The sequence below is a fragment of the Magnolia sinica genome, chromosome 3 (assembly GCF_029962835.1).
Source record: "Magnolia sinica isolate HGM2019 chromosome 3, MsV1, whole genome shotgun sequence".
NCBI classification, from domain to species: domain Eukaryota; kingdom Viridiplantae; phylum Streptophyta; class Magnoliopsida; order Magnoliales; family Magnoliaceae; genus Magnolia; species Magnolia sinica.
This window is the reverse complement of record NC_080575.1, coordinates 123,150,354-123,279,568: the sequence shown is the minus strand read 5'-3', so window position 1 is coordinate 123,279,568 and position 129,215 is coordinate 123,150,354. Positions and strand designations below refer to the sequence as shown.

The 129,215-nt window shown below is 40.2% G+C and overlaps 6 protein-coding genes and 1 non-coding gene across 22 annotated transcripts; 5 read left to right on the top strand and 2 right to left on the bottom strand.

The window, feature by feature from the left end:
- The first annotated feature begins 2,367 nt into the window (after window positions 1-2,367).
- LOC131241098 (GDSL esterase/lipase At5g45960) lies at window positions 2,368-11,812 on the top strand. The gene is made up of 5 exons (XM_058239747.1): window positions 2,368-2,730; window positions 3,232-3,362; window positions 8,340-8,573; window positions 10,333-10,603; window positions 11,559-11,812. Exons 1-5 carry the CDS (start codon window positions 2,454-2,456, stop codon window positions 11,744-11,746), a joined length of 1,101 nt encoding a protein of 366 aa, XP_058095730.1. The 5' UTR covers window positions 2,368-2,453; the 3' UTR covers window positions 11,747-11,812.
- A 1,903-nt stretch (window positions 11,813-13,715) lies between these two features.
- LOC131241097 (GDSL esterase/lipase At5g45950-like) lies at window positions 13,716-31,214 on the bottom strand. Of its 2 annotated transcripts, XM_058239745.1 has the most exons (5): window positions 30,867-31,212; window positions 28,692-28,822; window positions 25,787-26,020; window positions 15,193-15,439; window positions 13,716-14,389 (listed from the first exon to the last, which is right to left on the bottom strand). In XM_058239745.1, exons 1-5 carry the CDS (start codon window positions 31,126-31,128, stop codon window positions 14,199-14,201), a joined length of 1,065 nt encoding a protein of 354 aa, XP_058095728.1. In that variant the 5' UTR covers window positions 31,129-31,212; the 3' UTR covers window positions 13,716-14,198. The 2 variants fall into 2 exon arrangements, with proteins under 2 accessions (XP_058095728.1, XP_058095729.1); XM_058239746.1 differs by lacking the exon at window positions 25,787-26,020 and having other exon boundaries at window positions 30,867-31,214.
- A 21,312-nt stretch (window positions 31,215-52,526) lies between these two features.
- Window positions 52,527-52,599, top strand: TRNAE-CUC (transfer RNA glutamic acid (anticodon CUC)). The gene has a single exon. It is a non-coding gene; the product is annotated as a tRNA-Glu (tRNA).
- A 211-nt stretch (window positions 52,600-52,810) lies between these two features.
- LOC131241095 (negative regulator of systemic acquired resistance SNI1-like) lies at window positions 52,811-84,158 on the top strand. 11 transcript variants are annotated; one of them, XR_009168953.1, is made up of 17 exons: window positions 52,814-53,076; window positions 53,175-53,241; window positions 63,701-63,794; window positions 64,324-64,407; window positions 64,579-64,668; window positions 66,661-66,732; window positions 67,147-67,228; window positions 67,330-67,379; window positions 67,592-67,786; window positions 67,872-67,942; window positions 68,047-68,125; window positions 70,721-70,786; window positions 75,473-75,625; window positions 78,731-78,858; window positions 80,129-80,196; window positions 83,305-83,406; window positions 83,804-83,838. XR_009168953.1 is itself a non-coding variant. In XM_058239738.1 (17 exons), the coding sequence occupies exons 1-17, from the start codon at window positions 52,962-52,964 to the stop codon at window positions 83,884-83,886; spliced, it is 1,620 nt and encodes a 539-aa protein (XP_058095721.1). In that variant the 5' UTR covers window positions 52,815-52,961; the 3' UTR covers window positions 83,887-84,158. The 11 variants fall into 11 exon arrangements, 8 of the variants coding, with proteins under 8 accessions (XP_058095723.1, XP_058095721.1, XP_058095722.1 ...); XM_058239738.1 differs by lacking the exon at window positions 80,129-80,196 and adding an exon at window positions 80,197-80,294 and having other exon boundaries at window positions 52,815-53,076; window positions 68,056-68,125; window positions 83,804-84,158; XM_058239736.1 differs by lacking the exon at window positions 80,129-80,196 and adding an exon at window positions 80,197-80,294 and having other exon boundaries at window positions 52,816-53,076; window positions 83,804-84,158.
- Window positions 84,159-86,763: 2,605 nt separating this feature from the next.
- On the top strand, window positions 86,764-95,914 carry LOC131241094 (uncharacterized). The gene is made up of 4 exons (XM_058239735.1): window positions 86,764-87,235; window positions 88,378-88,457; window positions 88,546-88,604; window positions 95,430-95,914. The coding sequence occupies exons 1-4, from the start codon at window positions 86,900-86,902 to the stop codon at window positions 95,732-95,734; spliced, it is 780 nt and encodes a 259-aa protein (XP_058095718.1). The 5' UTR covers window positions 86,764-86,899; the 3' UTR covers window positions 95,735-95,914.
- Window positions 95,915-99,136: 3,222 nt separating this feature from the next.
- LOC131241092 (protein FAR1-RELATED SEQUENCE 5-like) lies at window positions 99,137-104,278 on the top strand. 5 transcript variants are annotated; one of them, XM_058239732.1, is made up of 5 exons: window positions 99,137-99,431; window positions 100,477-102,395; window positions 103,323-103,412; window positions 103,569-103,605; window positions 103,785-104,278. In XM_058239732.1, exon 2 carries the CDS (start codon window positions 100,481-100,483, stop codon window positions 102,275-102,277), a length of 1,797 nt encoding a protein of 598 aa, XP_058095715.1. In that variant the 5' UTR covers window positions 99,137-99,431; window positions 100,477-100,480; the 3' UTR covers window positions 102,278-102,395; window positions 103,323-103,412; window positions 103,569-103,605; window positions 103,785-104,278. The 5 variants fall into 5 exon arrangements, 4 of the variants coding, with proteins under 4 accessions (XP_058095715.1, XP_058095714.1, XP_058095716.1 ...); XM_058239731.1 differs by having other exon boundaries at window positions 103,548-103,605; XR_009168952.1 differs by having other exon boundaries at window positions 99,138-99,431; window positions 100,477-100,901; window positions 102,213-102,395; window positions 103,323-103,605.
- A 5,030-nt stretch (window positions 104,279-109,308) lies between these two features.
- Window positions 109,309-111,508, bottom strand: LOC131241093 (ervatamin-B-like). Its single transcript, XM_058239734.1, has 2 exons — window positions 110,931-111,508; window positions 109,309-109,941 (listed from the first exon to the last, which is right to left on the bottom strand). Exons 1-2 carry the CDS (start codon window positions 111,355-111,357, stop codon window positions 109,343-109,345), a joined length of 1,026 nt encoding a protein of 341 aa, XP_058095717.1. The 5' UTR covers window positions 111,358-111,508; the 3' UTR covers window positions 109,309-109,342.
- Between the last annotated feature and the right edge of the window lie 17,707 nt (window positions 111,509-129,215).

Sequence of the window (129,215 nt, the reverse complement as noted above, 5' to 3'; positions counted from 1 at the left end):
TTCAATAAAGATCAGCCCTTGAGATTCCCAGACCTTGGTTAAATTATCTTCATCAGAAGAACTTTGGGGGCACCAAATTAGATTTTTAGTGAGCCACGAACATTTTCACAAAGGATTAGCTATAATCTACAAAAAGAAGATCCGATAATCTAGTAGAGCACTTTCTTTCCAAAGTGAACCCCGATTTATAGAGGAAAACATTATGTAACCGAAAAAACTATACGAAGAATCCCGAAGAACCTACAAGCCTAACGAGCGGCTCTTACGTCATCGAAAAAGTTATAAAAGAAACACTTGAAGAAGAGCTCGAGACCCTACACCAAACACATTTATCTACATGTCTACTTTACATTCATGTCTATTTTATTTTTCCTAACCCAGTTCATTATTACCCAACAGCTCCTGCTGTAGTATGTTTATTTTAGAAGTAAATTAAATATCTGCAACCTTAAATCGTCAGATCCCCATGTCCATATGGATTTCGATTCAGTTGTTTATATTCTAATCATAACCTGTTGACCATTCTACTTCGATCGTCTATTTCAATAAGTGCATCATGTATTTGTCCTACTTCTCACTTTAATAAGAGTGTAAAGCATGATAGTTATAACATGGCCGATATATTAATAAAGATCGATTGTATTTATGCTACCATTTATTTTGTTATGTGTAAAATATCCACTCTAATTAAAAAATACCACATTAAAGTACTAATGAAATAGACACTCTTTAAATTGGTTGATTTCGTAATCATCGGTACAAAGTGAAAAAAAAAAAAAAACTCATTCATAAGTGGTAACTTCTTCTTTTACTCAAATTACTAAGTACAATAAGTATTAAATCAACCAGTCGGTGGTCGAGAAGACCTTGGGTCTAGATCCAACTTCCAGTTTGTCCATCTTGGCTGTACGCGTACCAACCAATTTAGTCAATAGCAAGTTAGGTAGACTCTGACATACTTAAATCATCACACACACACGCGCGTACTTTCGATCCAAGCATTTGTCACATAAATAACCTTAACTATCTAAATGGAGAGCAATACACAGAAGTTTCGAATCAAGCTAATATTTGTGTCTTCCCTTTGTTCAAGCTCCGTGTGACCTTATAAACAAATTAGATGGCAAATAAACATCATGGTGGGTCTTAGGAAAGTTTCAACCATTGGCATCATTGTCCCTCATGCTTTATGTGTGTGGTCAAGTTGAGCACTTGATCTGCCTTATTTCCGGTCCCATGTCCTAAATTGATATTGCAAATTTTAGGGAAGGTGCGGATATAACACTACAACATGGTGGAGCCCACAGAACTTGGTGACATCAACACACCATCATGGTCAGTGGTGTGGGGCACACCAGGCAATCCTCTTCGGCAAAACTTACTTGTCTGACATGTTGAATCTTTGAACGTGGTTCCGTGATTTAGTGATCTGAACCGTTGATACGATTGGTCACACTCTGATTTGCGGTGTCCAAGATATTCCCAGACACATCAGTCGTAGTAACCGGAATATGGACAGTTAAAATCATTGAACCGTCTCAGCATGTGGCCCCAGTGAGTGCCGACCGACACGGTTTGCCTAGTGACCCCAACACCAACCAGCTAGATGAAGTCAAAGCTCCGTGAGCCACACCATGATGTATGTGTTTTATCCACCGGAGAACTCGATCTGCGAAATTTTTGGGCGCATACCAAAATGATCTGGATGGACGGCGTGGATAAAACACATACATCGTGGTGGGGTCCACAGAGCTCCGACACCAGATAGCTAGTGTTGGAAACGGATTGGCTAGTCCCCCTGCCACCAGCCAATGGGTGGTGGTCGGTGCTCTGTGGGCCCCACCATGATGTATGTCTTTCATCCATGCCGTCCATCTATTTTTATAGATCATTTTAGGAAAAAGTGTTGAATGAACGTCTACCATTAAAAACTTTCTGGGGGCCATAAAAGTTTTGGATCAAGCTGATCTTTGTTTTTTCCCTTCATCTGGGCCTGTATGACCTAATCAACAGATTGGATGTCAAATAAACAGTACAGTGGGCCTTAGGAGGATTTTAATGGTGGATATCCAATCACTATTGTTTTCCTATGGTGTGGTCCACCTGAAATTTATATCCCTCTTATTTTTGGGATCAAGCCATAAAATGATCTGTAAAAATGGATGAACGGCATTGATGAAACACATACATCATTGTGAGGCCGACAGAGCACCAAAGTAGCCCATCCGTTTCCGCTGGTGCTGGGGACCGACACAGGTTGGTTCCCGAGTCGCAACCAAGGCAAAACGAACTACAAAGGAGGGCCAAAGAGGGTAGTGGCATCATGGTTATCACGCCCAACATCAAGGTTATTTTCGTCATATTGTCTCTTAGTGCGTGACCCCACGTAATGACAAAAGAACGGGAACAGACCAGCTCCATAACACAACAGACATCATCTACTCATGTGAGCTATGGCCGAAGAGAACTTCTCTTACAAAATCTCTCCTTCTCTCCTTCTCTTTCTCTCTCTTTTTCTATCATTTCCATCGCTATCTCCAGCCCATAATCAGCAACAATCCCACTCAATCACAGCAATTTTCGTGTTTGGCGACTCAACGGTCGACCCCGGTAACAATAACTACGTGCCGACTCTTTTCAGAAGCAATTTCCCACCCTACGGAAGAGATTATACACGACAGAGGCCCACCGGAAGATTTACTAACGGACGGCTCCTCACTGATTTCGTCGGTAAGTTCTTTCTGCATTGATATTGCTGCGGACACGCATTCATTGCACACGTGGCATACAAGTGTGGTGTTTGAACCGTCCATATTGTCGGCCCCACTGTGGATGGATTATTCTAATACTATGGTTCCGTACCATAAATCCATTCGATACCCGCCGTACCATAGCTTAAAAGATGAAAACTGGACTCGACTCGAAACCTAGCTGAGTCAATCGACTCGAAAACTCGGGTGAGTTTCTGGTAAACTTGTACGAGTTTTTCTGAGTTTTTTCTCGAGTCTTGGTAAAATCTGGTCGGGTCGAGTCGAGTACACTCAGGCGAGTTGAGTAGAGTTCTTTCGAGCTTTTAAACTATGGTTATGACTGCTTGATGAGTGTAATTTTTTTATTTTTTATTTTTTATTTGTTTTTAATATGTTCTATATCTTGATGATAGGCCACATGGTTTCGACGGTCTGGATTGTCTTATGTTGATGCTTGGTTAGTGTGGTGTGTCTGGTGCAGCTTCATACATGGGTCTCAAAGATGCGATCCCGCCGTATCTAGATAAGTCGCTGAGTTTGGAAGAGCTGATGACGGGCGTCAGTTTCGCCTCTGCGGGGTCAGGATACGACCCGCTCACACCAAAACTCGGTGTATCTCTCTCGCTCTCTCCCTCTCAAAACATTGGCGGTGCTTTACACTTTAAAATTAGAGAAACTTCTCGCCGTAGACTTCACCTTTGACCGACTGAAAGCACCTTAAAATTTGAGCATTTTCTCGCTGTCGACTTCACCTTTAACTGACTGGTTTTTCTAAATTATGCAAACTTTACTTTAGGAGGATTGACTATTTATATAGGGATATTGTGGGTTATATTCCTTTCATTCAATTATATCCAAAAACAAAAAAAAAATGCATCTTTTCTCATTAATTTTCTTCTTAAAATCTCATTTGAATCACCGATTTTAGCATTTTACATATGCAATCTTGCTCAAGATTCCGGTCATTCCTTCAAACTTGGTAAAGTTGAAATCTTTTGAGTTTTGTGCAATCTTTCAAAGGGTTTTAAATTGTGTCTCACTTTAACGCGCTCTACTTCTTCTTCTTCAACTTGGATTTCATTGGTACGACGGTTGTAAGAGGTAAGGATGATTTAAAAAGCTAGTGGGTTAAAAGTGAAGTTTACAAAGAGAAAAATCTCAAGAATGAATGTATTTTTTTGTAGTCAATGAAAATTCACCAATTACATGTGCAAATTCACCTAGTGCTCGGTCAAATTCAATTAGTAAATCACCGAGATTACTCAATCAAATTCATCTAATGCTCTTTGGAAATTGACTGAGAACTCGTAAAAATTTACTTACAGCTTGCTGAAAATTGACCAAGAACTCGGTGAAATACACTAAGAAGTTTGTGAAAATTGATCGATAACTCGCTGAAGTTCATCGAGAAGTCACCGAAAGTTGATCGAGAACTCGGAAAAATTGACTGAGAACTCGTTGAAACTGACCGAAAGTCGGGCAAATTGACCAAGATCTTGAAGAAATACTAACTGGAATTCATCGAGAACTCGGGCAATTTGATCATTAAGTTGCTGAAATTCACCAAGAAGTCACTAAAATTCATTGAGAACACGCTGAAATTTGATCGAGTAATCACTGCAATTGACTGAGAAGTCGGGCAAATTGATCAAGAACTTGTTGAAGTTGACCGACAACTCGGTGAAATTGACCAAGAACTCAGCCAAATTCATCGAGAACTCAGGCACCAAGAACTCGGCCAAATGAACTGAGAACTCACTAAAATTAATCGAGAACTCGCTGAAATTTAACCGAATAGTCACTATAAATTGACCGAGAGGTCAGGCAAATTGATCAAGAACTTGGTGAAATTGACCCAGAACTTGGGAAAATTGATCGAGAATTTGGTGAAATTGATTGAGAACTTGCTGAAATTGACAGAGAACTCAATAAAATGGACCGAGAACTCGGTGAAATTGACTGAGTACTTCATCAAATTAACCGAGAACTTAGGGGTTACTTGATTTTTAAATTCCCTAGTAAATACATGAAAATACGTAATTATGACTTACTCCACCGGTTTGAAATTTGGCCGGGAATTACATTTTGAAATTCGGACCATAAAAATGATGTCATTACCTATTTAAATATGTGGGCCCCATCATTATATATGTGACTTATCTACACCATTCATCCTTTTTAACAACATATTTTAAGGCATGAGGCCAAAAAAAAGTCAAATCCAAAGCTTGAGTGGACTACACCTTAAGGAACAATGATCATAAAGACATCAACAGTTGAAAGTTGTTTTCTCCCTAAGGCCCGCATTGATGTTTATTTGCCATCCAACCTGTTCATAAGGTCACACAATCATGGATAAAGGGGAAACAAAAATATCAGCTTGATCCAAAACTTCTTAGGTCCTCAAGAAGCTTTCAATGATATGAGTTCAATTCTCATTGTTTCATGTGGTGTGGTCCACTTTAGCTTTGGATTTGCCTTTTTTTGGTTCATGCCCTAAAATGAGCAGGCTAAAGGGATGGATGGTGTCGATAAGACACACATCATAGTGGGCCCCATGATTTAACATTTTTCTCCTCGGGTGACGTGAGGAGTGTTATAAATAAAGTTGGATTTCAACATCACCTGGGAAATCCAACTGAAAATACAAAGGTAAATAATTATTAGCCATTTACCTGGAATTACCACTGTAATTAGAAAATTAAATGACCTCTTAGGAAAATTGAGCGAGAACTTGATGAAATTTATCGAGAGCTTAGGAAAATTAATCAAGAACTTGGTAAAATTGATTGAGAACTCGTTGAAATAAACCAGAACTCTGTGAAGTTGATCGAAAACTTGAAAAAATTGACTGAGAACTCGGCGGTATTGATCGGGAACTCACTGAAATTGACCGAAAACTCATTGAAATTGACTGAGAACTTGAAAAAATTGACCAAGAACTTGTTTAAAATTGATAAAAAATAAAAATAAAAAAATCTATGAAATTGACCAAGAACTCTTACACATGCAAAATTTTCGAGTTTAGGGTTTATAAAATTTTCTTTAAATATACCTACAATGCAATGCGTCTTCGATGGAGGCACTAAAGAAAAATAAATAATGATTTGTGAAGTAAAGGGCATTCTGGCTTGAAAAAGTAATAAACTTTAGAGATGGAAGAGTAGAAAATTTTAGAAAATAGATTCGTAGTTGCATGGTTATTATTATCCCAAAAAAAAAAAAGGAAAAAGAAATAAGGTAGTGGAGAAGTAAAAAGGTTGATGGGATAAAGGTGAAGTTTAGTGAGAAAATTCTTTGAGAGAGTAGAAAATTCTTTGAGAAAATTATAAAATGCCAACGTCAGCATGGCATGCGCAGGTTAAACGTTCCACAATTGGAAACAAAAGCGTTGATACTCTGAGAGAGCAAGAACATGAATAGCCATGCATGCAGACGCTGTTCACTTGGCAGGCTGAATATATAATCTGAACCATCCAAATTATTCTTACTTTAAATGGGGCACGTCGTTAAAATCAGAGTGGATAGCTGGTCAATCCTAACCGCACAACGCTAATTTTCCCCTCATCTCAGTGGTCCATCTTTATGGCCACAGTTTGGATGGTTAGGATAATCAGTGCTGTTTGACTTTTGACCGGGACCAATCGAAATTGGGCTCCACAGTTTCCATTGTCTGGACACGTATACGCTGGATGTCCACAATCGAGAGAAAAGTTCGATACTCTCGCAGTGTATGTCCTCTATACACAGACACGTGACCACTGTCCATTTGGCATATATGTACCTCAACACGGATCTAACAGTGGTTCGCAATTTCGAGGTGTTGTGAGACAATAATCGTATAAAAGATCATCGTAACTATCCGATTGCTTGCCCAAAAATGGACGGCTAACATGTAGGGGATTCTGTGGTCCAGATTCAACGAAAAGTACACTGGGAAAGGTTTAGGATCTTTTTGGAATTCCCACTATCTACGATAGGCCCACTGTTTGATCGGTTTTGATTGCAGTACATGGACGCCACTTGTAAGGTGCATGCCTGCTTCATACTCGATTGGATCAACTACACCAGGATTTATTTTATTTTATTTTTTTAAACCAGAAAATCAGATAGACCACACATTGTGCCAGGTGGGGCCTACTCTGATCACGGTGGCTGGAACCTGATACAGCTTTGATATTCTACACACGTGTCAGATTGAATCGAAACTGTCAATTTGGAGTTTTCAGAATTCAAAAACCACAATGTCTGGACTATTCTAGCCCTTCAATTTATGGCTTACAAGCAAAGACTAACAGTCAAAATCAGCAACGGCTACAATTTTGGAAAGGCCAATTTATTAGATGGTTAAGATAGTCCAATCATAGAAAACTTTGGTCGAGGGTCAATCAACGGCTGAGCCCACCCGACGCCTGGTTTGGATCATCATACACAAGCGCCACGTGGCTGGTACAAAAGTCCGGGATAGAACGATTTGATGGTTGCTATAGCACCCTAATCATATTCACGGCGAGGGATCAACTGCCAGTTGCGTCTGCCTTAATTTACTAAATAGTGGCAAATCATATTCGGGCGGTCCAAATTGTGGACCCCACTTTGGACGGAGCATCTAAAATTACGGAGATCAGATGATACTAATCATCAACCTAATTTCTTGAAATGGATGGTTGAAAATAAATCATCAGCATTCCAAATTAAACTAGCACGATCAGATGTTTAATGTCGTCGGGTCAATGTGATTTGGGGATATGTGCACCATCGACAAGAGGCCATGATTTAGACGGCCTAGATTAATAGTATGCTACGAGTTTCTACCGTTCAGTATAATTTGAAAAGATTCGGAGAGTATTCCGGTTCCAAAAGACAACTTCTTCTGTAAGCGCATAGACCTCCGCTCGTATTGATGTTTTGGGTGGGCCAACCTGATGACAAGCTTGAATTTCGCACGTTTCTCCCACATCGCCAAGTGCGAGAGGCATTTGATTTGCCAAAAGAGTGTTATTGCTAGCCACGTGTAACTACATGCGGTGGCGATCACCGCGATTAACGGCAAAGGAGGAAAATTAGGTGGGTCCCACAAACGTATCGCACTTGATGGACATCGGAGCCGTGTGGGTCCCACCTTGAAGATCACCTGCTGTGAAAACTAGGCCCGTCGATTAATCAGGCTACCATCGATCGAGATATTATCATCTCATCCAACATACAAGTGTGGCGCACCTGTTAGTGGGTCGGTTGGTTTTTTTTGTTTTTTTTCCACCACGTGATCTTCATGGTGGGGCCCACCTTTGATCACTGTATCATTGTCTAAACCATCAGGCGACCCCAATTCCAAAAATCCCATTCATCTAACAGTTAGTATCATCTGACCGTGCAACTTTACAGGAGTGGCCTATCCAACAAGTGACCACTAAACGAACGGTCCAGACAGACTGGCATGCGTGCCAATTGGGAGCAATCAATGTCTAGCTTCTCCCGCTAAATGCCCATGCCACCAAAATTAGGAAGCAATCAACGGTGTAGATTTTCCAATTTGTTATGATTAATTGATAGACGTTAAAGTTGTGGTGTACCCTTGTTTGATTTCAGGAGGTGATTGATCTGCCCAAGCAGCTGGACTACTTCCGAGAGTACAAGAAGAGACTGGAGCTGATGATTGGAAAGAAAAGAGCCGATGATCACATCCAACGGTCCGCGGTCATCGTCAGTGCAGGGACGAATGATTTCGTCGTCAATTACTTTGCTCTCCCATTCAGAAAACAGAAATACACGGTTGAAGAATACCAGTATTTCCTACTACTGAAATTCGGAGAATTCATTCAGGTTTGTTTCTAACCGGCCCACTCATGAGGTACCCCTGATTTGGCTACTCCCGCGACTAGCCATTTTGATTCACGGCTATTCTTCCTACACGTATCAATCTCGCTAACGTTTTGGAGATCAGGGCCTTTCGTTGGGTGGGTCGCATGCGTGCGTCCACTGGCGACGTTTGATTAATTTTTTCTAACGGCCCAGTTTTTTACATGCGGAACGGACGCGGATTTCCTGCTAAAGCCTTTCGCAGTAAGTTCCTGCGCAAGGATGCTGAGTGGAGCCCACCGTGATGTTTTTTTAGAGATCCACCCCGTTCATCCGTTTTATGAGATCAATTTATGGCGTTCAAATAAAAAAGGAGGGATGTATCCAACACTCACCTGGGCCACACATGAGGAAACAGTGAGTATTCAGTGAGCACCGTTGAAGCATTCGTATGGCCATAAAAGTTTTGTATCAGGCTATAATTTTAGTGTTTTCACTTCACGCCATTGGGAATGACCTTGTAAACAGTTTGGATAGAAGATAAACATCATGGTTGGGCCCAGGAAGGTTTCAACGGTAGGAATTTGTTTCCCCAATTTTCCCTCTCGTGTGACACACTCGAGTGTTTTATACACCTCATTTTGGGTTGCATATATTAAAATGAGCTCTTAAAACGTATGGACGGGATGGATTTCTGACATACATTTCCGTGGGCCCCTCCCAGCTTGTGCAGGACATCCGCGTCCGTAGCCGTCGCATACAGCTGGCACACATGGTCTGGAGATCCAGCCGGTTGCTTTTATTATACCAACCATGGACGGCGGATACCCCAAATACCTCACGAATTGAAAGATCCTAGCCCTTCAATCATTGGCCCACGTCACTACAACATAAGTACAGCAGCCCTGTGGAAAAAGGCGACTGGGATATCTGAAATTTCTGGGGCAGCTCCCAGCTCCAATCCACGGCTGTCTCCATGGGAACAACGGTCTGGATCGCCGAACAGCACCCTAGTAGTACGGAATTGCCAAATCAGAGTGAGTTTTGGGGAATGGCCCGCCCAACGTCAAGCTTTCTTGACCAAGTTGAAAAGACTGCCAAATTCAAAGGTTATGAGTAGACATCCATCCAGTGGGCCCCACCACGGATTCCTTACAGTTAAAAAAATCGTAGCCGTCCGCACAGTTCTTCCGAGTTCCACCCACTCCTGTTTTTATTCGAAGGCCACCCAATTGAGACAGCGCACCCGTGTACGCTGTGGCTAGTGCACACGCGACTCAAAATCCTAACCGCGCAAATCGTGGGACCCACTGTCATTGAGTTATAACCCGGTAATTCAAAGGAAGTTTGATTTTAGGTGGTCTATTGGGGGACATCTAATGGCTGTAGAAATAAAAACTAGTAAACGCTCGAGGTTTGGATTGTCCAATCAATAGGCCTTTGAGTATCGAACTGATCTGTAGTTGGTCTCAATAATTGAACGGTTTGGATTTGAGCCACATACCACAAGTACAGAAGGTGAACCTCACTCGTATTATACTTAGATGGCATATGGTTCTCGCATCTTGCAATGTGTCACACATGTACAGATCCGGGCCGTTCCTCAGGCATGCCAAAGAGTCTAAAATTATTGCAGTCAGATCATCAGGTGGGCCACACGTAGCCTGACGCGGACACTTGATGACCAGTTTGCTGGTCCCCTCTGACAGTGAGTGGCATAGAAATCCCACACGCGTGTTGGATATTTTCGTAATTTGACAACTTAAAATGCTTACGTAATCAGGGATTGCGGGATCTGGGGCCATGGAAGATTGCGGTGGCGGGCCTTCCTCCAATGGGTTGCTTGCCGATCGTCATCACCGCTAATCGAGGTGGGCCATTTCAGAAACGAGCTTGTGTGGATGCACTCAATTCCGTAGCTCAAGACTACAATAGAAAGCTGCAAGACGAATTAGGGGCCATCCAAAAGAGATGCGGAAACGAAGGGTGTAGATTCGTCTACGTAGACATATACGGCCCCACCGCGGATATGATCCTCCGCCCCGCCAAGTTTGGTAAGCTTTGTTTCTTCTTCTACTCTTATGATATTACTGTGTGCGTTTGGATGCGCATTTCAATTGAATCGTGATTCATTCAATGCATGCACGTGAGCAAGATCCAAGCCAGTAGGTGGTTTCTACTGAGGTTGGTCTTCATATAAGGTGTCCGACACGTGTAAAAGGAATGGATGGTTGATAGAACCAGACCGGACTGATATTCGGATGAGGTCACCTTCACGGTGGGGCCCACCTAATGCACCACCTGATGACTTGAACACCTGCCAGGTTCACACGTGCCATTCGATTAAAGGTGTAGATGGAGACCGTGCGAACGGGGCTTGGGTATGCACCCTGGCAGAAGAGTTAGCCCCGTCTGCGCATCAGGTGCGCTGGGCGTGTATGAAGAGATGAACGGTCGAAAAAATTGGTTAGGGGTCACCATCGACGCACCAGATGTGCAGAACGCACAGATTCTCCTCATAAGCAGTGGCTCCCCGCGTAATGAGTGGATCGAATCTCACACGTGCGCCTGCGAGTAGTTACGTGTGCAGCATTGGTGCATGATGCCTGATGGGTTCGTTTCCGCTTGATGGATCTATCGCGGATGGACCATGGTCTAAAAGTCATCTAATCGAGAGATCCTAACCATCAAACGACGGAGTTTCCACCTCTTGTGTGTAGCCAATGTCCATTATCAGTTTTGTACGGACGCGGATTGGGTAGTGGGTACTACCCCACCCGTCCAAGCTCAGCACAGCACAGGCAGGGGCTCTGAGTGGCCACCGTGACGTATGTGGGTTTTATCCACACCGTCCATCCATTTTTCTATATCATTTTAGTTACAAGTGGACCACACCACAGGAATTAGCGGTGACAATGACGTCCACCGTTGAAAACTTCCTATGGCCCACCGCTGATCGTGTCCACCAAACAGCTTTGTGCACCTCCTGAAGAATGAATTTTCGAACAGGTTTTGAAGATTCGACGGACGGGTGCTGTGGAACAGGGCTGTTCGAAGCTTCTTTCTTATGTTCACCCAAATCTCCAATGTGTCCGGATGCATCCAAGTACGTTTTCTTCGACTCCATCCACCCGACGGAGAGGGCGTACTACATCCTCTTCAACGCCCTTCGAGATACAGTCGATTTATTAGAATGAGTCCGTGATCCGGACTCGTACCATGTATTTATTAGAATGACTTGGACTGCCGTCTTCCTATTGGTATACATGACTCTCCGTACCTTACATCCGAAACCGTCCATTCTCGGTGGGTGAAACCCATGCACGATAAAATATTCGGGAAGCGGCCCACCTTTCAAAAAGTGAGCCGGAAATGTAGGTATGTCTTACCGTTCACAAAATAATAATAATAATAATAATAATAAAGGACACGGGCAGATGTTTTGTCCATCATCTCTTATGTGCCCTTTCACACACGTGCGTACCCTGCTCATCCACACGCATTCCCACATGCCAGTATGGAACATGGTTGAGAGATCTGAGCTTTCCATCTGGTTGGAAGTAATGCTTAGATCTTCTTCCTCAAAAGTTCCTCAGGTAGGCCATGACGTAAAAAGTAAACTGACGGTTAAAATAATTTCTTCTAGCGGAAGTGCTCTAATTTTTCGGCCAGGAGTTGTAGACAGTGTAGCCCACCTTACGGAAAGATCTGATCTCGTACATGGTTTCATATTGGCACATGTGCATGCGTTTTGATGGTCAGGACTCCCACGCGCTTGGGATTAGCAAACCTTTGTTATCATACGTATAGCAAAATAAAGAGAAGCTTTTCTAGCATTTCTCCTCTTCTGCCGTGCGCATGATCAGGACCATTCAACAAGTACGCCCACCATGGATGTGCAACGTCGCAGATATCATTAATGGTTGGATTAGCAACATTCAAGTGGGAAATAGGGATTTGAACATTTTTTAGGCCAGGTCACTCAGGACTGGCCTGAAAATAATTTATTACGCTTAGTGTTGGGCCGGGCTAAGATGGCCCGCCCAAACCCAGCAAATTGAAATGGATGTCCTGGACCTGGGCCTAGGTTTAACGGCGCTATTGTATTGAGGCCTGGCCGAGCTTTTATTTGTGCTTGTTTTATGGTCGTCATGAGATGGCCCCTAGACCAATGTTGCACACGTGTGCTACATTGGAAAGATTGATCAATCTGTAGGATAGGCCATAAGTGTAGGTTTAATATGGAAACATTCGACAGGTTCTTTCAACCGTCCATTTCTTTATGTATGTTTGGCCCAACTAATAAGATGAACGGCTTGTGATCTGTCTTATGATCGGCTCGGATCTGGGTTACAAGTGCCCCGTTGCCATGTTCGAGAAGCGACTGACAAAACCTGTACTCGGCAGATTTTACGGCGGGGACGCTACCGTCAGCAGAAATGATAGGTGCTTGGAAATGTACCACAGCTCCCGTGCAAGGATGCCTCCTCTACTGTACATGTTGCATGTACCTCAAATCCGAACCGTCCAAATAGTGGGATCCAACATAGATGCATGACAACTGAAAAATTACACTGAGATGATCGACGATGGAAATGAAAACCTGATTCGTGGGCATTGAATGGACAATAGATACACAAAGCTGAAGACAACCTAATTTTAACAAATAATTGTAGATTATCTAATCGATGCGAAAACTAATCTACCGTGGGTGCCGTTATTTGGGCGGTTTGGATCTGAGGTGCATAGGTGCATGAAGCCCTTACAGTGGTACGGGAACGAAAACAAAACGCTTGCAACAGTATCCACCATATACTGATACACATCAGGTGCGCCAATCTGCGTTTGGATAGGGGCCCAAACATCAGGCCGGTTCAAAACTCAGGTGGATTACACCTACTCTGATGAGTCCTAGCCCATTTGACGATCTACTCGCCTAGTGGAGGGCATCCGTCGATTTAAATAAAATTCCAATCAAGGGTCCACATTCAATGACCTTCTATAGGAGATTAAGATTGTCCAAACTATGTGGGTTTTGGAGTATGGCCCATCTACCTTACAGATCAGCAGAGGAACGGATCGGATCTACTACATTTGTGCAAGGTGCATGGGACTGATGGCCCAGTGCCTCCGTAGGAAATGAAAGGTAAAAAATGTTTCAGACACTTGAAGAAACCCAAGTTCTACATCAGGTCCCTTGAATTTTATTCTTCAAGACAATGATACACACGCGTGCATGCCCACGATACAAGGCACGCTCTAGGCAATTACACAATCAATCTTGCTAGTGCACACACCCAAACGTAGAGGTTTCTAGCCCCACACACCTTTAAACGTGGCTGGCACTCGTGCAACAGACATCTGAATCGTCAACAAGGAGGGCCCACAGTGAATACGACCAGAATCAAAGATCGAGTTGGTCGGATGAAACAATGCCCACTTTATAAAATAAAATAAAATCCAACGGTCCACATTCAACATAACGTTTGTCCCACCCGATGAGTGGACCAAACCTCGCACCGAACAAGCTACACAGTGCAGCCCACCTTATGAACGCCGCAGATGTCCCACGCAATCACGGGTCAAGTTGGCACGTGCTACATGTAAAGGCGCGTGTAGGGTTCAAAGTCATACAATAGCTAGGTTCACTTAACTCAGGATATTTTCAACAACCGACATCAGAGCATCATCAGCTATAAGCTTATACATTCTCTCCGTCGGATGAACAGCATCCCAGTATACGTATTTTGTGGGGTCCTCACACGTGACCTGATCCTTACACGTGTCACCGTATTCGATCACACCTGTTCCACAACACCCCTTGGAAGCAACCGTAAACCCTGCCAAACGAATAAAAGCATATCAATCCATCAGGACGCGTGCAACATGCATCCTGACGCAGGAGGCGAATTTCCTACCACAGTTGTTGCAGGGAGCCCGTGCAACAAAAGGTGTGGGGCCCGCCGTGATGCACGTGTGACATCCACTCGTACATCGTTTGCACCAGCTCGTGTTAGTGCGTAAGCCCAAAAATCAGTCCTATCCAAAACTCCAAGTGAGCCACGGCACAGGTGACAGTGGGAAGGAGCATGCCCACCATTGAAACCTCACTGAGATCTACTCCACCCAGATGTTTATACGACATCCAACCCCGTCATAAGGTAAGTCCCACCAGGAAGGCAAAAACAAAATATCAGCCTGATCCAAATCTTCAGTGGGCCCCAAGGATGTTTCAATGGCAGGCGTCTTATCTTATCTACACTTTTTCATGCGGTGTGGCCTACTTGAGCTTTGATTGGCCTTGTTTTTCGGTTCCCATTCTAATATAGAATTGGTGCAAATGATGGACGGAATGGATTTCACACAAATGACATGGTGAATCCCACAGAGCCTTTTTTTTCCATGGGTTTGCATACACTGGTGCGTCCCGTCCATACATGTGGGGCCCTGGTTCGGTAATCCAGATAAAAAGAACTGGTCAAAGTACGATGACCTTTCAATTTAGGAGATTTTTCTTGGGCATCCCATATCCACATTACGGCCTAAAATGATTGGTCAGGATCAGCAGACCATGTGACCCACTTTGACAGATAGAGAAATCAGGGCCCTTAACTCCTCATAGCAAAGTTCGTTGTGTCCTTACCATATTTCACGGGGTTGTATATTGCATTAAGCAATATGTCATACACATCCACGTAAGCCATTCTCACACCCAACGATCTCTTCAATGTAGCCAACGCAACTTTTAGCTTGGAATTGAAAGAAGTCGCTACTCCATTATAACTTTCCACGCAATCTGTATTCCCCGTTATCGTCTTTACAAGTGGTAAACATCCCATTGGTGGTGCCCCCACTACAGCAAATATCGTCCCTCCAAGTTTATGCATTTCCTGTATGGTGTACGCAACGCATTAGCGATGTGGAAATAAAAGAAAATGAAGCTACTCTTACACACATCAGGTGTCTTCCTGCATGGTGTAAACATCGGATCAGGACGTGTAGATGAAGACACGTGTCAAGTTAGACCCCATCAGGTCACACGTGGGACCAATCCACACGCTAGATTAGTCCGAGCTTTTAGATTTTTTCCCAAAAAAATCTGGTCCACTGATGAGGTGGGCTCTTGCACAGGGAATGACGTGAGGTCCAGCACCATCTTCCTCTGGGGATAATTGTTCCAAATCCACATAACTTCACTGGACTCCTCAAATTTATAAGAAAATAAATTTTATAAAATTTGAAATTGATAAATTAATAAAATAAACAAGTTTACAACCCTTTAAATAAAAATACTAAGAAATAGAAGAAATTTTAAAATCAAACTATAGCTAAAACTCTTAGAATTCATAACTTACTATAAGTAGTGCGTAAGATTTTCGGCCAAAAATAATAAATGTCCATTTGGCTTGACCTGTTCTCTTAATTGTTATAAGCACTTTTCAATTTGTGCGCAACTCCTGAAGTGCAACGGATGAAGAGTTGTTTTCAAATTAAAATTTAATATTTATAGTAAAAATAGAATTAAAATAGGGAAACAATCATCAATCTCATGGTATTTCACAAATCTGGCTTGCACAACTAGCATAAAGGGTTAGGTGGCTAAAGTAGTTCATCCACCTCCAAAATCATATATTCAACGAATGATAACTCATTCTGAATTACGAGATACCTTGATTTAAGGTATGACGAATCACTTCTGTTGTTGACCTGGTCTTTTCAGATGCATCTTGACCAGGAAACTATCAGTGACCCACTCTACATCAGCACTAATGTTGGAGACCGGTGGAAGGTTTAGAAAACTTTAGGCATACGTTTTTTTTTTTTCAAACTGTGGCCTACTTTCAAGTGGATCAATCTGATTTTTGGATTAGAGCAATAACATAGGCACCCATGACATACTGTCACACGTGTGACATGTACATGAGTTGTATTGCAACGCGTGTGGGCTTAGGAAAGCTCCCTGATCGCTACTCAATCAAGATCTGACGGTTTAACACTAATGATCACTGCCAATTGACGTGTCCATGCGCAAGCACTTATACATCACTCCTATGGGGCTCATTCACCAAAAAAAAATAATAATAAAGCAAGTGACGTGCGTCACTTGCTTTCCACTCCTCCACGACTCCCTCTCTTTCCACTTCTCCACGACTGATGATGTGCATCACCCCACAACAATATCTTCCACGACTCTCTCTCTTTCCCATTTCTCCGCGGTACAGTTGCGGATGGGAACCCATCCACTATGATTGTCATCATCATGGTGGGACCCACTCCTCAATCTAAACCGTCTATTAAACTCAGAACCCACCAACTCACCTGACATCATTTTTATACCCTATTTCTCATGCTATCAAGAGAAAAACAATAGAGAAAATCTGTGAGAAGAAAAAAAGAGCTCAGGAGAAGAAAGAGTATCCGTGAGGGTTCAACATCGAGTTAAGATTTGATCAATCAATGCTAGTACACGTAGAAATCAGCATCGCTTCAGATTATTTTCCTCCCATCACGCAATTTTTTCATAGCAGGTAGGTGATCCATCCTTATTGAAAGATTCATAAGAAATTGCCTTATATAATCTAGACATTGAAAGATTCATAAGTAATTCCTTATTGAAGAATATTATTTATGTGACTACTGAACCAATGCAAATATTATTATTATTATTATTATTATTATTATTATTAATATTTTGCATTTGATATTATCTAGTGGGATGATGAATATTTATTATGTGATCAATTATTTTTTAATACAATAATTTTTACAGGTGCTCTGTCCTAAAAGAATCACCATATTATTTGTTATAGGTGCTCTGATATTATTTGTTATAATGTTTCCTTGCAAGTTAGATGCATCTTATGTGAACAATTATTTTTTTTGTACAATGATTCTTACGGGTGCTCTACCCAGTGTCATTCCCAAAAGGATCAGTACGACACGGGTGCTCTGCCCAGGGTCATTCCCAAAAGGATCGGCACGGGTGCTCTGCCCTGGGTGATTCCCTAAAAGGATCAGTATACACAGGTGCACTGTCCTGGGCTTTTGTCCCTAAAAGGTTTCACCGGTGCTCTGCCGAGGGTCATACCTTAAAAGGATCAACACCGGTGCTCTGCCGTGCCTCATCCCCTAAAAGGATCAGCACACATGAGTCTTATGTTTACTCCAATCTTAGTATTTTTAGAAAAGTTATGTTAAAAATTTATTCATTTCATATTCATGAATGTCAAATTATTAACTATGATTTTACATCCAATGTTCCCCTTATTTTGATTAATATATCGAGGTTAAATTTGGTAATATTTGTGAGACTTTTAACTAGGGATTGATGTGATCCTATTGAGTTGTCAACTCATTATATTTTAACCGTTTCAGGTTATGAATATTTTAAAGATGCATGGTACTACTATTAGTAGTGGAGCATGGAATGTGATTGGATGCATATGGCATGTCATTTTACATAGGATAAATTTTATTTTATTTTAGAATTCTGAATGTAGTAATGTTTGACTTGATTTTCTTATTTCAAGTTAAGTTAAATAAGTATGCATCGATGAAATAATAGATTATGTAATCAGTTATCTTAGTTTGTGTTTGGATTTTAAAGTTTTGGGCTATGGTGGGAAAAAAATGAAATGCGTATGAAATTGACATACTTTATCTTTTTATGGTTGTTGTATATATATATATATATATATATGTATATATATATATATATATATATATATATATATATATATATATATCACGGGCCTGAAATTCGGGTCCTGGACACCCTATTCGAGTATCCGAATTTTGGGGCGTGACAAAGTTGGTATCAGAGCTAGGTTGATCTTAAACATTGGATATAAAATAGTGATTTAACTCTAAGTCTTCCTAAATGGCCTTAATTAGGAGATGAGAAATTTAGAATACACATGTAGGACATTTTAATCTATTATAATATAATACTTAGATCCCATTTAGGCTGTATATTAATATACAAAATCAAATCTGGACGTTAGGAATTTTCTGAGAATTTTCTAACTATTTCTTATGTTAGACAGCAATAATCAATATAAAATGTCTGACTTTGAAAAATCATAACTTTTTAAGTAAAACTCCGATTGAAGTGATTCAAAAACTTAATTGAAGTTTGATAAGTATCATTATATGAAAAAAATAGTTAAAAATTAAAAATACTGACCCTTCATATATGTATTTGAGGTTAAGAAAAACCTATTTTGAAATTGTTCAAATCTGGACAGCGTGTACTCTCTAAATTTTTAAAAATTTTATAGGCTTCAAAATATTATAAAATTTTATAGGAGTATAGTGGACTTATAGATATATCTATATAAAAATTTTCAAGTTAAAATAATGTCTAAAAATATTAAAAATATCAATTAGAATAGCACTCTTATGACTAAAAATTTCTGTACATAGTTCTAAACTACATCTTAGTTCAACTTCTCTTAGATCTTCATGTATGCCTATATTGAACTAACTAATTTCTTTTAATCTTAAAATTATTTAGTAAAATTCATAATTCCCTTTATTTATCCTACGCTATGACGGATCAAAATATGAACCTCGGGGCCGCATCGGAGACTAAAGTACCCGATGCAACTAGGCAATGAGCAATTATTGATAAGATCCTCCAAGCAATGGAAGGATTTACCTCATTTATGGGAATACAATTGCTTAAACTCAATCTCAGGAGCAGACTTAAGCGACACTTATAGCCCCTGAAGGGATGGGGTCCTTGTTGGAAAAGTTTAAGAGGCAGAGACCGCCTACGTTTAAAGGTGGGCCTGACCCAAGTGAAGCTGAGGGTTGGAAGAGGCAGATGGAGAAAATTTTCTCAGCTATGAGATGTAACGAGCAACAACAAGCTAAATTAGCAATATATATGTTGGAAGGAGAAGCCAATCATTGGTGGGAATCTACGACCAGGGAGAACCCGAGAATAGAAAGGTGGACATGGGACCAATTCTGCATAAAAATTGAAAATAAATACTTTCCAGCTTATGTGCGTGCTTAAAATGTTACAGAATTCATGAAATTAGAACAAAAAGATAAGACGGTGTATCAATATGATGCAAAGTTTACAGAGTTGGCACGATTTGCGACATTTCTCATACCGGATGAGCTTCGTAAAGGGCAGAAGTTTGTTGAGGGACTGAAACCTTCTATATGTACTCGACTGGCATTATTCCTTATTAAAACGTATGCAGAAGCACTGGAACGTGTTAGCACAATAGAAAAGGACTTTGATGAGCATTGGAAGAACCGCGAGCCGAGGAAGGACATGAGGAGTGGAGCCAGGACCACGCACCATTCATTTCTCACACAACATGAAGCAACTAAGCGGTAGAAGATGCCAATACCAATACCCAGACATGCCACGACGTAACTTTCAACACAATTCACTGGGACTTGCCATAACTGCGGAATGGTAAGTCTTCCTGCCCACCATTGTCTTCTACCACCTCGTCATCAATATCTAGGGAATCAAGGACCGCCACGATCGTTATGGCATTATACAATGTTCCCTTATTTTGATTCCCCTTATTTTGATTAATATATCTAGGGAATCAAGGCCGCCTCTTCATTATACACCATTTACATCATATCAACGACCTCCACCGCCCCCTCAGATGATTCAGCCAACTACAAGACAAGCACAACCTTATCCTCAGAGGCCTGTACAGCTACATCAACAATACCAGCCGCCTAGACCCCCTCAAGCTTATCATAGACCACCTCAACAATCGCAACAACAAGTCAAGCCTCCCCAATATCAGCAACTGAGGCTTAAAAGTTAGGCGCCCTGACCTTAAGTTTAAGGACATGTTTACGCTCTATCTTCATTCACAAATGATCCAACCCAACTTATCCAAATCGAAGCTATGATGATCCAATGCCACCTCAAGATGATGCTACACAGATATATGAGACTGCTGTTTCTGCTTATAAGGACCCAGCACAACCTGCAGATATCACTCCTTAACATGGTGCCGAAGCTACTAATAATGTGGTGGAAGGTACCATCTTGGCTTACATATATCTTGCCAGAGCATTATTCGATTCAGGAGCTACACACTCATTTATATCTTATTTCTTCATATTCTCATTTGGTATATCACCCGTAAGATTAGATAAGAAAATTATCGTAGCAACCCCTCTCGATAAATCCATGAATTTAGAGCAAATATGTGAAGAATGCCCCATCATAATTGAAAATGAAATACTACCAGCAAATTTCATAATTATGCATATAAGGGAATATGATGTTATCTTAGGAATGGACTGGTTGTCCCAGTATCGTGCTAAAATAGATTATTTCTGGAAGATGATAACGTTGAATATAGAAGGACGATCTCCACTGAAATTTTGTGGGACACGAAGAAGGAATGCACCGATTGGTTTGTCGGCTATTGTGGGAATTGAGTAATCAGGAGAAGGGATTGAACAAATACTTGTAGTTAGGGAGTTTTCAAAAGTTTTTTAGGACATTCCAAGGTTACCTCTAAAAAGAGATGTGGACTTCGGTATTGATCTAATGCTCGGAACTGCACCTATCTCTAGAGCACCTTACTGTATGGCTCTGGTAGAATTAAAAGAATTAAAGGATCAGATCTAACAGTTGCTAGATTAGGGTTTCATTAGAGTCAGCACGTCGCCATGGGGAGCACCGGTCTTATTTGTAAGGAAGAAGGATGAAACTATGAGATTATGTATCGATTATCGTCAGTTGAATAAAGTAACAATCAAGAACAAATATCTTCTTCCTAGGATTGAAGATTTATTTGACCAGCTTAAGGGAGCGAGGTTCTTTTCTAAAATAGATTTGAGGTGAGGTTACCATCAATTGAGAATAAAGGATGAAGACGTGCACAAGACGGCTTTTAGGACTCTTTACGGGCTGCCATTTGGATTGACAAATGCTCCAGCAATATTTATGGATCTTATGAATCGGGTATTCAAACCTTATTTAGATCGATTCGTTATTGTATTCATCGATGATATTCTTATATACTCCAAGACTCATGAGGAGCATGAGGAACATCTCAGGACCGCTCTACAGACGTTAAAGGAAAATCAATTGTATGCCAAGTTATCAAAATGTGACTTTTGGAAGCATGAAGTAAAATTCTTGGGGCATGTGGTGTCAGAGAAAGAGATATCTGTGGACCTAGCTAAAATTGAAGCAATATTAGAATGTGAGCAACCTTTGAATGTGCGAAGTTTTCTCGGCCTTGCTAGTTACTATCAAAGATTTATAGAAGAATTCTCTAATATATCAAGACCTCTAACTAATCTAACTAAGAAGAATACGAACTTTAAGTGGGATCAAGATTGTGAGCAGGCATTTACCGAACTGAAGAAGCGGTTTACATCAGCCCCAGTTCTGGCATTACCGACCGAAGGAGAAAGATTCGTCGTTTATACCGATGCGTCATATCAAGGATTAAGATATGTTCTTATGCAAGGAGGCAAAGCTATCGCATTTGCTTCACGGCAGTTAAAGACTCACGAGCGAAATTACCTGACGCATGATCTGGAATTAGGAGCAGTGGTTTTTGCTTTAAAAATTTTGAGGCACTACCTATATGGGGAACAATTTGACTTATATTCAGACCATAAGAGTTTAAAGTATCTCTTTAATCAGAATGAATTAAATATGCGTCAAAGAAGATGGATAAAATTTTTAAAAGACTACCATTTCGATATTTCATATTACCCAGGAAAAGTAAATGTTGTGGCCGATGCCCTAAGCAGAAAGACACGAAGACTTATGGCCAGCCTAATGATCAAAGAGTGGGAGATGCTAAATGTTATCAAAGATTTCGATCTGCAACTCCAGCTTGAAGAACCTCAAGCGCATCTAAGTAACCTAGTAGCACAGCCTGCCCTGGTGTTTATTTTTTAAAATTTTCTTAAGTTGAATAGCTAAATTTAGCCTCTTTTTTTTTAATCTTTAGAATTAAGATTGGATCATGATAAACTTTTCTCTTAGATTCGGCATATTCTAGAAGCTCAAAAGGAAGACGTTTAGCTACAAGAAAAAGGAGCAGAAGGAATAGGGAATGAGAATGCAGAATGGTGAATTGGCGCTGATGAAGGGAATAGGTTTCGTGGAAGGCTATGTGTTCCAAATGAACCTGATTTGAAGCAAAAGATTTTGGACGAGGCTCATAGATCAAGATTCACCATCCATCTAGGGGAGACTAAAATGTACCACGATGTCAAGTGTCAATACTGGTGGAACAACATGAAGCGGGAAATCACCGAGTACGTATCTAAATGTGTGACATGTCAACAAGTGAAGGCAAACCATCGAAGACCACCAGGACTCTTGCGGCCGTTACCGGTCCCCAAGTAGAAATGAGAGCATATATCCATGGATTTCGTAGTAGGATTTCCAAAGACAAGTCGACACCATGACACTGTTTGGGTGATCATGGACAGGTTAACCAAATCCACACACTTCATCCCGATAAAGATTTTTGCATCAGCAGTGGAGTTGAGTAAAATTTATATTAAAGAGATCGTTTGACTTCATGGTACTCAAGTATCCATCGTCTCCGACCAAGATCCCAAGTTTAAATCACAGTTTTGGGCAAGTCTATAGGAAGCTTTGGGAACTACTCTCGATTGTAGCATGTCATTTAACCTGCAGACTGATGGACAAACAGAAAGAACGAACTAAATTTTAGAAGATATGCTATGCAGCTGCATTCTCGACTTCAAGGGCAATTAGGACGATCATCTGCCGCTAGTGGAATTCGCATATAATAGTAGCTACTAAGCCAGCATTGGTATGGCACCATTTGAAGCTTTACATGGAAGACCCTGCAGATCACTAAGCTGCTGGACAGAAGTAGGAGAAAGGACATTGTTAGGACTAGAACTTATTTAAGAGACCTCCAAGAAGATTGATATCATTCACGAACGTATGCGCGTCGCCCAGAGTTGCCAAAAGAGCTATGCAGATAATCGACGCAGAGACTTAGAGTTTTGTGTGGGAGATCACGTGTTCATAAAAGTGTCCTCAATGAAAGGAGCTAGAGATTCAAGAAAATGTCACATATGAAGAGCAACCTGTGCGCATTCTCGATCGTAAGGAACAAGTACTTCAGACGAAGGTTATACCACTCGTGAAGGTACGGTGGAGTCATCACAGCGAGGAAGAAGCATCGTGGGAGCGAGAACAAAAAATTTGAGAAAAGTATCCTAACCTCTTTTAACGGTGGGTAGAATATAATACTTCATTTCTTTTAACGGTGGGTTCCACTGTTGTCGTTGGTGTGGCCCACCTGAACTGTGGATGACCCTCATTTTTGGGCACATGACCTAAATTTGATGGGAAAAACTGATGATCGGTGTGGATTTGTCACATCACTCCTGTGGGGCCCATTCACCAAAAAAATAATAAAAATAACAAAGCAAGTGACATGCGTCACTTGCTTTTCACTCCTCCACGACTCCCTCTCTTTCCACTTCTCCACGACTGATGACGTGCATCACCCCACAACAATATCCTCTATGACACTCTCTCTCTTTCCCACTTCTCCGCGGTACGGTTGCGGATGGGAACCCATCCATCATGATTGTCATCATCATGGTAAGACCCACTCCTCAATCTAAACCGTTCATTAAACTTAGAACCCAACAACTTACCTGACATCATTTTTATACCCTATTTCTCATGTTAGTGAGAAAAAACCATAGAGAAAATCTGTGAGAAGAAAAAGAGAGCTCAGGAGAAGGGAGAGTATCCGTGAGGGTTCAACATCGAGTTTAGAGTTGATCAATCCAAGCTAGTACATGTAGAAATCAGCATCACTTCAGATTATTTTCCTCCCATCACGCAATTTTTCCATAGCAGGTAGGTGATCAATCCCTATTGAAAGATTCATAAGAAATTATCTTATATAATCTAGACATTAAAAGATTCATAAGTAATTCCCTATTAAAGAATATTCTTTATGTGACTACTGAACCAATGCAAATATTATTATTATTATTATTCTTATTTTTTTGCATTTGATATTATATAGTGGGATGATGAATATTTATTATGTGATCAATTATTTTTTAAGGCAATGATTTTTATGGGTGCCCTGTCCTAAAAGGATCATCATATTATTTGTTATGGGTGCTCTGATATTATTTGTTACAATGTTTCCTTATAAGTTAGATGCATCTTATGTGAACAATTATTTTTTTGTATAATGATTCTTACGGGTGCTCTGCCTATGGTCATTCCCGAAAGGATCAGCACGACACGGGTGCTCTGTTCAGGGTCATTCCCAAAAGGATCGGCATGAGTACTCTGCCCCGGGTGATTCCCTAAAAGGATTAGTACACACGAGTGCACTACTCTGGGCTTTTGTCCCTAAAAGGTTATACCGGTGCTCTGCCGAGGGTCATACCCTGAAAGGATCAACACCGGTACTTTGCCGAGGGTCATACCCTGAAAGGATCAACACCGGTGCTCTGCCGTGGGTTATCCCCTAAAAGGATTAGCACACATGAGTGTTTTATTCACTCCAATCTTAGTATTTTTAGAAAAGCTATGTTAAAAATTTATTTATTTCATATTCATGAATGTCAAATTATTAACTATAATTTTACATCCAATGTTCGCCTTATTTTGATTAATATGTCGAGGTTAAATTTGGTAATATTTGTGAGACTTTCAATTCGGGATTAATGTGATCCTATTGAGTTATCAACTCATTATGTTTTAACCGTTTCAGGTTTTGAATATTTTGAAGATGCAGGGTACTACTGTTAGTAGTGGAGCATGGAATGTGGTTGGAAGTACATGGCATGTCATTCTACATACGATAAATTTTATTTTATTTTAGAACTTAAATGTAGTAATGTTTGACTTGATTTTATTATTTCAAGTTGAGTTAAATAAGTATGCATCGATGAAATAACAGATTATGTAATTAGTTATCTTAGTTTGTGTTTGGATTTTAAAGTTTTGGACTATGGTGGGAAAAAAATGAAATACATATGAAATTGACATACTTTATCTTCTTCTTCTTTTTCTCTCTCTCTCTCTCTCTCTCTCTCTCTCTCTCTCTCTCTCTCTTTTTTTAAAAAAAAAAAAAAAATTTATCACGGGTTTGGAATTTGGGGCCTGGACACCCTATTCAGGTATCCAAATTTTGGGACGTGACATGTCTGCCACATGTGCAATTTTTTTATGCATGAACTAATAAAGATTGAGGGATTACCTTGATATCGGTAGTCATGCATGTGATCAAGTAATCAACGTACTGGGCGATACTGAATTGCATGGGTCGAATTGGCTGAAGAAAGTAGTTTTGGACGAAGTCGTTTGTACCAGCGCTCACCACGAACACAGCATTTCTAACAATCTCCTCTTCTTTAACCACTCCCACCAACTCTCTTAGATGGATCTTGTAATGCATCAGGTATTCTATTTGCTTGGAAATCGGCAGCACTTTCTATTAACCAAGATAGCCAAAACAAAAATTAAAAAGAAGAAGAAGAAAAGGCACTGTTGTTAGCAGCTACCACATGTGCTGGTGTTCATTCATCAGGTACCGTGTAAGTGCCATGGCCACATTAAAAAAATAAATAAATAAAATTAAAAACAGACTGGTCTAGTTGACAAAGTAGTGGGTAGGGATGGCAATGAGCTGGGCCAGGTTAGGTCGGGCCTGATCCAAAACTTAAGAGCCAAGCCCAGCAAGAGCCTAACTTACAAGCCCTAGCCTGTTAGAAGATTATGCTTGGGCCCAGGCCCAACCCAACTAAAAAAATTCTATTTCCTCCTCTAATTTTCTTTATCTAATCCATTTATCAGGTGGGCCATGCATACACAAGTAAATAAACTGTTTAAAAGAGTAAAACTTACTAAAACTTACTATCTTATTTAAGATAGGTGATTACTTTATTAGAGATTAGAATAACATATTTGTAATACCCTGATCCATAGCTCAGTGTTAAACTGAGTGAAAGATACTTCGTTTCAACAATGAGGTCTTGTTATAAATTGGGGTGGCTAACAATGAAGTGTGAACTCACAGTGGATGTACTAACAAGGTAATTAAAAAAAAAAAAAGGAGATAAAAGGCCTTGAGCCAAAGCGTGATTCAAAACCAATCATGCAAGTTAGGCGTAAGCCATGCTCACGAGTCAAATTCATAGGTCCAAGTTTGGCTCAAAGCCAGGTGTCCCATCACGACGTATGTATTATATCCCAACCGTCCTTACATTTAGTGAGCTCGTCCTAAAAAGTAGCAGGGAATTGAAGGTCTACCATTGAAACCCTTTTGGAGTTACACAAGTTCTGGATAATATGATATTTGTTTTTCCTCTCAGTGTGTGTGACCTTATGAATAGATGGGATGAAAAATAAATGATATAGTGGGCCCTATAAGTATTTTAGGGGTGAGAATCATTGTCCCTACTCCTATTTGTGGTGTGGTCTACTTAAGCTTTGGATATGAATCATTTTTGGGTTCATGTTCTGAAATGATCTCTCAAAATAAATGAAGAGTATGGATATAATAAATACATTATTTTGAGGGCTATTTAACTTTGATCTCCTTTTAACCGTTCGTACAACTCCGCGGCAGCATTCATCTTGGCACGACACGTACCCACACTTGCTAGATCGGTGGAGTGGTACACCAGCCAATCCACTTCCGTTTACGATCCGTACACACACCCCACGCACCAAGTAAATTAGCATATAGCTAGTGCGTCGACGTCACCAAGTCAAGTGGGTCCTATAATGAGATATGCGTTATATCTAAACTGTCCATCCATTTGGCCAGCTCGTTATAAGGCTTAGTTGAAAAATAGGACAGATATAAAGATTAAGTAGACCACGCGGCAAAAGACAGTGGGTATTGGAAAGTCTACCGTTGAAACACTTTTAGCGGTAACGGAAGTTTTGGATCAATATGATATTTGTTTTTCTCTTTATCCATGCATTTGTGACTTTATGATCAGATTGGATGGAAAATAAATGATATGTTGGGCCCTATGAATGTGTTAACGGTGGAAATCATTATCTCCACTATTATTTATGGTGTAGTACAGTTTACTTCGGATATAATTCATTTTTCGGTTAGTATTCTAAAATGATCTCGAAAATGGGATTAACGGTGTGGATATAATAAATACATCATTTTAGAGCTCATGTAACGTTGATCTCCTTTAAACCGTTCGTACGACTTGGAGCTCTAAGAGGGTCAGGTCTAATAATGTTGAACGTGGAATCTAAGCTTTTAGGAAGCCAAACAGTCTGTCCGTTTTAAGATCGTCCAACGGCAAGTGCCCGAAAAAGAAATAGATATAAATCTCAAGTGGACCACCCAGATGATTTATTTATTTTTATTTTTATTTTTATTTTTATTTTTTCCGCTCATCCACATGTGTGGCCTTACAAACAGGTTGGATTTTTTCCCTTCATCAACATATGGAGGGCCCTAGGAAAGTTTCAACGATGGGCATCATTTGTCCCGACTGATTTTCAGTGGTGTAGTTTGATTGAGCTTTGGATCTACCTCATTTTTGACATCTTCCTGTAAAATAATCTTATAAAATGGACAGACGGTTTGGATATAACAAATAAATCATGGTGGGGTGCACAGAACTTAGTGACGTCAACACACAATCATGAGTCGGACACCACGCAATCCGTTTCCTTTCTGCAATATTTACGTCTTCTGGTGCAAATATCAGCCATTTCACGCGTATGGTAGGTTACAACGTATCTAAACAAATGAATGGCTAGAGGAAAATCATGACCGTAGATTTACTTTGGATGTAGCGGCCCATATAAAGTGTGAAATTGTCTGATTTTTTAGAAGGAATATCTAAGCAGTACTTCGTACCCAATGGAAGGCTCGGATTGCACACGCGTGTCCATTTTTTTTCAAACGTGTCCGCCTATGGAATTAGCAAAGCATTTCTACCACAGATAGGCGTGGCCCATGCCATTATAAAGTATCCTCCCACGTGTGTTGTTGTAAAACAAGAGGTGCTGAACTCAGTTGCACCAAATAGCTTAGAATAGTGAGGAATTCATTTAAGCTTGCGCATACACCATCTAGTGTAGTGTATGCACTTGCTTGTATGATATAGGAAGGCAAAATAACATACTGTAATGTTAGCTGTAAGTTCATCGTAACCACACGCAGCCGATGCAAAGCTGACACCATGTAAGAGCTCTTCCCTCTTGAGACCGCGGTCTAAAAATGCTGGGATTGATGCCTTGAGACCCAAATCCTCCGCTGAAATGTACCAGAAGGTAAAATTTATATATTAATTAGAAAATGGCATGTTTGGATGCACGAAATTCTTAAGATAATGTAAACTGTTTTCAACTGAGAAGATAGTTGGGCTGTTTGGATAAAAACAAAGGTCAAAGGTAAAGGTTAAAGGTTAAGATGAGGATGGAACATAAGGACAAGTCATTGATAAGGGTGTTATAATGAAAGCTATCAGACGTCCATCAATCGTTCTCTCATAGAGTCCGGATCCTCTGCTATCCGGTCAACAGAGATTTCCTGATACCCTAATCCTCATTGGTCCGCGTCAACGCTCACTAAAAACATAAAAACATAAAAAAAAGCTTCGGACGCCAAACCATTAGGGTAACATGAAATCCGTGTTGACCAGATAACAGGTGATCCCGACTCTCTCTCATAATAACACATGTCGTAGGCAGAGACAAAACAGATCCTAATTCATGCATTTCGTTGACATGTGATTGATGCAATTGACAGACGAATTGCATGTCGAAAATCAAGCCCGTCGCTTCCACTCAAAAAATGGACCCCACTTCACCATGAAAATGGAACACCCTCAAAAATAGGCCGGTCCAAGTGGGCCCCACTTCATGATTATATGGGGTGTCCCATTTTCGGAAGCGGATTGGCTGGTGTACCACACACCCCAGCCATAGAGCTGGTGTAGGTACGTGTTGTGCGAAGACGTGCACAGACGCTCCTCGAGCTCCGAGTTGTACGAACGGATCAAGGGAGATCAAAGTTACATGGCCCCCTCAATGATGTATTTATTACATCCACACCGTTCATCCATTTTTTGAGATTATTTAAGAGTATCATCCAAAAAAAGAATCATATCCAAAGATCAACTGGACCACACCACGAATAGCAGCCGAGATAATATTTTTACAGTTTAAAATTTCGTAAGGCCCACCATAACGTTGATTTTCCATCCAATACGGTCATAACGTCACAAAGACCTGGATGAAGAGGAAAAACAAATTTCATATTGATCCAAAACTTCTGTGAACCCCAAAAGGGTTTTAATGGTATACGTTCAATCCCCCGCTGCTTTTTTCAGTGTGGTCCAATTGATCATTAGATCTGTTTTATTTTTCGTCTCAATCCTTAGGATGAGCTCGCAAAATGGATGGACAGTTTGGATATTACACATGCCTCATGATGGGACCCACAGAACTTGCAGATGTCAATACACCAGCTACTGGTGTGTGGTATACCAGCCAATCCGCTTCCCCCGTTTTCACTAGATACGGATTGGCTACTCCCTCTGCCAGCAGCCCCGTGGCTGGTGGTCAGTGCTCTGTGGGACCTACCATGATATATGTGTTTCATCCATTCTGTTCATCTATTTTTTAAGATCATTTTAGGTTTTGATCTGAAAAATGATAGGAATATAAACCTCAGGTCGATCACACCACAGGAAAACAATAGTGACTGGATATCCATCATTAAAATCCTCCTAAGGCCCACTGTACTCATTAATTGACATCAAATTTGTTAATTAGGTCATATAGGCCCATATGAAGGGGAAAAAAAAACAAAAGATCAGCTTGATTCAAAACTTTTATGGCCCCCAAAAGGTTTTTAATGGTCGATGCTCATTCAACACTGTTTCATTTAATGTGGTACATTTGAGATTGGGATATACCTAATTTTTGGTCTTGTATGTTAAAATGATATGGAAAAATAGATGGTCAGAATGGATGAAACACATACATCATGTTGGGGCCCACAGAGCACCCCGACCACTAGCCATTGGCTGGTGGCAGGGGGAGTAGCCAATCCGTTCCCATTTTCACAGTAGGATCATCCTTGTCAGACACAAACAACAATGAAAACCCACAAGCAGCTTGTTGTGGATACACAATCCTTGTTCATATTTCCTATCTAAAGAAGTATTGAGAGATTGTATTTTAGACATGCATGGGATTCCCGCTCACCAGGAATGGACGGTGCGAGATCTTATAATGGCACATGTTGTAGAAGATGATAGCAAAGACGATGATAGAAAATGGTGACCACATACCAATGAAGTCTGTGGGGAGCCTGCCGTTGGAGAACCGTCCAGTGGGGATGCCATGAAAGAAGTCCTTACCATATGGTGGATAATTGCCCTTGACTCGCGTGGACAAGTGATTGTTGTTGCCTGGATCGACCGTCGAATCCCCAAAAACCAAAATGCATGTGATGTTATTTAGGGCTGCCAATTGTCGTATGTTTCGGAGATCGACGGCATCACCATGCAGCTGCAGCAATGCCATCATCATCATCATCACCACCATCGTCATTGTCTTCGATACACAACTACCTCTGCAATGTATCAATGCAAAAGCTTCAACCTTAGGACCACAGCACCGAAAGCTTCTGTTCAAGTGATGTAATGACTATACTCCCCTGTTTTTTATACAGGGGTTGGAGAAAACGCGGACCCCACATGACAGCTATTACGAGGGGACTCGTTGCCAAAATTGGATGGCATGAAATGTGAGATGTCTGGACCGTTAATCAGGCAGTGTGCACCACAAACACTTGAGACATAAAATTAATATCGGTTGGCTGGTGAGGCAGATCACTTGAGAAAAATAAACGGTTAAAATGAAAAAAAAAAAAAAAAAAAAAGAAGGAAAAAACAGTTTCAACGGTCCAAATTCGGCATACTCTTGTGACACACTTCACGAATAAATTGCCCAGATTTTTTGGTCTTGGGAACCAGGCCTTGCATGGTAGCTGATGGTGCATGCCCCCATTCGACACGCGTCATGGTGGGCCCACACAACTCGACCTCATGGGAAGTTCCCATGGGCCCCACCGTGATGTGTGTCAAACATTAACACCTTGCATTTGATGGGTCCCCTTTAAACGATGGGATATCCCAAAAATCAGCCTTATAAGAACCCAGGTGAGCCAAACCATCTAAAATAATGTAAATATATGCTTAAAACATATAAAAGCACTTGGTGGGGCCCACCTAAAATTTGGATGCGTACGAAACTTTGTTTGACCCCTAGTCCAAGTGTGACACACATAATGGATGGGCTGGATTTGTAAAACACACCTCGGTGGGCCCAACAAATGATTATGAAATATTTAATGGGCCGGAGGATAACCCCTCTCAACTTTTATATGTTGTGTGGCCCACAAAAGTCATGGATTGACTTGATTTTTAGATACAAGGCCCACCATGGAATGTTGTATCTTACTGATGAGTTAGATGTTCGGTACGCATCACGGTGGGGCCCACACAGCTTGACCTCATAGGAAGTTCTCATGAACTAGAGCACATAGAACCTTTTTGTCCTCAAATGCTCTGTCGGTACGTGCAAGGTCCAAGTTCGGAAGGTAACTTTTGGGTCTTCATAAAAGACGCTGGATAAAAGGTGGGGTCTACAGTGGTAATTTTCTCGCCATAGTTTCTTCCGGTGTTATCCACCTGAGATTTGGATTTTTTTCATTTTTGGGGTCAAGCTTAAAAATGAGCTGGAAACATGGATGGATACATAAAACACAGACATCACAGTGGGCCCCACAGTCACAGATAGGGGACACAGACGCTATACACGCTGCAGTGTGCTGAGTAACTCTGTGGGGCCCACCAATGCCAGTTCAATTAAGCCTGGAAATGTAGCATATCAAAAGCTCAAGTCGACCACATGGGTCCACCACAAGAAACAATGGAACTCAACGCCTACCATTTGAAAACTTCCAAGGAGTTAGAAAAGTTTTGGATCAAGCTGATATTTGTTCCCTTCTCCTCATCTATCTCTGCGTGACCCTTTCTTTTCTTTTTTTTGGGTTAGCTTGTTAGTACACACCCATGTCAATACACTCACTCCATGTTAGCCAGCCCCCGCTAGGGATTTATACCAAGACCTCAAGTGGTATCTCCACTCAGTCTGCCAATTGAGCTATGGATCTGGGTGTGTATCTCTGCCTGACCTTATGAACAGGTTCAATGACAAACAAAAACCACAATGGACCCTCAAAAGATTTCATAATGGACGTTATTGTACCCACTATTTCGTATGTGGTGTGTCAATTTTGGACTCATGCTCTAAAATGATCTGGTAAAATAATCCAGCAGCATAGATAAAACACATACATCATGAGTGGGCTCTACATAATTAACTTAATAGGCTATAATGTACTAAGTTACTCAGCAAGCAATCCCTGTCGGTTGTTCCAAGATCCACTGGATCCTCATCCCACGTGATGTGCTCTAATATCTGACCCACCAAATAAAGAGAAAATAAATCATCTTTATGGGAGAGGAAGGCGACTAACATCTGCCTCCGAATTCGGCCAAAGAAGGACAAATACAAACCGCGGTTTTAATGTTCAAAAGAGAAGTTGCTGCAATGCCATAAAGAGTAGGGCTTTTATACACAGGATGTGTGGCTAAGAGGCGATAGTGGGTCGGGGCTTGGCTCGGGTTAGCCTGTGTCTGACCAACTTACTTAAATAGGCGTAGAGTCTAGCTGGAACCTAACCCAAGACACACTTATAATTTACTGACTCCAGTCCAACCCAACACAACCCAACCCATTGAATTGTAATTGACATAGTTTGAAAACTCAAGAACTCCACTTGAAGTCTAGTCAAGTTGGGTAAACTCAAAGACTCAATCTAGTCTCTAGTTGACTCAACTCGGTATTTAATAGTTAAATTAAGTACATTAAGGAATTCTCCCTGCATTTAGAGCACTTATAAGTAATAGTGCTCCTAGTTGCATTGGAATACTCAGACAGTCTAATCCATTCATCTACATTGTTCATTTGACCATATTTCATGGGATACCATGAAAAAATCACACCGACAAGTATTCAATATTTGATCAGTGGCCTTAAATTCGGTATTGGGTTGCCTGTGATGCAGGGGCTGTGTGGGGTCCATAGATAAATCTGTGACAAATCCATAGGCAATCCACTCCCCTTAAATACCAACAGCCAAGATTATTTACACAAAATAGGCCTAACCAACAATTTAATCCATCTAGTTATTAAGGACTATCATGAATTTCTCAGGATTCTAAAGAATCACTTAGAGCACTTATACCGAAAAATGATCCGTAAAAACAGATGGATGGCATGGACGAAACACATACATCATGGTGTGGCGCACATAGCACCGACCACCATCCATTGGCGGGTGTTAGGGGAGTAGCCAATCCATTCCCTATTGTTATTTCCTGTGGGCCCCACTATGATGTATTTGTTATATCCACACTGTCCATTCATTTTGAGATATCATTTTAAGTCATGAGCCAGAGAATGAGGGAGATATAAATCTGTAGTGGACCACACCATAGAAAACAGTGAGGAGAGTCATTCCCACCGTTGAAACAATATTAAGGCCCATCGTAATGTTTATTTGAAATCCAACTCGTTCAAAAGTTAAAAAATACATTAAATAAGGGAAAACACAAATATCATATATATATATATATATATATATATATATATATATATATAATTTTTGTTGCCTTTAGAAGTTTTTAATGGTGGGTGTCACTGTCCCACTGTTTTTTGTGCTGGGGTCCACTGGAGCTTTGGATTTAACTCGTTCTTTCGATATTGCCCTAAAATGATCTCTCCAAATGGATGGAAGGTGTGGATATAAAACATACATCATATGGTGGGGCAAAAAATGAGAGGTATATAAATATCAAGTGGACCACACCACATGAAAACAATAGTGATTGGATATCCATCATTTAAATCCTTGTAAGGCCCACTATACCATTTATTTAGCATCCAATCTGTTTATTAGGTCATACATGCCTAGATGAAGGAGAAAAACAAAAATCATCTCGATCCAAAACTTTTATGGCCTCCAATATGTTCCCCTTATTTGTGGTGTGGTCCATTTAATCTTTGGATATGATTCATTTGTGGTCCATATATATATATAGACACACACACACACACACACACACACACACAAACCCGAATTGGAGTCAGGTTTCAGATCGAGTTAAGTCTAACCAGATCGAGTTTCGGGTCAAGTCAGGTCGAGTTACTAGATAATTCGAACTCGACTTGGTTTGAGTTCGGATTGGGTGAAGCCTACTCGGTTCAAACCGACTCACCTATTCGGTTCAGATCGAGTTGGGTCCAAACGAGTCGAGTTAGTCGAGTTATCTCATGTCCAGCTCTACTACTTACTATAATAGCCTTATGTCAAATGTCTTGATTCATCAAATATCAGACATCATATCCCATCAACCACTAACTTTAATTCTAATATATGTGACCCAATGCATTTATGCTGGTATGATAAAATTAAAAATATCTCAAAATATTCATTAAATGTTATTATCCACTTACAGACATATGCAATGTTTTAAATACAATCCAGAACGCACGTTGGGACCAACTTGACCTGAAATTGACCACCAATGCGGGCCATTGCTTGTACTTGGAAAAAAAAAAAAAACACTATAACCACTAGGTTATGCTAATTCTCTATTTTGTGTGGATCTCAAATGAAGCAGAATTACAACCTAAAACTGACCAGAACAATTTTAAAAGATTGCTTATGACTAAAAAAAAAAAACAAAAAACAAAAGATATCACACCTGCTTTCAAATCACTATTAATTTGTGCAGCATACGACCCATCTGCAGCCTAAAACAAAACTACTTCACATGCCTTAGCATGGATGTAGTCCATTTAATCTTTGGATATGATTTATTTGTGTATATATATAAAGGCCACAAAACTTTTATATCAAGATGATATTTGTGGTATCAATTTGATCTTTGTAGTTTACCTTCATCTCGATCTGCTTTACATTATCAACAAGTTGGATTGCAAATAAACATTACTAAAACCTTACGATGGGCTCTTTATAATTTTTAATGGTGAGGTACTATATTATCCTTCTTTCCAGTGGTATAATCCACTTAAGATTTAAATCTACATAATTTTTTATACCCGGCCCAAAAATGGGTTGGAGAAATATAGGGGCGGCAAGGATATACAACACATTATCAAAATCTCACTTTTGTTATCTAATTTTTCAATTTTTCTTGTCAAAATACAAAATCTAGTTTTCTTTTTTTAAAAATATATTTTTTTTTTCAATTTGTCAAAATTTTCACAATTTTGTTTAATTTTTGAATTTTCTTTTTCAAAATATCATTTTTTATCGAAATTTTTTTTTTCAAAATTATTAACAGTTTTTTTTTCAAAATTTAAAATTTTCTTAAAAATTGTTAATTATTTTTCTAAGCTTCTCAACTATTTTTTTTTTTCAAAATTCATCATTTTTTTGAGCTTGTTAATTTTCAACCTAAGCATTAGAGACGGTCTTTGACCGGGTATAAGACGGCTAAGGATCGTCTCTAATAGAGACGATCTTTGACAATATCAGATTACAAGTAAAAGACGGCCAATGACCGTCTCTAATGCGGTGGGCCAATAACTGTCTTCGACCGTTTTAAATGATTTGTAGACGCTTAACATTTTAAGACAATATTAGGGACGGTCAAGAGCCGTCTAAAATTTTAAAACCGTCTATAAACCAAGAAATTTTAGAGACGGTCCTGGACCGTCTCAAAATTTATCCTTTTTTTCCATTTTTCACGTAGTGTCATTAGACCATATTTTATGGGATACCATGAAAAAATCACACCAATCCGACAAGTATTCACTATTTGATCAGTGGCCTTGAATTCGGATTTGGATTGCCTATAATGCCGAGGCTGTGTGGCGTCCATAGATAAATCTACCACACCATCCAAAACAAATCCACTCCGTCCATCTGTTTTGAAAGACCACAATAGGACAGAATTTTAAAAATCAGGCAAATACAAGACTCAAGTGAGCCACACCAACAAAACAATGGGAACAACAACATCCATAGTTAAAACCCTCCCGGAGCTTACCATGATGTTTATATGCTATTCAGACCGTTCATAGAATTATTATCACTCGGATAAACTGGAGGAAAAAATTATCATCCTGATACAAAACTTGTCACCGCCAAGTGTTTAATCCCCACTGTTTCGTGTGGTATGGCTCACATGAGTTTTAGATCTGCCTAAGTTTTAAAATTATGTCCAATTGTGGTCTTTCAAAAGAGATGGACCGAGTGGATTTGTCACCGGCATCTCTATGGGTCCCACACAGCCACAGGCAATCCACTCCCCTTAAATACCAAGATTATTTACACAAAACAGGCCTAAGCAACAATTTAATCCATATAGTTATTAAGGACTATCATGGATTTCTCATGATTCTGAAGAATTACTTTTGTTAGGCATTAATGGTAACCATCTCATCCTTGATTGGAAAAAACATTATGGGAATAGATAAGAATACCAAATCAAGGATGGAACTAATACTATGATATGTGTTATGTTTGCATTGTTGCTCATTAAATGTATTCTAAACTTAATGGACAGTTCAGAGCGATCAATTGGCTACTCCATGCAAACCAATGCATCTAGGAGCACTATAACTTATAACTGCTTTGAGAGCATTGTAAAATTTGTCAAATATATTTAATGTGCCAATAAATATTAAAATTGTTATTTAAGAGTTTAAATTTGGAAAAAAAAAAAGAAAAAGAGTTGGACAAGCCAAAAAAGCAAAAATGCTTATGTTGTTCTCTCTCATTTAGGGAAGGTTACTTTGGCATAGTAAGTCCTAGGTTTAAATCATACTTTGGTACTCTTACTTTTAAGGGTGTAGAATTAATTCCTAAACTTTTCTAACCCTAAATTTTTCATGCTGTCATTTATGTTTGGTAGCTTAAGTTTTCAATCACGTGGATCCACAAAAGTAGTTGTAGCTGTGTTTGATATATGTACGGTTGTATTATTAAAAGTTACAATCATTTCATTTATATTAAGTTATTTTAAATCGAAGCTTCATTTTTATTTCACATGTTGCATCATGGATAACTAGAGTGGTAACTTTCCTAGATCTGTTAATCAATATATTACCCTATACATTACTATCATGAAATTAGACTATTTCGTTGAAGGTCGTGACCGTTTTGAAAACTCAAGAACTCCACTAGAAGTCTGGTCAAGTTGGTTAAACTCAAAGAGTCAATCTACTCTCTAGTTGAATCAATATTTAATAATTAAATTAAGTACTTTGCACTTAGAACACTTATGAGTTATAGTGCTCCTAGTTGCATTGGGATATTCAGACAGTCTAATCCATTCATCTAAATTGTTCATTAGACCATATTTCATGGGATACCATGAAAAAATCACACGGATCTGACAAGTATTCACTATTTGATCGGACGCGGATTTCCTGTTAAAGCCTTTTGCCGGAAGTTCCTACGCAATGATGCTGGGTGGGGCCGACCTTAGATGTTGGTGAGAAATTTGATCACCCCGTCCATCCGTTTTGAGAGATCATTTTAGGACATGCGACCAAAATGATGTGTATCCAAAACTTAAGTGGGTCATACCAGAGGAAACAGTGAGGATTCAGTGTGAATCATTGAAACATTCTTGTGGCCATAAAATTTATGTTTCAGGATTTATTTATTTATTTATTTATTTTTGTTATTTTCACTTCATCCCAGTGGTAATGACCTCACAAACAGTTTGGATGGCATATAAACATCAAGGTGGAGGCCAGAAAGGTTTCAATGGTAGAAATTTCTTTCCCCAAGTTTTCCCTATTGTGTGACTCATTTGAGTTTTGGATCCACCTCATTTTTCGTCACATGTTCTAAAATGAGCTCTCAAAGCGGATGGATAGGGTAGATTTCTCACAAACATTTAGGAGGCCCCACCCAGCATCCTTGCACATAAACTTACTGCCAAAGGCTTTTAGCAGGAAATGGGCATCCCTATTTGACCAGTGAATTGCCTGTGCCTGGGCATAGAGATATTTATGTGCCTGGGACTGTGGGTTCACAGAGAAATCTGTGACAAATCCACTCCCTCCATCTGTTTTGAAAGACCATAATAGGACTGGATTCTAAAATTCAAGCAGATCCAAGACTCAGGTGGGCCACACCAAAAAAAAAAAAAAAAAGTTGGAACAATAATATGTCCACCGTTGAAACCTTCCTAGATCTTACCATGATGTTTATATGCCATCCAAACAGTTCATAGAATTATTGCCACTCAAATAAACTGGAGGAAAAATTATCATCCTGATACAAAACTTCTGTCACTGCCAAGCGATCAATCTCCACTGTTTCGTGTGGTATGGCACACATGAGTTTTGGATCTGTCCAAGTTTTAAAATCATGTCCTATTGTCGTCTTTTAAAAGAGATGGATCGAGTTGATTTGTCACGGACATCTCTATGGGCCCCACACAGTCACAGGCAATCCACTCCCCCTTAAATAAGGACAGCCGAGATTATTTACAACAAAATAGGCCTAGGCAAAAATTTAATCCATCTCGTTATTAAGGACTATCATGGATTTCTCGAGATTCTAAAGAATCACTTTTGTTAGGCAATGGTAACGGTCTCATCCTTGATTGCATTAAAAAATGAGGAAAATAGAAAAGATTACCAAATCAAGGATGAAACTGATAATCTGATCTGTGTTATTTTTGCATGGTTGCTCATGAAATGTATTCTAAACTTAATGGACAGTTCACATCGATCCATGCAAACCAATGCAACTAGGAGCACTATAACTTATAAGTGCTTTGAGAGCATTGTAAAATTTCTTGAATATATTTACTGTGGCAATAAATATTAAAATAATTATTTAAGAGTTTAAATTAGGAAAATAAAAATTAAGTTGGACAAGCAAAAAACGGAAAAGCTTATGTTGTTCTCTCTCATTTTGGGAAGGCTATTTTGGCATAATAAGTCTTAGGTTTGAATCATACTTTGATACTCTTACTTTAAAGGGTGTAGAATTAAATCCTAAACTTTTCCAATACTAAATTTTGCATGCTTTCATTTATGTGTGGCAACTTAGGTTTTTAATCATGTGGATCCACAAAAGTAGTTGTAGCTGTGTTCAGTATATGTGCGGTTGCATTTATTGAAAGTTACAATCATTTCATCTATATTACGTTATTTTAAATTGAAGGTTCATTTTTATTCCACATGTTGCATCATGGATAACCAAAGGGGTAACTTTCCTAGATTGGTTAATCAATATATTACCTTATACATTACTAACATGAACTTAGACTATTTTGTTGAAGGTTGTGACCATTTTGTTTATTTTAAGTTGTTTTTAATCAAAGGTTCATTTTTGTTCCCACATAGCATATCATAGATAATCAAAGGGGTAGCTTTCATGGATCCATTAGTACTAGTGTAAAATTGGATTGTTGCAATTACTTTAAATAGTCACAAGAATTAAAATATACTTTGGGGGAAAAGGGAAGTTGAGATTTATATATAGGGGAAGATGTAAACACCCTACCCAGGGTTGACAAGCTGATCTGAGCACGATGGAACCCTTAAAACCTATTACAAATTCAAGCCCAAGTCTAAGCCTAGTTCGATGCCCAAACCAAGCTCAAGCCCATTTAGCTTTAGGATCACAATAAAGCGAGAAGGGGCAGAACAGAGGAGAATTGGTACCTCACGCTCATAGCTAAAACCAGGGTAATACACTGTCCGCTATGTGCAATCCCGTGATATTTTATTGCGAGTTGAGTGGGGAAGGAAAAGAGCAACTTATGTCTTAAGGAACCCGCTCAGATTAAAATGACCTCTCTGCCCATAGTTTTCAGCAAAATTACAATTCTTGTCATCTGATTCAACCAACCACAATACGCCACATAGCACACCCATATCCCTAACCAAGCATAGCCCTTAAAGCCTTCTTTAACCCCTAAACTTTTTATAAATCCCTAAAATGCCACCCTAGCATTTATAAATACCTCATTCCATGTCACTTCCATTATCACTCACCATTACAAAGAAGCCTTAAGAAGGAGAAGAAAAGAGGGAGAGTGGTCTAGCCTACCTATCCACTAAGGAGAGAGACGGTGAAAGAGACGAAGCCTTCTAGCCTTAGGCCAACCTAGCCAAGCCTGAATCTTAGCCACCTAAGCTGCCAAAGGGCCTATCTTATCGATCCTCGCAAAAACCCATTTACCTACTTATCCAACTCATATTAGTTCCATTCATATTTGTATTAACATTGTACATCTTTATCTACTCTCAACCCTCCTGCTTGTCCTATCAATTCTACTGTATGATCTGCGGCTTGCCAAAATACCAGATCTTGTCCATAAAAAACTTAGAGCGACTTGGATTTTGACTGCTTCTCCAAGTTGGTGAGTTTTGGCGGAGAAGTCTTTCACAATTTATTACTTGAAGTAGGCATTTTATTACCACATTAAATTCCATACACCATATTGCATCACTTACACACAAAAGCAAACATAATCTCTTGTCTTTTCACCATGTCACGTAAAGTAAAGACAATACTCTTGTACAAGCAGAAATGGTGCCTAACACCTTCCTTCTTTGTTACTGTGATCCTTACCCAGAATCTTAAGTCGTAGTGGTCCCTTAACTAGAATCTCAGTTGTAGATTAGGAGTCATTTGAATAAAAAAAATGTTCGAATTCTTTAGTTCATAGGTTATGTGGAGTTTAGCCAACTGGCTAGTGGCGACTTCAAGTCAAACGTATAACAACCCAAGTCACAAGTATATAAGAAAGCTTGAAAAGCTCCCACGAGCGCAATTCACCTGCAATCTAGCGACCACATAAGCCAACACCACCTGTAAGCAACACTTCGTGTGATGTGTTCAATAGCCTAACAAATATAAAATATTGTTTCAAAGAATATTTTTCTCATCACGATATGTGACAGGTAGATTATATATATGTAACAATGGGTGTCTTCAATAGAAGCATATTATGACTCCACATTAGAAGAAATTTAATCACTATATGTCACAATATATTCACATTGAAGATACATGCTAATGGCATGAGAGTTCAAGCCCCATAAATTTCAAATTTTGGGATGAGTGAAGTTGTTCCCTTTAAAAGTAATTTACAACTATACTCGAAGCGTGGCCAATCAATGTGTTTGCATGATGATATCTATTCTTCAAAAGTTTCCGTTTGGGTTAAACTAACTCGAAGGGGATATTCTATTAAAGTTCAGACTGGTGTGCATGGAGAGATCAACCACCTCTGTCCTATTAACTTGGAAAACTTGATCTACACTCAATGTGAGTGTTCTCAACGTAATTGGGAGTTGAGACTATTGCTATGATTTGCATCTTCACTTTCAACTGAAGCCCCAAAGTGAGGCTAATATTGTTATTATTGAAGGGGAGGGCCATTCTATCGAGATTAACCATGTGCCTAAGTCTTATCTCAATGTCATGGATAATCCTCTAACTATATCGACTACTAGTACATTATCTCATTTAGGTATCTTTTCCCACCATGTCTCTCGATATGTCTCATTATCATATGCCTTAAATCATTGATTTTGGAGCTACAAATCATGTTACTAGTAAGGAATGTAACTTTCTTACTTACATCTCCTTTCATGATTGGATCAAGAAAACTAATAGATCCTATTCCATGATTTTTTTGGAGAGGATCTTGTTAGCTCATCTTTTATCTTATCACTAGTACTCCACGTTCTTGCTTTTCCATCTAATTTTCTCTATGCTAATGCTTTGATCGAACAATTGCATTGTTTTATTATTTTCTGTCACAGTTCTTTTATTATATAAGATCTACTGGGAAAAGGATTAGTGGTATAATGAGTCTCACGGGTTATACATTCTTAATGCAAACTATATGTCTTTCCTGTGTGATACAGTATCTAGAGTTAGTGGTAGAGAGTCTCTTTAGCTTTGGCATTCTTGTTTAGGTAATTTCTCTCCGTGCACTTTGGCATCTCTTTTCAAATAACTTTCACAATAAGAATTTTAGGTATGAAATGTGTATATTGTTCAAACATATTCACACTTCTTACCATCTTAATGAAACTTAAACTATGACTGCATTTGACTTAATTCATTAAGATGTATGAGGTATTGTCCTAGTAATTTCTAATTCTAATTTATAGATATATCATTTTTTATAGATGACTGCCTAGAAGCCATTGAAAGTGGATGTGGCTGAAAGGTTTCATTAGGGTCATCAAAATCCATGATTTAATAAAGTATCCACTTAGGATGCTCGGAATATGAGTTTGTGAGTTAATTTTAAGATTTTAGACCATTCATCAAGTATTTTAAGGATTTAACAATACTTCTATAGTTTTTAATTGATTAATCATAGTTTCTAAACTATTGACTTTGAGTTTTAATTATTAATTTGCTTTAAATTCTATTTTATATTTAATCGTTGATTTGTTTTTAACCCTATTTAATGGATCTAATGGCTAAGATGTCTCTATTCACTTCTTGGCGCACATGAGCTTACTCGAGGATGGAGACCATGAATAGTGGAGAAAATGGTTGGGGTTTATAGATTAAGAAGGTTAATAGGTTTCTTTCATAATACGATACACAAAACTTATAGGATAGTGGAGCATCATATTGAATATACCTTTCTAAAACTACTAAACTAGGGTTGGTAATGGACCGAGCTAGCTCGATGGGCTTTTTCGATCGAGCTTGGGCTAGAATATCAGGCTTGAGGATCGGGTTTGGGCTTAAAATATGAGCTCATTTTTAAATCGGGTTGAGCTTGGACTTAACTATTCAAAAGCCCATCAGTTTAGCACGGCTCATTAGGGCTTTACAATCTCATCTCTCTCTCTCTCTCTCTCTCTCTCTCTCTCTCTCTCTAATGCCTCCAACGAAAGCCACTCTTCTCTTCGTCCCTTCCTCAGCTCCGATGCTCTTGATAATATGACTTGTCATTATCTACCATTATGACATGATATCGTTACTTGGCCCTACTATTGGATCGAGATCAACATAGAGAGGTGGTGTCAACGCTGCAATTGCTTCGAAATCATCGACCCTGTCGTATGCTGCCTCATCCGGCACAGTCAAGCCCTAGTTGCAATAGGGGTAATTTGGGCATTTAATTGGTCAGTTTCAAAGTAAACATACTCAAGAATAGCTTGTAAAATTATTGTATTTTTGTCTAGAATAAAGCAAATTGAGCCATCAATCTTTATCTCCATTTCATATAGAATAGAAACAATGATTAAGAAGATGGATTCAAAATGGGCTTGAGCTTGGTCTAGGTTTAGGCTTGGGGCAACCCGTGTGTAACTGTTATAAGCGGGCTTTAGGTTGGACAATTTTGGCCTGTCACAAGCTCAAGCGCTCGGCTAGCTTAGATAGATCTTGGCCTAACCCTAATCCGACCCATTGACACCCCTACTTGCAACCTTAATCACCATTTTTTTTAAAAATTATTATTGAAGATCTTATCCAAGAGGGAAAGAGAATGAAAAAAATCTAAACGTCCGAACCTCCCCTAGACATCCTGTGAGAGAGCTAGAGAGAGTGGATGAGGGAGGATAGGTGGGACACCCCACCTCCCTTCCCCCATCACATGCACATGCCCTCCAACGTGGGGTCCACCCTTCGATGGCTTAGGTCAGCCATTGGCCCTGGTTAAAGAATTTTGATTTACTTATTCACTCACTTACACCTGTGATAGATCTGGAGAGATTTATTAAGAAATCTTAGATTTGCTAAGAGATTAGTAGCAACAAAATAGACAAGCCTTTTCCGTGTAGGCATAATCTATGTTGTATGTAGGGGTGTACATCGAGTCGAACTGAGTCGAGCTGGCCTCAGCTCGACTTGGCTCAGCCACTAGCTGACCTTAGCTTGAACTCGACTTGGCTCGGTCCTCGAGCCTGGCTGGCCAACTCAGTTTAGTTTGGTGAGCAGCTCGGGCTAGGTCAGGCCGAGTTCGAGCTAAGATCGAGCCGAGTTCGCCATTGAGGCATTTCCACAAACAACTAGACTGCACCTTCAAAATCCCTCTATGTATGTGAAACAGAAGCAATGGTTTTATAGGTATTTTATCAAACACCTTCTAAGCAATACAAAAACCAAGAAAAAAAGGATATTTGTTTCATGTACATACCTTCCTTGCCACCAACCACATTTTGTTGAGTCATTTTATCAAACACTTGGTGAGCAACATCAATGGCAAGGTAACTGAATCACCGAACTAGTTCGATCTGAGTTTGATTCGAGCTGGATTCGATCCGAGTCGAGTCGAGCTGGGGCTTGCTCGAACTCGGCTTGAACTCATTTTCGAACTCAAAAAATCAGCTCAACTCGGCTCGAACTCACCTTAGAACCGAGTCAATTGAATCGAGCTTTTTCGAGTCGAGTCGAGCGAGCTAACCGAGCTAGCTTGGTTCGTATACACCCCTAGTTGTATGTTTTTGCATTTCTTTGTGAAATATGACAAGCCATGACTATGATCCTTAAGGGATGTTTGATTTTTTAATTTCTTTATAAATACATTATAAATATGTAATGATTATTTACCTAAGTAATTATTGCATATGCTAAGGTTACACTTGCTTTTTCCACACTAAAACTAAGAACACGTGTCAAATAAATGTGGGGCTAGTGTGATGTATGTGGCTTATCCACACCGTCCATCCTCTATGCGAAAGCACGAGTCTAAAAATGAAGTAAATCCAAAGCTCAAGCGGACCACACCATAGGAAAGAGTGAGAATTGATCGCCTTTCATTAAGAACTTCTTAGGCCCCATGGAAGTTTTGGATCAACATGAAATTTGTGTTTTCCTATTATTCATGTATGTGTGAACTTCTAATCAGGTTAGATGAAAAATAAACATCAATGTGGGCCCAGTAAAGAAAACAACTTTCAACGGGGGAACAACTTAAGAGCATTGCTACATTTGGTGTGGACCACTTGAGCTTTGGATCTAGCTCATTTTTTGTCTCATGTCGCAAATTGTTTTAGTAAGATGGATGGATGGTGTGGATATGACACACATATCATGGTGGGACCCATAAAATTAAATTAGTGTTTTTTAACCGTCTTTTCGTATAAAAATACTCGCATATTTTTAAACAAGTTGAGATAAGTCTATAAGTTAGATTTTAGAAAACTTTTATCTTTCTATGCTTTCATTAAAATCCATCAAAGAGCGCCGATTTCCTTTGGAACAATAGACAGCTCTGGCAAACATACATGCGCACTGCTGCATGTAGCTGCACACGCCCACCACTGCTTATTCACGGACAAACAAGCAGGGATTAGGGCCGGGACCTATTGCATGGACAACTGGCCCATCAATCAACGTAATCAACTCAAAACCAGTTTCTGGCTTACAGAACACGTCCTGAGTCCACATGTGGCCCACCTGATGAGATTAACGGCCGGATTCTTTTAGATAATCTAGGACGCCTTGTAGGACCCTGCACGTGGGCTTGTATTTTTTTACACACCACTCGGCCGTGCATTCATTGAGTCACATGCAACTGCATGATTATGTCATTCTGTCTAAGATAGGACCTGACCATTTTATTCTTTCTGTCTAACGGACCCACTGTAGTTGCTATGGCTGTCGGGGACCCAACCAATGGTTCGGATTTCTCCAAACTTTATGGTCTGCATAGTCAACAGATATAGATGATTTTAGGATCTGGGTATGTTCACAACATGGTGCATCTGATGTACGGTTTGGATCCCGCACATATGTGATGGATTGGCACGTGTGCAGGTTGACGATCCGAAACTACCTCTAAAACTCTTTTCCAGTGAAAACATGCTCGAGCTCTTCAAAGAGCGACAGTGATAGCAACTTTCCATGTTGGACGATTACCTGTTGCCATAAATAGCCTCCGTAACGGACGGGCTGGGGTGGGTCCGGGCCCGGGATTTATGGTTTTAAGATTCACTCAATCCTGACTCGGACGGACTCACTCCTGAGTCGAGTCATGATTCATCCAGTCAATCTGAGTCAGGCATATTTTCAATCTGACACGAAGTGCTGGACCGGATTGGGACAGACTAAGTCCGAGTCGACTCGGATGAATCGCCTCCAACTCGACAAGTCAACAATCCTTGCTGGACTTTGAACGGTAGGACCACGCATAGTGGGCTTGCCCAGAGGCCGGACCATTGCCAGCTCTAACCATAAGACTTATATGCGCAGCTGAACCAAGTCGGGTCTTGCCAATACTCAGCCTATAAGCTTGTTGATGCAAAAATTTGGTTCACCCACACCGAGCTCCTGAACTTTTGAGCACCTGAGCAATGGAAGGAAGGCAATAGAGATGCTGGCTAGAGCAGAAGACTCTCCGATGCCAAAGTCATGTTAGGATTTTAGGTCTAGTCATGTAGAGGGGTCATGGGTGAGAGATCTTGCATACCTCTTCCTATAGGTGGGTCCCTTATTTATATTGTCCATAGGACAGGGTGGCCTGCCATCTTAGGCACGATCTCAGCCATTAGGCCAGACGTGTGTGGGCAATGATGTCGTCAGTTATCCTTGAATCGTGGGTAAAGCGGTTATTCTTGTAGTGTGTAACTGGAAGGGATCGTGCACCTAGTTTATCTAGTCGAACTCTCCTGATTGAGCAAAGAAGGTCCGAGCCGAGCTTCTTTGAACCGAGCTCTGTTGAACGGCTGAGGACAACTTAGACTGGGCTCGCCGGAACTTGACTTGGTCACTTAGCCAAAGATGGTTCGAGTTGATCCAACTACGCTTATATTAGCCCAAGTTACGGCTCAAACCTAGCTTGTTCGTTGGCTCTGGCTATTCTTGGGCGGTCTTTTGGTCGAATCAGGTCATCTAGTTCTCGGCAAATGTGAGCGTCCGGTATTTCGAGTTCTCATTTTGCTGAGAACTACGTTTGTAAACTTCGTGCCAGTTCCTTTCAATAAAATGTATCAGGAACAATCGTTTGTCTGGCTGAGTTGACCTTAAAGGTGGTTTGGTCCAGCCGCCATCTAACGTGGCTAGGCCGGGCTGACCTTGAAGGTCGGACCATATTTTTCCATAACAGAGCTAATGACCAGACCTAAGATCGGCCTAGCCTGTTAGGTGGACTCAGCCCAAGTGGGAATAAGAATGGTCCAGGTAAAATCAATATTTTCAATAGGCCAGGCCCGGAAGGCACTGCCGTCCAGTTCAAATTAGTGCTGGAGCCAACTCCAGGCTATCCCATTTCCAGGCCAAAGCCCAATACCAACCCACACCTCAACGCAAGTACTCAAATCCAGTACTCTTCATTTAAGTGGGGCCCTTATGGGTGGGCCGGTTCTACCACAGCTTGTCCTGCAGGCCTATTTTTCTTGGAAATATGACACTTGTGTCTTACATCCTTACCATGGAAACGATGGGCCCTACCATGAAAATCAGTCGACTAGAAAACAAGGTCAACCCAATTATTAGATGGGCCACACCTGTATGTTGAGTCAGATCATCGGTTGTCCATCGATGTACATGTAAGTGGACCGGACTGATTTTTGTGCTATGTGATTTCGCAGTTGGGCCCACTGCAGTTGTTATGGCTGTCGGGGACTCAACCAATGGTTCGGATTTCTCCGAACATTATGGTCTACATAGTCAACAGATATAGATTATTTTAGGATCTGGGTATGTTCACAACATTGCATCTGATGTACGGTTTGGATCCCGCACATATGTGATGGATTGGCACGTGTGCAGGTTGACGATCCAAAACCACCTCTAAAACTCTTTTCCAGTGAAAACATGCTTGAGCTCTTCAAAGAACGGCAGTGATAGCTACTTTCCATTTTGGACGATAACCCGTTGCCATACAAAAGAGGCCATAAATAGCCTCGGTAACGGACGGGCTGGGGTGGGTCCGGGCCCAGGATTTATGGTTTTAAGATTCACTCAATCCTGATTCGGACGGACTCACTCCTGAGTCGAGTCATGATTCATCCAGTCAATCTAAGTCTGGCATATTTTCAATCTGACACGAAGTGCCGGACCGGATTGGGAGAGACTAAGTCCGAGTCGACTGGGATGACTCGCCTCCAACTCGACAAGTCAACAATCCATGCTGGACTTTGAACGGTAGGACCACGCCTAGTGGCCTTGCCCAGGGGCCGGACCATTGCCAGCTCTAACCATAAGACTTATATGCGCAGCTGAACCAAGACGGGTCATGTCAATACTCAGCCTTTGAGCTTGTTGATGCAAAAGTTTGTTCACCCACACCGAGCTCATGAACTTCCGAGCACCTGCGCAATGGAAGGAAGGCAATAGAGATCCTGGCTAGAGTAGAAGACCCTCCGATGCCAAAGTCAGGCTAGGAATTTAGATCTAGTCATGTAGAGGGATCCTAGGTGAAAGATTTTGCATACCTCTTCCTGTAAGTGGTCCCGTATTTATATTGTCCATAGGACAAGGTGGCCCGCCATCTTAGGCACGATCTCAGCCATTAGGCCAGACATGCGCGGGCAATGATGTCGCCGGTTATCCTTGAATCGTGGGTAAAGCGGTTATTCTTGTAGTGTGTAACTGGAAGGGATCGTGCACCTAGTTTATCTGGTCGAACTCTCCTGATTGAGCAAAGAAGGTCCGAGCCGAGCTTCTCTGAATCGAGCTTTGTTGAACGGCTAAGGACAACTTAGACTGGGCTCGCCAGAACTTGACCTGGTCACTTGGCCGAAGATCGTTCGAGTTGATCCAATCGCGCTTATATCAACCCAAGTTATGGCTCAAACCTAGCTTGTTCGTTGGCTCTGGCTATTCTTGGGTGGTCTTTTGGTCGAATTAGATCATCCAATTCTCGGCAAATGTGAGCATATGGTAGTTCGAGTTCTCATTCTGCTGAGAACTACGTTTGTAAACTTTGTGCCAGTTCCTTTCAATAAAACGTATCAGGAGCAATCGTTTGTCTGGCGGAGTTGACCTTGAGGGTGGTTTGGTCGAGCTGCCCTCTAACGTGGCTAGGCCGGGCTGACCTTGAAGGTGGTCGGACCATATTTTTCCATAACAGAGCTAATGACCAGGCCTATGATCGGCCTAGCCTATTAGGTGGACTCAGCCCAAGTGGGGATGGGAATGGTCCAGGTAAAATCAATATTTTCAATAGGCCCAGCCCAGAAGGCACTGCCGTCCAGTTCAAATTAGTGCTGGAACCAACTCCAGGTTATCCCATTTCCAGGCCGAACCCCAATACCAATCCACCCCTCAACGCAAGTACTCAAATCCAATACTCTTCATTTAAGTGGGGCCCTGATGGGTGGGCCGGTTCTACCACAGCTTGTCCTGCAGGCTTATTTTCTTGGAAATATGACACTTGTGTCTTACATCCTTACCATGGAAACGATGGGCCCCACCATGAAAATCACTCCTCTAGAAAACAAGGTCAACCCAATTATTAGATGGGCCACACCTGTATGTTGAATCAGATCATCGGTTATTTGTCGATGTGCATGTGAGTGGATGGGCCTGATTTTTGTGCTATGTGATTTTCACAGTTGGGCCCACCGTTTTCATGGAATGGGTTTTTACACGAGCTACGAGAAGTAGCCCATACCCAAGCTCTATGCAACTGGACCCAGCCACGGCCCATCAACACCTGAATTATTTCCGAGAGGCTTGCTGTTATAGATCCGGACTTGCAATAGAATACGTCGGAACTCAAAGCCGCTGTATCTTGTGTCATAGTGGGCGATCCAAATCGTTGAACTGATGAAGAACAACGATGAAAGTGGCTGGCTCGAAAAATCTTTAAGATTGAAAAATGCTAGAGATTCCAACTAATGGCCCACAGAACAACATTCAAGTAGACGGTCCATATTCAACGAAAAAATAAATAAATAATCTAATAGCTAAAGTATTCTAATTGGAGAGTTTTATTAATAGGTATCCTCCATCAACGGAGGAGCCCTTCTCGCATACGGTTTGGATCAACGAACCCAAATCCGGCAATGGTACCAACGTATCCTATCGTAATACGTCCGGATGTATTATGGTAAACCTCTATTTCGAACCCATCGAGTCTTGAGTATTAAAAGACCCGCGGAGTCTGTTACACTTCATTTTCCTTTCGCTTTCTTCGCCGTCGGCGTAGTTTAGCATATCTACCCATCCATTCCATCTAGTGGTTGACCGTAAGGCCGTTCCATTGATTTTTGTGGCTATTTACTATACCACAGGAAATCATGGAAGCGGATTGCTTCCTGCCCCCATCTGGATGAAATCGGTCCAGGCAGGGGCTCTGCAGGGCCCACCGTGATATATTTGTTTATCCACGCCGTTCATCCATTTTTCCAGATCATATTAGGGTATGAACCATCCAAGGCTCAATTTGGATCAAGCTGACATTTGTGTTTTCCCTTCGTCCAGGTCTATGTCACCTTATGAACGGGTTGGATGGCTAATAAACATCAGGGTGGGTCTTAGGAAGGTTTCAACGGTGGGCATCATTATCACCGCTAATTCCTGTGGTGTGGTCCACTTGAACCGGGGATCTGCTTCATTTTTAGGCTCATTTCCTGAAATGATCCGGAACAATGGATAAACGGCGTGGATAGAACCCATACATCACGGTGGGCCCCACAGAATCCCTACCTGGACCGATTTCTGGCCACGCAATCCACGTCCGGAAAACATATCCGTGCAATTTGAACCGTTGATTGCGTGATGCGGTTTATAACATCCGTGGTATTGATATCGATGAGCTTGAAGGCAACTTCAGCAAGGACCTTTGTTTCGTGGGCCCGATCCTTGTTGGTCTAGCTCCTGAAGCTCAGTAACTGACTTGGCCCACATGCAGGTCCCACCGTGAATGGGCCACTAGGAAGTACTATATCGATTACTGATCCTCATCGTCCACATGAAGGTGTCCAACTTTGGACCAATAATCCTCTATGGATGGTCAAGATCAATGAAGGTGGGTCCAGCTTCTGACCCTTCAATGATGGGACTCACTAGATGAATGGTCTGGATCATCACATGACAAGGCACAAGTGAGCAAGCTTCTGACGTGGGCTTGGAAGCTGTAGGGGTGACCATTTTGCTTTACTTCCAACTGAGTTACTTGTGTGGCCTTACCTGGTTAAAAATGGAACCCCACCGTGAAATGATGGGCCCAATGGCTTGATCACACGTGCCCACCTGAACAAAAGTGGGCCGTTCATCAATATGAAAAGCAAGCTTGAAAGTGTTCAGATTGCAATTAGATGGATGTGCTCAAAAGAGGACTTTGGAAAAACTAGGTGGGCCCTTCGTGTCAAACAAGGATCAAATTAAAACCGTTCATTTTGTGATTCAAATAGTAATTGAGCCACGGTCCTATAATCAGTGTTTAGACAGCTCTTGCCCTTCATTTGGTGGTACATGAATGGGTAGTAAAAGACAAAAGCAAACAACAGCTCCTATTAAGTGGAGAAAAGGCCCATTTATTATTAGATGGTACAACCAAAGCCATGGCTGAGTCCAGACGTATGGTTTAGATCATCATACACATGGATGATGTATATTCGTCACAATATGGAGCCGTGAAAACATGTAGCAATATGTTTCGTGTGACATCCACTCCGTCCATCAGGTGAACCCTCTACATTTGTCTATGGGGCCAAAAGTCTTACAGATCAACAACTCAGGTGAGCCACAGCAGGGAAAGCAATAAGGAGAGACCGTGGCTTTGTGTGTAGCCTTTATGATTTTGGCATGAATTTGATTCTTTGTATGGCGAATACAATGTGTCCCACCTGACGGATGGGGGTGATTTTACAATTATCATGCCCGGACCTACAGGACTTGAGGGAATTAAATAAGATATCTAATTTTGTATGTAATGCAAAAGCAACACTCCGTTGTAGTCTAGTTGGTCAGGATACTCGGCTCTCACCCGAGAGACCCGGGTTCAAGTCCCGGCAACGGAATTTTTTTTTAATTTTTTTTTTGGGATCTCACCAGTTTGGTACGATCCAGACCATTGGTCCATTGTCTACGGTCATGAATGGATCATGCTGCAAGTCTCCCTTCTCCTCCACAGATTTAACCACGCCTATTCAATTTGCTTAGCGGGTGGGCCATACTACGTTCGAAGGTTCACCACCATTCATTATTAAATGGTGTAAAACTAACATGGTAACTCATCATCCTTCGCAACGCGAGCGTTTTGGCGGGAGGAAAACCCGTCCTCGCTCCGTCTCTGCATCTGCAAAACTGATAAAAGCGAAATTAGGATTTTTTATTTTTTTTTCCTCCTTTTCTGCTCGTTATTGTATTGCAGGAGCTGAAAATGGAAGAAAGCTCTAGAAAAAGAAGCAGAAAAAGCAACAGAGGCTACGAAGAGAACACCATGGCCATCATCGACTCCTCTGGAGTGAGAGATGCTCGAGATGTCGAAGAAGACAGTACGTGTTTCTTCTTCCTCTACCTTCAATTCCCATTTCTTCTTCTTTCTCTCAGTCCTCATGTGCGTTTTCCTTTCTCTCTTTCATTTCAAAAACAGGACTTTCTTTCTTGGAAGCTGTTCGCTCCGGTTCAATCGTCTCCGAAAACGGGTCGTTTCCCACCAGGTATTTCAAAATCGATCCCTCTCTCTTTATTGCTTTTTTGTAGCCTTAGTTCTTGTATATGTTTAGGGAGAAATTACTGTCTCAAACCCTAGTTTTTCAGGTCAGAGACCGGCCTGTGTTACTTGATTTGACGAAAACACCCTTGCATATTACCATAACGCCCTTATTTCATGTACGGTTAAGAGGATGATGAGTGTTCTTTTTTCAACGTAAGTTGTTATGAACATGGCTTCATTATGCACTGTGAGCACTGAGAGTGAATGCGCACACTATCTCCTGCTAGAATAGTGACAAATATCATTCTCTGCAATTTGCTGGGAGGTTTTCAAAATATGAGCTTTCTCTGGAGTATTATTGTGAAAATCGTGTCAAAAAAAAATCTAAAATATTTATTGTAAATTACATTTTGAATTAATACTGTGATAATATCACAATAAAAACATGATATTTTGAAATATGCTGATATTCTGAAAATCCTGCGATAGTCTCATGATAATATAGTTCAGTGTATTCTTTGCAATATTGTTATCTTGAATTTTTCAAAATCTCAGTGATATTTGTCATGCTGCCTGCCAGTTGGCCAGAATCTTGATAGCATTTCAACACACGACTTCAAATGCCCATTTCGGGTTGCATGTTAAGGTTCTTGTTAAGAGCTTAATTTGAATAAAGGTTATATTTTATTGTTGTTAAAATAAATCTGTAGCAGTGGAGCAAGCATTGCAGCTACAAATTAATTTGAAAGATACTGTATTCATAGCCATCAGCTGCTTAAATAGAAGAGAGTACACGAATTACCAAAGCATGAAATAAGGGACGTTGCTCCTATAAACTGGGTAAACAAATAACAGACTCCTAAAGACTAGGACAAACAACGACTTATTCAAATTAAACTCTTAACACCCTCCCTTAAACTGAGTGTTCTATAGACAATTAGTTTACAAAAAAAAGGTACTTCAGGTACTTCACTGGCCCATCCCCTTTGGCAATTAGTCCCTCCCAGCTTTTGTGTCGCTGAGTATCCTTGTAGCTCCCTCCCTCAAATTGAATTCTCCATTGAACAAACACCAAGTGATATCTGCAGTTTCACAAATGTCTCCAACTTGAGGGGTTTGGTTAGAATATCTGCAACTTGATCCTCACTTTTGCAAAAGATCAGATCAATAGTTCCATCCTTTGTGAGATCACGTAGAAAATGATACCGCACATCAATATGTTTACTTCTTCCATGTAGGATAGGATTTTTTGAGAGTTTGATTGTTGAACTACTGTCACAGTAGACCGGAGTGGGGCCTTGTTGATGACAGTGTAATTCTCCAAGTAGTCTCCTCAACCAAATTGCTTGACATGCACATGACGTAGCAGCAACTAATTCAGCTTCGGTAGTGGACAAAGTAACAATTTGCTGCTTCTTTGATGACCAAGACACTGCACCTGATCCCATCATGAAGACATAACCTGAAGTACTCCTTCTATCATCTGGATCACCTGCATAATCACTATCAGTGAAGCTAAATAAATCAAGTTTTTCTCCCTTCCTGTAGAGTATGCCAAAATCAATCGTCCCATGCAAGTATCGGAAGATTCTTTTGGTAGCAAGGAGATGCAACACTATAGGATGTTCCATGTATCTACTGATGAGACTAACACTGTGCATTATGTCTGGCCTTGTTGTAGTCAAATACATAAGACTCCCCACGATTTGCTTGTATACTGTGCTGTTGACCTTCTTTCCTTCATGGTCTTTGAAAAGCTTCAGGCCAAGTTCAACTGGTGTACCAACTGAATTGCAATTTGCCATTTGAAACCTGTCCAAAATTTCTCGAACATATTTCTTCTGTGAAATAAAGATTCCAGCAGAGGTTTGTGCTACTTCAATGCCAAAGAAGTAGTGCATTAGTCCAAGATCAGTCATATCAAACTCAGTCATCATTAACTGTTTGAAATCATCAAACATAGAACTATCATGTCCAGTGTAAATTAAATCGTCCACGTATAAGCATACTATTAGAAACTCACCAGCAGATCTAGATTTAAGAAATAGAGTATGCTCATATGGGCACTGTTGAAAGCCTGTTTTTGAAAAATATGCAGCTATGCGACTATACCAAGCTCGTGGAGCTTGTTTTAGCCCATAAAGGGTTTTTCTTAACTTGTAGACCTTCTTCACATTTCCTTGCTGCACATACCCCGGAGGCTGATCAACATATACTCGTTCTTGTAAATCACCCTGTAGGAAAGCAGTTTGACATCTAACTGGAAGATGGGTCATGAGTTTTGTGCTGCTAATGCAAGTACCAACCGAATGGTATCATGCCTTGCAACTGGAGCAAAACTCTCCTTGTAGTCGGTACCAAATTCTTGCTTATAACCTTTAACAACTAGGCGAGTTTTGTACTTATCAACTTTTCCCTCCTCATTCAGCTTTGTTTTGTAGGCCCACTTAACACCAATCGATTTTTGCCCCTTAGGAAGATCTATAAATTCCCAAGTGTTGTTCTTCTCAATGGCTGCTGGTTCTTCATCCATAGCTTTCTGCCATTTTGGGTCTTTGATAGCATCTTGAAATGTAACAGGATCATAATCCGAAAATAGACCAAAATGTACAAGTGGATCATCTAAATGATCAAGTCCACTTACCTCATAATTTTGCATCCATGCTGGTCTTGTTAGGGTGCGTTGAGGTCGGGATGTAATAGAATGATCTTCAGATATTCCATCTGGTTGACTTGAAGAGCTAGAATGTAGTAGTTGCTGGTCACCAATAGTGGATTGTGGTGGTCTTTCTGCTTCCTCGTCATCAAAGCTCACAGGAATGTTCTGGTCTAGACCATTGAGGGCTGCTGTCCAAGTCTTCTCTTCATCAAAGATTACATTACGATTGATGACGATCTTCCTGGTAATGAGATTATACAACTTATAAGCCTTTGAATGTTCACTTACCCCGAGAAAAACACATTTTTCTCCTTTATCCTCAAGTTTCTTCCTCTGCTCGTCTGGAACATGTGCATATGCAATACACCCCTAAATCCGCAGGTGATCGACACTTGGTCTTGTGCCACTCCATGCTTCTTCAGGTGTCACATTTTGGACAGCGATAGTAGGACTTCTGTTTAAGAGATGAACACTTTACAAGACTGTCTCAGGCTAGAAACTTTTAGAAAGAGAACTTCTATGCAGTATACTTCGCACCATGTTTAGGACCGTCCGGTTCTTCCTCTCCGCAACTCCGTTTTGCTGTGAGGTGTAGGATGATGTAAGCTGTCTTTGGATTCCATGCGTCTCATAGAAATTTGCAAATTCCCGTGAGTTATATTCTCCACCACGATCTGTTCGAAGAGTTTTAATAGCCTGCCCAACTTCTTTTTCAACAAGGGCCTTGAAATTTTTGAAGACTGAGAGAGCTTCAGATTTTTCCTGCAAAAAATAGACCCATGTTTTTCGACTATAGTCATCAGTGAAGGTAATGAAATACCTTTTACCACTATTGGATGATGGATTTATAGGCCCACATATATCGGAATAGACCAGCGCCAACACCTTCGTGGCTCGCCTTGCTTGCCCTTTTGGAAAAGGAGCCCGATGTTGTTTGCCAACGACACATTCTTCACAAACTTGTACAGGATGATCAAGCTGTGGAAGGCCTATCACCATATTCTTTTGATGAAGCAACTTCAAACCAGAGAAGTTCAAATGCCCATAACGAAAATGCTACAGCCATGCTGAATTTTTTACCATAGCAGAAAGACATGGAAGAGTAACATCCTGGACGTATAAAGGAAACAACCGATTCACTGTCATATTAACTTGAGTAATCAGACCCTTCTTGGGATCTTGAACTCGACATGTTCCTCCCTTAATGATGACCTCGTATCCCTTGTCTTGAAGTTGACCCACACTCAACAATTTTCCTTTATTTATCTCTTAATTTGTTTATCGATTGGTATCGGAGCCGTAACCAAAAAAGTAGATAGTGTTTTTTAGAGCTGCAACTCTTATCTACTCCTCTTGATTTTCTGGGCCATAGCAATTACTTTCTCATAATGACATCTGAGACTTTTGTACAACCTGTTATACCCAAATTTGATGGTCACTATGATCATTGGAGCATGTTGATGGAAAATTTCTTGAGATCCAAGGAATATTGGCATCTCGTTGAAATTGGTATTTCAGAAGCAGACTCTATAAAGGTGAAGCGGACACATCTTCAAGCACTTCGTACGGAACTTGAGACTCTTCGAATGCAATCAACGGAATCAATCGAGAGTTACTTTTCCAGAACCATGTCAATCTCGAACAAGATGAGAATTAGCGAAGAAAAGCTGGAAGACATTACCATAATCGAGAAGATTCTTTGATCACTAACCTTGAAGTTCGAACATGTGGTCTGTTCAATAGAGGAATCAAAGGATCTTGAATCTCTTTCTATCGAAGAGTTGATGAGTTCGCTGAGGGTCCACGAGCAATGGATTAATCAGCATGTAGCAGTGGAGCAAGCATTGCAACTACAACAGTCATCCTCGAACCAATCTTTCACAAAAAGGGACAGCAGTCAAGGAAGAGGATGGGGAAGCGGAAGGCACAGCAGCAGTAGCAATGACAATCACGTTCTTGATCCCAAAGGCAAAGGTAGAGGGCGAAATAATCATCAAGGTAGAAACCCGGAATCAAAACCATTTGACAAGTCCAAAGTCAAATGCTACAAATGTAATAGGTATGATCTTTATCGCTCTGAATGCAAGACAAAATTGAATAAAGAAAAAGGAGAAAAATCTCATTTTGTAGAAAAGGAAGATGAGATTACTCTCTTTTTGGCTTGTAACATGGCTGAAGAGATCCATCAACAAATGTGGTACTTGGACACAGGTGCAAGTAATCATATGTGTGGAAACAAGTCTATATTCTCTGAATTAGATGAGTCCTACCGTACCTCTGTTAATTTTGGAGATGATTCCACTATCTCTGTTATGGGAAGGGCAACATTCAAATTCAGACCTCCACAAATTCTCAACAGACTATTTCAAATGTGTTTTATATCCCGAGTTTGAAAACTAATTTGTTGAGTGTGGGTCAGCTTTAAGACAAGGGATACGAGATCATCATTAAGGGAGGAATATGTCGAGTTCAAGATCCCAAGAATGGTCTGATTACTCAAGTTAATATGACAGCGAATCGGTTGTTTCCTTTATACGTCCAGGATGTTACTCTTCCATGTCTTTCTGCTATGGTAAAAAATCCAAAATGGCTGTGGCATTTTTGTTATGGGCATTTGAACTTCTCTGATTGGAAGTTGCTTCATCAAAAGAATATGTTGATAGGCCTTCCACAGCTTGATCATCCTGTACAAGTTTGTGAAGAATGTGTCGTTGGCAAACAACATTGGGCTCCTTTTCCAAAAGGGCAAGCAAGGCAAGCCACGAAGGTGTTGGCGCTGGTCTATTCCGATATGTGGGCCTATAAATCCATCATCCAATAGTGGTAAAAAGTATTTTATTATCCTCACTGATGACTATAGTCGAAAAACATGGGTCTATTTTTGCAGGAAAAATCTGAAGCTCTCTCAGTCAAGGTGTCCCGTATCGGTATCGGTTGGCGTAACGGTGCCCTCCGAAACCGATACGGATACGGGGGCGTAACGGCGATACGGGGGCGTAACTGCCCATAACGGCGCAAATTTTTTTTTTTTGCCAAAAAAATATGAAAAAATATGGATTAAATCCGGAATATTTTAAGCATTCCAAATATGCATTCATTTATAAATTGGAACATGTTTATGGTGGTGTAACGGTCCACTCTTTGGTGAGAAGTTGTATCGGACTGTCTAATTAATTTTTTAACCAGGTAACTTGAATTTAACTACAAAATTCATATATTTAATTTTTTAAATATGTAATTTATATACTTAACAACTTGATATCATTTCACCCAATAGTTCTTTAAAAAAATGAAATTAAATTCAGGTAGATGGCGTTGCCAATTTGGGGCTGACTTGGAGGACCAATCTATTCTCCAAATCAGCCTCAAATTCATGTCATTTATTGTCATTATCCCACTTATAAATTGGTGGACATTTATTGGATAGTGAATCATATAAAATAAAAAATAAATCAAAATGCCCTATTTTAAAAAATAAAAGTTCACAAATTAACAATTAAAACTATTTAAATAATTTGATTTTGGCATTGTGAGTTAGCAATTGCAGTCCATAATTTAATTGTCAAATTTTAAGTTAATATATGTCTTGTGTACAATTTTTTAAGGCTTGAATTAAGAGAGACTCGGATGTAAAGTGCAGCACACGTGTCAAAATTTTTTGGGCCTTACCCGTGATGAATGTGTTATATCCATATCGTCCATCCATTTTGCCAAATAATTTTAGGGCATGAGCCCAAAAATGAGGCACATCCAAAGCTCAGATGGATTGCACCATAAAAAACAACAATAATTAAACGATCACCGTTAAAAATTTATTGGGGGCTAGAAAAGTTTTAGATCAAGCTGACATGTGTGTATTCCCTTCATCCACGTCAATGTGACCCAAGTAACAAGTTAGATTGAAAATAAACATTACGGTGGACTTTAAGAAATTTTTAATGGTGAGCATTCTATAACCACTATTTCCTATGGTGTGGTCCACCTGAGATTTGGATATTACTAATTTTTTGAATCCTGACCTAAAATGACGTGGCAAAATGGATAGACGATATGGATAAAATATATACATCATAGTGGGGCCCACTCGAGTCCGATTGGATGGAAAATAAACGTTACCGTGCGCACTACGAATATATTAACCTGAAAATCATTATCTCTGTTGCTATTTCTAGTGTGGTCCAGATGATCTCTGGATATAATTCATTTTTTAGGTTGTGATCTAAAATGATCTTTGAAAATAGATGAACGGTGTAGATGTAATAAATACATCACTATGGGGCGATATAACTTTGATCTCCTTTGAACCGTTCGTACAACTCAGAGCTCGAGGAGTGTCAGCGATCGTCTTTGCGTGACACGTATCGCAGTCAGCTGCGGCAAATAAAAAAAAACAGGAGAGAGGGAAACGAAAAGAAAAAAAGAGGGAAAGAAAGAAAAGAAAAAAAAGAGGGAAAGGGGGAAAGAAGAGATTGAGAGAGAGAGAGAGAGAGTGAGAGAGGAAGAAGAAGAAGAAGAAGAGGAAGAAGCAGCGCAGGTCGCAGCTGCAGCCGCAGCCGGGCGCAGGCGCAGCCGCAGCTGCTCGAGGAGAAGAAGAAGAAGAAGAAGAAGAAGAAGAAAGAGAAGAAGAAGAAGAAGAAAAGAAAGGAAAAAAAGGTAAGTTTTTTTTTTTTGTTTTTTGTTTTTTTTTTTTTTTTTAAGGGCCTGTCACAGCCGTTACGGGTCCGTAATGGCCGTTATGGCCCATAACAGCCCTGTAACGGCCGTTACGGTCACAGAATTCTGTAACGGCCGTTTCGACCCCGTATCGCGTAACGGGTCCCTGCTCTCAGTCTTCAAAAATTTCAAGGCCCTTGTTGAAAAAGAAGTTGGGCAGGTTATTAAAACTCTTCGAACAGATCGTGGTGGGGAATATAACTCACAGGAATTTGCAAATTTCTGTGAGACGCTTGGAATCCAAAGATAGTTTACAACATCCTACACCCCACAGCAAAACGGGGTTGCGGAGAGGAAGAACCGTACGATCCTAAACATGGTGCGAAGTATGTTGCATAGAAGTTCTCTTCCTAAAAGTTTCTAGCCTGAGACAGTCTTGTGGAGTGTTCATCTCTTAAACAGAAGTCCTACTATCGCTGTCCACAATGTGACGCCTAAAGAAGCATGGAGTAGCATAAGACCAAGTGTCGATCACCTGCGGATTTGGGGGTGTATTGCATATGCACATGTTCCAGACGAGAAGAGGAAGAAACTTGATGATAAAGGAGAAAAATGTGTTTTTCTCGAGGTAAGTGAACATTCAAAGGCTTATAAGTTGTATAATCCCATCACCAGGAAGATCGTCATCAGTCGTGATGTAATCTTTGATGAAGAGAAGACTTGGACAACAACCCTCAATGGTCCAGACCAGAACATTCCTGTGAGCTTTGATGATGAGGAAGCAGAAAGACCACCACAATCCACTATTGGTGACCAACAACCACTACATTCCAGCCCTTCAAGTCAACCAGATGGAATATCTGAAGATCATTCTATTACATCCCGACCTCAACACACCCTAACAAGACCAGCATGGATACAAGATTATGAGGTAAGTGGACTTGATCATTTAGATGATCCACTTATGCATTTTGCTCTATTTTCAGATTGTGATCCTGTTACATTTGAAGATGCTGTCAAAGACCTAAAATAGCAGAAAGCTATGGATGAAGAACTAGCAGCCATTGAGAAGAACAACACCCAGGAATTGACAGATCTTCCTAAGGGGCAAAAATCGATTGGTGTTAAGTAGGTTTACAAAACAAAGCTGAATGAGGAAGGAAAAGTTGATAAGTACAAAGCTCGCCTAGTTGTTCAAGGTTATAAACAAGAATTTGGTATCGACTACAAGGAGGTTTTTGCTCCAGTTGCAAGGCATGATACCATTCGGTTGGTACTTGCATTGGCAGCACAAAACTCATGACCCATCTTCCAGTTAGATGTCAAATCTGCTTTCCTATAGGGTGATTTGCAAGAACGAGTATATGTTGATCAGCCTCCGGGGTATGTGCAGCAAGGAAATGTGAAGAAGGTGTACAAGTTAAGAAAAGCTCTTTATGGGCTAAAACAAGCTCCACGAGCTTGGTATAGTCGCATAGCTGCATATTTTTCAAAAACAAGCTTTCAACGGTGCTCATATGAGCATACTTTATTTCTTAAATCTAGATCTGCTGATGAGTTTCTAATAGTATGCTTATACGTGGACGATTTAATTTACACTGGAAATGATAGTTCCATGTTTGATGATTTCAAACAGTCAATGATGACTGAGTTTGATATGACTGATCTTGGACTAATGCACTACTTCCTTGGCATTGAAGTAACACAAACCTCTGCTGGAATCTTTATTTCACAGAAGAAATATGTTCGAGAAATTTTGGACAGGTTTCAAATAGCGAATTGCAATTCAGTTGGTACACCAGTTGAACTTGGCCTGAAGCTTTTCAAAGACCATGAAGGAAAGAAGGTCAATAGTATATAAGCAAATCGTGGGGAGTCTTATGTATTTGACTACAACAAGGCCAGACATAATGCACGCTGTTAGTCTCATCAGTACATACGTGGAACATCCTATAGTGTTGCATCTCCTTGCTGCCAAAAGAATCTTCCGATACTTGCATGGGACGATTGATTTTGGCATACTCTACAGGAAGGGAAAAAAACCTGATTTATTTGGCTTCACTGATAGTGATTATACATGTGATCCAGATGATAGAAGAAGTACTTCAGGTTATGTCTTCATGATGGGATTAGGTGCAGTGTCTTGGTCATCAAAGAAGCAGCAAATTGTTACTTTGTCCACTACCGAAGCTGAATTCGTTGCTGCTGCGTCATGTGCATATCAAGCAATCTGGTTGAGGAGACTACTTAAAGAATTATACTATCAATGGAACGGTTGATCTGATCTTTTGCAAAAGTGAGGATCCAGTTGTAGATATTCTAACCAAACCCCTCAAGTTGGAGACATTCGTGAAACTACAGAGATTACTTGGTGTTTGTTCAATGGAGAATTCAGTTTGAGGGAGGGAGCTGCAAGGATACTTAGCGACACACAAGCTGGGAGGGACTAATTGCCAGAGGGGATGGGCTGGTGAAGTACCTTTTTTTTTTTTTTTTTTGTAAACTAATTGTCTATAGAGCACTTAGTTTAAGGGAGGGTGTTAAGAGTTTAATTTGAATAAGTCGTTGTTTGTCCTAGTCTTTAGGAGTCTATTAGTTGTTTACCCAGTTTATAGGAGCAACGTCCCTTATTTCATGCTTTGGTAATTTATGTATTCTCTTCTATTTACGCAGCTAATGGCTATGAATATAGTATCTTTCAATTTTCCTTATCTCTTAATTTGTTTATCAGTTCTACTGTGATTGGGCATCGGGATATACATGCACACGGACTCTTTGCAGACACTTCGGCGCACCCAATCTTTTCCCAGTTGTGGTTCAGAAAATTGGGTTCAAGCGGGAACTCTCTACTTTGGCTGGTGGTGGGATGAGCTGCTCAATCAGGCTTCTAGGCCTGGACCACCAAATAAATAGTGGCCCTCTATCCGGTTTGACAACTTCTTTATTGAGGCCCACCTGAAGCTTGAGTCCAGGCTTTTTGATGACTGTCATGGATGGGTGTAAATTTTAGGCCCTACAAGTAAATGTGCTGACCCATCCGGCCCATCTCTGAATGTATATCTTGCATTTGGATTTTTTTGATTGCATTTCAACTTAGTTGGTTTAAAGTTCTCCCTATTCTAATTCTATTAATGTGAAAATGGCGGCAAAGGAAAATGTACGAGGCAATTTTCCAAATGCTCAAGGATGAGAAGTCTTTAGAACTCATGATGGAAAGTTATCAGCTCTTACATCAATTGGACAAGGTAATTAGTCACCCACTTCTTTATGGATTTTGATGATTAGCATGATACAATGCTCGGCTGGAGAGTTTTGAGTTATGCTTGGGTTATCAGTTGGTACAAGTGGGGACCATAGTTCAGCGGTCCAAAATGTTGATATCATGACCACCACTTGGGTGGCCATGGACCAAAAATAACCCAGATTGGAAATTCCTGACTCTTGAATTGGTGGCCAGCAAATAGAATGTTAAGAAAGATACTGCAAAAATGGTCCACATTCGACCAAATAAAGGCTGAAGATTTGATGATTGTGGAGTATTTTTGGTGTATGGCCCATGCATGTTGGGTCTCATTTTTTTTGACAGTTTGCATCTTGTAGACAATTAGCAATACTTGTTCAAGTCAAGATGCGAAGGTACTGTATGAGCTTCCAGCTTGAGCATTGTGTTATGTATAGAATACCCCTTTAATAATCAAATAATTGGAGACTACCATGAATCACTTTATTCATACTCATATGCTCATATATCTTTTTTCTTTTTTATTAATGAAGCGGTTTCCTCGAGTTTATTCATCCCATGAGGACGAGTCCGGATCATCTGATTGTACATCAGTTGAGCTTGTCGTGGTTGAAGAGGTAGTATAATATTTGATCCATCCCTTTGGCTGTTGTTCTTCATATGTAAATGTATTATGTAGATAGTGTGTTCCATTTCCAACTACAGCGTGGAATTTTATTTTCCTGCATATTTGCTTTTGTGGATGTGGCAGTCAAGATTACTACTTATGTTCTGCTTTTTGTTTGCAGGCTTGGTCACCATTTGTTGTTGGCTTGGAAAATGCTTATTCTGACAAGGGTGCAGCTTCCAGAAATTCCCATGATCCAGTTGACTCCGATGTGAGTTGAATTCCCATTTGAATTGCCATCTATGTTTTCCTGTTTAGCAATAATTAAGAAAGAGAAAGGATCCATGCTGTCAGTTATATCTAAATTATTTATCAAGCATTTGATCTTTGGACATGTGTTACACATGTATGAGATGAAGACCAATTTTTTAGGCCCTACAGTGGATGGGGTGTACCCTGAAAATCACACCGGTCAATTTATCGTAGCTGCTGATTGGTGAACACTTGAGGTTACAAATGACCAGTTAGAAAAAGTCCCAACCAACCCATGGGAAAGATCCTCCAGCCAGAGGCTACAATCATTTTACAGGTGTAGGTTTTGGAGTGTCGCCTACCCATATTTAATGTTTATATTCTTGAAATCGGATAGTTGCTTCAGTGTTTAAAACTCCATTTATTCCAGAAGATAGGGAAAAAAGAAGAAAACTTGTTTCTTTGGGATATCCAAATTATCCACATTTTCTTTTCCAGAAAAAAAAAACCCAAGTTCTATTCAAATAAGTTTTGAGGGAGATTAAAAAAAAAAATTAAAATTGAGATTAGGGTTGCCATCTATAGATAAAACTGTGGTGGAATATTTTAGTAGAGATGGAATCGATTTATATAGGGATTACTTGAAAAGGAAGGATTTGAGAGAGACAAAGATATATATTCACTCATTAGTTTATTATCTATATGCATTATTACTCATGCATATAAGAATTCTAATCATTTTAATTAAAGCTTTCTGTTTAATCTTATCTACATGTAACACATGTATGTGCATATATAGCTGCTTTTTCTCGCTCTTGGGGTCGAAGCCATATTAAACCTGAACTTTTCATTCTCTTAATTTTTGGCATTTCCATTTCTTTGACTGAATTTTGATGATCTTTTTAATGATTGAGAATGAATTAAACTCGAAGTTTCCATACCCTTTTTGCCGTATGGTGTTTTGCCAACTACTGGACCACCCACGGTAGGGCCCACCAGATGAAAGGTCTAGATCTCATGCATGTTTGCTATGTATATGGGGAATAAGTGGTTGTTGACTAACTTATATTATTACGTAGCACCTGACCTAATCCTTTACCAACAAAAACATGGCACATGTATTTGTTTCTTATAGAATGATATGAGCATGATCTTATTAGACATAATAGATGAGTGAAGGAGTCAGCATCCACAAAGGATTGAAAAATAAAACAGCCAAGGAGTCAACAAAAGGAAGGAGAGTTCAATTGTGGAAGATGTAACCTCTCTCTCTCTACCTCTCAAATGACATTTTTTAAAACCCACTCTCTTTTTAGTAGTTTGTTATAGTAGTGTTGCTGTCATTTGAAATATGAGAAAGCTTGGAACATGACACCGCACTAATAATTTCCAACAATTTGACGCAGGCATAACTCATCTCCGACTGTAACTTTAACAGGGCTTGTCTCACCTATGGGCATTTCCCTTATTTTGTACAAAGAAGTGGGTCATCTGGTATTATTATTTGTTGGGAAACAAAGAATTTCTCGAGCCCTGATTATCCGTGAGAGTTACAGTTATAGTCTGTTGGTGTGTTAAGAATTATCAGTATGAACAACATAAACGGTTCTCTGCCAGCCCATCCTGAAAGGCGAAATGCCATTCTTTAGAAAGGGAAATAGCAGAGGATTGAGTTATTGAAGAAGACTAATCATATGTTGCTATTTACATATTTGCTCACTTGAATCCTGTGCTGTGGAAGGCACCTGTTGTTTTAGTTCCACACACATATTGCTACATATACTCGTATGTGTATATGTGCTATTCTGGAAATGCATCATGTCATTTAACAATAAGCAATGTTCTACCCAGGCCATGTTATTTGAGATTTTTCAGTTGTCCTCTTTACTGATGTGTATATCTATCATTGTATGTTATTTCTTGTTTCATGTTCAGATTATTTGCCCCCAGCATTATATGTGGTTAGTTGTGTCATTGGAGTCTCATTTAATTGTGATCATTCATTCTCCAGAGATTTTTTCTCCTAATACACGACCTTGCTCAAGCAGTTAGTGAAATGGATTCCAAATTGCCGGGGAGAAAGGTTGGTACATTTATTTATTTTACATTTACTCAGTTGCATCGAATTTGGTTCAGTAAGTTATTGACTAGGGAAAGGTAGTCTGTGGTAACTAGGAAGTGATAAGGCCAATCATGACAGTCTTGAATGTTACAAGTTGATTATGTATGAGTGTTACTTCATTGAATGTCAGCTGTATTATGCTTTACTATTACCGGTTTAGTTTCAGGCTTCACTGATCTATAGTATTGGGGCTTCTTCACTGGATACGTTTTATAGTTTTGGACCAGCTGTTGACATATCTATCAAATGCAATGCTTTGAGAAAATATATATGAAGGAATATTCTACTCATGCTAGGGCATTGACATGAATGCAGGAGCTTCATATTATTTCAGTTCGCTGAACACTGGTGTCTTCTTTCATGTTCTTGTTGCAGGCCCTGAGGGACATGTTGTTGTTTCAGTATCTTGTCAGCGTTCTCGAAGGAGATTTCTTACCTCGCAGCACTGTATACAAAGGTAAACTGTGTGTTGCTGTTATCAAATCTTATAAGCATTTTATTTCCTTGGGGTTAACCTTTGGTTGTTGCTCTGATTAATTGATCCTTGTTGCATTGCAGAAACCATGAACTGGGCTCTCTTAAGGGAGTCCTTGCTCCACATTCTTCTGGTATAATCCTCAGTATCTATTGCCATAAACAAGTGATGAAGTGTATTCGTTGGTCATTATATGGATTGAATTTATGTGGTGCTACAAACCATGGATCTTCTATCATCTATTCTTACCTGAAATTTTAGTTCTTTCCTGGCCTTTCCAATAGTCACTCTTTTGTAATAACTTATGAAGAGAAGGTAAAATTTTCAGAGTAAACATGCTTGCAGGGCTCACGAAACTTCAAAAGCTTAATCAAAGAATGCATACCCATTATATTGAAAAGATCCCATCATCATGTTGATATCAGTCCTCATGAACTAAAAAATGAAGAAACGGTCCATGATTGTGATGTTGCTCTGGCCATTTCTGTGATGGAACAAGAAAAGCGAACACACATCTCTATGCACAAATTTTTTACTCTTGTAAGATCCATCTGACTGTCCTTATTCCAGAAATGCTTGGGAATAAATCAACCAAGGATATTAACTTTGTTTTGGTTCCAAAAAGATTATGGAGCTTGATGTAATAAAGAAGGAAGCAGACTCTCTAGGTTGTACTTCTAGAGCCAGTGGTTTGAGGTAGTTTGCTTTCTTCTTCTTTTTTTTTTTCCTATTCATTGGAAGTTCGTTTTTGTGCATTATAATCTTCTAATTGTTGGAGTATTCATTTATTGTATTGCTAGTCGATGCAGAACCCCTCTGTTGGAGGTCATTCTAGGTGAACTCACTTATGATAAAGATCTTCTTTCCCCCTTTCTTGAGGTAAGCATTGTTAGAATGGAGGTTGTTTCAACAAGCTAATCTTAATGGCATTTTTAGCATTGCTGGACTTTCTGTACTTTCCCCCTTTCTTGTGTACTATGTTGTGCTCTAATGCATTATATATATATATATATATATATATAGAGAGAGAGAGAGAGAGAGAGAGAGAGAGAGAGAGAGATTGATGTTGTTACGGCTGTCTCAAAATTTCTTCAATCACTTTTCTTTGGAACTCATGGTTTCTCCTTTAGAAAACCAGCCTGCCAACTTCTTGCTTTTACCCATCCTCGTTGTATTATTGTCATTAATTTCATCCTTGTTGCCCTAGTTTGTTGTTAAGAACAATTGTTTGAATGCCATATTCCTTTATAATTGATGTTGCGCTGACCTGTACATGTCTGTGCAAAAACCAATCTTGCAGGGTATGGGAAACTCCATAAATTTAAAACCAGCCGTAGTAGCCTCCTTTTCCTTTTGCTGAACCTCTCTTTTCTCCTCTTATTTACTAAATATACTATTAACTTCCTTTTTCTTAAAATTGCCTTAGTTTTGAAATTGCATGCCAAGTGGCTGATGAACTGCAACACAGTTCTCTTTGGCCTTGCTATGTTTTCCTCTGTTGGACATAATGGTTGCGGAAGAGACTAAAAAATACCTGCATTAGTTTGTTTTTGGTCTGAAATCAAAACCCCTCTAATTGACCTTAGGTTCTCCATATTCTGTTGATCCTAATGAAAACACTGATTCATGTTCGGGCTCCATAGGCTTTTGCAAATCTAAATCCTTGCCCCTTGGGGCAAGATCTCCTTGAGAAAAAAACAAGAGTGTTTTTAGATTTCTGAGTGGCTTCAGGAGAGTTTGCTATGTCAACACTTTTAGAGCCATTCTAAGGGTGACTAATAGGTTGTAACAGGAAGATCAGGATAATAGTGCATCTCTCAGATGACTAACCATTGGGAAACATGCTGCAGTGATGCTAGTTTGTTGGGAATCCTTTTTTTTTTTTGGGGTTTTAAACGGTCTGTTTTCTTGCCAGTTATCACTGGTAAGGATCATCTCAACCATGCAGTTTTCTCAATGTCCCATCTGGGGCCCAACCGACAAAGTATGTGGTTTTATTCATCTTCCATGGACCACGCGTATGTTGGAGATTTGAGTGGGACATAGTTTCAACTTTCAACTGAAGTTGTGAAAGACCAAAGGTCTTTCTGTCAAAAAAATGGTATGGAGATTTGGGAAAGTTTATTAGGAAGAAAAATATTTTAGGACTCCATGTATGGTAGATTCATAGGTTGAATCTAGTTGTTTTCTCTTTAATTCCTAGGGAGGGTAATTCAGACACCATCTTGTTGGCTTAGGAAGGGTACCCTTTTCTTCCAGCAACAACGTCCCTCACCCATATGATTCGTTTTTCTTTGCTCTAAAAACTTCCATTATCATAAAAAAATAATAATAATAAATTTAAATGATAGATTTAATGATATTTTAGTTAGTCTATGAATGGAGGAAGTTTTAAGTAGTTTCAGCAATCCAAGCACTTACAATAGATAAGGAGTTAATTGATATATTAGAGGGGGTGGAGGACCTGTGTACCCCCATTTATTTAATATTGGCATATTGATTTTGGCAAGCTGTGGTTCTAGCTGCCCAAAGCTTTTATTTTATGTGTAGTTGTCGACACATGAAAAAGGCAATGCGTCCCACAAGAGCATGTCTCGCAACCTCAAAACCAAGTAACATCGTACCAACTTCATGGAAGGGTCCCGCTTAGCTAATTCATTCATTTAGCAAGTCCAGCTTCTACAGTCTGTGCCAGGTTGACAACTGTTGGTGCAAGACCCTTTCACTACGAGCATGGGGCAACTGGTCAGCTAGTGCTGATGCTCCTTTGCCCAAACCCCCTTGGTTCGGCGGAACTTTTATCCTAGATCGCATATGCCAAAAAAAAGGGCATATGCGATCTCACATGACAACAATGAATGTTAATCATGTCGTTGGAAAAATCTCGTTTTGATTTCTTCATGGAGAGCTGCATGTCATCATGCACTATTCTTAGTGTGCACATTTACATTGTCTACGCTAAGCGAGAGGTTAACCAAGCCTTTATGTGATAATTGGTAAGACTTGTATTAACTGAACCAAGAATGGTGTGTATACATCACCATAAAAAATGCATGATACAATCATTTCCATACATCCATTCAAATCAGATAATCACCTATAAAATCTAATGGAGATTTTTTTTTTTTAATATGCATTGCATCCAACAGGTTTGATAGGCCAGTCCGCACATAATCTAACAGCTTCTACTACTTGATAAATGTCCAGTCCTTAGCTGAGTTCATGATCTGTGTTCTTATGTGGCAGTCTAAGTAGAATTTATTGAATCAAGTTAAATCATTGTATCTGCATGAGTTGCTCTATTCCTTTTGGCCAATGCTTACATCTTGTCTTAGTATTGTTGACGGGTATCTTAAACTCAAGTAGATCTAATTTTATCACTTCTGCTTAGATAAATGTTAGTGTTAGGATTTTGATTGCTTGTTTAATAACACTCTTTTCACATGCATTTTTTATGTATGGTGTGTTTTGCAGGGATTTTCTGAACCCAAGTGGAAGTTGGAATTAGTTCTGGGTTACTTTTCAAAATATTACACAAAGGTATTCCACCTCTTCAATGTTTCCAATGAATCTTTTGTCAAATTGAGTTAGTTTTTGCATTTGGATCTTTAAGAGTTTTGATTTCTTTGGTCTAAACGCATATATAGGCACAGTGATCATGAAACAACTGACGAGTCCAATGTCAGATGAGTCTCGAGCTCTGTACTTGATTGTTGGAAGATTATTTAAGCACTATTGACAAAACTTCATTGCATTTTGTTTTGTGTTCAGAGTATCAATATCACTACAAATTTCGCTGGTTGGGGATACAAAAACAATATTGATATCACCAATAACGGAAATATGGGGAAATATTAGGGCCTGTTTGGATTCATGAAAAGCATGAGAAAGTAAATAGTGTTTCTTAGGAAAACTTATTTCCAAGAAACTGCGGGAAAAGAAATATTGTTTCCCTCGCTTGTTTTTCAACAAGATTTTTATAGAAATTTAGGATCTAATTTCAATTTCGTTGTTTGGCAAAACAAAAAATTTTCTTGGAAAATTTTTTAGGTAGTCACTAACATGTGCCAGATTAGCACATGTGGCATACATGGCATATGTGGGTACTTGAAGCTGAATTGTGGCATGCGTGGTATATGTGATGTGAGCTATGACAACTTCTCTGCACATTAGCATCATTGGCACGTCGCTTATTTGGAGGATTGAAGATGAACAATGTCACTAGTGGCACATTGGTGCATGTGGGGTGCTTTGCACATGTGGGGCACGAGTAGGATGAATTATGTTACACGTGGCACAATAGCACATGTGGGGTGCAGGAGAAGATGGATGGTGACACATGTGGCACATTGGCACATTAGCACATTGGATGCTCTTTACACATGGGGCACAATATAAGATGGATGGTGGCACATGTGGCATAATGGCACGTATGGGGCATCGCTGAAGATGGACAATGTCTCATTTGGCACAATGTGGCCTAATGTGGCACATGTAAGGCGATTGAACATGGATGGTGGCATATTTGGGCTTCAATCCCCTGAGAAACCCATTTTCCTTCCACTGTGGGAAAATGCATTTCTTAGGGGTGAAGGTAGGAAAATAAATTTATTTATTTTCTAGCAAAGATAGAAAGTGGGAAATACTGCTTCCCACAATTTCCCATAAAGAAAGGCTTAACAAACAACGGAAAGTGAGTTTGATTTGAAACACTATTTCCTTTCCATTGCTTTGCATGAATCCAAACAAGCCCTTAGAGAAATTTGGGGGAAATAGTGGAATTTTTCAGTAAAACAAAAAGAGATGATAAAATACACACATTGACATATTTGGAAATAAAAAATTATAAAAAGAATGTATAAATAATAAGTTACCATTTAACGGAGTCCTAAAGGCATGTGTTGTCCTAGGAAATCAGCCCAACCATCCCATCTACCCATCCATCCTTCTATCTAAACATCCATCGATATTTCTCTAAGAAATCGTTAACAACTGGAAACGAAACGAAAGATTGTGGTCTCGATATTGCCAATGTTTCAATAATGATAATCTCACAATATTATCGATATTATCGACAACAATTTGAATACTGCATACAACCATGGCCCATAAAAATTTGAAATGGAATTTTTTAATAAATAAAATTTTCGCAATATTGATACATTTGCGATATTATTGAAATATCATGATACACTGGCAATACATGCAGCACCTGGAGTTTACATAGTTGACAATATTGGCAATATCTATACATTGGCGATACAAGCGACACCTAGAATTTACATGGTCGAAAATATTAGTGATACATTAGTGACACTTAGCAATACACCTCCAATGCCTAGATTCTGATACTGCCAGTGTTATTGGTATTGCTACTAGCCTTATCGGTATCGCCGAGCTAGAGATATGGATAATGTCGGGGATATTTCGATAATATTGGGGATACTCTGAAAAATGGTTGTGTTTCCTTCGTTGTTGTCAATAACAATAGCTTCCCCTATTCATGTTTATTTTATCTAGCATTTTGTTGTCAAGTTTGTGGTATTTTGTGATTTCGGTTTTCACCGTATTAGTTACACCAAGAGAAATTGTTCCCATGATACTTAGATGAACTAATCTAGAAGCAATATGATTCACCTTATTTTTGGCTCGTTAGGTATTTGATTAGATTTTGGTCTCATTGACTTTTATCTCATGCTACAACCATTCAACACAAATGTCTAATGTTCGATAGGTTTTGATATTATTAGCTCCATTATAAGCGATGTGCACCCAAATAGGACTTTTTGAGAGGCTTTCATTAATTTGGGAACAAAATACATTCCAGCCTGTGATCTGGCACAGGCTTTTATGTACAGTCCCTGGGGAAAAAAACCTTTAATTGAAATGTAAAAAAGCAAAGAAAACTAATATGTTACATGGTACAGAATAGTGTAATGTAAATGATGCATAAAGTCTTAATCTATGGTCCTTCATCTTAAGCGTGTCTAGATCATTGATCAAGCTGAGGTACTAGTGATAGCCTTTTGTGTTTAGGTATCTCGTAAAGCTAGTTTGGGGTTGTGATACTAGTAAATGATGCATATCACGTATCTTGAGAAGTGTCAACTTCAGATAGCCATGTAGCCTTGTGGCGTCCACAAGCATGAATCATTCCAGCTTGTCAAGGGTCTCACATGCCGGGGATGATAAAGAAGTACATCAAAACTGTATATAAAGGAGGGAATGTGTCCTGAAAAGGTGGAGTGCAAACCATCATGCCTTAGCATATGGGGTACAATAGAGACTGGCCTTGGCTAACTCAGAGAGTGTGTGACCCAAGGTGTGCATCCCAGAGCAAAGCGGTGCACATCCTGCAATGCCTTGGCATCAGGGTCAATCCAAGATTGGCTTAAGCTAGCTCAGAGGATGGGCATGAAGCCTACTACTGGACTACACATTCAGGGGCATGGGGCCTCTCTAAAGGAGTCAGGAAGGGTACGCAACCTCTTTGGAGATAGCCTAATTAGGAGCACTGGACTATCCTCAAGGACCTCAGAGAAGGTGTGGGACCTCTCAGGTATATTCAGATAGATGCGTGAGGCTCCTACTAAGAAGTGGTTGAGTCCTTGGACTCTCCCATGCTTGCCTTGTCTTAATTGCACATGGCGAGGAGAATTAGGAATTCTTGAACTACGAACAACGATTCCTTAAGAGAATCGAATGTGTCTCAAATGAGGACCCAACTTTGGGGGTAGATTTCCCTCCAAAAGTTTGTTGTTTCCCACCCAAGAAGCTGTTAGGTAGTTATTTACTGCTCAAATGATGTTTTTGACTACACATCCTGAGCCGATTGGAGTTATAAATTCCTGTCATTCCAAAGGTTGATGAACAATACCCTCCTGAGAGAGCATTTATGCTCCTTAAAGCACAACTGGCACCCCCACTGGTCGGTGCTTTCTTTGAGGTAGATGCTTGTTGAAGCAACCTTGACAGGTCGCCCTCCTTGGAAGAGTACATGACCAGCCATTTCACATATAAAGTATAATTTCTGCAAACTGGTATCACCATGGCAGGGTGGTGCGCGGACTGTTTTGCGACCTGCAAAACCTGGTGGGTGAGAAGGACTTGGCCAAATTTGAGTCTCTAGCAACAACACTATACAAGCTAGTTCATCTCATTAATAATATGTTTGGACCTTATTGTAGTATCATGCAATTTGGGTCTAAAATGTATCGAGATTTTAAGCCACAACAATAAATAGGTAGTTCCATCATCAATCTTTTTCTTATCTTTCCTCTGTCGCTTTTCTAGGTAATTTTCTCCCCTTTCCAGCGTCTATTGTTTAATGATTATAGCATGCTTCTTTTCTACTTAGTCATATTTCATTTGTATCTTTATTACGATATCTCATTGATTTTGTGGATTAGTTTGTATATGTGCAAACAAGCTAAGAAATGGACTTCTTCTGGTTCCATGAATTTCCCTCCCCACTGTTGGAATTTTTATTCATTTTTCAAATTTGCATTGCCTGGTAATACAATTCACACTTCTCTTTTGCAATAACAACATTACAAATCCTCCAGCCAATTACAATTATCTTTCCTTGAGCGTCCAGTCAATTGAGTGAACAAGTACTTGAAGCAAGTCCATGATATATCTAATTATCTATAGTAATATCGTGACAACATTGGTCGAATTAAATGTCCAACACATGGTATTTGGGGTTATCACTATAGATAACCAACAGGAATGACCTTGGAAACCCATTATGGAGGAAGCTGTGGAGTTTGTTGTTGATATATTTTTGTGTCATATAACATACTCCACATGGGAAAGTGGCTTATGAATGCTAGCAAGACGTGTAAGGTAAATTGTCCGCAGCGTTATATCAAACCACATACATATATATTAATTGTTTACTGCTTGAGACCCAATATGCTCTCCTATGATGAAAGCTTTTATAATGGATACATGGTGCAATACATGGCAGTGATAAATTCCCATATTACATCTCCAAATTGCATTTGTTAGATTATTCCTATTTGGCAATCTGATTATGCTAGTTTCCTGTGCATCACGAGGCCTCCCATTATCAACTGCACATATTTCTTGTTGGCAATGTACTCTAATGAAAATAAAGGAAAAAGAAAGTCAGGCATAATTAATCAAGCAAAATGAAAGGGTGACGTTGTAGGACTATTATCGAGCAGCTTTTCACTTCTTTAGCTGTTTTCTTAATTACAGCCTTCCACTCGCACGCGGAGTTCATGTGATTCTCCAGATGGTGCAACGTTTGAAAGTTTCTTGAAATGCTTTTCTAATAACACTAGCAGTAGAAGCATCATCAGAAAAATTGGTACCGAAGTAGTGCAGATTCTTTTAGCTCATTCTTTCCAGGTAATTACTGTTGCCTTCTTGTTTCTACGTGCAAAAAACTACAATTTAGTAGGATACGGCTAAGACAACATTTGAGAGTGTCTGCAGATGACTGTATTGCATTTGTAGAGGCTTGGTAGTTTAACTTATTACCTGTGTGCTAATGCCTAATGAAACCTTTCGTTTTTTTAATTTTTATTTTGTGATGAGCTGTTGACCGTGATAGATATGTTGCAATTTACAAGATTTATCATGAGACATGAGATAATAGAAGTTTGATGCAATAAGAATTACTGAAATAAAACCTGTGAATCTTACATTGCAATCTGAGCCAAGCTTTGCAGATTATGTTCTCCTAGGTCTGTTGCTTTCTAGCAATGCCGGTGCTGTCTTTAGTTTCCAATAATTCAACTGACCAAGAAGTTCTTAGAAATTGATACTGGGGATTAAGATCAATAAATAAACCTGGGCCTCCAATGTTGGGTGACTTCTATTGTGCTCTTTGTATGCAGAGTTAACGATGAACTTTTCCCAGTCCAATTTTCTGATAATCAGTTTTTTGAACTTTGGAGCATCTGTGGTTATGCATATAAACTACCTATCCAGTGCCTACATAATTCTCGAGAGATTTATAAATTGTTATTCTTTTATCCAAGTAGACCTTACAAAACAAGCAAAGCTTTCAAAATTATTATTTTTTTTTTAAATTTTATTTTTTGATAGTTCAGAAGAGATAGTTTCCGCCCAAAGCAATCCACTTCTGTAAAGAGCCCGTTTGGGAGCTTGGATTTGGAATGCATTGAGATCCAAATCATAATTACATTGGAATCAAGGTGATTCTGAATTCTCATTTGTGTTTGGTTGAAATGCACTGGAATCCAAATCTTCCATTTGGGAGCTTGTATTTGGATGGCATTGGAATTCTTTAGTATATTCACAACACTTAGATTTGATTAACTAAATCAGCTTTCATATCCCAAATTAGTATATATGCGATATTTGATAGAATGATTGTAATAAGCCCATTAAATGTATACTTTAGCCAAAAAGAGGAAATTCTGAGCCTTGGGTGGGCCACTGGTGCAAGGATCACAAACAAGCGACTCACCGACGTTTTTAACCATCCATTTAGATCTCCAATGTTTGACTGATTCAGATCATTCTATTGATGTGATTTTAGTATTGCAGCCGATAATTGGATTGTCTTGGGGTATCACTAGTGTGCCATGTGTCTAGTGGATTAGTAGCCTAGATATATATTTGTTACATGTGCAACTCTCCTACCCTTAAAGGAGGCAAAAAAGGCATTTCCTTTGGATTACACCGGAATCTTAGTATTTTGTTGAGATTTCAAAACACACCAAAAAGGTAGATTGAAATACCTCCAAATCCAAGGCTGCCAAACACAAAAAGCAGCTATTTAAATACACCCATTTACCACCAAATCCAAGGCTGCCAAACACAAAAAGCAGCTATTTGGATTTGAAATACACCCATTTACCACCAAATCCAAGGCTGCCAAACACAAAAAGCAGCTATTTGGATTTGAAATACACCCATTTACCACCAAATCCAATGTGCCAAACGGGGTGAAAAGCATTGTAGGACAACTCCACAGAGGACGATGAGTGTACACGTATCCAAGAATGAGCATGAGTTTTAGAGGAGCCTTGAAAATGTGGCTGTATCTCATCATGATTAGGCAAAATATAAAGGAGCCTTGAAAATTTGGGAGGAAATAAATTCTATACAACTCCTTGAATATAACTGGTACTTCTACTGAAAATTTGACGAGGAAGGCGCGGAATCAAGTGAAGGAGAGAGCAGATTGGGAAGAACAGACACCCAATCGATAAGGTTCTGAAAGCTCGGATGCCCATGAAACCCATGCAACTGTTCTGGGATATGGTAGTGAAAATGACCACTGAAATTTATAGCATAATCCTTCAAGAAATTCACTGCCTTTAATTAACCCAAGACGGAGAGACAGAAACCACTAATGGGTTATATATATATATATATATATATATATATATATATATATATATATATATATATATATATATATATATATATATATATATTTTGTACTGTTTCCTATAGAAAATTCTAGAAGCCTGATCAGATGGTACTGTTCCCATACAAGATCAAGTTGTCCATGGCATAAACTATGATTGGAGGGAGGTTAATGAAGTGAACACTCTGCAAGCTAACATTTTGGTAATGGTGCTACTCTTATTACTAAATGATTTTGAAATTCATTGGGATTTTATTTTGTTGCTTGAGAGAGTTTATGGAGTCCATGTGGATTTTTGTAATGGTACTACACTGATTACTGATTAGATGGTATGGGTATTTTGGAGAGTGATAATGATATTGCGCAGCGCTGTTGTTTAAGAGAGTTTATAGAGTAAATAATGCACAAAAACCCATGTGGGTTTCTGCAATGTTCCTCTAGTTTCATGGGTAAATAGTCTTCACCTCTTTTGTTTCATAATTAGTTTTGATCCTTCAAGTTCTTGTCTCTCATGCTTATTATCCTATTTAGAGGTTACCACAGGTTTGGATTTCTTTCTTAATAACATAAGTGTCTCTCATGTAGTAACGGATGTAACGATAAAACCAGTACAAAATCATTACTTTCATTGAGGGCACTTTTTTCTCTTTAAATATCTGTTATGTAATGTTACAGGAGGACGTATGGCATTCAGTTTACTCTGGCTTCAACATGCTCATATTACATTGTAACCTGAAACTTGTGATCCTTTTCTTACTGATGAAGTATTTTATCAAAATTTTGTGCCCGAAACAGCCCCCCACAATACCTGAACACTAAGACTATCAAATTATAGAAAACCCTTCCACTCTCACATAAAATAACTTACGAATATCCTACAAACTCCATAAGCACAACAGCCAAATAAGAACTCTTCTTCTCATTCTGCCCCAAGAAGAAACTTGTGACCTGTTGGTGTCTTAATTTGGTGCGGTATGTAGACAAGTTGATTTACAAATGCATGAAACAGTTTCTTATTATAGTGGAAGTGATGATGGTAGCATGCTAAGCCTTTCTCCTTTTTTCTCAGTAACCTGTTGTTAAAGCCTTTTTTTTTTCCCTCTTTTCAGGCCTATCTATCTATTCAACTAGGCCAGAAATGCATTTCCAGTTCTGATCAGAACACTGGAAGTGAGGCTCTTGGGAAAATATGCAGTGACATGATTTCTGCTTTTCAGAATCTCAGACAATTTGATGAGTGAGTTTCACTTTTCATTATTTTATAGTATGTTTGAGGAGCTTACGTATCTCATATCTCATTTAGTCATGTTAGCAGAGAAACCATTGATGTTGCTGTTTTGATAGCAAAGGGGTGTTGATACCTCATCTTTGCTTGGGGACAGTTTGCTCCTACTGTTATTTGTAATTCATTTTGTTTTCTGGCCAGTGTCCTGCTTTTACTTTTTCTCTCTTAATAACATTTGGAATTCACAAAAAAATTCCCCATCTTTCTTTATGTTATAGAAATATTTGTTTTTAGAGACTAATTCTGTATAAATTTTATAGAGCAATGTTCCCTCACAAATTACAAATGGATGGCATGTGAATTTCACATGCAATGGGTTTCCAAATGCCTGTTCGTCATGCGTACAACGCCCGAGCCATGCAAAAATGCAGGCCTCACCATGGAATCAGCCAGAGCAAAATCAGGCCTGTTCACTCATCATGGAGGCCACACCGTATAAAAATAATGAACTGTTGAAATCAGATGTGGAAATTGTCTGATTTAATGTACTTGTGTGACTTGGTTGACAGGTTGACTGACCTGCTTTTTGTGATTGTTGATCTTCATTGGTGGGGCCAACCTTTTGCACTGATTTTGCACAGATGCAACACATCGGCATGTTTAAAGATGGCAACCGCTGGGCCTAGAAAGCTCTCAGGCTTGATTTTTCAACTGATGGGATCAGGCCTACTGGGCAAGACGTATACAGAATTTTGCCTTAGGCGCACGCCCATGCCCAGCCCAATGTTTCCATCACCTCCCACTTTCTATAACAGATACATAGCATGTGGATGATAATCCAAGCAATTCATCTATCGGGGACAACCATAAATGGTTCATAGACAAAAAATCACAGTGATTGAACAGTGCTAATCATTTGAAAATTTGTATTAAAAAATCCTTTTGGTGATATTTTACAGCATTCTTTATATGGTCAAGATTGTCAGCTCATTGTGAATTTTGGTCTATGGTCCATTTATGGAAGCCTTATGATGAATGGACGCTCTGGATCATCATCTATTTGTTTTACCTTTATTTTCTGAACCCAGGTGGATGAAATTTAGTTCTCCCTGGTGAACTGAATCTCTTCCCAACGTGTATTTAGATTTTTATACCCGTGCATATGTTCGCCTTCATTCCACTACTTTAATACTGTTTTGATACTGCTTTGTTGTAATTTCCTTTTCTGTCAATTTCCATTCAAAAGAAATCTTACCCCGTCTGGCTTTTCTGGAAATTGAAGTGTGGCAACTTATCAAGGACATTGTTTCTATGATGGGAACTGATATCTACATCCATCCTGGTTGATAGGTGCACTCTTTTATTTCTACATTTGGCAATGAAAAATACACGACTTTGTACTATTATGTTACTAAAAGCAGGCAGAATGGGCTTGTCAACTAATAAGGGTGGGTGTAAATATTGGCTGTCTTCTCTATTATCAAGTACATGAAGTTCATTGCTTAGTCGATTACTTCTTTTTTGTTGATAAGTGGCTAATTAAATAATCTTTCTACAGATGTTGGGTTGTGCTGTAAGTTTGCTGTTTTGGCCTGTTTCTCTAATAAAATCTATAAAAAAAAAGAAAAAAAGAAAAAAGTATTGGTTGTCTTCTCTATTATCAAGCACATGTAGTTCATAGCTTAGTTGATTACTTCTTTTTTGTGGATAAGTGGCTTTAAATATTCTTTCTACAGATATTCAGTTGTTCAAATGGTTTTCTTCTCTTCGTCCAGAGGGTTGCGGCAAGGGGATCCACTATCTTCATATCCCGTTGTGGTGGTAATGGAAGCTCTCGGCAAGATGATAGAGCAAGGTGTTCCATAACGGTAACGGTGGCTGTAATGGCCACCACCGTTACCGTTGTGATACGGGCATTATGGTCCCTTTTTTTTTTTTTGAAAAAAAAAAAAAAAACTGGCACCGTTATGGCCTGCTTTTTTTTTTCTGTAATGGCTGTTATGGTTGTTTCAGCCTCATTACGCATAATGGTTATGACTGTTACCGTTACGTAACCGATTTGGGACACCTTGTGATAAAGAGAGGGGTAGTAGTAGATCTTGTGCGGAGTTTCGGAATACATGACTCTGGTTTTCAGATAACCCATTTGCAATATGTGGGTGATACGTTGTTGTTTTGTGAAGCTGATGAAGAGATGGTGGAAAATTTGCGAATGACAATGGTTTGTTTTGAAGTGGTGTCCGGGCTAAAGATAAATATCGGCAAAAGTGACTTATTAGGAGTTGGTATCTCGAGGGCCAAGGTGTCTTCATTTGGGTTACCTTTGTGTATAGGTCAGCCTCCCAAACGGGTATGGGACAAAAGGACAAAGTCATTGAAAGATTCAATAATAAACTATCACAGTGGAGAAGCAAGTATGTCTCTTGGGGGAAGAATAACTATGATTAAGACGACTATGTCCAATCTTCCGATCTACTTTATGTCCCTTTTTAAACGCCTGAAGTCGGTATTGGATAGACCGGAAAAACTGAGGGATTTTTTCTGGAAAGGTATGGAAGATATGAAAAAGCTCCATCTCATGAAATGGGAAGAAGTATGCAAGCCAATGAGTCAAGGGGGTGTGGGGTTGAGAAGGTTGGAGGTGGTTAATCAAGCCTTAACTAGGTAAATGGGTATGGAGATTCGGGGTAGAGGAGGGGAGCTTATGGAGGGAGGTAGTGGGGAGGAAGTATGCATTAGGACATGGAGGCTGGTCGATGCGGTCTTCGTCCCTCTATAGATCTTCTTATATATGGAAAGTGGTTAATTCGATAAAAAGTAAGGTTTGGGAAAACGTGGGATATTCGTTGGGAAATGGGCAAAAGCTTAGGTTCTGTGATGACATATGGGCAGGGGAGCAAAATTTGGGGGCTATATTTCCTAGGTTAGCAGGTCTATCAAGAGAAGAGGGGATGCTAGTGGTTAGTTGTTATTCTTTACAAGGAGAGGAAGTTAGTTGAGCCCCACTGTGTAGGAGGAATTTAAATGATGACGAATTTGATGACTTAGTGAATTTGTTGAATCTTTTATCTAAGGTAAAGCCGATACCTTCAGAGCTAGACACAATGGTGTGGTTAAAAGAGATGTCAGGAAGATTCTCAGTTAGGCCACTCTTCAATATGCTTACGGAAGGTCATTCGGTGAATGAGTTTTCTCCAACAGCTTCAGTGTGGCATTATGGGACTCCATCAAAGGTGGCAACACTAGCGTAGTGTGAAATAACAAGGTGCTCACGGTGGACAACCTTCATAAAAGAAAAATGATCCTACCGAATGTTTGTATTGTGTTTTAAAGATGAGGAATCAGTGGACCATTTATTTATCCATTGTGAGTATGCGTGTCAGATATGGATAAAAAAATTTCAGCTCTTTCAAATATGTTGGGTATGGCCAAAATCAATAGGGGAGTTTTTCATGATGTGGGATGGGGGAGTTTCAAGTAGAGAAGGTTGGAAAGTTTGGTGATTATGTCTTCTAGCGGGTATTTGGTCCATATGGTTGGAAAGGAACAATCATTGCTTTAGAAATAGCGAGGGCCAGCAGAGAGTTTTCGGTAAAGCAAAGGCACTAGTGGTTGACTGGCTTAATGCGTCAAAGGCGGTTATGCATTTGCCCAAGTCGTGGGCTGCGTTGCAGTTGGTTCCTGTGTCTCTTGGTTTTTGTTTTCCTGTATATTTGTGATTATGACTGTGGCCAGCTTATATATTGAAATGCAACGTTTAAAAAAAATATTGAGTTGTCCTGTAGTTTTGGCCATTTTGCCCTGTTTCTCTAATAAAATCTAAATAAATAAATAATCTACAGTTTGAGAAGCATATTCATAAACTACAAAGTATGCCTCAACCCTGACTTTGGAGGGCCCATGCCCTCCATGCCAGATCCATAGATTCACAGGGGCATTTCCCCTTCTCAATCACAAATTTCTAACATTTTACTTATTTTAAGGGTCAGTTTGGATGCACACTCCTAAAGGGCGTTCAAGGCCTAAATGCTGTTTTGATCCAAATGGCATTTGATGTTCTGCATTTGGATGCACTTTTCAAACCCCTGTTCACCTCCCACTTGACAAAACAGGTGCTAAAACGTGGAGTCAACTGAAAAAGCAGGCTTGAGACCCCATTTTCTGGAGCCCCCTTTTGAGGAATACATGAAAACAAGCCCTAAAAACTTCACATGATTGCGATTAAGTGGGGAAAAGTTTGCTGTGTGAAGGAATTTGATTTGGATGGATCAGATCCCAAACTTGCAGGATCCCCTACCCAAACATTCCCTAACTAAATTAGAATGATATCATAGGAAAATCAAAGCTTGTAAACATCTCTACCTATCTATATTCCCATGTATTGTATATATATTTTATTTCAACAAATTCTCCAGATAGTTTCATTGATCTTGGTTTGAAACTTCATCACCGTTGCAGGCAGTTGGAGGTCATGCCTTTTGAGAAAGAAGCGTTGTTTACTGCAGCTACAATTCTCTCGACAATTTCATAGGATCCAAGTAGTTTCATCCAGATCACTTTGTAAGAATGCAGATAACCATGCAAATTTATTTATTTTTTCTTGTATTTACAGAGCTTTGCGAAAGCAACGCACAGCCACATGTCTGGGACATCTGAGAAAACCATCAGGGGTGCCCAATGTGTTGGTGATCAGGTGGGTCAAATCATCAGGTAGAGTGATAAAGCAATTGACGGTGTCAAAAATTGCCCTGTCCACATTAAATGAACATGTATACTGATGAGTTTGGTGACTGTTTTATACCAAAATCTGCCCAATGCCTCTGAAAAGCAAAGAGATCTCAGGTTCATTTACCTGCATAAATTAAGTTCCTGTAGCACTGGGAAATCTCCCAACAGTTCCATCATTTGTACACCTATTTTTATTTGATCTTTTTTTTGTGGATATGATTTCTTGCAGATCCTTGGCCCCATGGTAGCTTTTTGGGGAGTCATCGGCACACAACTGATTGCGTTGTTATTTCGGTGGTGGTAATGTGTTAGCATTTTGCCGGACAACTTTGTATTTTGTGACATTTTTATCCGTATATAAGAGATGTTCCTGTGGACGAGGCAGACATGGCATTGATATCAAGCACTTGGTGAAGGGTTTGAGTCATGTAAGGATGAAGTTGGGCCCCATTTCAGGACTCTGGCTCGGGCATAACCCAAAGACCACAATGATCAGATGGTCCTAAGCGTCTGGTCTGCTGCTATTAAATGAATGGCTAAAATGGAAAATGGTAATCAGTAGAAATTAAACAAGCCTTGGTTTATTGGAAGGGGTGTATATGATAATTGCAGAAACACAACTGTTATGCTATTCCCCGACATCAATGGGACCCACTATTTGGACAGTTTGGATTTAGCTACCTGTCTTCCACATGGAAAGTAGACCTATGCATATCATGCATGGATATGCTTGGGTACGATCATTCTGCTAGAGTACTGTCATACCATGGTCAGGTAGAGTATGCACGGATCAGACACTTGAACTCTTACCGTACATTGCATGGATGCCAATCTGGACCATCCAAATTGTGAGCCCCATTTTCACTTGATTTTAACTATTTGATTTTGCATGTCGTTGGACCAGTACTTGATTGGGTGGACCCAGGAAATTTTTCAGTTGACACCAAATATCTGGAACAAGGCCATGTCAATGGCAACGGACCAATTGTTTTATTTTATTTTTATTTTTGTTTCTTTTCAACCATCCATTTATTGCCACATGCGTGTTTCATAGGATCACCAAATCATCAGGCTATGTCTGACCATCGATAAAGTGGGGCCCTGCGATTGCAGTTGCATCCTCATGCCCCACTCGAGATTGCAATTGCAATTTGAAGGCTTACCCATACCGAGAATGGTAATTATGACTTGCCATTTCCAACCAACAAGTCCATAGTGAATGGAATTGTTAACTCTACTGGTGCCACTTCACTATATTACATGGAATTATATTGGAATTCAATTAAATTGCGCAGCCAAACAATCCCATGTCATAAAGAGGTGAGATCAAGTGATTAAGAGGTTGACCCAACTATTGACGTAACAGGTGTTGAAGTTCGTGGGCCATGCATGGGAAATGAAAGTAGTAGCCATGAATTGATAGCCGCCAAATAGACAGTTAGAAGAAAATGCAAAATGGTCCACATTCAGTTGATAAAATGTCAAAGATTAGATGGCTATGATCTTCCAATTTGTGGTGCTATAGTGCAAGTGCATCAGTGTTCAGGCTCATAAATGTTTGGATCACTGAACCATGGGCCGGACTGTTGCGGATGGACCCCACTGTTACAAACTTGAAAAAGCAAGCGCACTGTAGATATTCCTGGGCTGAGGTTACCTGCAACTCATCCACTGCAGAGGTACGACAATTTAATCCAATCTGGACCGGTCAAAATGTGGGACCCGTTCTAGATGGGGCACAATCCAAAACTCACGCTGATAAGACGATCTTAACTGTCCTGGCTGGCCCTTAAAATGGACAGTCAAAAAGAAAGGAAGCATACAATGCTCGATCGATCGGGATTTTTTTCAAACCCAACCTATACGCCTGGCCCTAACCCAGTCTTGGCCCAGTCTATCTATTTGGGCGGGATCGCGAAGAAGATGGTGCTCAGGATCGGACCATTTATTTTTCTCCTGGCCTGAGAGCATTTGAGGACGAAAATATAAATACCCCACGCGGATTTCCTTGGGAAGTTTCTGCGCTGGGAATCCAGATGGGGCCCACTGTGATGTTTGTGAGAAATCCTCCCCTTTCATCAGTTTCGTGAGTTCATTTCAGGACATGATGCCAAAAATGAACTGTATCTGAAGCTCAAGTGGGCCATGCTAAAGGAAAATATGGTTAGGGAAATTCCTACCGTTGGAACTTACCTGAGTTCGACAGTGATGTTTACATACCATCCATACCGTTAATAACTTCATTACTACTGGGATGGACGGAAATCACAAATATTACATGATTCAAAACTTCTGTGGCCCACGAATATTTCAACTGTGGACATTCAATTATCACGTTTTCGGCCCATTTGAGCTTTGGAAACGGTTATTTTTGGCATTATGTCTTAAAATAAACTCAAAAAAGGATGGACGGGTAGGATTTCTCACAAACATCAAAGTGGGCCCCACCTTGGTTCCCAGCGCCGGAGCTTCACGTCCGCTTTTCACGGAAGCGGATTGGCTGGTGCACCTCACGTCAGCTATCTAGCTGCTGTATTGACCTCAACAAGTTCTGTGAGTCTGATCACGAGGTATCTGTTATATCCAAACCGTCCATACATTTGGCGAGCACGTCTTAAGGCTTGAGACAGAAAATAAGACAGATCCGATTATAAAGTGGACCACTCTGCAAAAAGCAGTGGGGGGAGTGAACGTCTACCATTGAAACCCTGGGGTCACAGAAGTTTTGGATCATTACTAAATTTGTTTATCCTCTTCATTCAGGTATTTTTGACCTTATGAACATATTGGATGGAAAATAAACATTATGGTGGGCCCTAAAAATTTTTTAACGGTGAAAGTCATTATCTCCGCTGCTATTTATGGTGTGGTCCAGATGATCTTTGGATATGATTTATTTTTTGTATAATGCTCTAAAATGATCTCTGAAAATAGATGAACGGTGTAGATATAATACATACATCACTTTCGGGCCATAAAACTTTGATCTCCTTTGAACCGTTCGCACAACTCGGAGCTCGAGGAGCGTCAGTGCTCGACACGTACATACAGGAGCTGTATAGCTGGTGTGAGGCACATCAGCCCACCCGCTTCCGCTTTTGCTTTTCACTGCCGTTCAGGGGTATTTTCGTCCTCAAATACTCTATCCGTACGTGAAGGTCTAAGTTACGAAAGTAAGTTTTGGACTGTTGACAAAAGAAGCTGGCTAAAAGGTGGCGTTTCCAGTGATAATTTTCTCCGGCGAACCTAACTTGCCGGGCCTAAAAACCCATTTACTGCCCTGCAAAGGGCAGATCCAAATCCAGTCGGCCTTTAGCTCGAGACCATGCTGCAACAGCGTATATCGACTAAAATCCTACGGTCTGCTCGCTCTCTGACCCAGGGCTTTCTCCGTTCACCTTTTGCTTCTTCTCCTCCTTCGACCAAAAGGCTCTCTTTCAGCAGCCTCTCTCTGCAAAACCGTCTCCTCCACCGTCACCTTCTGCAAAAGAGGCAAGTACTCCCCAACGATTTCCTGAAATGGATTTCGGTTGGTTTCAGCAGAGGGTCGAGATTCGCCACCGGTTTCACTCCTCTGCAACCCAAATCCTTGGAGTCGATGATCGACGTTGAGAGGGCTAACAGCTGCTCGCCAGATGATCTCATTTCTGCCTGGGATGATGTAAGCTCCAAAACTCAATATTCCTTTGAAAACGATGAAATCTAATTCTCCGTGTGGTTTCCGGAAATGGGTTTGTGTTTTCTGCTTCTGTTAGTGGGTTGTTGTGGAATTCGAATTCGACGGAAATGTGAGCTTGTTTGGGTATAATTTAAATGAGTACATTTCATGGGCCCACCCATGATGTGTTTGTGGAATCCGAACGAAGAATCTGGTGAGCCACCTCATGGCACTGTACATTCCCAGAATCATCCCTACTGAAAACGCAGGTGAGACACCACATGGAGCAATATATAGCCATGCATGGCCCACCTAAATTCTGGAATTGCTTGAGCTTCGGCGTGTTACTTCATCTTGGTGGGGCGCACTGGATGAATGGGTTGGATGATATGCACAACATGGTGGACCCCACATTCCATCTGAAAGTTTCTATATTGGGTGTCCCCCCTCCCCAATGTCCCCCATTGTTCCCTTTCGTGTGGCCCCACCTGAGTTATGGGTCGGGCTGGATTGTGGTATCTAGGTGTAAAATTGGGGGCACATCCAAGGGAGAGGTTAGATGGCAACCCCACATCATGGTGGGGCCCACACAGTTCTAGCACATGGTCATTACCGTACGTGCGAATGCATGTGATCAAATCCCATTTTAGAGAGATTGCTTCAGTGGGATGCAAGTAAAAATGGATATATAATTTTCCTTTTATTAGAGAGCGGGAAGGACTGATATTCGTTTAGAAATTTGAAATTGTCATCAGATGTGCCTCTCTTCTACTCTTAATTCGACAAAATTGAACCACATGAATTACTTTTGACAAATCTTGAAATTGGAATTGGGATGGCTTGCAATTTGGTTGGCTGTAGAATTGAGTCAGATGATGTAAGAGTAAGATCAATGTTGCTTACCTGTGTTTTTGGAACAATGATGTATAATTTCTTAAGAAAAGTGCCCTTTGCCAGTACTAGTTGAAATGAATAAAATTCCAAGAATTCCATGGCTACAAGAAACCTTGGGCATTTTTGGTTTCTTCTGGGGACCTTTTTGCTGGTACACCTAACTGAATAACTGAATTGTATGTTTTAAATTTGTCTTAGTTATGATCTTAGAGTGTAAGACTTCGATTGATCTCATTTTTCTCTCATTACAGTATCATTTGGGAAGAGGTCACATAGGTGCATCCATGAATGCAAAGTTGTATCATCTACTGGAACAAAGAGCAATTCCTTGGTACGCCATTTTTACCGTGTACGGCACTTTTCATTGAATGTGTCTATATGACTGTTTTATGAATCTTACTGGTTCCACATTTTTGTAGCCGACATTTCGTCATTCCTTTGTGGAGAGGGAGTGGTTATACGACCATGTTCATCCAAGGTTCCATCTCTGATTACCTTCTTTGCCTTCGGTTTGCTTGCTATAATGAGTGCTGAGGAGTGAGTTCCATAATGCAATTTTGGTCTGTTTGTGGCATAAAGTTTGTTCTGTTTTCCCCCTTCTTTTAGTGAAAGACTTCGATACTCTAGCAGTGTGATGCAGGCACTAAAAAAATACGTAGATACATCCTTTTTTTTTTTAAACGGGCAATGGAGAATTTTATTGAAGGCCCGCTGCAAAGTAAACGGGAAAAGAATACAAAATGGAAAGAAGAAAAAAACAACGTACATCCCTAGAATGAGCTTAACCAGATCTAAATCAGTGTTCAAAGCCGCCGCCCATTCCAAAATTAGACTTTTGATATTCAGTATTATGAAAACCATAGACCCCGTAGAATCATGGAAGTATCTCCTATTTTGTTCCACCCAAATGGACCACCAGATGACCGGAAGTATCAGATTCCAAACAATTCTCCTTGATTTGCAAGCCCTTTACCCGGCCCATGCCTATAGAAGATCCGAGGCTGACTTAGGCATGACCCAAGACATACCAAAAATGGATAAAAAGAAGGCCCAAACTTTTGCTGTAACAGGGCAGCTAATAAAGAGATGGTCCACAGATTTTTTATTTATTTATTTTTTTTTTTGAAAGATGAATTCATTAAGAGGAAAAAGAAAGGAAAACAGAAAAGAAAAACAGCCTGCTGAGATGGCAGGCAGCAAACTACACTCCTAAAAAGAAGAAATCGCAACCAAAAAGATCCTTAACATTTGAAGCCCACTCAATCATGAACCGTTTAGCCTTTGACGCAACCATCCCAGCCTGATTAAAAGAATTCCTGAAGCATCTATTGTTTCGCTCTCCCCAAACAGACCACCAGACGGTGAGAATGGCCATTCTTCAAATTAAAGTCTTCGCTTTTCCCAATTTCACTCCATGCCACGCCTGAAGGAGCTGGTTAACCTCGCTCGGAAAACACCAGTTTAAGATGAACCGCATCAGGAAATCAGCCCAAATGGACTGAATAAAAGAACAGTGCAGGAGCAGGTGATCAATTGACTCTTCAGCCTGCATACAGCAAAGGCATATATTAGGCAGAATCATCCCTTTCCTTCTCAGGTTATCGACAGTTAAGATTCTTTTTTTTCCGACCAGCCAACTGAAAGCGAGAACTTTCGGGGAAGCTGGGTATTTCCAGAGGAAAGAAATGTTTGCCTTGGGGATGGGCTGCTGCGAATGCAACTGATCATATAGGGATCGGACAGAAAAGGAGGAGGATTTTTCAGGTCGCCAAAAGATACTGTCCTCAGACGAAGGGGAGGGGACAACAGCATATAGGTTTTCCAGAAGGCTCGTAAATTCTGGAATCTCCCAATCTTGGAGACCCCTTCTGCATTGCACGTTCTAGACGATTTTCCCAGCAATAACTGTGTAATGATCAGCAACAAAAGAATCTTTAGAAGAGGCTAGAAGGTGCATATGAGGGAAAAGGGTCTTTAGCGGCTGATCCCCTATCCAAATGTCGTCCCAAAAACGAATCTTGACGCCGTTCCCAAGAATGAAGCCAACAGCAGGGAGAACCTCCTTTTTCATTTTCATAATGTCTTTCCAAATGTGAGACGCCTTGTAGAGAGAGGAATCCGGGGACCACCACCCGCCAGAAGTAGTACCGTATTTAGCTGTGATGATGGAATTCCAGAGGTTCCCTTGATCCGCCCCTTGCCTCCAAATCCATTTCCCGAGAAGAGCTTTATTCATAGCTTTGAGCTCTTTGATGCCGGCTCCTCCTTTAGACAAATGGAGACACACTTCCGACCACTTTAGGAGATGAAACTTCTTCCTTTCTTCCTTACCGCGCCAAAGGAAGTCCCGCCTCATTTTATCCATACTCGCTATCACCGATGCCGGGCATTTGAGAAGAGACATAAAGTATATTGGGAGATTTGAGAGGGCAGCTTTAATTAAGGTGAGGCGACCTCCTAAAGAGAGATAACGACTTTTTCATCTTGCCAAATACGTCTGAAATCTGAGAAGAACTTTATCCCACACTGATTTGGGTGGCTTTCCAATGCTTAACGGAAGGCCAACAAAGGAAGACGGGAGGGGGGCAGTAGCACACCCGAAAGCTTGGGCCAGAGGATCAACCTCAACTCTTTCCATATTGATCCCGAGAATTTTTTATTTCGCCAGATTGACCTTCAAACCAGAAACCGCTTGGAAGCAGCGGATAGTGGTTCGAAGATTTTCCACGCTTTCGATCGAGGCGTCGGAGAATATAAGGGTGTTGTCAGCATACTGAATGTGAGAAATCGGCCTTGGCATGCCTTTGATTTTAATCCCGCTGAAAATGCCTTCCTCTTGACCTTTAAGGAGCATACTAGACAGGGCCTCCCCCACAATAAGAAATAAGAAAGGGGAAAGAGGATCTCCCTGCCCCAAACCTCTCGAACTTCTAAAAAATCCCTTAGGGGAGCCATTCAGAAGAATGGAGAAGTGGGGCGAGCTAACACATTCTCCCATCCAGGCTCTCCATTTGTCTCCAAACCCCATACGGGCTAACAAATATTGCAAGAAGCCCCAGTCTACATGATCGTAGGCCTTTTCAATGTCCAATTTGCATATAATGTGCTTTTGTCTAGATCTGGAGCTAGCATCCAAGCATTCGTTGGCGCTAAGGGCTGCGTCAACAATCTGTCTGCCGGCAATAAAAGCACTCTGATTTTCTGAGATCAACTTCCCGATTATCTTTCGCAACCTTGTTGCCAAGATCTTTGCCAGGATCTTGTAAGGCCCCCCCAATAAGCTGATCGGCCTAAAATCTTTGGGAGAAGCTGCGCCTGGCAGTTTTGGAATCAGAGATGGTCCACAGATTCAGCATCGTATTCGCAGAGGCAGCACATGTTGGGGATCGGGAGGGCCCGCTTCTGGAGATAATCTATGGTCAGCACTTTGTTCCTGCCAACCAACCATAAAAATGCTGCTACCTTTGTAGGAGTCCCAAATCATCAAAAATGAAAAGCGAAGGCCCCAGGAGGGGAGGAGTCAGAAGCTGATGGGAAACAATAAAAAGAGCTGACCGTGAACTTCCCATAAGGATGCCTAGACCACACCAAAGAATCGGAATCCTCCGAAGGGGCCACAAGCTGAAGATGAGGAAGCAGTAGCTGAAATTCCTCCATTTCAGTCTCCCTGAGGGGTCTTCTAGAAGGGGGCATCCAGTTAACCACCGGGTCTGACAGAGAGAAGCAGTCCTTCACTTTGAGGTGAGAGGAGGTCGCTAGGCTGGCCAACTGGGGATAATCCCTCTCCGAAGGCCTATCACCAAGCCATGTATCTTTCCAAAAATTAATCCTTGTACCATTGCCTAGAGAGTAAGAGACCCGCCCCCAGAATTTCCTTCTAATCGCCAATATAGTTCTCCAAATATGAGAAGATCTGTAAAGGGAGGAATCCTTTGTATCCCATCCCCCATCCTTAAGACCATATTTAGTCGCAATGATGTTCCGCCAAAGAGTCCCTTATTCGGTTCCAAATCTCCATAACCATTTTCCTAACAAGGCCTGATTCATAGTGTATAGGGATCGGATTCCAGCCCCTCCTTCTGCTAGCGGCGTACACACATCTTCCCACTTTAGAAGATGTAACTTGAACTTCTCATCTGCCCCTTTCCAAGGAAGTCCCGTCGAAGTTGATCCAACTTGGCCATCACAGACTCAGGACAATTAAAAAGTGACATGAAGTACAAAGGAAGGTTGGAAACAGCTGCTTCGATAAGAGTTAAGCGGCCCCCCAAAGAAAGGGAACGCCCCTTCCACCTAGAGAGCATACTATCCACTCTCTCGATCACTTTATCCCAAAGATGCTTCGCTGGCTTCCCAATACACAGAGGAAGGCCAAGGTAAGTGGATGGAAATGAACTCACCTTGCAAACGAACACAACAGCAGCCCTTGGGGATCTTCATTCTGAACATGGATGCCCAACATCTCACTTTTGCTTATATTAACCTTGAGCCTTGACACCGCTTCAAAACAAGCCATAATTTTGCGAAGATTGTCTGCCGCAGCCACATTAGCATCACAGAAAATGATAGTATCGTCTGCAAAATGGAGATGTGATACCTGAACAGATGAAGGAGCCACCTTGAATCCATTTATAAGATCGCCCTCTTGCCCTTTCGCCAAGAGCTGACTGAAAGCTTCAGCTACCACCATGAAGAGATAAGGAGATAGCAGATCTCCTTGGCAGAGCCCCCTTGATGCCTTGAAGAATCCTTTTGGAGAGCCATTAACTAGGATCAAGAAAAAGGCGAAGCCGATGCATCTTTGGATCCAATTTCTCCACTTCGAGCTGCAACCGATTGGAGTTCCACCCAGAAGTCTGATCTTCCAGCATATTTACTTGGGCCATAGACTGCTGAAAAGGTCCATTTAAACCCGGAAGATATGTCAGTGAAAACTACTGAGACAGAAAAGTCTCCGATCCAACAGTTATCTTTCTTCCAAGTAACTACGTAGGTACATCCTTCAAAAAAATAATTACGTAGATGCTACATACGTGTGTGATACAAGTAATCAAATTAAATTGTCCAAATTATGGGTCCTAGTTTAAACATAGTATGAACCAAAAGTAAGACGTTTTCATTATCTGACTATTGGATTGGTGGACATTTATTGTACGGTTAACAGAAAAAATAAAATAAAATCTATGGGTCTTATTTCAAAAAACAAGGTCCACAAATCAGAGGTTAGGATTGTTCAACAGTTATCTTTCTTCCAGATAACTACGTAGATACATCCTTCAAAAAAAAATTACATAGATGCTACATACGTGTGATACAAGTAATCAAATTAAACTGTCCAAATTATGGGTCCTAGTTTAGACGTACTGTGAACCAAAAGTAAGACGATTTCATTATCTGACATTTATTGTACAGTTAAAAGAAAAAATAAAATAAAATAAAATCTATGGGTTTTATTTCAAAAAACAAGGTCCACAAATCAGAGGTTAGGATTGTTCAACCAATCTGATTTCAAGACTGACTTAATGACAGCGGGTTCCAAAATTTAGTAGGTTTAATTTGAGTTAATGTATGCTGTGGGTACAATTTCTGAGTGCCTGCATATCGAGTGTCATATGCTGCCAGAGTATCAAATGACTCCCCTTTGTTTAACCATTCTATCCATAAGATGGTATGAAATGCATGTCCTTCAGATTTCGTCACCGCCGGTATCTACTGCAATAAGCTATTGCGAATTGTTCAGTGTTATGAAAGGAAAAAAGTTTAAAAAATACCATTCATTTTAAGTAACTGGAAAGGTAGTGTGTCGTGGCTGTAGTGATCCTTTGGTTAAAAAAGAAAGAGTGAAAGGAAAACTCTGGAATTTACATCCATTTTGTTTGTTGAGCCTGTCCAAATCTAATACATATCTGAAGTAGAGGCCAGATCCTCTAGAACTGTTGCAAATTAAGCTTAACCTACAAATCTTATTCCTGTGCATATAAAACATATTCACATCTCATCGTCATCGTCATCGTCTAAGCCTTATCCCAATTAATTGGGGTCGGCTACATAAATCTTGTTCTGCCATTCCACTCTATCAAGGGCCATAACTTATAGGTCTTCATGTCTTTTCTTACTACCTCCACCCACATACTTTTGGGCCTTTCCTTTTTAGAGCCTTCAACTTGGACCAACTCACTTCTTCCAACCAGTGCAGTTCTTGGTATCCCTTGCACATAACCAAGCAATCCAAGTATACTTTTCCACATCTTATCACACACTAGTGCTACTCCTAAGTTCCCTCAAATGCATTTGTTTCTAATTATATCCTTCCCTGTCTTGCCACTCATCCAATCTCAACGTCCTCATTTCAGCTACACACATCCTATCAACATGTTGTTCCTTTAACTGCCCAACATTCTGTCCCGTAAAAGCATGGCTGATCGTATAGGTATCCTATAAAATTTCCCCTTTAGTTTGAGTGGTACACAACGATCACATAAAACTCCCGAGACACATCTCCATTTCTTCCATTCATATACATTAAGACCAATTCATATACATCTAAAAACTTATTCATATGACTAAAAACTTATTTATGTGTTTTAGATGGTTATCCATTGTTTTCTACATAGGGACCACTTGATTGGATCAGCCTGATTTTTGGGGCATCCATTTTCATGGTGGGGAGAGCCTGCTAGACAGGTTGGATGCCATGCACAAACCACAGCTGGCCCCACACACAGCTAGTTGCACAAAATTCTCATCGACAAGCCATCTATATGGGTTATTACCTTATCAGTTTCAAGTACTTGTCGCCTTCTTAGCTTCTCCTTTGAGGCGCTATACTTTTCCAATCATACCTTTTCGTTGAGGCTTTTTCTGGATGGACATTTGAATTAGATTGCGAACGTTCTGTTTAGTCCCGAGTAAATGAAAAACTCGATGCCGTTTCATAAAAATCATAATGAGGAAGCCAACCTGAAATTGTGTTGGAGTTCCCTTCAAAATTCAAATCCAACATTCCAACTTGAGAGCAACTATGCAAATGGAGCCCAGTCCCTTTATGTAAATGCTAAAGGGAGTGATTACAAGCTGGTTATTTCAAATTTGTTAAAATAATAATTGCAATTCAAGTCAATAGTGTATCCAAACATGCCCAAGGTCTCATCAAAACTGAGGTGCCTGAGAACACTGAAGCAATCAAGCTGGAAAGTTTCCCTTCGTGTTTTGATTGAGATGTTTAGCCATGCTAAATGCAAGTTCAAAGTAGCCTTCTTAACATTCATATAACTTAGAACATGCACGCATGCGTGTTTTGCAGTGCAGATGCCACACATTCTTTTCACTGGGCTTGAGGATTACAAGGCAAGAGGAACTCAAGCGGCTCCCTACTTCACCGTCACTTATTACAAGGAATATGCCGAAAGCAAGGATGTGGTGCTTATCCGTGGTGACATCGTGTTCACTAGTAAGCTCAGTGATTTGGAGGCGAAATGGCTTCTGGAGACTGCCCAGTCGTTCTATCTGAATGATACAAGGTACAAATTAGTCGAGCGGTTTAACAAAGAGACCCATGAATTCGAGTTCAAGGACATCCTACAGACGCTCGAGATGCCGATGGGGTGATTCATCATGCACCCATGATCCATCTAGTGGCCCGCTGCATTCGACATCCGTTGATCCTGGAGGAAGCTTTTTAAGTGCCTACTTTAGTTAGTACCGAGGAGAAATAAGAATTTTTGGGGCATCTAATGAGTTTGATGGAGGAACCGAGTTCAGTGTTATAAATTAAGAATTTTGCATGCCCATGATCTTGAGATTTATCTTGTTTGGTGAATGGCTTGTGTTGTTCAATGATCTATCAGCAGGTAGTGTACACATGAACGTGCCAATATACCAAAAGTCAAGGTAGCACACTAAAATCAAATCAGGTGAACCATACAAGTATGTTGAAATTGGACTGTTTTGGTCCATGGTGTAGCACATTATACCCTATCAGATGAATGGCCTGGATCTCCCACACATGCAGTGTCGGACAGTTGATCACCAATTTCCACCCTCAACGGGCCCCTCGTTGAATCAGGACCATTTTATTATAATGCAAGGAATAATGTCATCCAACTGATACAAATACAACTAGAGAAGAAATAATAGTAACACTTCAAAAAGAAAAAGAAAAAAGAAAAAGAAAATTCTTTTGTAGGTCGGATTACATTCGCAAATCAAGCTCAGATCTGACCGGAGTAGGGTGATTGTCGGATCTGACAAGGTCTTAGGCCCAAATTTTGAGAGCAGTAGTTGGCCAATCAAGCTGGGCTATTTGAAAATTTTCTTTGGCTCCCGGACTAAACCAGTTAAGAGCTAACATCTGAACTTCAACCCCACGAATTTCCAACTTTCAACATTCAAAGCCACCTGCTTCTGATAGCGAGTCAAAACCACGTTACATTCTTAGGGCCGAGAGATGACCCAAATACAATGTGACAATAGTAAATGATTTTCCTCACCAGCGATAGCCGTTGCTGTGTTGAAAACAGCGCCGGCAGAGTCTATTAAAAACAAAAAAGACGGATCCCTTGGGTTTTCATCTCATGCTTCTCTGAAGCTCTGCGATAAAACATGATAGTATCTCTTTTTCTGCGTACACAAAAGTGTTTTTTTTCTTTCTTTCTTTTTTTCAATTGAAAGAAAATAAAATGAAAAGATCAGATGAGAAGATGGTGAAGACAGTTTTGCATCATGGGAAATTAGAAAGGTGTATTGCAACAACTTAGATAATAAGATACGAGAAGTTGTGGACACCTTAGTTCTACTACGTTCCCATACTTTGTCTGAGACTGAAGGAGATATTTTGGCTGATGCCTGCTCGAAATGTGAAGCCGTGATTAGTCTTGATTTTGCCTGCCCTGTTCCACTTTTATTTTAAAGTTAATCGAATAATGTTTTGGTGTTTCAAAATTTTCCCTATGCTTTTTTCTCCATGCATGCACGTCTGCGCCGCTAGGCAGCTGGTGGCATGGACGTGCATGCACTGATGTATCTAGTCGTGCAAGTCCAAAGGGTTGCATCCTATCTTTATTTGGAAAAACTGTGTCGAGTCCTGCACCAGTTGGTTTAAACCCAACAATCACTATCTTTTTTGAAGTAGTGCTTCTATAGTTTCGAGTGTGTTCAGTCAAAGTCTAAAAATATACTTTTTATTGCTGACAAAATATAGACTACCTTCCACTCAGTTTTGTGAACTCTGAGCCGCTTCTAAGTTCTGAACCTGTGCAACAATGGTGAGCAAAGGAGACCCTGGCTTAAACAGGGGACCATCCGATGCCTATGTCAAGTCAAAGGAATCTGGGTCTAAGTTGAGTTGTAGAATGAGTGCAAGATATTGTGTACCTGTTTCCTCCTCACAAGATGTTATTTATACCCTCTCCCCTAGGATGGGCATGTCCGCATAACTCGGCGTATCTTAGGGCATTTGTCACATCCTGCGGGTGATTCGGCCACCCAGTCGTTCCATGGTCGTGCAGACGTGGGCGGTTGAGTAACCGTCGCCAATCGTGCAGTAATAAGACACCTCATGGTTCCTCTCGTTAGTAGATTCCGATCTGAGTCCTAAGTTGATCACCTCGGCCCCAGATCGTTCCGAGCCGACAGCTTCAGCTTCGGATCATTCGAGGATTCCACTCTAAATCTCGAGCAGACCGATTCAGCCCTAGATCATTCCGCCTGGGGCCTCAGAGCAAAGGCATAACAATCATCGAATTGGAAGTCCATCCCTCGCCTATACTCATCACTTCGAGTTTGGTCTTACACCTTAAGTCAACTCTGAATAGCCTCGGGCCGCGGAGTTGAGACGTCTCTGATCTTTCCATAACACTTTTCCTCATCTAATTTTTTAATATTAAATCTAATTTTATTTTCATATGTGATTTAAGTGTTGGTTTAAGTTAAGATTATAAGTGGTTCGAGCTTATGTACAAAGAGTGTACCATGATAATAGGATCATAATCATTATATCCTGAAAGACGATTGTCCAAGACTTGTCTTGCACTTAGAATGTGGTGGAAGGGGGATAAATTCAATTTTAAACTAAATAATTCCATGTCATACCTCAACTTACACAATCTGATAGGTTTTCTCTTTCCATAATCTAATTTTTATAATTCAAATAGTTAATCAAACCCCAAAACCAACACCCAGCCTATTTGCTTGTCTTCCAGGTAGCCATTGCATGGGATGAAAAGCAGAGTAGAGGAGTTGTAACTAAACCATGAGCTCTGCCAAGCCCACACGCCTGTACAAGGCATACCATCCACACACCACCAGATGTGCCAATATACCGGACGAGTGAATATCCGACTGTCCATCAGGTGGGTCCAACCTTGTAGATGTTCTCACCCCAAAATAAAAGACTCGTGCACTCAGGAGGTGGACCACAATGTCAAAACAAGGGGCTAAGATTCAATAGGGTGGGGCCGGGACCATGAGGCCCACCTTGATGTATGTGTTGCATATCTACACCATCCATCCATTTTTCAGCTCATTTTTGTTCACGGGCCTAAAACTGAAGCAGATCCAAATTTCGGGTGGACCACACCATAGCAAACAGTGGTAATTGAACACCCACCGTCAAAAACTTCCTAAGGCCCACTGCAATGTTTATTTGCCATCCAGCCCGTTAATTAGGTCATACAGTACTGGATGAAGGTAATACACAAATATAAACTTGATCTAAAACTTTTGTAACCCCCAGGACGTTTTTAACCGTGGGCGTTCAATCAATATTGTTTCCTACGGTGTGGTCCACCTGAGATTTGGATCTGCCTTATTTTTTGTCTCATGACATAAAATGAGCTGCCCAGATGGATGGACAGCGTGGATGAAACACATACATTATTATGACCTACCTGGCTAGTGGACCAACCTAATTCTTGGGCCAGGGAATCTATGTAGTGGTACCCCTCGGATGGATGGATCAGATCTAGCATGCATGTTCCACGTCCATACATGCGCCGCATGAACATGAACATGAGCTGCGTTCTACACGAGTGTGGGTTTAAGAAATTTCCTCGAGACGACTTTTCCCCCTTGTCTCCCCACACCTCTCTTTTCATTTTCCCATAGTTTTCCTCTTCGTTGCATGAGCTATCATCTCCGGCAGCGGTGATCGGCGTAAAATCTCCTTTTCGGATTTCACTCTCTTACACTTTCGTTCCTTCGTCTCACGGCTGAGATAAGAGGAGTTGGGACAAAAACCCTACCTAGCTCTTTGCTTGCAATCCACTCTCTTCTTCAACGATCTTCCTTCGAATCCTTAAATACACAGGTGTTTTTCCATTTCAACCCTAATTTTTCTTACGCACATTTGTTTTTATGGAGTGATTTTCGATGGAGAGCTCTGAATCTCGTTTCTTGCTTTTTTTAATGGTTTGCATTGTTCTAATGTTAAACGGTGTTTTTATGCTTTTGGATAGAGATCCTATGATTTTGACTGATCAATCTGTTAGCAAGTGATATAGGGTTTTGTGCTATGTTTTGGTGTTTAGGGCTCGTTTGGGAGATTGTATTTTGATTGGAATCTAAATCACAGTTAAACTGGAATCAAGGTGATTCCAAATCCTCAGTTGTGTTCAGCAGTTTGTAACCGGAATGCACTGGAGTCCAAAAATTGGAATGCATTGAAATTATGTAGTATATTTACAGGAACCTGAATTTGATTACTAAATCAAATTTAATATCCCAAATTAGTGTACATATGTGATATTTGATAGAATGATTTTAATAAGCCCATTGAAATGTATACTTTGGCCTAAGATGATGAAATTCCGAGCCTCGGTGGGCCACAAACATAAGGATCACAAACGGGCGACTTGTCAATGTTTTTTAACCATGTGTGGCCCACTTTAGTTCTTGATCTGCCTCATTGTTGGGAAATTTCTCCCTATAGTCTATTTCAGATGGCTCTGCTTTTGCTAACATCGGCCATGGTCCTCTCCTCCAGCACTGATCCTCTTCATTTTTTTTTTCTTTTTCTGTTCTTTTTGTTTTTAATATAGAATGTTGGAGACTTGATCAAACAAGATTAGATTTTTTTTATTTTTTTTTTATTTTTATTATTATTTTTTTTTTTTGGTTTTTTGGTTTTTTGTTTTTTTTTTATAGAATTCGTCTATAAATTGTTTGGTCACTAGCAAATTCATGAATATACAATTCTAGTTCATCTCTACAAATTTGGGTGGCAATTGTATCTAGCCTGCGACAGTCTCATGAGTCGGATGGTCATTTATGTTAGACATGTTTTCCTCATTTCTTAATTGGGTGATTGTTTTAAAATGGGGCGTTTGTTTTGAAACTCTGTCTTGACATTACAGGTCAATGGAAAATAGAGATCTCATCACATCTTGCACGCCATGTGAGTTGGAGATTTCTCTTCAATCATGCCATCATGTAAACATCGACTCAGAAGTGGGAATAAAGGAATTAACAAGCTCCAATGCATTAAATGATGATCTAGGCAAGGATGACGAGATACCGAATCCGGAAATTGGTACGGAGTTTCAAACAGAGAAAGATGCATACAATTTCTACAATAGTTTTGGAAGGAAAGTTGGTTTCAGTGTTCGGATAAGTAATAGGAGTAATGATCGCAAAACGGGTTTATTGAAGATGAGGAAATTTGTGTGTTCCAAAGAAGGTAAACGCTCATTTGATAAACGCGATGTCAATGTGAAGCATCACCGTGATGAAACAAGAACAGGTTGCAAGGCATACATGACCATTAGATTGGGAGAAAATGGTAAATATCACATTTCCGATTTTAAGCTTGATCATAATCATATTCTTGCATCTCCAGAAGAATCTCATTTGCTAAGATCACAACGAAAATCTACGGTAGCTCAAGCAGTAAACAAACAAGCTGGCGGTCGACAGAATGTTGAACGTAATACGGTAGATTGCAAAAATTCTTTACGAACAAAAAGGCTGAAAGCAATAGAAAATTTTGATGTTAAAGGTCTATTGGAAATTTTCAAAAGAAAGCAAATTGAAGATCCAAAATTCTTTTACTCTATTCAATATGATGCTGAAGATCGTATCACCAACATATTTTGGGCAGATGGAAAAATGATTTTAGATTATGAGCATTTTGGAGATGTGATTTGTTTCGACACGACATATAAAACAAATGAGTATGGAAGACCATTTGCACCATTTCTCGGTGTTAATCATCATAGACAAACAATTATTTTTGGTGCCGCACTTCTCTACGATGAAACCATGGATTCTTTCAGATGGTTGTTTAAAACTTTCTGCGATGCAATGTCTGGAAAAAAGCCCCAAACCATTCTCACTGATCAGGATAAGGCGATGTTGAATGCGATTAAGACAGAGTTGTCAGGAACTGTTCACCGTATTTGTGTATGGCATATGTTTCAGAATGCATGCAAATACCTAAGTCATCTATTTAGTGCTTCTCAATCTTTTGGCAACGATTTTAGCAAATGTATATTTGATTTTGATGAGGAAGGCGAATTCCTTGACGCATGGGAAAAAATGATCCAGAGATATAATCTTGCAGATAATACATGGTTGCAACAATTATTCAATGAAAAAGAGAAGTGGGCTATAGTGTATGGAAAGAATGCATTTTGTGCAGATATGAAAAGCACACAACGCAGCGAAAGCTTAAATAAGGAATTGAAGAGATACTTGAATCCTGAGCAAAATATTATCAAATTTTTTGAACACTTTGAACGATTGGTAGATGATAGACGGAACGCGGAATTGGAAGCCAATTTCAAAATGACACAAAGTTCACCAATTGTGTTGCTTCCTGTTAGGATCTTGGAGCATGCAGCTAGTGTATACACATCAACTATTTTTAAATTATTTCAGGCAGAGTATATCAATAGTCTTGATCAAACTGTGAAAAAATTATATGAGTTTGGGAAAATAATAAAATATCAAGTACTAGATAGAAAAAATCCAAGTCTCTATGTGGTTACCGTCAACTCAATGGATGAGTCCATCGCTTGCAGTTGTAGAAAGTTCGAATTCATGGGTATTTTGTGTTGCCACATATTAAAAGCAACGAATCATACCCTCACAGCTATCCCAACCAAATACATCTTGAAGAGGTGGACCCGAGAAGCTTCTTCAATTTCTTCCCATTAATAAGTTCTGGATGCGGCTCGGATGGCGACCATAAGAAATCCCAGCATGGTTGATGCATTCAAGCAAAGAAAGTCAATAATGAAGGTTTTTGAGCGGTTTGGTCCCCAATTCTGTGAAGGTAAGTCAACATCACCCTAATCTTCAAAAAATAAATAAACAAATAAAATAAGTCTAGATAACCCATCTTAGAATTCTTCCTTCCTACATAATGGAAGTATTAAACATCATTTTTCTTCTCTCTTTCTTCTTCTTCTTGTTCTTCTAGTATCCCATTATTGTACACATGGTGTTGGGCTGTGTTTAGTCAGTTATTTTCTGTGCATAAACATGTAGCTCTTATTATTAGTGTCCCATTATTGTACAAACTGCTGGTTACAGTTGTTGCATGTTGGATATTCATATGGTGGGACCAATCATGAGCATGCCCTGACCCAAACCAGGATGGTCCACTAATCAGGTGGTGTGCATGTGTATGAGAAAAAAAATGGACAGAAGAACAGAACAATTTATGTATGCTACTGGTCCAATTGGTGACTTGTCCAGCTTGATTTTTGGATTGGAGCATGTTAGTAGTGGGTCCAGCTAATGCTTACACTGACAGGATGAAAAACATGTGTGGCATCCAGGCTAGGACAAATTCACATTGGACCCAATAAATGAAATAGACAAGCGGAATTGCGTATTGAGATTGGTGCATGATCCATGTCATTCATCAAGTGGTACCCACATGAACGTGCCTTGCCAAAACAGGCTAGTGCACTCATCAACTCAGCCACATGTCCTTCGAATATAGATTGCGGGTAATTTATTCATACACATGTAGCCCACATGGGGAGTGGTCCTTTTTTGATGGTTAGAAGCCCCCATTTGTTAGATGGTCAAGATTGGGTGATTTTATTGTTCTTGCACAATGTGGGCCATTCATAATGGGGCGGAGTAGCTTGATCTTCGCCTTTGCTATGGCTGCTGAGATGGGTTAATGTTGTATGTTGTATCATGTTTCATTTTTAAATTTGAAGTTTTCTGTATTTATTTATTTTTCCAGGAAAGAAGACTACCTTTGATGATTGAGGGGAAGGCAGGGGGCTTTTTGCAAGGTAGCCTGAAGCTCCTCATTTTGGCGGATATTATATAGGTAATATTAAAGAAAATATAATTTTGAAGTATTTTGACAAAATTTTTTATATGGTTTTTGTTGTATATTTTAATTTTTGACTTTCTTTTTGTTCTTTTATTGCCTTCTATCATCATCCTTCATTAACAAAATCAGCTCTGATGTGATTTTCACAAGGAGATGCAACAACCACGTGAAATATTAGGAATACAGGGTACAACTCTTGGCCATTTTTTTATTTCATTTTATTTGATCATTGTTTTTTGCTATGTGGGTCCCACTTCGGATGGTTTGGGTTTCTTTAACCATGCATTGATGGGGGTTCTAGCTTGGGCCTTTGTTAGGGCATTGAGATGCAAACGTGACTACATTGTCGGGTATCCTTTTTTGCAGTATGCACGGTGGGCCAAAGATGATACACATGGTTCCGCATTGTGGGCCATGCTATAACATGCAAGGGACCAAAATGTCTAATAGCTTCGGCAATGGTCATCATCTCAAGAACATGTATCTATATTGCACATTTTTTAATTATCACCAGTTGTTTGTAGCCATGAATCGATGGACCAATGGTCATATAGGCAACATTTCACATTTAAACGTGGATAATCGACAAGCCAATGGCCTGATGGGTGTTATCTTTTCCATAAGGCGCATCCATGGCATGGCCCACCACAACAACTGTTTAGATCACATGTACGTAGGTGTGAATTGTTGATGTTTGCTTCGTATGTTTCCTCAAGTGCAGAAAACGTTGTGCTCAGGGGGCCTAGCAAATGGGCCTTAGATCTGATTACTTTTGTAAGTAATGTCATGTTGACAGCTGACAATGATTGTCTTTACTTGTATTGGATCTCTTTTAACGGATAAAAGATTGTTAGGGCATATCACCAACCATTCTTTTACGAAATGATTCCCCCGATTAGCGTATCCCCACCTCTCTTGTGAGGAGGTTGGTAAGCACATACAGGTGTTTTCAATGACCCAACTCAATTGAGTTGAGCTAGCTCACGTAGTTAGATGAGAAAAGTAAATGCTGCTTGCATTAGTAGGTTTACATGTGCTGGTGTAGGATGCGTGCAAGATCTAGGCCATTCATCAGGATTCTAAGAACTAGGCCACTCTAAAAAAATGGAGCATCATAAGCCTGACTACTTGCATAAGAAAACCACACATGGGCATCACTATTCTGAATGATAGTTCTCATCACACTTACATGCTATCATGTGATGCACAACCTATTACACATTCTCATCACACTAAAGAGTAGGGGTGTACAGAGTCAAATCGAGTTGAGCTGGCCTCAGCTCGATTTGGCTCAGCCACTAGCTGACCTCAACTTGAATTCAGCTTGGCTCGGTCTTCGAGCCTGAGTGGCCAGCTTGGCTCGGTTCGGTCTGCAACTCGGGCCAATTCGAGCCTAGTTCGAGCCAAAATTGAGTCGAGTTCTCCATTGCAGCATTTTCACAAACACCTGCACTGCACCTTTAAAATCTCACTGTATTTGAGATAGCGGCAATGGTTTTACAGGTATTTTATCAAACACCTTCTAAGCAATATAAAAATCAAGAGTATACATACCTTCCTTACCACCAGCCACACTTCTCCGAGTCATTTCATCAAACATTTGGTGAGCAACATCAATATCTAAGTAACCGAGTCACCAAACTGGTTCGATCTGAGTTCTATTCGAGCTGGGTTTGATCCGAGTTCAGTTGATCTAAGGCCAGCTCGAACTCACTTTTGAGCTCAAAAAATCAGCTCGACTCGACTCAAACTCAGCTTCAGATTGGGTCGAATTGAGCTTTTTTGAGTTGAGTCAAGCGAGTCGGTTCGTGTACACCCCTACTAAAGAGTTCCATCATGCTAATTAGACAGCCAATGCATGTATAGTGGGCCCCACATTCATGGGATTCGTCATCTCAGATAAATTCAGTGGGCCTAGTTGAATGAACAAGTCGAGTTCCAACTCAAGCATAATCCATACCTTATTTCCATTAATCATTCTTCCATTGTACCACTGGGCAAAATTTTGGAAGTGGATTGGGTGGTGTGTAGATGTGGCAAAGTTCTGTAGGTGTCACCATGATGTATGTGTTATTTCCGCACCATCCATCCATTTTGCAAGATCATTTTAGGGCATGAACCAAAAAATGAGGCAGATCCAAACTTTAAGCAAACCACATAAAGCAGTGGGGACAATGATGACCATTGTTGAAACCTTCCTATGGCCCACCATGATGTTTATTTGCCATTCAACCTGTTTATAAGGTCACATGGACCTAGACGAAAGGAAAACACAAATATCAACTTGATCCAAAAATTTTGTGGCCCCTAAAAACTTATTAATGGTAGGCAGTCAATCCCCACTACTTTTGGTGGTGTCGACCACTTCAGGTTTGAATTTGCCTCATTTTCGGGTTCATGCTTAAAATGATCTCGAGGTTGGTGGTGTGTAGCACACCACACGATATGCTTCCCAAAATATCACTCACAAGCAAGCAAGATGAGATACTAGAAAATGTAATGACGTTGTTAGATGATGCGATGGAGTTTCACAAGAAAAGTTTTTCAAGAAAATGTGATGAGGTATGAATGATTGCAAGTGTGATGGCCACTAGAAACGTGGAGTTATTTGATGGTGTGATGGGGCTCTACTAAAAAATGTGATAGGATAGTGTGCATCACATGATTACTAGTGTAAGAGCCACCAGAAAATATGATGGGGTTGTTAGACACTATAACGGAGTTTCACCAAATATTGTGATGGGGTGAGGATGTGCATCACATGATCACTAGTAAGTGTGATGAGAGCCACTAGAAAACATGATGTGGTAGGTTGTGCATCATATGATCATAAGTGTGATGAGAGCCACTAGAAAAATGTGTTGTTAGACTGCGCGATGGAGTTATACCAAATAATGTGATATGTGATGGGGTTACACCAGAAAATGTAACGAGGCCTGTTAGACTGTTATGGGGTAGGTATGCATCAATGATTGCAAGCAAGTGTGATGTGAGCCATTTGAAATTGTGGTGGAGTTGTTAGACTATGAGACGGGGCTCCACCAGAAAATATGATAGGGTATGGTATGGATCACATGATCATGAGTACTACGATAGCCATTAGAAAATGTGATGTAGTTATTAGATAGTGTGATGAGGTAGGTTTTGCATCACATGATCGCAAGTTAGTGTGATGACAACCACTAGAAAATGTGGAGTTAGCTAGTGTGATGGAGTAGTGTGCTTACATGATGATCGCAAGTGTGATGAGAGCTACTAGAAAATGAGTTGTTATATTGTGTGGTGGGGTTGTTAGACAGGTGATAGGGTTCGACTAGAAAGTGTGATGGGGTTTCACAAGAAATGTAATGGGGTAGGGTATACATCACATGATTGCAAGCATGATGAGAGCTACTAGAAAATGTGGAGTTATTCGAGTGTATGATGGGGCTCCACCAAATAATGTGATGGGGGTGGGGTGGGGGTGGGGTGTCATTACATGATCGCAAGTATGAGATGAGCAACTAGAAAATGTGATGGAGTTGTTAAAAAGTGTGATCGGATTCCATTAGGAAATGTGATGGGGTTTTACAAGAAAGTTTGATGGAGGTAGGGTACGCATCACTTGATTGCAGATAGGTGTTATGAGAGCCACTAGAATTCATTAAGCCTGACCCACCTGATTGGGCCAAAAATTCTAACCCATCACTCGACTTAGCTCGGAACTTGACTTGAACTTGACTCAGTTCGAATTGATTCTTCTCAGATCGAGTTCACTTAATATAAATATTTTGTGTGTGTGTGTATATATTAAAAACTTTAAAACCTAAATTCAGATTGAGCTTAAGCTTGGCTCGAGCTGGCCCAAGCTGTTGATGAGCTGAGTTCGAGCTGGGACAGCCTGCTGGTTGAGCCGAGCCGAGCTTGACTCGGTTTGGCTCGCGTATAGCTCTAATCCTGCCCACTGAGGCCAAAACTTTTCAGCTCGTTAGGACCACGGTTAGGCTGGGGCCCCATTGCCAACCCTAGGATCAGATGAGGCCTGATCCGCATGGTGGCCCACTATATAGTTCTGATCACTAAAAATGCCTGTCACTTCTAACTTGAAGTAGCAACCCTGTAAAACTCTCACAATATCCTGCATCGTTCATAGGTTGGGAGTTTGTTGAGTACAAAATTCTTAGCTTTGAGTGTTCTTTCATAATTGAAGTCATGAATAATGTGTGGATGTGCCAGTTCTCCAATTTAGTAGCCCGGAGAAAAATACATCAGCCGTCTACATTCAATTGAAAAGAGGCCTTGGATTGGATTGCTAGGTATTTTTGGCAGGCCCCACTTATCCAAATTATCCAAATTCAAAAACAAGGATACCGAACGTATCTTCCTATTTGAGGTTCAGAAAAGATTTCACTACATGCTAACCTCCCAGCAGGTTTTATTTGCCTGCTTACTCTCACCTGATTTCAAGATGGTATTTGAATCTGTTCAGAGAACTTGGCCACTGGATTAAAACGTGTAGACAATATAACGCCATTATGGTGTTTGAGTATTAACCCTCATACTCTGCCAGAGTCATCATCAAAGCCTGGAGTAGTTATATGGGGTCGGCTTTAGGAATCCTATCTTGCTAATCATCCATGGCCATATCCTCGGTAAGTGAACAAGCTTTCAAATCCCTTTTCACCACCTAAATCATAGCCTGGGAGATTGCCTTTTAAGGCCCTGTTTGGTTGCCACTTAAAAATGAATTCATCTCATTTTTAGTTTAAGAGTGATTATGAACTATAAAAATAATCTTAGTAATCCATATTGATCTAATTAAGATGAAATCATTTTTGACTGGCAACCAAACAGGGTCTTATTGAATGTGCAAATTAACGAAATAAAGTCTGTATTCCATTAACTGGCCTTTTTTAATAATGGGAATTGATCATACTATATCCATATGGGGCAATGTTGGGCATGCAGCATGAGCAGAGATTGAGTGTTGCAAAAATGTTTTTTTTTTTTTTTTTTTTTTTTGTAATGTGTATTTTTATTTTTATGTTGAGATGGTTAGGTCATGTGCAAGGCTCCGGTAAGGAGTGTGTCATTTCTGCTTTTGATCTGTGTGCATGTTTGTGTTAACAATTCTACCTCATCTCCACTACAACTACTCAAAGCAGAATCTGGCAGATTAGCCCAACGATCAGGAAATAGAGGTTAGAATCAGAAAATTGAGAGAGAAGATTCTCTCTATATGCTCTGATACCATAAAGTAATAGGCCGTTAGAAGTAAACCCACCTTGAATTGGATCACACGGATCCCTTGTATCTATAGAGTTATAGAGTACAAGAGTTTATTTGGATAGATTATAATTTGAATTGAAAACTGAAATTTGAAGCCTTCATGATGGAATGATAACCACACGGAGGTAGTTGCGATGGAGATGAGGTAGGATTGTTAGCAGTTTGTGCATAAATAGCTGCATGTGGGGCTCACTATTGCTATGTATGTCAGCTTGTCCATCCAACAAGGTTGGCCCATCATGAAAATAGGATAGCCAAGAATTTTGCTAAAATAATGGAGCACCCAAAAACCTTGAAATTCATGTTGAGGACCGTCTTGATGGTTGGATCGGCTTGATATTAGGGGCATCCCATTTTCCTAATTACAAGGCAATCATGTTAAACCGGTTAGATGCTAATGGGCACATGTACACAGATCGAAAGTGGACCTCCAAAATTTCCACTACTGACTCTAAATGGCTGTGTGTAAGATCACTACAATTCAGAATGAGGGTATGAAGATTTACTGAGAATTCATTCCACACCAACTGACGATTCTTGTATTCAAAACTATCTATAATGCATATCATATTAATCATAGATAAAAATCAACATCATATATGTTTCAATACTTTCATATGTCATAAAATTCAATAAGCAAACATCTAATCTTTGTATCACTTACTATTCTTGATAGGGTACGACGCTTGCATAGCAATACCACACAAACCTTGTTTGTCAGACACACCACGTTTCATCCTGATATATCCATCCTCACCCCAAATGACGCCCCATGAGTTCTTCACTAGCCAGTATTTTTCTCCCTCTCCTTCTCCATAGCCAACCACTGTCACTCCATGGTTGAGCTGGGTCCCACATGAGCCATCATAGATACCTTCTAAGTAGAACTGGAAGTCCAAGTCACCTGCATCAATCGCGACGGAAACTGGCTGCTTGGCTGCCGCGGCCAACAGACTACTCTCACTGTTGGCTGGCACGTTCTCATAGCCGCATATCTTTGCAACATGGCTCTGTAGCTTCTTAGTGTCACAGGAGCCATCCATCCCCGTGTAAGGGTAGTTCTCTTCGGCAGTGAGGCCACCGTTATTCTTGATGAATTGGAAAGCGTTATTCATGAATCCACCATTGCAGCCTTCGTCCTCACCATTGACGTCGCAGTCCACTAGCTCTTGCTCTGATAAGGACACTAATTTTCCGCTCTTGATCTGGGTGATGCCCTCTGTGGCAGCAACCGCCGAGAAGGCCCAACAAGACCCTGTTTGTTAAAATGGAAAGCAAGCTTAGTAGAGAATTTTAAAAATTAGGGAAAAGGTCTTGTGCACCAAGCAGATGAAAATACTGAAATGCATTTCAAAATGAACTTCTGAAAATTTGAATTTTGAGACTTTACAAGACCATCTTTAAATGGTAAGAGATGATGTGTGTACCACTCTCAGCAAGCACCATGTACAAGGAAGCCCATCCCTATGAATGGTTTGAATTATTGAAACATGAACTCAAATTCAACTACTGTCTATTATGTAGAAATAGCGTATCCTCAAGAGGCATAAGAACAAACCCTGACCTTTTTACAACTGCTTCTCCTCCTCTCTCCCATTTCTTTTGGACCACTTCCTTTCTCTCTATATACATCTGACTAGTATAAGCAAGAGAAACGCTTATTGCAAGCAATCTAATGCACATGTTTGCTTAGGAGGACCATGGCCCTTCGTCCAGTGGGGGATAGATATCATTGGCCCTGCCAACCGGGAAAAGTCAAACGAAGTTTGTAGTCGTCACGGTGGACTACTTCATCAAGTGGGCTGAGGCCGAGCCATTGGCCAAGATCACTGAATAGAAAATTACCGACTTCGTTTGAAAAAATATCATATGCTGGTACAGAGTTCTGCATACTATCATTTCAGCCAATATGAAGCAGTTCAACAATGACCGGTTCCGAGGTATGTGTGGGAACTTTAGAATTCGAAACGCTTACTCATCACTGCAGCATCCTCACGCTAACGGTCAAGTGGAGGCAATCAACAGTTTCCATCCGGTCATATAAGGTCATGGCCCAAAAAAATCTGGACCGTAGAGGAGCCAGCAAGCTAAACATGTGAAATGCATAGAAAATCATGCCAGAAAACATGTGAAATTAGAGTAAGTTAAGCTAAAATCAGGCTCCTAGCTCGAGCCATATCGCTTAATCAACTAAGTGATTTAGTGTGCAAACAGGGCATAGAAGGGCGAAAAAAAGCAGCATACCACATAGACCTTGGTCCTTGATTTCAGTGACGGCTCCTTTCTTCCTCCAATCAATGCTACTAGGCACATCCGTCACATTCTCATACATAAACCGTCCATTCCCCACATGGTCTACAGGCTTCAAAAAACCCAAATACGTGGCCCTAAACTCCTCGTTTGTCAAGTCGGCAAACTTGTTATCGACGAGCTTGTATGAGTAGTTCTTGGAGTTGATGAAGTCGATGAATTCAACGTTCTGACTGTATATCTTGAAGCGTAGCTCCTTCTCGCTACTATTCTTGTAAATGCGTCCATACCGGTCCATCCATTTGTTGTACCGATCGATCAAGCCGTCGTTCTCCTGGACCCTACATGGGACTAATGGTATCCAAAAGGTCCACATCAGCACAAGAGCAAAGCATGCATGTCTTAGGATTGGTCTAGCCATGGTAAGGTTACAATGTGAGGAGGTGGGCCTTTCGTTATATATAGACAATGGGCCTCGTTTATGTGTTGGAGAGAAATTTGCGTTTTGAAATAAGTTTGAATAATGGGGAGTTAGTTGATACTCTGCCTATGTGTGAGTCTTGATACACAGGCACTCGGATGTTGTTACAAAGCATACATTAACTCAAATTAAGCGGACTCGATTGTGGAAATAACCGTCGAAAAATCATATAAGAAAAATCAGATCGAGTGAACAATACTAACCACTGATGCGTGGATACTTGTTTGTTGAAACAGGACCGTTGGGTATTTTGGTTTTTTACCGTTTAATAGAATTCCACCAATCCAATAGTCAGCTAATCAAATAATCTTAACTTTTGTTTCACGATACATCTAAACTGGAGCTAGCAATTTGGACAGTTGAGTTTGAATTATTTATATCCCACATACGCAATTTCTTAACAACTTATAAGTGCCTGTGTATCATCCATCACACTCTGCCGGAGTATCAAAATTTTTTCTCTTGAATAAAAGAGACGGATCCTGGACACGATGATTTCGCCTGTAGATTTTCAGTTTTTTTCTGTTAGGAGTTGCTTGTTTCCGTCTCCGTTTCTTGCACCTCAGATTCCATGTTTAAGGGACTACTAAAAATTGCACGTGGGCACGTGGGAGAATGATAGCAGTTTGCTCATAACGAGCAAGTGCTCTGCGTAACTTGATCCGGTCCATCAAAAGGATCCAACGGTTGATTGGCCACAGCCCAAAACACATACTAGCCAGACCATTGCCCACTCAAAGTGTAAAGTCTCCCAATCAGACCACAATGACTGGGACTGAAACAGATGGACAGGCTAGAAATTGTTGGCATAGCTTTTATAACCGTTAGTCTGTTTCATAAAATTATTGTGACCCACCTGATCAATGGACCTGCATGATTTTTAGCACTACTGAATATCTACAAAGCCATGCATCTGTTATATTAAGCAACTGTGGGATCCTTGTACAAAATCTATGTACTTTGCAGCCTGTTCTCTGACTGTTGTATTAACGTGTACTGGATCTGCTCCTTCCATCAGGTGGGCTATGGCATTTAGATCTTCTTGACTAGAATTTTGGCCATTTGAGATCACGGGTGGGCCATATCATACGCATGGAATGAAAAATAAAACTCTCAATTTACTTTGTACATTTTGGCCCACCCAATGATTTAGGTAGTTGGGTTTTTTTTGACGCTGATGATTTGTTTCATAGAGAAAAGATTGCAAACCGGTCCATACCATCACAAGATCAGCCCACATCTTCACATGATCATCCACATCTAACAAGGCTAGCTTAGATCCCAAGTTGTAATTATCTTTAATAAATATAAGCTAATTGCATCTATAAATACAATACTCATCCCCTCTCATTTTCAAGTTGCGAGAGAAACCATTCAATCACTAACATAGAGAACATTGTATGGTATCAGAGTAGGCCATCTTCTGGTGAGCGAAATCTCAGCCATTCCTTCAAGTAGAACCATCCCACCCACATGCCAGCCATTATTAATGTAACTTCATAAAGTGAGACAAAGCATAAATTATCAAGACCTCAAATTCATTACACATCTTCAGGTAAATCTACCAATGCTGGTACATTGACAGGTCAATCTAATCTAGCTATGAATATGGATCTGACAGCTTAGAAACTTGAATTGATCTAATATTACAAGTGTCCAACAACTCCATCATCACAAGATTATTTCCATTACACACTTACACTATCATGTGGAGTAGGGCAGTGACACGTCAACTTGCCGCAGTGCTCATTAGTAGAGATCTTTCCTTCCTACTTATCATCAGTCCCATCATAAAGAGAATAACCACATCATGATCAAATAATTATATATTCGTCCTGTAATTTACTAAGTGGTCATAATCTAATGAGGTGTTTTTGTTAAAAATAAATAAAATAAAATTCAAAATTAGAAGTTAATTTTAATAAGTAAATAAATATATAAATTATTTAAGCGTTCCTTAAATAGTGTATATAAACCGTCGGTAAGAGCAGGAATTTTTGCTTCGGACGAATTGTCCGCGTGCGCAGCATGGGTTGTTTGGGCACTTTATTAGGCACAGTTGGCACTTAGCTGCTATGAATGGATGTGGATGCCTTGAAGAGTCACTTTAGTATCTCTAAGAATTCTCTCCATTTTGCCAATAGCATGTTGAAATCCTGAAATCCATAGCCTATAAGTACTCTTCCTTAATATGTGATTGTTACGTCAAATTTTAAGTTTTTAAGAATAATCAGGGGAATCTATCTATGTCAAAATTTAAGTTTTTAAGAATAATTAAGAGAATCTATCTCTTTGAGCATCGATTTTCAGGCACTACACTTGAACGTTGAATGTGGACCACTTGAACATTGAGTATAGACCACATGATATTCCTTTAAAGCTTATCCTTTCATAAATACGACCCAATCAATGAGATGACTAACTTGATTAGGGAGCTAGCCCAGGCAAACTACCACGTGTTAGGCTGTGATGGGCTTGGGCAAGGTGGGCCACGACAAGATTTTGGGGTTGAACTTAGGTCCATGCCTTTTGCAGCCCATGAAGCTTTCAATGGCCATGGACCAAGGCTCGGTCCTTAACAGAAATTTGTTAAACTTGAGCCCCAGCATTAGAGGTCGGCATCGAGCCGAGTCGAGTCGAGGTGGGCCAAGCTTGGCTTGGCTTGTCCATGATGTACTCGAGTTTGAGCTTGAGCTCGAGCTTGGCCTCAAGCTCAACATTGAAGCTTGGCTTGTTTACCAAAGCTGTCGAGTCGAGCTAGTGGTTCGAGTCGAGTCGAGTTTACCTCGAATCGAGCTCGAGCTTGTTGGGTGAGAGAGTAATGGATTTTGTTCTTGATCCTCCTCCATTGATGAAAAATTCTAAAATCTTAAGAGAATCAAAGCAAAACCCGATGAAAAAACTAAACAAAGCTTCAAATCGGATGAGAAAACCTGTAAGAACCGATCTGTTCTTGTTCTTCTTCCACCAGCAAAAATCCAAGTATTAGAAAAGAAACAGAGCAGAACACAGATTAGAAATCCAAGCAAAGAGCTCTAGCCAATCAGATTATTGGATTTCCTTGAAACTCTAACAAATTTGAAAAGAACCTATCTCGAATTTCTTGAGTTTCTCGCCTAAGAAGTAGATCTCAAGAGATTGAAATCATACTATTGTGGAGCTGAAATGAAAACTGGTGGTGGTGTTCGGCGCGGGCGTGCGGCTGACAGTGGGCAGAGAAAGAGAAAAAAGGAAAAGGGAAGGGGGTTCGTGCGGTCGAGTAGAGACTCTAGGGTTTGTTTTTTATTTTTTATTTTTTATTTTTAAACTTAAAACTTATATATATATATATATAATATTTATTAATCGGGCCTAGTTCGAGCTTCGAGTCGAGTGGAGTTCAAGTCGAGTCGAGTTGAAATGCCCCTTGGTCGAGCTTGGCTTGAACTCAACTCGAGCTTCAAATAATTAGCTTGGCTTGGCTGGAATCGGCCATTCAAGCCGAGTCAATCCAAGCTGACTCGAGCCGAGTCGAGCAAGCTTTTCGAGCTAGCTTGGCTCGTGAACAGCCCTACCCAGCATAGCCCATCATGGGCCGTGGATATAGATCTCTAGGACCTGACTAGTGGGCCTGATCCACAGCTGAAGCGCGGCCCATGTCATGTCACTCGCTTGTTTTCCAATTGCATGGGGATGAGTCACACGTGTGTAAAGATTGGATCAGCTCGGTGATTCTATCTGTGAAGATTTCATGCATTTAACATTAGGCCAATAAGATCATTAGGTGGGCCACGCTTGCGCACAAAATTTTAAGCCGTTGACAATTTCTTTTAATTGTTCATACATCTTGTACATGAGTGGCCCACCCAATGATCATCGTTTTGGCCTGGATTTTTATACATGCCATCGACAGTGTTGGCCAACTCGATATCCCACACGTGTGACTCATGTCCACATGTAAGGTCCGTGCACGTGGGAGTGCAAGTAGCGTTTCTCTTGATTCAACGCACAAACCCTTACCCACCACAGGTGCACACGGAACCAGTAAACCAGACCACAACTGACCAGACCGCATAGTTTGGTCCAGATCTAAAGTGCACTGGCTCTGATATTGATTACAAAATTTAAAGAACTGGTTAGTTCGGTTCAATTCTCCATTTGGGGTTCTGTATAATTTAGAACTGGACCCCTTGGTCCATAAATATTTAAATTATTTTTAAAAAAAAAAGAATTTAAATTAACATTAAAAAAAAGAGAGACAGAAAAGAACAATCTTTCTGTATTGGCCTCTTATCTATCTCTCAAGAACCATGCAATTGATATGGATTATATAAATAAATAAATTAAAAAAAAAAATAAGCATACAATTGGACTGGATTATAAAAACAAAACATGTACTTGGACCGGATTATAAAAAGTCCGTAACCGTGGAACCAAACGGGAGCTAAACTGGTATTTTACCGTCCGGTTCCAATTCGATTCTAAGGTGCAAACGGTCTAGTTTCAGTTTTGTATTATTTCCTGAAACAGTTGGGAATGGTTCGGTTCCAATTTCACTCCAGAACTGTACCAAACACAATCATGTGCACCCCTATTCCCCACATCATTAAAGAGGTGTGAATTATCTGGAGCTCATGCAACGTAAACCTTTCTAATCCATTGTCACCTGGGTTTTGGGCCACTCATGTTAAGACGTGAGCCCAAAACAGGGTCGATCCAAAACTTAAAGTGGACCACACCACAGATAACATCGGGATGAATGACAATTGCTTACTAAGTAAACTCTGTGGAGCCCACACGTGATGTATGTCTTATCGAAACCACCCGTCCATTTTTCCTTTCCAGCTTATTGTAGGGTATCAGCCTAAAATTAACATGTCCAAAGCTTAGATGGACCACCCCACTGAAAATAGCGGGAATAATAACATCTGCCGTTGAAACCTTCCTGAGGACTATCATTGATGTTTATTTCCTGCTCTAAAAGTCACACGGACATGGATGAAGGGAAAATATAAATATCAGCTTATCCCAAACTTCTGTGGCCCCTCAGAAATTTTCAACCCAATTCACACTTTTTCTTGTGGTGTGATCCACTTGAGCTTTGGATATACTCAAACTTTTGTCTCATCCCTAAAATGAGCTGGAAAAAGGGGTGAGCCGTGTGGATAAGATACATACACCACAGTGGCCCCACACACGGTTTCCCGTGGTGTGGTCCATTTGAGCTTTGGATATGCTTCATTTTTTAGCTCAAGGCTTAAAATTATATGATACAATAGATGAAAGGAGTAGATAAAATATATAAATCTTATTGGACCCCACAGAGTTTACTCAATACGCTCGCTGTAGTAAAGTGAGTCCCACTAGAAGACATCGTTCGATCCAGGAAGTTTTCAGTGGTAGGCATCTCATACTCATTTCCCCTTTAGGTGTGACCCACTTGACATGAGCCGGCATAAATGATGGAGGGAGTAGATGTCACGCACACATCGCGATGGACCTATAGCTTTTAAAACACGCATTGGTAGGGGCAATCAAGGTATAAAAGATTCCGTAACGAACCTTGCCATCTATGATAACGACGATGACGAGGATATTGACTCGACGTTTCCATCCGTGAATGTGATGTGTGCATTATCCTTTCTACAGCAATTCTTATTCTGCCAATTTATTGGCATGGAAACTTTTGGGAGGATTTTCAGATATTGACGCTTTTACCCCAATGATACTGGCCGAGAAGTCTAATCATAAATAGAATATAATATTAAAAGAGTATCTATCATAAATTAATAAATAATTTAAGAGTTAAATATGAAAATTTGCCCATTTTTTTATCTATGTTTTAATAAATGCATGTATACTTTGGCTGTATTTTGAGTTGGCCACTTATCTCTCTTGCGTCTTTATTGTATTACGGACTGCCATACGATATGATGACTGTGTTTTTTAAAGACCAAATTATCCCTTAAAGATTTAGTTTTAATATCATATCCTCTTTCTGATGGACGCGGATTAGCTACTGACAGGTTGACCAGCAAGATTGGCCGCTGAAATGACGTCACCAAGTTTTGTGGGTCCCACTGTGATGTATGTTTTCTATTCACAGCGTTCATCCATTTGGAGAGACCATTTTAGGGCATGATCTAAAGAATGCGTAGGATCCAAAACTTGGGTGGATCCAGCCAAAGAAAACGGTGGAGAGAGTGACGCCCACTATTAAAAACTTCAAAGGGTTTTAATAGTTTTTGATCAAGCTGATATTTGTTTTTTGAGTGCGGATCCTCTGCCTCCCGGAGGCAGGAACTCCCTGCCTCCGGCGTTTTCATTGGTCAACGTCATTGTAAGTGCCATGTCATTAATTTTTTAAATATATTAAAAAATACATTTAATAAGAACCGTAACGGAGACGTTAAACCGAAGCAGTTTGCGCACTGAGTACCTCAGTACGGTAAACGTAATGAGTAAAGTCTGTGGAGCCCACCGTTATTGCCATTCCTGCATTGTATCAACTCCATCCATCTCTTTTATCATCTAATTTTAGGGTTTTACAACAAAAATTAATCATATCCAAAGACCAAGTGGACCACACCACCTGAAACCGTGTGAATTGAATTCTACGGTTGAAAAGTTTTTGGGGATTGAATTCTAGCGTTGAAAAGTTTTTGGGGCCCACGGAAGTTTTATATCAAGATTATATTTGTTTTTTCCATTCATCCATGTCTTTGTGGTCTTATGAACAGTTTGGATGAAAAATAAAAATAATTGGGGGCTTAGAAACACTTCAATGGTGAAAATCAATACTTCCACTGTTTCCTTTGGTATGGTCTACTTGAGCTTTTGATATACTTTAGTTTTGGGCTCAACTCCTAAAATGATCTGAAAATATGGATGGACGGCGTGGATAAACCACATGAATTCACAATGGGCCCAATAGAGTTTACTCAATACGATAAGACTTCGTAAGCAATTCGATTTCACGGGTCTAATGGGGACGCAGATTCCCTGCGGTGGTTCCCACTGCATGACGTCACAAGTTTTGTGGATCCCTCCCGATCTTCTGTAAATTCTAATCCGTTCATCCATTTTGAGAATCATTTTAGGCGTATCAACAAAATCTAATGGAATATCCAAAACTCAAGTGGACCACGAAAACTGTGGAGAGGTGAACCACTATTCTTGAGGGTTTTAATGTCTTGACGTTGAAATAGTTTATATGAGTCCACGGAAGTTTTGCCATCGGAGCTGATATCTCTCGTTTTCATTGCAACGATTCATCCATGTCATTAAATGTTTTAAATAGTATTAGGATGAAATAATTTAAAAAAGTAAGAGGACGGTTAAAGAAGCGTTTCGAAGAGTAGGTAAAGTATATAATCTGTCCCACCTGTTTTCCATCGCTTGTATGGCAGACTCTCCAGCTTTTTGATCATCTAATTTTAGGGTTTAACAACATAAAATGATCTATAAATTGGATAATGGATGACATCTGATAACCTACATGAATTCACGGTGACCAATAGTAGTTTGGGAACTTCAATAGCGGAAAGTTTTGGCCAGGAGAATCAGATTATCACTGTTTTCCATTCTGCCAAAGTCTTTGGGTACTCTATGCATTGGATGAATAATCAGATGGGCCTCACCGACTTATGTGAATCAATCCATGCCTTTGTCGATCTATTCTTTTAGATATCTATTTTAGGGCTCAACCAAAATGAGTATACCAAAATCTCGAAGTGGACCACATGACATGAACAGTGTGGCAATAGAAGTTGACTCACGTTAAAACCGTTTATTAGGCGATTCTGCTAAAAGTTTTGCGAAGATCGTTGCATATTTGATGTTTTCCTTCATCACGTTGGTAAATTAATGTGATCCATTTTTAATATCATTTGGATGTACAATAATAAACAATCAATGGGCCTTGAGAGGATTTAATGATGGGATTTACTTGATATATCTACGATCGGTATGGTCTATTGAAGTATTGAATTGGTCTAATATTTTGTGTTTTCACATCCTAGTAAAAATGACTCTGTTAACAGTATAATTATATGTAAACATAGATTAACGGAATGGATGAAAAGTCTGATGATGGAAAGGAGTCCCTTGTGGAAGTTGATTGATCAACGTCGATATAAGTTTCATTCTTAAGAGCCATCTAAAATGATGAATGATTGGAATTCTATAACACACGGTGGACCATCCATATCTGTTGAGAGATCATTTTCGGTGATCGAGCCAGTTCATGGAAATGATTGGTCACTCATCCAATGTACTCAGTGGACCCACCATAGAAGTAGTGTTTCATCAGGTCACGCCCATTATTTTTACGATCATTTTATGCCAGATCCAAACTGGATACCTCAATCTCATGGACCACATTACAACAGTTTGAATAAACTAGTTGATCTCATTAAACAACCGTCACTTTAGGGACCATACATCAGTTTTGGATCAGTGAGATTTCCCTTCACTGGTCTTTGACCAACCCCTACTTTGATGTCAAATAAACATACGTGGCTAACTTTAATGAGTGTTCTACCTGATTTTGGCACTGCATGCTCGTGGTGTTAATCCCATTTTATGGGATCAACCCTAAAATTAGTAAAAATGTTCGAATGTGAACACATACATCATGTGGAAGTGATTCACCTTTTAGGGATCCATAAAATGTCATTTGTCTAGTGATCACCCCATCCATTTGTGAGAGATCAGTTATTTGGCATGACAGATGAATCAAACTCCATAACTCGTAGTGGATCAACCTCACTTCATCATGAACATTCACGTTGTGCATGAGCCTCACTTGTCTCTTGAACCTCGTCACTTTGTCTAGTGAACCCGTCACTTTGTCGACGTCATCTATGAACCTCGTCACTTTTACTGACCATCGTCACTTTGTCATGACCACCTCACTCGTACTTTGTCTCTGAACCACTTACTTTGTCTTGACATTGTCACTTTGTCTAGTGAACCCGTCACTTTGTCTATAACCTCGTCACTTTGTCTAATGAACCCCATCACTTTATCCAGCAACCTCGTCACTTTGTCTATGCCCCCTCACTTTGTCTAGTAAACCTCACTTTGTCCTGACTCGTCACTTGCAAAGTGACCTGTCACTTGTCAGACCGTCATGATAGTGAACGCTCGTCACTTTGACTTCGTAGACCAGTACGACTTTGTATGCAACTATGGATTGTAAACCACAGTAGCTTTGTCATGACATAGTGCACTTTGTCTCTGACCCGGTCACTTTGTCATGAACCAGTCATCACTGTTGTGGTCTGTACCCATCACTTTGTCCAAGAATCTCACTTAGACCCCATCACTGTTGTCTAGTACAAACCATGCGATTTATTGCAAAGCTGACGATGTGTAGCTCACAAAGTGATGAGGTTTACTTAGACAAAGTGGCGAGTTCTGAAAATGACGGGTTCTGATGACAAAGTGACGAGTTGACATGATGAAAGTGACAAAGTGATGATGTTGCATTAACACAAAGTGGCGAATGCGATGAGACAAAGTGGCGAGTTGCGTCAAAGTGAGGGTTCATAGACAAAGTGACAAGGTTGTCATTAGACAAAGTGATGAGGTTACTAGACAAAGTGACGAAGTTCATTAGACAAAGTGATGGGATTGTAGTACAAAGTGACGGGGTTCAGTAGATAAACTGATGGGGTTGCAGTACAAAGTGATGAGGTTCTGTAGACAAAGTGACGAGGTTGCGACACAAAGTGCGAAGTTCATAGACAAAGTGACGAGGTTGAGTACAAAGTGATCGGGTTCAGTAGACGTGACGGGGTTGCATACAAAGTGACGGGGTTCTATGAGACAAAGTGACGAAGTTCGGATCAAATGGATTCACTAGACAAATGGATGGGCCTGTGGCGTGTCATATTTAGAAAGTGACGAGTGTTGTAGCATTAAGTGACTTGTGGTACATTAGCACAAGTGACAATGTTGCTCTCAAAGTGGAGTGAGGTGTGAATACAAAGTGACGATACAAAGTGATGAAGTTCACAAAGTGATGGGGTTGCAGTACAAAGTGATGAAGTTCAGTAGATAAAGTGAAGGGGTTGCAGTACAAAGTAACGAAGTTCACTAGACAAAGTGACGAGGTTGCAGTACAAAGTGACGGGGTTCAGTAGACAAAGTGACGGGGTTGCAGTACAAAGTGACGGGGTTCAGTAGACAAAGTGACGAAGTTCGGATTGGATTCAGTCGTAATAAATGGTGGGCGTGACTTCTCCATTATTTTCTATGATGGGGTCTACTCGAGTTTTGTATCCGATTCATTCTTTGGCTCATGCCCTAAAATGATCTCTCCAAATGGATGAACGGTGTGAATACAAAACATACATCATAGTGGGACCCATATAAATGGGTGACATCACTTCCCCACCATGATATATGTGTTTCATTCATTCTGTTAATCTATTTTTACTTATAATTTTAGGGGTTGATCCCAAAAATGAGAGGGAAATAAATCTCATATGGACCACACCATAGGAAAACAATGGTCATTGGATATCCATCATTAAAGTCCTCCTAAGGCCCACTGTACTGTTTATTTGACATCCAATCTATTGGTTTGGTTATAAAGACTCAGGTGAAGGGAAAAATCAAAGATCAGCTTGATCCAAAACTTTTATGGTCCCCAAATTTTTTGTAATGGTCAACGTTCATTTAACACTGTTTCATGTAATGTGGTCCACTTGAGATTGGGTTATAACAGACCATAAATGATCTAAAATAAATAGATGGACGGCATGGATGAAACACATACATCATAGTGGGTCCACATAGCACCAAGTGGCAGGAGAGTAGCCAATACGTTTCCAATGGAAACCATGGACACGGATTCACTGGGGAAAGCCTTTTGCATGAAGTTCCAGTGCTGGGATGTATCATGGGGTCCACCATGATGTTTACAAGAATTTCAATCCATTCGTTCATTTTTAGAGCTCATTTTAAGACATGTAACCAAAAATTAGGATGATCAAAAACTCAACTGGGCCTTACAAGATGAAACAGTGGAGAAAGAAATTCCTACAGTTGAAACCTTCCTGGGTCTCTTGATGTTTATATTCCATCCAAACTATTTATAAAGTCATTTTTACTAGGATGAAGTCAAAAAAAAATATTAGACTGATGCAAAACTTTTGTGGCCATATAAATATTTCAACGGTGAACACTAAATCCCCACCGTTTCCTCTCGTGTGGCCCATTTGAGCTTTGTATATTCATTAGTTTTGGTATGATGTTTTAAAGTGATATCTAAAAATGGATGAACGGGTTGAATTTATCACAAATGTCGCAGTGGTCCTATCCAAAATCCTTACGCAGGATCTTATTGCAAAAGGCTTTGGCAGGAAATCGGATTGTGTACTGAGTTACTTATTGTACCCAGTAAACTCTATTGGGCCCACTGTGAATTCATGTGGTTTATCCATGCCGTCCATCCGTATTTTCAAATCATTTTAGGAGTTGAGCCCAAAACTAAAGTATATCAAAAGCTCAAGACCATACGAAAGGAAACCGTGGAAGTATTGATTTTCACCATTGAAGTGTTTCTAAGCACCCAATGATTTTTATTTTTCATCCAAACTGTTCATACGATCACAAAGACATGGATGAATGGAAAAAACAAATATCATCTTGATATAAAACTTCCATGGGCCCCAAAATAGTGGAGAGAGTCACACCCACTATTTATTACGACTGAATCCAATCCAAACCTCATCACTTTGTCTATTGAACCCCGTCACTTTGTACTGCAACCTCATCACTTTGTCTACTAAACTCCGTCACTTTGTACTGCAACCCCGTTACTTTGTCTACTAAACCTCATCACTTTGTACTGCAACCTTATCACTTTGTCTACTGAACCTCGTCACTTTGCACTGCAACCTCGTTACTTTGTCTCACTTTGTACTGCAACCCCGTCACTTTGTATACTGAACCCCGTCACTTTGTACTGCAACCCCGTTACTTTGTCTACTAAACCTCATCACTTTGTACTGCAACATCGTCACTTTATGCTGCAACATCATCACTTTGTCTACTGTACCTCGTCACTTTGTGAAGTACCCCGTCACTTTGTGATGGGGTTTTACTAGACAAAGTAATGGGCTTAAGTAAGGTTACAGGACAAAGTGATGGGGTTAAGTAGGGTTACTAGACAAAGTGACGAGGTATAGTAGACAAAGTGACGAGGTTGCAACACAAAGTGACTGGGTACAATAGATAAAGTGACGATGTTGCAGTACAAAGTGATGGGGTTCAGTAGACAAAGTGACGGGATTGTAGTACAAAGTGATGGGGTTCACTAGATAGTGACGGGGTTGCAGTACAAAGTGACGGGGTTCAGTAGACAAAGTGACAGGGTTACAGTACAAAGTGATGGTGTACAGTAGATAAAGTGATGAGGTTGCAGTACAAAGTGACGGAGTTGCATAGAGAAAGTGATGGGGTTGCAGTACAAAGTGACGAGGTTTAGTAGACAAAGTGACGAGGTTTAGATTAGATTCAGTTGTAATAAATGGTGGGCGTGACTTTCTCCACTGCTTTCTGTGGTGGGGTCCACTCGAGTTTTGGATCTGATTCATTCTTTGGCTCATGACCTAAAATGATCTCTCCAAATGGATGGACGATGTGGATACAAAACATACATCATAGTGGTACCCATATAAATGGGTGACATCACTTCCCCACCATGATGTATGTGTTTCATCCATTTCGTTAATCTATTTTTACATATAATTGTAGGGGTTGATCCCAAAAATGAGAGGGATATAAATCTTATATGGACCACACCACAGGAAAACAATGGTGATTGGATATCCATCATTAAAGTCCTCCTAAGGCCCACCGTACTATTTATTTGACATCCAATCTGTTGGTTTAGTCATAAAGACCCAGATGAAGGGAAAAAACAAAGATCAGCTTGATCCAAAACTTTTATGGTCCCCAAAAAGTTTTTAACGGTCAACGTTCATTCAACATTGTTTCATGTGATGTAGTCCACTTGAGATTGGGTTATACCTCATTTTTGGTCTCAGATCATAAAATGATCTACAAAAATAGATGGACGGCAAGGATGAAACACATACATCATGGTGGGCCCACATAGCACTGAGTGGCAGGGGAGTAGCCAATACGTTTCCAATGGAAACCGTGGACGCGGATTCACTGGGGAAAGCCTTTTGCATGAAGTTCCAGCACTGGGATGTATGGTGGGATCCACCGTGATATTTATAAGAATTCCAATCCATTCATCCATTTTTAGAGCTCATTTTAAGACATGTAACTAAAAATTAGGATGATCAAAAACTCAATTGGGCTATACAAGATGAAACAGTGGAGAAAGAAATTCCTACTGTTGAAACCTTCTTGGGCCGCTTGATGTTTATATGCCATCCAAACTGTTTATAAGGTCATTTTTACTAGGATGAAGTGAAAACACCAAAATATTAGACCGATGCAAAACTTTTGTGGCCATATAAATATTTCAACGGTGGACACTAAATCCCCACTGTTTCCTCTCGTGTAGCCCATTTGAGTTTTATATATACATTAGTTTTGGTATGATGTCCTAAAATGATATCTAAAAATGGATGAACGGGTTGGATTTATCACAAACGTCGCAGTGGGCCCATTTGAAATCCTTGCGCAGGATCTTACTGCAAAAGGCTTTGGTAGGAAATCCGCGTCGTGAAATCGGATTCCATACCGAGTCTTATCGTACTGAGTAAATTCTATTGGGCCCACTGTGAATTCATGTGGTTTATCCACGCCATCTATCCATTTTTTCAAATCATTTTAGGAGTTGAACCCAAAACTGAATTATATCGAAAGCTCAAGTAGACCATACCAAAGGAAATAGTTGAAGTATTGATTTTCACCATTGAAATGTTTCTAAGCCCCCAATGATGTTTATTTTTCATCCAAACTGTTCATAAGATCACAAAGACATGGATGAATGGAACAAACAAATGTCATCTTGATATAAAACTTTTGTGTGCCCCAAAAACTTTTCAACTGTAGAATTCAATTCACACTGTTTCAGGTGGTGTGGTCCACTTGATCTTTGGATATAATTAATTTTTGTTGTAAAATCCTAAAATTAGATGATAAAAGAGATGGATGGAGTTGATACAATGCACGAATGACAATGACGGTAGGCTCCACGGACTCTACTCATTATGCTTAGGGCCTGTTTGGCCGGCTGGATTAGATGGGCTTAGGTGGGATGGAAGTGCATCTGGTCCGTGCCAATTCCACTCCATGTCTGGGAAGAGTGGAACAGCTTGGAAGTAGGCTAGATGGAATCGTATCGGTCCGTGCTAATATCACTCATTGTTAGCAAGTTGTGTAGGTCCCACCATGATGTGTGGGCTATATCTACACCGTCCACCCATTTTTTGAGATCATTTTAGAGCATGGCCCAAACAGGCCCTTACCATACTGAGTTACTCAGGGACGCGGATTCCGTCCTACCAAAGTGATGTAAGTGATGTAAGTGTTTTATCCACGCCGTTATTCGTTTTTCTAAGATCATTTTAAGGTATGATGAAAAATATTAGGCAGGTACAAGTCTTAAGTGGACCACAAAGTGGGGATTGAACTTCCAGCATTAAAAAGTTCTTGGGAGCTAGAGAGGTTTCAGATAAAGCCTATATTTGTGTTTTCACTTCATCCACCTCTACATGACCTTATTAATAGGTTGGATGGTAAAAATACATTACAGTGGCCCTCATAAAGGTTTCAACGGTGGGTGTCATTATCACTGAAGCTTCCTTTGGTGTGGTCCGCTGGAGTTGTGGACCTGCCTTGTTCTTTGAGTAATAACTTAAAATGGTCTAATATAAGCGATTAACGGCATGGATAAAATACTTACATAACTTTGGGCCCCACAGAGCCCTGCCCCTCCGGGCGGGGGTAGGACGCAATCCGCGTCCGTTACTCAGCAGGTAAACCGCTTCCGTTAACGTCTCCGTTATAGTCCTCATTAAATGTATTTTTTTTTAATATATTTAAAAAATTGATGACATGGCCCTAACAGTGACGTTGACCAATGAAAACGCTGGAAGCAGGGTGTTCCTGCCTCCAGGACACAGAGGATCCGCACTCTTGTTTTTTCCCTTTGTTAATGTCTGTTTTAAGTTATGAGCAGGCTAGATCTCAATTAAACATCACGGTGGACCTTACGAAGGTTTCAACGGTGGGTGTCACTCTCTACTACTTTCCTTAGTGTAGTCTACTATAACTTTGGATCTTCCTAATTCTTTGGATCATGCGTTAAAATGATATTTCCAAATGGATGGACGGTGTGGATACAACACATACATCATGGTGGGACCCACAGAACTTGGTGACGTCACTTCAGTAGCCATTTTCGCTAGTCAACCTGTCAGTAGCCAATCCGCGTCCCTCTCTGATCGTCTCGCGCCGTCTCCTGCCACCGAATGAGTTATCATCTCAGGTCTCTCTCTCATCCAACCTTGCCCTCTCTCGCAATCTCTGATCTAAGCTACCCCTTTACCGCGATCTCTCATCTTGGCTCTGTCTCGTTAGAGCATTTCTGTGCATATCTCAAAATTCCGATTGGAGATCATGCTCGCGTTATCTCATCTCAGTTCTCTCGATCTCTCTCCTCAGAGCTCGAAATCTTGATTAGAGTTTCAAATAGTTGACATACCTTAAACCCTCCCTGTCGTTCTCTTCCTCTCACCTCGAAAGATTAAAACCCTAACCCATGTGCTTATAGTGGCATAAAGCGTTAATATTTATAAAAAGTTGGCGTGTATTTGCCGGGCCCATGTGCTTTTAAGCATCTGCCACTTTTGAGATTTGTAAGTTTTTATTTTTTATGTAGGGGCCTTTGGACTTTTCTATTTCTTTACATCATAATCTGTTGGGTGTGTGTGACACGATGACCCAAGCATGAACTGACAAAATAAAGATTGGCCCTTTACAAAAGAAAACCCTATTCAAATTAGGGATTATGGTACATTAATCCTACTTGAAATTTGAGGATTTTAGTACCCTAATCCCATCTCAAATTTGGGAGTTTTTGAACTTGGAAATTTTGTTATCCTAATCCCAAATTGAATATGGGGGGTTTGAAAATTACCTGTGCAATTAGTATTAGCAGTTTGAAGAGAATTCCAACCTTCAACATTTAAAAAAATATTACAAAAGATTTTTGTTATGGTCTAGAGGTACTTACTATAACTACATTCATCGATGGAGTGATGTTGATGGATGAGATTTTACTCAATTGTGCCTCTTTCATGTAAGAAGCCCATGCAACAGTGGCTTTATGCGGCTCACCATAATGGCTATATAAATTCACTTTGCACATTTGTTACATGGTCTCATTTTAGGACATTTCACGACATCACCCTAAAATGAGTCCTAAAATGAAGTAGATCTAAATTAAATTAGATTAGACCACAGAAACAAAGCAAGCACAAATGGTCTGCCCACTATTAAAACAATGAATATTCTTCTTTTTCTCTTGGTATATAGCTCACATTTCTTTCTAGTTATTTTCTTCTTCATTTTCTGAATTTTGAGGTTTCCTAGAATACCGGACATATTAAAATGACGTTGGAAATTTAGTCGCATTTGGATTCGAAATTTAGTTGCATTTGGATTTTTCACTTGAACGTGGATATAAAAAAGAGTTTTTACAAAAATTATCTAATTGATATAGAATTTACATTCCAATACCTTTTTAGAAAGGTTTTCAATAAACTATCTCATTAACCTAGGTAATTATCATTGAAGTACCTTGTATGGCTTCTCGGGTGGACCATATGAGGAAAGGAGCCGATGTCTCCTTTGGGCCCACCTTGTCGTTTATATAAAATCCACAAGAATAACAGGTGTGTTGCCCCCGTTGGACCCAGGGTCCAAAACACTTCATTTGTGATTCAGGTGGACCGCGAGATTGAAAACATTGCATAGGGTAACACTCAATCTCCGAACCATATTCCCTTGGTATGGTCCACTTGAATCATGGATGGGCCTAGTCTTTAGGACTAGGCCATCTAACGGTTGGAGTGGATTTCATATTCCCATCATGTTGTGCCCTATAAAAATCAAAGGTGGACATATCTCTTTCAACTGCTTCTTTCAATGTTGTCCACCTGAATCGCAAGCCATTCAGATATTTTGTCCTTATACTGACCGTGGGATTACTCATCTAAGGGTTAAAGTGAATTTCACATACACATAATAGTGAGACGGATAAAAAAAGATAAAGGGTGGTGTCGCTCTCCTGCTATGCTTATATGGTAAAAAGGGAATTTCATAAGATGGCCACCTTCAATTTTTTGATTTTTTATTGGGCCAACTATGATGTACATGTGAGATTCATTTTGATCATCAGATGGATAATCCTACCTTAGGGCCCGTTTGGCCGGGTGGATTGGAAGGGATTGAATGGTATTAGGGTGGATGGCGTGGATTTCTAGGTAATAATGGTGTTGTCAGTGGATTGTCTGGAGATCCATGGAATTGATATGTCCCTAGATTGCTATGCCCAAGCTGTTTGGCGCGCCCGGCCAATCCCGGTATTAAACCTTCTCACCCCTTCTAATCCCTCAAACCAAACACGTCCCAGGCAAATTTGAAGGATTAGGGTGGATTTGATGGGATTTAAATGTAATGATGGTGTTGTCAACGGATTGTCTTGAGATACATGGGATTGGGATTAGATCGCGGACTCTGTTTGGCACGCCAGGCCAATCCCGGGATTTGACTTCCAATCCCTTCCAATACCATCCAATCCCTTCCAATCCGACCGGCCA

Excerpts from the sequence above, each read along its gene's own strand:
- LOC131241098 (XM_058239747.1), top strand. The coding sequence starts at position 2,454 with ATGGCCGAAGAGAACTTCTCTTACAAAATCTCTCCTTCTCTCCTTCTC. Across the intron at positions 8,574-10,332 it reads AATTCGGAGAATTCATTCAG|GGATTGCGGGATCTGGGGCC; the intron begins GTTTGTTTCTAA and ends TTACGTAATCAG. Across the intron at positions 10,604-11,558 it reads CCTCCGCCCCGCCAAGTTTG|GTTTTGAAGATTCGACGGAC; the intron begins GTAAGCTTTGTT and ends ATTTTCGAACAG.
- LOC131241097 (XM_058239745.1), bottom strand. The coding sequence starts at position 31,128 with ATGACGATGGTGGTGATGATGATGATGATGGCATTGCTGCAGCTGCAT. Across the intron at positions 28,823-30,866 it reads GCTCCCCACAGACTTCATTG|CGGAGGATTTGGGTCTCAAG; the intron begins GTATGTGGTCAC and ends GGTACATTTCAG. Across the intron at positions 14,390-15,192 it reads ATACAACCCCGTGAAATATG|GGTTTACGGTTGCTTCCAAG; the intron begins GTAAGGACACAA and ends TTCGTTTGGCAG.
- LOC131241095 (XM_058239736.1), top strand. The coding sequence starts at position 52,962 with ATGGAAGAAAGCTCTAGAAAAAGAAGCAGAAAAAGCAACAGAGGCTAC. Across the intron at positions 70,787-75,472 it reads TTTCAAAATATTACACAAAG|CCTTCCACTCGCACGCGGAG; the intron begins GTATTCCACCTC and ends TCTTAATTACAG. Across the intron at positions 78,859-80,196 it reads AATCTCAGACAATTTGATGA|GTGCACTCTTTTATTTCTAC; the intron begins GTGAGTTTCACT and ends CCTGGTTGATAG.
- LOC131241094 (XM_058239735.1), top strand. The coding sequence starts at position 86,900 with ATGCTGCAACAGCGTATATCGACTAAAATCCTACGGTCTGCTCGCTCT. Across the intron at positions 88,458-88,545 it reads GAACAAAGAGCAATTCCTTG|CCGACATTTCGTCATTCCTT; the intron begins GTACGCCATTTT and ends ACATTTTTGTAG. Across the intron at positions 88,605-95,429 it reads TACGACCATGTTCATCCAAG|TGCAGATGCCACACATTCTT; the intron begins GTTCCATCTCTG and ends CGTGTTTTGCAG.
- LOC131241092 (XM_058239733.1), top strand. The coding sequence starts at position 100,481 with ATGGAAAATAGAGATCTCATCACATCTTGCACGCCATGTGAGTTGGAG.
- LOC131241093 (XM_058239734.1), bottom strand. The coding sequence starts at position 111,357 with ATGGCTAGACCAATCCTAAGACATGCATGCTTTGCTCTTGTGCTGATG. Across the intron at positions 109,942-110,930 it reads CAAGGACCAAGGTCTATGTG|GGTCTTGTTGGGCCTTCTCG; the intron begins GTATGCTGCTTT and ends TTTAACAAACAG.